Here is a 144,179-nt window from a genome sequence, read left to right as displayed (position 1 = left end):
GGCCTTTACTTTGTTCTGCACCTCCAGCCTGCCTGCCCACTAACCCCCTGATTGGCCTATTTCATCTTTATCCAGCCAATCCGGAGCCGGAAGGCGTGAGCCGGCATCCGGAACGAAGGCAAGCAGGAACAAAGGCAACTTCCTGTCTTTGCCTGATCTTGCCTCTTGCACGAACCCCTGCACAACCGGACCTGATGTAAGGTCAAAATACTACGGTACAGTCTACCTACGCCCTACACTTTGCATCATCACACAGCCACTCGCAGTGACCATATCTCCCAACTACTTCTCATGAGCACGAACAATCCATTAATATTTCCCAATACATGCCACTTTACTTCTGACTACCAGACGGTATACCATTGATTATTAATGTAATGTCTGTCAATATGAGTCTGCCTTGGTAATTGCTGCTCACATTGAACCCATTAATTGGCCCTAAGCCATCTATGTTATGCGATCTGACACTGCGCCCAACTGAGGTTTTTTTGGGCCATGTTATACTGCTATTGTTGTTGTACTTAGCCTTTTACCTGCATCTAGCCTGCCTGTCTTTGGCCACTTCAAACTGCTATTGAATTTGTACCTTGCCTGTTACCTGCATCCTGCCTGCCTGTCTTTGGCCACTTCAAACTGCTATTGAATTTGTACCTTGCCTGTTACCTGCATCCTGCCTGCCTGTCTTTGGCCACTTCAAACTGCTATTGAATTTGTACCTAGCCTGATACTTGCATCTAGCCTGCCTGTCTTTGGCCACTTGAAACTGCTATTGAATTTGTACCTAGCCTGATACCTGCATCTAGCCTACAGAGTCTTAGCCACTCTCTAACCACCACTGAACCCAACTGGCCTCTACACAGCCACCTAGCATGTACACCTTGAGTCCTGCCTACAGGCCACCCTGGCTACCCTTTTATATCGCCTTCTTCACCACACTAGGAGTACAATCACTTACTCTGAGCACCAAAGCTCACATTCCTAGGCCCTGCGCCACGTCATGCAAATAAATAAATATTCCACCCCTCTTACCCACCCTTTCATGCTCAACATACAACAACCCAATACTGGACCTAAAATGACCCTTTATCCAGAGTACACCATCTTACATATGTCATGTAATATTGCAGACAGAAACCTGAGACTACGCGCTCGCCCGTCCAAACTACATGAGCCACCAGCCAAGAAAGTTGAACTACTTAAACTTCTAAACAAAACACAGTTACCCTTGAAGGGTATTGCAGAACCCACCAAGAAACAGTCCAAGCCCAACAGACCTAGAATAAACGACACCAAACGGACAACCAAAGGTAGCCACAACACCGACCATAATCCTTATCTCAAAGGTGCGCTTATAAACACCAGGTCGCTAGTCGCACACGCTACAGAGATATCAGATATCATTCTTACAGACAACCTAGACTTCCTGGCCATCTCAGAATCCTGGCTACATGATGCGGCAGGCCCTGCCCTATCACTAGCAGTCCCAGATAACTATACAATTCTGCGAGCGGACAGACTCACCTCCCGAGGTGGAGGTCTAGCAATCATAGCTAAAACTAGCCTGGACATGAGGATCATCACCACTACCACTATACCATCCTGTGAATGCCTCACGGTCAAAATAGCCATCGTCAATTCCCAAACCCTAAACATCATCCTCATCTATAGACCCCCAGGTCCCATCGGAACATTTGCCGAGGACATCTCAACAACCCTGTCCAATAACCTAAATAATACATCCCAAACAATAGTGCTAGGCGACTTTAATCTAGGTTACAATGACAACAAGGATACCCAATCTACAGCGATCGCTCTGACCTTGAAAGAGCTAGGATTCTCCCAAAAAGTGGAATTACCTACCCATAACAAAGGTCGTATCCTTGATTGGATAGCAGAACATAATTGCGAAGTAAATATTACAGACTCTATACCACAGATCTGGACTGACCACCACCTGATATTATTCACAGTGACAACTAGCCGGGCTGCTGCCCTGTCCTGACCTGCCCCACCCCTGCCCACGAGAAACAAAAAACTAATGACAGCGGAAAATCTGATGCCTGTTATAACACCTATATTGAATTCACTACCAGACAGTATGCACCCAAATCTGTTAGTTGAACATTACAATGTAGCCATGACCTCAGCCCTTGATCACATAGCCCCACTCAAGCTTAGAAATGGCAAACCTAAAAAACACCTCAATTCATGGTTCACTCCCCATTTAAAAAATCTCAGGCTGGCTAAAAGAAAACTTGAAACTATATGGAGACTCTCCCCATCAGTCAATAACAAGCTCAACCTCTCCAAAGCCTCCTCCCAATACAAGAAAGAAATACTATTAGCCGAACAAGAAACCTACAATACTAGAATATCTAATTCAAAATCCAGTGTCAAAGAACTGTTCAGCATTCTCAAAGAACTGGAAACGCCCGTTGTACCCCAAGAAAACTGCACTAAGGATAAAAAATGGTGCTCGAGCATACAACACGCTCTAACAAATAAAGTAGCAAATCTACAAACCAAAATTGCCATCAAGAAGGCATCACTAACGCCCCACATCCCTCAGAGCGCAGTGCCACCTCCACAGCCTAATATTGAAGCCCGATTCTGCTTTTCTAAGGTATCGACCATAGAGGTAGAAAAGGTCATCCTGGGACTTAAACCGTCCAACTGCAAAGGCGACCAATGCCCAGCACAACTCATCAAGGATGCTGCAAGAGAATTAGCACCATTTATAACTAAACTAATCAACTCTTCCTTTACCTCAGGCTCAGTCCCAAACAACTTAAAAGAATCTTGGGCACTGCCATTACTAAAGAAACAAACCCTTGACCCTGCCATTCCGACCAATTTCAGGCCCATCACGACTGTGCCCTTTCTTCTAAAAATTCTAGATAAAGTGGCTTACATGCAAATACAAAACTTCCTAGAGTCTAACCACTTACTTGGTACCCGTCAATCAGGATTCCGCCCACAACATGGGACCGAGACAGCGCTAATAGACCCTAAGGCCCAAATAGACGAATGCAGAGATAATGGCCAAGCTGCCCTACTTCTCCTTCTGGACCTATCAGCAGCATTCGACTTAGTGGACCACACAGTCCTCTGTAGTCACCTGGACTCTGCAGCCCACTTCTCTAAAGAAGCCATAATCTGGATTAAGTCATTCCTAAGTAACCGGACCATGAGAGTCTTCGCTCCATCAGCCTCAGCAGATCCTATTCCCATAACTTGCGGTGTACCACAAGGGTCTTGTGTGTCACCCACCCTCTACAATGTCTTCACGAAGCCCCTCTTCGATGAAATGGATCATCTGGGTATCGCCTACACCAACTACGCAGATGATACCCAGATCCTCCTCCCACTCTCGGGAGACTACGCCAAGGACCTGGCCCTAGTGAACAGAATATATAGCATCGTTCAGGCATGGATGGCCACACACGGCTTATGCCTGAACGATGATAAAACTGATCTTATCATCCTAGGCACCACCTCCTACATATCCAAACTTAGCCCCGATTATGACAACTTCATTATCGACGGGAACAACATTAAAGTAGCTAACGAAGTGAAAACCCTTAGATTCTACCTAGACGCCACCATGAACTTTACCAAACAAGTTAACTCCTTAGCTTCTGCCACTGCATACACATGCAAACTTATCAGAGCGAGCAAACAATTCCTCTCCACAGATAGTTGCATTACACTTGCCAGAGCCTTGATACTTTCCAAATTAGACTATTGTGATGGACTCTACATTGGGGCAAATAAACAGACCATCCACAAAATTCAAGTCCTTCAGAATAATGCATTGAGAGCAGCACTCAAAATGAATAGAAACAAGCATATATCCTCTATAAGAAGAGAATACAAATGGCTCTCCACCGCAGACAAAATTAATCTCAAAATCGCCTCCCTCACCCACAAATGCCTTAACAACAAAGCTCCACCCTACCTCATGGACAGATTACGCAAAAGAACCTCTTCCAGACCCACTAGATCAGCCAACGCCAATTGCCTCCAAGTTCCGCGCTTCAAACTTTCCACCATAGGAGGAAATAGCTTCCTGGTTAAGGCTGCGCAGTTATGGAACTCCCTCCCTCATGACATCAGAGAACCCCAGCCCTTCGCAAACTTTAGACTGAACCTTACTAGGTGGTTAAGAGCCAAGGACAACCAACTAAGTTAACTTGCGTGACCCTATATGCCACACTGTACATAACTGTATATAATTCATATTTCGCAACCTTGACTACGCAGGAGATTGCTCCCCGCTCCCCTGTTCCTTGATCGCTCCTTGTACATAATTGCTTACTGTAACACTGTCGATGCCTATACTATCTGCTTATTTCATGTACGTGCAATTAGCTGAGCATATCTGTAACCAAGCTCAGCATATTTCTGCACCCTCGTATTATTCTTATGTAACTGTAACCAAGTTGAGCATATCCTTGTCTGTTTGTGCCCTGATGCTCCAGGGCATGGCGCGCCATACAAATAATAAACTAAACTAAACTAAACCTGGGCGCCAAGGGGAAAGCCTAAAACACAAGTAACCTCAAGTCTGTTTGGACACTTGAATTTCAGACTCTCTGCCGACCGGCACACCATACAGATATGGGCCTTGGGTGTCCAAGCCACCAGGGAAAACAGGGAACCCCATGCATTTCCTAAAAGAGGACACAAGTGAGAATCCGCAGAGGTATGATTTGCGCAAATCGGCCCAGAATTTATTACCCAGACACCCCCGCAAAGTCCGAAATGTGGGGAAAAAAACGCATTTTCTGCACATTTCGCTTGGCTCACCCATCGAAACACGCCCCCAACAACACATGGCCTACTGTCCTGCATTCCCACAGGTGTCCCGATGAAAACGGTACCTCACATGTGTGGGTGCACCCACCTGGGCGCCAAGGGGAAAGCCTAAAACACAAGTAACCCTAAGTTAGTTTGGACACCTGAATTTCAGACTCTCTGCCGACCGACACACCATACAGATATGGGCCACGGGTGTCCAAGCCACCAAGGAAAACAGAGAACCCCATGCATTTCTGAAAAGAGGACACCCGTGGGAATCCGCAGAGGTATGATATGCGGAAATCGGTCCAGAATTTATTACCCAGACACCCCTGCAAAGTCCGAAATGTGGGGAAAAAAACGCATTTTCCGCACATTTCGCTCGGCTCACCCATCGAAACACGCCCCCAACAACACATAGCCTACCGTCCCACGTTTCCACAGGTGTCTCGATGAAAATGGTACCTCCCATGTGTGGGTGCACCCACCTGGGCACCTAGGGGAAAGCCTAAAACACAAGTAACCCCAAGTCTGTTTGGACACCTGAATTTCAGACTCGCTGCCGACCGGCACACCATACAGATATGGGCCTCGGGTGTCCAGGCCACCAAGGAAAACAGGGCACCCAATGCATTTCCGAAAAAAGGACACCCTTGGGAATCAGCAGAGGTATGATTTGTGCAAATTGGCCCATAATTTATTACCCAGACACCCCCACAAAGGCCGAAATGTGTGGAAACAAATGTATTTTCTGCACATTTTGCTCGGTTCACCCATCGAAACACGCTCCCAACAACACATGGCCTACCGTCCTGCATTCCCACAGGTGTTCCACTGAAAACGGTACCTCACATGTGTGGGTGCACCCACCTGGGCGCCAAGGGGAAAGCCTAAAACACAAGTAACCCCAAGTCTGTTTGGACACCTGAATTTCAGCCTCTCTGCAGACCGGCACACCATACAGATATGGGCCGTGGGACCAAGCCACCGAGGAAAACAGGGCACCCCATGCATTTCCTAAAAGAGGACACCTGTGGAATCTGCAGAGGTATGATTTGTGCAAATCGGCCCAGAATTTATTACCCAGACACCCCCGCAAAGTCCGAAATGTGGGGAAAAAAAACACATTTTCTGCACATTTTGCTTGGCTAACCCATCGAAACACGCCCCCAACAACACATGGCCTACTTTCCTGCATTCCCACAGGTGTCCCGATGAAAACGGTACCTCACATGTGTGGGTGCACCCACCTGGGCGCCAAGGGGAAAGCCTAAAACACAAGTAACCCTCAGTTGGTTTGGACACCTGAATTTCAGACTCTCTGCCGACCGACACACCATACAGATATGGGCCACGGGTGTCCAAGCCACCAAGGAAAACAGAGAACCCCATGCATTTCTGAAAAGAGGACACCCGTGGGAATCCGCAGAGGTATGATTTGCGGAAATCGGTCCAGAATTTATTACCCAGACACCCCTGCAAAGTCCAAAATGTGGGGAAAAAAACGCATTTTCCGCACATTTCGCTCGGCTCACCCATCGAAACGCGCCCCCAACAACACATAGCCTACCGTCCCACGTTTCCACTGGTGTCTCGATGAAAATGGTACCTCCCATGTGTGGGTGCACCCACCTGGGCACCTAGGGGAAAGCCTAAAACACAAGTAACCCCAAGTCTGTTTGGACACCTGAATTTCAGACTCGCTGCCGACCGGCACACCATACAGATATGGGCCTTGGGTGTCCAAGCCACCAAGGAAAACAGGGCACCCCATGCATTTCCGAAAAAAGGACACCCGTGGGAATCAGCAGAGGTATGATTTGTGCAAATCGGCCCATAATTTATTACCCAGACACCCCCACAAAGTCCGAAATGTGTGGAAACAAATGTATTTTCCGCACATTCCGCTCGGTTCACCCATCGAAACACGCTCCCAACAACACATGGCCTACCGTCCTGCATTCCCACAGGTGTCCCACTGAAAACGGTACCTCACATGTGTGGGTGTACCCACCTGGGCGCCAAGGGGAAAGCCTAAAACACAAGTAACCCCAAGTCTGTTTGGACACCTGAATTTCAGCCTCTCTGCCGACCGGCACACCATACAGATATGGGCCTCGGGTGTCCAAGCCACCAGGGAAAACAGGGAACCCCATGCATTTCCGAAAAGAGGACACCCGTGGGAATCTGCAGTGGTATGATTTGTGCAAATCGGCCCAGAACTTATTACCCAGACACCCCCGCAAAGTCCGAAATGTGGGGAAAAAAATGCATTTTCCGCACATTTCGCTCAGCTCACCCAGGTAAACATGCCCCCAACAACACATGGCCTACTGTCCCATGTTCCCACAGGTGTCCCGATGAAAATGGTACCACACATATGTGGATGCACCCACCTGGGCGCTAAGGGGAAAGCCTAAAACACAAGTAACCCCAAGTCTGTTTGGACACCAGAATTTCAGACACTCTGCCGACCGGCACACCATACAGATATGGGGCTCGGGTGTCCAAGCCACCAAGGAAAACAGGGAACCCCATGCATTTCCGAAAAGATGACACCCATAGGAATCCGTAGAGGTATGATTTGCGCAAATCGGTCCACAATTTGTTACCCAGACACCCCCACAAAGTCCGAAATGTGGGGAAAACGCATTTGTCGGACATTTTGCTCGGCTCATCCATCGAAACACGCCCCTAACAACACATGACCTACTGTCCCGCGTTCCCACAGGTGTCCCGATGAAAATGGTACCTCACAGTACCTCACATGTGTGCGTGCATCTGGGCGCCAAGGGGAAAGCCTAAAACTCAAGTAACCCCAAGTCTGTTTGGACACCTGAATTTCAGACTCTCTGCCGACCGGCACACCATACAGATATGGGCCTCGGGTGTCCAATCCACCAAGATAAACAGGGAACCCCATGCATTTCCGAAAAGAGGACACCCGTGGGAATCTGCAGAGGTATGATTTTCATAAATTGGCCCGAATGTATTACCCAGACACCCCCGCAAAGGGCGAAATGTGGGGAAATAAACACATTTTCCGCATATTTCGCTCAGCTCACCCATCGAAACACCCCAACCAACAACACATGGCCCACTGTCCCGCGTTCCCACAGGTGTCCCGATGAAAATGGTACCTCACATGTTTGGGTCACACCCACCTGGGCGCCCCTAAAACACAAGTAACCCCAAGTCGGTTTGGACACCTGATTTTCAGACTCTCTGCCGACCGGCATACCATACAGATATGTGCCTCGGGTGTCCAAGCCACCAAGGAAAACAGGGAACCCCATTTATTTCCAAAAAGAGGACCCCCGTGGGAATCCCCAGAGGTATGATTTGTGCAAATCGGCCCAGAATTCATGACCCAGACACCCTCGCAAAGTCCGAAATGTGGGGAAAAAAATCCATTTTCCGCACATTTCGCTCGGCTCACCCATTGAAACACGCCCCCAACAACACATGACCTAACGTCCCGCATTCCCACAGGTGTCCTGATGAAAACGGTACCTCACATGTGTGGGTGCACCCACCTGGGCGCCAAGGAGAAAGCCTGAAACACAAGTAACCCCAAGTCTGTTTGCACACCTGAATTTCAGACTCGCTGCCGACTGGCACACCATACAGATATGGGCCTTGGGTGTCCAAGCCACCAGGGAAAACAGGGCACCCCATGCATTTCCGAAAAGAGGACACCCGTGGGAATCTGCAGTGGTATGATTTGTGCAAATCGGCCCAGAACTTATTACCCAGACACCCCCGCAAAGTCCGAAATGTGGGGAAAGAAATGCATTTTCCGCACATTTCGCTCAGCTCACCCAGGTAAACATGCCCCCAACAACACATGGCCTACTGTCCCATGTTCCCACAGGTGTCCCGATGAAAATGGTACCACACATATGTGGATGCACCCACCTGGGCGCTAAGGGGAAAGCCTAAAACACAAGTAACCCCAAGTCTGTTTGGACACCAGAATTTCAGACACTCTGCCGACCGGCACACCATACAGATATGGGGCTCGGGTGTCCAAGCCACCAAGGAAAACAGGGAACCCCATGCATTTCCGAAAAGATGACACCCATAGGAATCTGTAGAGGTATGATTTGCGCAAATCGGTCCACAATTTGTTACCCAGACACCCCCACAAAGTCCGAAATGTGGGGAAAACGCATTTGTCGGACATTTTGCTCGGCTCATCCATCGAAACACGCCCCTAACAACACATGACCTACTGTCCCGCGTTCCCACAGGTGTCCCGATGAAAATGGTACCTCACAGTACCTCACATGTGTGCGTGCATCTGGGCGCCAAGGGGAAAGCCTAAAACTCAAGTAACCCCAAGTCTGTTTGGACACCTGAATTTCAGACTCTCTGCCGACCGGCACACCATACAGATATGGGCCTCGGGTGTCCAATCCACCAAGATAAACACGGAACCCCATGCATTTCCGAAAAGAGGACACCCGTGGGAATCTGCAGAGGTATGATTTTCATAAATTGGCCCAGAATGTATTACCCAGACACACCCGCAAAGGGCGAAATGTGGGGAAATAAACACATTTTCCGCATATTACGCTCAGCTCACCCATCGAAACACCCCAACCAACAACACATGGCCCACTGTCCCGCGTTCCCACAGGTGTCCCGATGAAAATGGTACCTCACATGTTTGGGTGCACCCACCTGGGCGCCCCTAAAACACAAGTAACCCCAAGTCGGTTTGGACACCTGATTTTCAGACTCTCTGCCGACCGGCATACCATACAGATATGTGCCTCGGGTGTCCAAGCCACCAAGGAAAACAGGGAACCCCATTTATTTCCAAAAAGAGGACCCCCGTGGGAATCCCCAGAGGTATGATTTGTGCAAATCGGCCCAGAATTCATGACCCAGACACCCTCGCAAAGTCCGCAATGTGGGGAAAAAAATCCATTTTCCGCACATTTCGCTCGGCTCACCCATTGAAACACGCCCCCAACAACACATGACCTAACGTCCCGCATTCCCACAGGTGTCCTGATGAAAACGGTACCTCACATGTGTGGGTGCACCCACCTGGGCGCCAAGGGGAAAGCCTGAAACACAAGTAACCCCAAGTCTGTTTGCACACCTGAATTTCAGACTCGCTGCCGACTGGCACACCATACAGATATGGGCCTTGGGTGTCCAAGCCACCAGGGAAAACAGGGCACCCCATGCATTTCCAAAATAAGGACAGCCGTAGGAATCAGCAAAGGTATGATTTGTGCAAATCGGCCCATAATTTATTACCCAGACACCCCTACAAAGTCCGAAATGTGTGGAAACAAATGCATTTTCCGCACATTTCGCTCGGTTCACCCATCGAAACACGCCCCCAACAACACATGGCCTACCATCCCACGTTCCCACAGGTGTCCCGATGAAAACGGTACCTCACATGTGTGAGTGCACCCACCTGGGCGCCAAGGGGAAAGCCTAAAACACAAGTAACCCCAAGTCTGTTTGGACACCTGAATTTCAGACTCTCTGCCGACCGGCGCACCATACAGATATGGACCTTGGATGTCCAAGCCACCAAGGAAAACAGGGAACCCCATGCATTTCCGAAAAGAGGATACCTGTGGGAATCCGCATAGGTATGATTTGCACAAATCGGCCCAGAATTTATTACCCAGACACCCCCGCAAAGTCCGAAATGTGTGGAAAAAAATGCATTTTCTGCACATTTTGCTCGGCTCACCCATCGAAACACGCCCCCAACAACAACTGGCCTATCGTCCCGCGTTCAGACAGGTGTCCCGATGAAAATGGTACCTCACATGTGTGGGTGCACCCACCTGGCCGCCAAGGGGAAAGCCTAAAACACAAGTAACCCCAAGTCTGTTTGGACACCTGAGTTTCAGACTCTATGTCGACCGGCACACCATACTGATATGGGCCTCAGGTGTCCACGCCACCAAGGAAAACAGGGAACCCCATGGATTTCCGAAAAGAGGACACCCGTGGGAATCCGCAGAGGTATGTTTTCACAAATCGGCCCAGAATTTATTACCCGGAAGCCCAGGCAAAGTCTGAAATGTGCTGTAAAAACCCACATTTTTCACTTTATCAGGGGTTCTGGGTAAGAAATTCTGGTCCGCTTCGCGCAAGTTGGACCTCTGTGGATACCTACTGGTGCCCTCTTTTCAGAAATGAATGGGGTTCACAGTTTTCCTTGGTGGCTTGGACACCCTATGCCCAAATTTGTAGGTTATCTCCCCAAACCCTTTTGTGGTTATCAGTGGGTTAGCCTTTTCCCTTTGCAACTAGATTGATGAACCCACACATGTGAGGTACCGTTTTCGTTGGGACACCGTTGGGAAAGCGGGAAGGTATGACATCTGTTGTTAGCAGCATGTTTCGGTGGTTGAGCAGAGTGAAATGTCTGGAAATTGTGTTTTTTACCTCTAAATTTGGAATTTGCCGGGGGTTCTGTGTAGTAGATTCTGGGCCGATTTGCGCAAGTCAGACCTCTGTGGATTCCCACGGGTGTCCTATTTTGGGAAATGCATTGGGTTCCCTGTTTCCCTTGCTGGCTTTGACACCCTAGGGCCAAATCTGTAGGTTGCCCACATGAACACAATGGGCAGCAGCGAAAGGCTTGGGGTTACCAGTGGGTTACCCTTTTCCTTTTGCGCCCCCGGTAGGTGCACCCACACATGTGAGGTACTGTTTTTATCGGGACACGTGTGGGACGTGGGAAGGTAGGCCATGTGTTGTTGGCGGTATGTTTCGGTGGGTGGCCAGAGCGAAATGTCTGAGAATTGTCTTCATTTCCAGACAATTTCAGAGACATTTCCCTGTGTCCACTCACCAAAACACGTTGCCAACAACAGATGTCATACCTTCTTGCGTTCCCACAGGTGTCCCGACGAAAAAGGTACCTGTGTAGGTACACCTACCAGGGGCGCAAAAGGAAAAGGGTAACCCGCTGGTAACTCCAAGCCTTTCGCCACTGCCCATTTTGTTCATGTGGGCAACCTACAGATTTGGGCCTAGGGTGTCGAAGCCAGCAAGGAAAACACGGAACCCCATGCATTTCCCAAAAGAGGACACCCGTGGGAATCCACAGAGGTCTGACTTACGTAAATTGGCCCAGAATGTATTACCCAGAACCCCCAGCAAAGACCCACATGGGAGAAGGGTGCCCAAGGCCAGCGATATATTCGCCGACTTTGCTGGAGCCCTGGCTGCCCTGCATTACAGCTTCTCCCCACCAAGGAGTCTCGGCAGTGTGCCAATACCTCCCCGAAGGGAAAAGCTGTAATGCAGCCCAGCCGCAACTCCAGGACAGTTGGAGGTGATCTGCCCAGACAGGCCATTCCCACCCACACCACCAACAACCCAGCCCCAGTCTCACCCACCCCACTGACAGTGGGCCCTAACCATAGAATGATAAAAAACAGTACTCACATAACGTTGCAGCTGCTCGGGTAGAAAAAGCTGTAAACAAAACAAAAAACATGTGTTACCTACGGTCACACAAGCAAAATGTAGCCCTCCACGTGGGCAGATAAGGGGGGTGGCTGTCCTGCACTCCTCCCTGGGGTCAGGCGTCCCTTTCTAGGAGCATATATCTGGTCCCAGGGAGGGCTGCATGACATGGCACTCACTCCATTGCGGGTGGGAGGGGTCAACCCCCCATCCCATTAGAAAATTCCCCTACCCTTGGGATGCCCCACAGCCCCACCTAAAAAGCTTTCCACTATTTTCACTTTTTTCCTTTAGTAACCCAACTCCCCTTGGTGCAGAGACACCCAAACCTTACTGCCCCACCCACTGGGGGGCCTGACCCACCATTTTTGGGGGCCCTCTCCCACCCTCGCCCCAAATGGGTGGCAGGGGCACCTCATGCAGGCCTCCCTGGGCCTCATACAAAGGCTGCGTGAGGTACACCCCCCTCCATTTGGGGTGGGCGGGAGAGTGCCCCCAAAAATGGTGGGACAGGCCCCTCAGTGGGTGGGGCAGTAAGGTTTGGCACCCCGGCGCCAGATTGGCAAACCAATGTGCCCCTCTGCGCCAAGGCAAGTATAGTAAACAAAGAAAATAATTCAAAAAGGCAGGCTGCCCTTTAGCGGGGGCAGAGGGGCCCCCTACACCGCTGTGGAATTTTCTAATGTGAAGGGGGGTGCACCTCTCCACCCCCACCCCAATTGGAGGGGTGGCCCATCTCATGTAGCCCTCCCCAGGGGCAGATAAGGGGGGGCTGTCCTGCACTCCTCCCTGGGCTCAGGCGTCCTTTCCTAGGAGCAGATATCTGGTCCCAGGGAGGGCTGCATGACATGGCACCCACTCCATTGCGGGTGGGGGGCGAGGAGGTCAATGCCCCATCCCATTAGAAAATTCCCAGACCCTTTGGGGTGCCCCACCGCCCACCCTAAAAACCGTTCCACCATTTTTTCCTTTGGTAACCCAACTTCCCTGGGTGCAGAGAGGCACATTGATGTGCCAATCTGGCCCTGGGGTGCCAAAACTTACTGCCCCACCATTTTTGGGGCCCCTCTCCCCACTCACCCCAAATGGGTGGCGGGGGAACCTCATGCTGGCCCCCCTGGGCCTCCTACAAACAGCTGCATGAGGTGTCTCCCCCAGCCATTTGGGTTGGGGTGGAGAGGGCCACCGCAAAAGGTGGGGCAGGACCCCCAATGCATGGGGCAGTAGGGTTTGGGCACCCTGGGGGCAGACTGGCACACTAATGTGCCCATCTGCGCCAAGCAAAGTTGGGTAAACAAAGAAAATAATACAAAATTGTAGGCTTCTTTTTAGGGGGGGCTGAAGGGCACCTGTACATTGCCGGCAAATGTTGTACTGTAATGGGGGGTGGCCCTCTCCCCCCACCCCAAATGGAGGGCCCACCTCATGCATCCCTCCCTGGCAGCAGATAGGGGTGGGGCCCACCTCATGCATCCCTCCCTGGGGTCAGATGCCCCTTCTTAGGAGCAGATATCTGCCCCCAGGGAGGGTTGCATGAGGTGGGGCTCCTCATTTGGGGAATGGGGGTGAGTGCCACCCCCTGTTGCAGTACAACATTCGCTGCCAATTTAGGGTGGCCCTCAGCCCCCCTAAAATGCAGCCTACGATTTTGTATTATTTTTTTGTTTACCCAACTTCGCTTGGCGCAGATGGCCACATTAGTGTGCCAATCTGCCCCCAGGGTGCCCAAACCCTACTGCCCCATCTATTGGGGGGCCTGTCCCACCATTTGTGGTGGCCCTCTCCCACCCACCCCGAACGGGGGGGGGCACATCATGCAGCCCTTCCTAGGAGGCTCAAGGAGGGCTGCATGAGGTGTCCCCCCAGCGATTTGGGTTGGGGGGTGAGGGCCACCACAAAAGGTGGGCAGGACCCTCAATGCATGGGGCAGCAGGGTTTGGGCACCCTGGGGGCAGATTGGCACACTAATGTGCCCATCTGCACCAAGCGAAGTTGAGTAAACAGAGAAAATAATACAAAATCGTAGGCTGCTTTTTAGGGGGGGCTGAGGGGCACCCTACATTGCCGGCAAATGTTCTACTGTAACGGGGGTGGCCCTCTCCCCCCCACTTCAAATAGAGGGCCCCACCTCATGCATCCCTCCCTGGCATCAGATGGGGGGCCCCACCTCATGCATCCCTCCCTGGGGTCAGATGCCCCTTCCCAGGAGCAGATATCAGTCCCCAGGGAGGGTTACAAGGGGAGCCCCCCTTTCTACTTCGGGTGGGGGGGTGAGAGGCCCACCCCCCCTTTCATGCTGCAAGAAATCCATGGTGGCTAGTGGCCCCCACCCCTACCCCCACTCTGTTTTCCATCCTTTTCACTTTTTTGTATACTTTTTTTTTAACCTTCCCTGGGGCCAGATGGGCACCCATCTGCCCCAGGGGGGCCCTAACCTGCAGGCTCCACCTTTGGGGGGGGGCCTTCCCACACTTTCCTGGTGGCCCTCTCCCCCTACCCCAAAAGGATGGGGGGCCACCTCATGTACTCCTGCCTGGGGGTAGAAATCTGCCCCAGGGAGGGTTACAAGGGGTGCCCCCCTTTCTACTTCGGTTGTGGGGGAGGGCCACCCACCCTTTCTATGAAATCCATGGTGGCTAGTGGACCCCCACCCCCTTTTCCCATCATTTAATTTTTTTATTTTTTTTACATTCCCTGGGGGCAGATGGTCAGCCATCTGCTCCAGGGTTCACATGCATGTGCCCCCATGCTTTGGGGGCCGGGGGGAGAGGGCTTCTTACAGTAAGCAGCCCCACTCCCCCCACAACATAAACGGATCACTTTGGTCCAGCTGCATTGCTGGCCACAGATCAAGCGCTTTGCGCCCAATCCGTGGCCAGCAATGCTTACACAAAAGGTGTTGTTGGAAAGGGGAGAATCTCCCCTTTCCAGCGACACCTCCCTCGATCTCTGGCTTGAAATACAGCTGGAGATCGAGGGAGAGGGAGAGGGGCTCTTACCTTCTCTCTTCACCGCAGCAGCCGAAAACAAAAAGGGCTGCAGCGGTGAAAATACTTTCAGTTTCACGTAGGTGTGCGTTACGCACGCCAACGTGAAACTGAAAGTAATCCAACCCCCAGGCTATGTGAGGGGACCTCCCCCTCACATAGCCTGGGGTAGGATTAGAGTTTTGCTCGATCCCTGTGTTGCAGGGATCGAGCAAAGCAGAGTGCCAAAACCGACGAGCCAGCTCGTCGGTGGCAACCTGGAGTGGTTTCCACTGACGAGCCGGTTCGGCGGTGGCACTTAAAGAGTTAAGTATATAACTGCAGTGGGGACTGATTTATGAGCACTATGTGTTCAACTGGCTATTTTATATTTTTAAGGTGTCTCTGTTTTTATTCATTGTGTCTTTTTATATTTTATCCATGAAATATATCATATCCGTGTATTATTTTATTGTTCATTTAGTATGTAACATTTATGACCTATTATTGGTCCAAAAAAAGTATAAGACAGAGTAATTGCTTACTAATACATGAAATTCAAACCAATTGTATAACGTTCCATGTTATGTTGTTATTATTGTGAATTGTAATATAATAAAATATGTTGAACAAAAATATTCTAACTTTTATAATCAATAGTGTCATGTATGATGTCATTATTGATCTCATTATGGATGTCTTGTATGATGTCATCAGTAACACCATGAGTGATGCCATCAGTGATGTTGTGTGTGATGTACTTAGTGATGTCCTCAGAAATTTCATATATGATGTCATTATTGAGGTCATTCGCTCCGCAACAGGGGGCGCATAGTTAAAGTACACATGCTTGAAATGCGAGTGTTTATTTTTATGAGCTTTGTTGCGTAAAATCTGATGACTTTAACTCTGTTCTCAAATGTTTTTTCACCGAATTTCAAGGGTTTTGTTATACTATAGTTTCCTCAGGGCCAACTAGCCATGGCCTTCGGCATGGTCCCTCTCTGCACATGTTGCACTAATAGTTTTCTTTTGGGCCCACTAGCCATGGCCTCCAGCCAAGGCCAGTAACCATGGCCATTGACCACAGCCGAACATGCTGTATAGTTTCTTGAGGTACTCACTATTCATGGCCTTTGTCCATGGCCATTGTACAGGTTGCACCAATAGTTTTCTTTTGAGCCCACTAGCCATGCGCTTTGGCCATGGCCTACAGCCATAGCCTCTGTATATGTTGCCCAGTTTATTGAGGTCTCATTAGCTGTGGGCTTCAGCCGTAGCTTCTGTACATGTTGTACCAATAGCTTTCTTTTGGAGCCACTTGCCATTAATATGTTAACAAACACCCATCGCCGCTTTCCACGTAGATTGAGGCACTGCAGATGTTTAATGTTTTTTCCAAACTCCTTATTCCTGTGATAATTTAACAGTAATCATTTCCAATAATAGAAATTCCTGCTGCAGAGTGGCGGTTTGCTGATTCCCGCATTAACAGGAAAAAATGCTCTGAATTAAAAAGTATTCCACATCCTCACAAGCACCCAACATGTGGCCCTCTTCGTTTTTCCAGGCCACCTCGCTGCACTCAATTGTGTTTTCCCTCCCTAACCTTCTCTCATTATCCCCTATCACTCATCACTTCGTGTGACGCACATTATTTCCTGAGCATGTCTTGCGGCGTTGCCACTGTAATCTCGTGAGTTTCCAACGGTCTTCCCCAGATAAACCGAACATTTTCTACCCATAACTGGCTCCCCAACCCACCTCCAAATCCCAACTTCACATGGTATCTTCTTTCCCACTCAAGAACTCAAGCCTGAAGTGTTTGCTATTGCACTTCATCCCAGAATTATGCATTCTATTGGGTCAACTGTATGCACTGAAATAGTTTGATATGTTGTCTATACTATTTGTTTTTATCCTAGTTGTTTTATGGAATAATCTGAAATAAGCATTTAAAGATAAGATTGCTATTGCTATTGCTGTTGATATTGATATTTATATAGTGCCTTCATCCAGGCTATCTAAGTGATGTCATTTAAAACAATCAGTGTTCCCCTAGTAGTGACTACATAAACAGAAGAGTCTCTTTCTGAAGTCGAGAAGGTTATTAGACTATTTAAGGTCATGGGAGAGTTCTTTCCGTAGCTTGATGGCATCCATGTACCTCCTCCTACTCAGAGGCATAGACAGGGTAGGGCCTGAGTGGGCAAAGCCCACCCAAAATCTGTAAATGCCCACTCAGCAGCCCTGTGAGGGCATTTATAGATGTCAATGTAACTGCAGTTGGCCCAACTACATTTGCTTCAGGCTCAACTTGTTAGACAATCCTGGCTACGCCTCTGCTCCAAATAGCATTTTTAGTTCTTTCATGTTCACCTTCTCTTGATTTTATCACAGGAATCGCTCGCATTGAGCAAAAAAACAAATTAGGACTTTTCACTACTGGAAGGCCTCTCTGCTGCAAATCACAGATGCCGATATATATATAAAGCTTTAAGGAGCACGGGCACCCTGTGTCTCTGTCGAATATTTTAAAAACTACTGGATGGGTTTACTCCAAACCAGTTAAGGAAATTAAGTCAATGCTTTGAGCTCAAAATGTTCCCTATTTGGTTCTCATAGGCCCAGTGGTTGTTGCGCTATGGCTGTTCAAATACTGTACTTTTCTCTATCGGAAAAAGAATGGAGTAGGCTGAAAACTGTTGAAAACTGCATTTGTATGTTTTTTAAATAATATTTTCATTTTTTTATGAATTGTTCCCAGAATTTCCAGTTTGGGGAGCGGGTTTTGGCTAACTTTTTACTTGGAAAGTTTCATCAAAATCCATCCAGCAAGTGAAATGTTTTTAGCTTCTGTTGCCTCTACACGTGTTTAGCCACACTTTGTGTTGGTGGATCCTCAGGAGGTCTTTATAAGCTTGGTTTGTGAAGGTTGTGTACCAAAGTCATTCTGATGCCACGTTAAGGCGAAAAGTCAGAAAAGTTCCAATTTTATAGAGTTCGTGACTTTCCGTCTTTCAGTATCAATCTAAAGTTATTCAGGTGCCTGGATATGATAGTCCACGGCATTGAAAGCTTTACATTTGGAATGCAGTGGGGTGGTGAAACACAGGTAGAGGCAACAGAGGCAACAGAGATTAAATGAACACAACTGAATATCGAAATAATAAAAAATAAAAATAAAAACTTGCATGAAAAAGTAAAAAAACTATTAGTGTTTGGCGCTTCTGTCTACAGCATTCACAACTAAATAAAAAAATGTTTATGTTAATATTCTTCATGTCTAAATGAATATGATCGATATTCTTCATGTATAAATGAGTATTTGACCTAGTGTTCATGTTTCTTCATGGTGAGTGCATATTTGCTTCCTGTCTATTGCACATTTGTTATTTCACTGTGAGTTTGCTTATTCTCGCCATCTTTAGTTATATTAGGATGTACCTGCCTGGGATAAGGATAGTGCGGTCACCTTAGTGGGTAACGTTTCTCACCTGTGCGATATTGCGGTGGGTGAGGTTCAGTAGCTATGAATGACGTATTCATCTGTCTGTCAACAGAAATTAAGTAAATTCTTTGTGCCCAAGTTGCTTCTTATTTGGGCCAAAGCTGCACAGCACCAAGGCTGTATAAAGATTTTAAGGAGCAGGGCCCCCCCTTCACTGTTGAATATTTTAAAAACTACTGGATGGGGTTACCCCAAACCAGTCAAGGAAATTACATCAACAATCTGTGCCCTGCATAGCTGTTTTCGCACTACAGCTGTTCAAAAACTGCACTTTTTCACTATGGGAAAATGAATGGACTGAAAACGGTGGTGATTTCTTTCTTTATACCTTTTTCATTTTATAATGTATTGTTCCCAAAGTTTTCAGTTTGGGGAGATTTAATAATTTCATCCAAATCCATCCAGCAAGTCAAATGTTATTAGCAATGGTATTTTGGGGAAGAATTGCTGTTTTTTCATTTCTGAAAAGCCTCTCGCCCTCTCTACTGCAAAGCACCATAGGAGATATAGCAATTTTTTTGTGAGCAGGGAACACCCCCTTCCACAGAGATGTTTTTAAAACTCGTGGATGGATTTAACCCAAACCTGTCCCGGAAATCGAGTCAACGCTTCGTGCCACAGCTGTTTCTCATTAGGTCCAATTCCGTCCAACAGCTTTTGCGATTCGGCTTGACTAAATTTGGACTTTTTCTCTATGGGAAGACGAATGCTAGTATGCCGAAAAAAGCACTTGTTTGCTTTCTTAATACATTTTTTATTTTTTAACAAAGCTTTCCCAAAATGGTCAGTCTGTGTGCGGCCGTGACACATGTTTATTTTGAAAATTTCATTCAAATCCGTCCTAGAGGGAAAGATGATATCATGTGAAGTTGGGGAGGTGTGGTGGTCTGGGGAGCCAGTTAAAGTTCGTACGTTTTCACACAATCGGGGGAATACCGGGGAAATCTCGTGAGATTACTGTTGTAAAAACTCATGAAGCGCATGGAACTGAAAATGCCTCACACAAAGCAAAGAGGGAAAGGGAGGAAGGGGAGGGGGGCAGGGTGATACAAATCAACTGAAGTTGGTGGCGGAATCTAGGGAAAAGGAAGGAGGCACATGGGGAGCGCCTGATTGGCCTTTGTAATTTTAGAGCATTATCTTGGTAATTATCACAAGATTACTGTGCGATTACTGTGGTACTTACCAGGAATTATCAGGGGAATGGAAACTAGCACAATAAATAAATGGGGGACCTCTGTTGTGATCACATCTACTAGGCAGGGGGCAAATTGTCTTTGTGCCAGTGGCCCTGGTCAGTGAGCCCCAAAGAAACCTAGTGTATTAAAATATACAGTGAGAACAGCCAATGGTCATGCTCACTTGCCAGGACCAAAGGTTATGGCTAGTGGGCCCCAAGAAAACCTATAGGTGGAACATACACAGTGGCCATGGCCAAAGGCACAGTTAAGGTGATCAGGTTTAACACAACAAAACCCTTGAAATTCAGCAGATGTGTGAAGGCATGATCATCTTAACTTGGCCTCCCCCTGTTACAAAACCCATGAGCACATACATAACAGTTGGGAATCACAATGACAAACAAAACTAGAGTCCGGCCAGATAGCTCAGTGGGTTGAGCGTGCGCTGCTGCGATCTCCGTATGATCTGCAGGTCGCAGGTTTGAATCCTGTCTGGGCCAACTCAACCTTTCATCAGGTCGATAAATGAGTACCAAATCCGGTTGGGTGATATTGTATGTGTTCGATTTCAAGCGCTGATGCATAGGCGCTATATATAAATAACACATTGTTTGATCCTAGGGTTCATCAATGGGGGGACACCGAGTTAGGATGTTCATCGCTTCCAACATCTGCTGAATTTCAAGGGTTTTGTTGCTTAACATCTGGTCACCTTAACTAAAGTGTTTTCAATGAATATATACATGTATACACACAATAGTCAGAACCATACAAAGACATTTTAGAAAATTATTGTATCATGTTTTTTGACTTTTTTTTTTATTTGTGCCAATACCATGTATATGAGACATTAACTGCTATTGGGTGGAGTTATGAGCCATTTGCAAGAAACATCCCCAGCTCCTTATCTGTAAAAGGAAACTGGACATACATCTGTTTGCAGCTTATTACAATGCTTAGACCCCTTTCTCTCACGCACAGGACCCATACGTGTCACCTGCAATAGTGCCAAGAGGCCACTTGCAGTGAAAGATCACTTTGCAAAGTTCAGCACGTAACATAACATAACATAACATTTGAGCCTGCACTTGACTTATGATAGCAGCAACTGGACATGTGTGGACTGCATCTTGCATATAGCGACTATACCCAGCATGTGGTATTAACTAGCATTACTGGGGCGTTTGAGGCGGCACTTTGCGTATGATAGCAGCAACTGAATAAGGGGGGTGGGGGGCTGGCCATTTCATTGGGTTGCCTTACCATGCACGGGAGGCATTAGCTGGAATGTTGTGGCATGTTCTCAGAGCCTGTCCTTGTACATGATTGCGGCACATGCACATGTCAGTCTGCAATTTTGAAACATAAACCTTGGTGCCAACGATGATTGAATTCAAAAGCTTAATCACGTGGCTTTAATTTTGATTATTTATCTTCCTCTCTCTGACTGGCTCTTTGTAAATCCTTTTATCTGCTCCTACTTGCCAAACTGTGAATGTGGCGGTATTAGCATAATTGACCTAATACCATTTGATTGAATTTCTTTGACCTTTAATATGATCAAATGTAATTATATATATTTATCGGGTGGGTAAGGGTATAGATAAGGTTTAGTGGAATTCGGGGCGGTGCAGGGGGTCTCCCCCCTGCATTTTAGACCGAAATATAGGTCAAATACATTCGATCAAATGAGACTGGTAAAATGTTTTAGGTCAAACAGACCCACACCACTGTGACAGAACAGGTCATTTATGACATTCTGCTTTGTACCTGAAGTCGAAGATGATAGCAAAATAAATACACTTCAAAGGTTCAGTAAATGGTCAACTCTGGACTCATTCCTCTTGTCAACTACATTACTGCTGTGCCTGGTGTTGCAGCAGAGCCAGAGCAGAGGTGGTAGCATCAGGGAAAGTGGGGATTAAATAGTTCGATGGGCTGCATGTGGCTTGCAGTCTGTATGTTGTGGAGTAACACATGAAAAACATTCCAATAGATGACAGGTCACTAACAGTTCCCAGGATCATTTTCCCATGCATTTGAATGATGCTTTTCCACACAATGTATGCCATTTCTCTCACAGTGTAAACATACATGTTTATGCAGACTGCACCCACGGTATATGCTAGTATTCTGCCAGTGTAACAAAACATTTTCATGCTGGCTGTGCCCAAGAATTCCAGCACTGTCACTGTAAAAAGACGAGTACATGCTATTTTGCCAATATTTGCCAGTATTCTTATGCAAGAACACACTCATGTTGACTTTTCCACTAATGATAGTAATGCCACTGAGAGAAGGAAAGTCCCCGTTGGATGTGCCAATATATTCCAGTATTCCAATGCAAGAACACTAATTTTGGCTCCACTCAAAATGGCACTACGGCACAGAAAACGTATCCATACTAGCTTTGCCAGTATATGCCAGAATGTCCATAGAGGAGAGTATTCCTAAGTTAGACAACTCTTCTGTTGCTAATGTCCATAATGTCAGTGATTCAACTTTAAGAAAACATGTTCATGCTGGCTCTGTCAGTATCCCCGGAAAGAACACTGCTATTGGACTTGCCCATAATGCTGGAAATAATGTTATTGCACCATAGGACAGCATGTCCATGCTGGCTGTGCCCGTATAGGCCGGTATTCCCAGGTGTAAGGAACACATGGTGGCAATAGTAAAGACAGTCACAAGTGATCACAGTTCAAGGTTGTTTATTGAACTTCAATGGGTTGGTTGATGGCATATCTAAACCTAAATCTAAGGATGGAAGAAAGCTACAACCATCAAATAATAATGATGCAGTACTAGTGGTCTATCAAGATAAAAGGGCCTATACTAATACAACTATTGCCAATCCCTACTTCTACAACAATGTATGCAAAAGAAAAGTATTTAAAAAATGATATTTCAGGATAGTTAAGCAGTTTGCTTCCCTTCTCCATGTTTTCAGCAAGGGACAAGGTGGCACGTTTGAGCTTCACACACTCTGGCTTCTTGGCCACGAGGAAACTGTTCAAAGCATAGGTACCAAGGCCTTCTGCCAAAGTCTCTCTCCCAATGACAGTCTCTTATTGTAGAGGGCCTGACGTAACCACAAACACAAAAGTTCCTTTCTCTTTATCAGGGTTTTCACATTCACAGGTTTGCAATTGGTCTCCCTAGTCTGGGCACGGAACCACGGACACACTCTTTCGGACTCAGACCCCTTGTCCACAATATTTACAAATGGTCTCCCTCATTTGGGCTCAGACCCTTTTAACACAATGTTCACAATGGGTCTCCCTCGTTCGGGCTCAGACTCCTTTAACACAATGTTTACAATGGGTCTCCCTTGTTCGGGCTCGGACCCCTGTAACACAATGTTCACAATGGGTCTCCCTCATTCGGGCTCGGACCCCTTTGTTTTCACAGTTCAAGAAAGTTCCCTTATTTCCTACTTACTTTCTAATATCATGGCCTTTTGAAAATGCACAGTATCTTTTCTCCAGCCCTGTACAGGATCTCCCCGATATCCTGGCTGTGTCGTGTGTCTCTGGCATTTTTAGTTTCACTTTTCACTTTCAGAGCAGAAGTCCCATAAGGCTTTGTTCTTGCTTCTTTCTCTTTATATTCATATACCGAAATGCACTGCTTCTGCACGCTTTATATAGGGTTCTTCTTCGTACTTGGCTTTCAGCAATCTTGCTCTCGCATGCCCTTTCCTTGGTGGCAATGTACTTCACACATATGTATCAAATTGTTTATTTCGTTGTGTTTACTTAATCCTCACACACACACATGTACTGGGCTGCTCTGAGCTTTGGACAATCACTGGCTGCGGCATGGCACTGTAACAATATCTTTCCTTCAGCCTTGGCATTAAGGCTCACTCTCACGGCCCCTCTAACGCCTGGGCTCTCTTTAACCCGGGGGAGGAAGCACTTGTTAACATATTGTCTGTAGTAAGTTCTTTCCTGGTTCCAGCTCTCGGGAAGCATGGCTATCTTGCCATGCTGCAGCCTTTCTCGCTCAGTGGGCCAGCGATCTGGCACGCCATGCTCCTCCTTCCTTCTGGCCCAGCAGTCCTCTGCCTTGCGGTCTTCTCGGTGTGAAACAAGTTCCAAGCTTGTTCACTATGCTGTTTAGAACCACACCTTTTATACTTTGCATATTGGTTAAGTGAATCAGGTGTGGATGATTAAAATGAATTGCCTGACTTTGCCTGACTTCATTAAGGTGGCAACATGGCTGTTCTCAATAGGAAGATGTTCCCTGAAGATCCATATGGGAAATATTCCTTCCTCTTTGCTTGCTCTACTTCATCCCAGTGATTTGGGAGGCGGATATGGGGTATGAAGGTAAGTGACCCCCAACTAAAGAAGAGAGAGTTTTGGCTTGAAAAGGTGAAAGGGGCAGAATCTCGAGTCTACAGCCGGGGTGCTTTCATCCATTTCCCTGCATTCCCTTCTCTTTGTCAGTATCTGAGGCACTGTGGGACAGGTAGTTCTCAGAGAGTTAGTATACTCCTTTATATTTTCTAACTGAGATGGGAGGAACTGGGTATGGTGATTGGAAAAAGGGGGGAGTAAAAGGGAGAATACCATTAGGTTTCTCACACAGGTAAGACTATCCTTTTCTTTGAGCAAAGTGACAGTAATAATGCCACTGTAAGAAAACATGTCAATGCTGACTGTGTCAATGTATGTCAGTAGTCCCACCTACTCACACTCAAGAAATTCATGGCTCCCAAGTTCCACGTTTCACTGACTGTGCCTTGTATTCTGCTCCATCTCCTCCCAACCCTCTGTTTCCTCTCTAATCATCAGCCCTCCAATCCCTGCTGACACACACACACACACACACACACAATTATGCACACATACACATTTCCCTTGCACCCCCAGGCATTTGCATATCGCAGCATTCATTCACTACACATACATGTATATGCACTCACCGACACAGACCCTTCACGTGCATAGCCAGGGCCACCCATGCAGTTCCCATGGAGTCGCTCTGGGATCATCTCTTTCCACCCTGACATGTAATGTTCACTCTCTCCCTTTTTGGCTTCTATTCGGAAATGTGACGTCATGTGTATTCTTTGGCTAATGATCTTCAGCTGTACTCAGGAGAATAGTATCCTTCTGCAAGCTTGCCTCTCTGAGGTCCAATTATGATTGAGAAACAACAACCTTCAACTCAACCCCTCTAACACTGAGACTTTGCTCCTAGGCCCCTCTCATCTTTCAAAGGACCACCTTAGATGACCCAGCCCACTTAACGTTTTTGACCTCCAGACCAATCTCGCCACGAGAATTAAGAATCTTGGAGTCCTGTGGGATCCGGAAATTAAACTCACTCTTTAAGTCAATAAAGTTGTTAGGTCATCCGTTTGCTCTTAACGTATTCTAAAGGGGATCCCGTCTTTTCTCTCACTAGCAACTCACGCAGTGGTAGTGGGCGATCTGCTAAACTCCCGGCTCGACTATGCCAATGCTGAGGGCTTGTAGCAGATTTCTGAAATTCAAACAGGTACTCAAGACACACAACCCCTGCCTTCTCGTCCTAATCTGTCATGTTTTATATGTGTGTCCCTTGTTGTTTCCATCAGCGCGCAGATGCAGGAAATGTCTGCCTGGTACCGTTGGGTTGTGCACACTACAAATACAAAAAATCAAAATCAATCAAATCAGTGCATGCTGATTTATTTATTCATTTAGCGCGCAAAACCCAGAGGTATCTAGGCATTTAAGCTCAAGGGATTGGTTACAGTGATTTAGGTTACAGAGAGGAAGCACAGGAGGTGATTACATCATAGAGCGACCTGAGAAGTAATTACATCACAGTGCAAGAAGATTTCAGGGTGATTACATTCAAGGAGCCTAACCCCATGTTGCAGGGCGGCTTCAACACAAAGCTCATTTGAGAGGCAGCGGGGCAGGCTGCCCACACCCTGTCTGCATCAATAGAAGGGACGTCAGCATTAGCATGAAGACCTTCAAGCTCCTTATGGAAAGTACAAAAAGCGCTACAGCGCAGCAAGCGTCCCTGGCACAGTCAGCACAGTCCCTCGCCAGCATAAAGCCCAGCCTCAGTGCCTGCGCCAGGTCTACCAGCGTCCTGCATGATTTTTGGGCACCGCCCCCCACTCCCCGCCCCTAGACTATAAACAAATACCATAATGCTAAGGCGTGGCATGATTCCTGAATAGGTGCTGGCGCCACGCCTGTCACTCACTGTCATGTAAAGTCAGTGTCAGTCAATGACTTTCTGTAATATCAGGGCGCTGCAGATAAAGGGCGCCGCCAGCTCACACAATGGCGGCGCCCTTTTATCTGCAGCGCCCCTGTGCCACTGCGCCACTTGATCACCCCTTGAGCCGGCTCTGCCCAGCCAGTCACAGTTTTGTACAAGTTGAAGGGTATAAGTATATTAGAATATGAATATATACTAACATCTTTTCACCTTAAACAATGGGTTTGGGGTGGGGGGGGCTCTGTCCCAGCACACCAGCCATTGTTGTAACTGGTGACACAATTTAAATCACCTGTCCGGCTAACGGGGTAATTGTTCATGTGTGTGCTTTGTTGTCTGTGGACGACTTACACCAGGCAGCATTTAACAACATCCCCATGTCGACCCCTGTCCTAATAAACACCCAAAACTGATTTTTTCATTTCAAATCCATTATGCTATGTTGTATTTATGGTTTTCGATGGACAATAGCTAACTTGTTTACATTTTTCAGTAAACTTATAAATAATGTTTTGCGCCATGCAGATGCCTGGCACACATCAGTATGTGGCTCTTTTCGAAAGTACTGCTCTCTAATCCGCTCGTAAAGATCAGCAGAGAAAATGCCTGGACCCTGAATGCCAGGACCATGAGCGATATATGCGCCCCAATGCCATGTTTCGTAGCAGATACCCATTCTTAATTAAAAGCACACTTCTGGATGGCAGCTATGATGCTGAAACGGATTAGAATCAGGGCAGTTCCCAGAAATGGAGTCTGGGGTGCCCCAGAATTGAGGGGGTTGGTCTCACCAGCAGCTGATAAAACACACTCGCCTAAACCCGGCATGATTAATGGCAGGTGTGTCTGGGCCGAAGAGCACGTTAATGTGCGCAATCAGTCATATCAAAGGCCTCCCTTTCAGCCAGCAGGGCGCGGTGCAAGGAGTGACGCAGAGCCGACGTCGCCACGCACAGTTCCGTGGAACACTGAGACATCACGTGGACAGGCCTCATCCCTGAACGTTATATCAACCTGCCATCGACTGTAATTTAGAAAGAAAGAGGATGTAAACAATGGCACATCTTCATCCATGCAGCTAATATTGCCCGTATGCAGCATATATTCTAATGGACTCAACGTTTATGTACTGTGTATAGACGTTGGTGCTCATTACGTGCTACCAGTGTGTTGCCACCAAACTTGTAATATTTTACTGCCGGTGCCACCCGGAGATTACAACTCTGTAGGCCCAAGAAGTCAGGCGCCGGTAAAATGTAACTCCCCATTCCCATAGAGTCCGATGGGAGTGGGGGCTCGGAAGCACCCGTGACCGCTCCAACGTGGCCACTGCGCCCGGCAGGGTCAGACCTGTCGGGTACAGGGGCCATGGCAGGCAGACTCAGAGTTTGCAGATCCGGATGGAAGGGTGCCGGTGAGCTTACTGGCACCCTTGTTTCTGAACCGGCAAACTTATAATGAGGCCCATTGAGTAAATGCTGTTTTGTTGGCGCCATTCCCGTGCATGTAGCCAGGTATTTATTGATCTCAGTGGCCTGTCACTTTCTGACACCTGGTATCAGTGCCACCATGACATTTGTACTTTGTTGTACATCATTTAATAACTATGCATTTTTAGTTTGTGTTGAGTTTCAAGGTATGGCTGTTACTCAAGTTAACAGATCTGCAAACTATATGCACTATACGCACAATTTTGTTTATGAGTTACAGTCACATGTGGTGTGCCGTGTTAGTGCCTTAAGTGGCACTGGTAAATGAGCCGGGGCTCATCAAGGGGGCGTGGCCTAACAGGGGGTCACCTGCAGGCCTGTTATGCCATGCCCCCTTGAAAAGCCTAGCTCAATGGGCTATTGGCACCCCTGCCAGGCAGCCTTTTGTAGAGATCAGCACCCTCTCCCCATAGGGAGAGGGTGCTGATCTCTGCATTTATTTTCTATAGGCTTGCCTGGCAGGGGGCATCGCCTCGCCTATTCAGCCTAAATGGTGGCGCAGTCCCTCGCCAGCTGGGGAGGGGCAGAGTCACCATTATGGCTGAAAGGGTGAGGCCGCTGGAAGCTGAGGCCTTTATACTAAAGACTGAAACTCCTTACGAATGTACGGGAGCTTCAGGATTTAGAAACCAAGGCCTCAACTTCTAGCAGCCTCACGGTTCTCTCCATAAGGGTGGCACCAGCCCACAGCATCTCTTTCTTGAAGGGATGCCTTGCAGGTGCGGCGCCACCATTTTGGATGAAAGGCATTTTTCTCTGAAGCCTGAAGCTCTCGCACACGAGGGAGAGCTTCAGGCTTTAGAAAAAACCCTTGTCATGTAGTGGCCATGGGTGCCAGGGGAGACTAGTGAGCACCAGCAGGGCCCCGCCTCAAAATGAGATTTCGGGACCTGCCGGGGATCGTTCCTGGCTGGCCGTGGCCCACTTAAAGCCCCGGTGTTAGTAGACTGTATCCCTGCTTCATGCTGTTGACACTTAAAGTGTAGATTTAGGGAGTTTGGGGTTTATATTTCCTAAAGGTTTTGGAGGTGCACTCATTCCCAGTACCATGCCACTGATGCAATCCAAACGTCATTGATCCTCCACTGGAGTTGGTCCTCTTGCCTCTGTCTGTTCCCCATTGTGCTTTATTCTTTACAAGTGTAATTTTGACCTCTTGTTGGCAATGGGTGTGCAACCTCGGCTTCCACTGGGCTACCGGGTTAATTTCCCTCTCCGCCAGCAGACTGTCGAGTTACAGCAGTTCATTTACTCTGGTTGTCAATTCTGAGTCGTGAGGAATTTTCATTTTGTTTTGTTTATTTACATTCTCTTTACATCATGATAGCTCATTCTAAGACCGTCTCCTTGCAAACGCCTTAAAAAAAAGCTGGCGGGATGCGGTCGCACTAAAGCAGACCTCTACTCAGCCAGGGAAAATCAGTCCTGTCCATATTCACTAATCGACTTTTCTCAGCCTGTCTATTGTGCATTAATTATCCTGAACCCTCTTGAAGCTTTTAGGTTAGTCTTCACTCCTTCATGCCATCTCATGCGTTGGTTGAACTATTAGAGTCTTCTCCTGTTGGGTTAGGTCAATGTATGGCTTGCTGAGCAGATCATTTGGGCACTTTCAGATTCTATGATTAGCTAGAGGGGCACCCTTTACCTTCTCTGCCCCCTTCTGCCCACATCATAAGGGCCACTTCCTTGCCGCGTTTCTTGTCATGGGTCTTGCAAGCTCATTGAGCAAAACCCTTCCCATTTCCTTGAGCAGCCCCTTTGCACAGCTTTTTGAGTTTGCCACTCACCCTCATTCCCCATAAAAGTCAATCACTCTCCTGGTTCTGCATGGTCACGGAGAAAGCAAATACTCCTCCTGATCCATCTGTCTGTAATTCTGTTACCGCCACTTTTATGGTAGCACTGAAATTGCTGTCAGTATCACCATACCGCCGACTTTGGAGGTGAAGTGGAGGACTTACCTCCAGGATACTGCTGGAGGTGAATCCTCAACTTTACCTCCCAAAATTGTCAGAGTTACTGGAATTACCGCTCACAGTAAATCCAACGGAATATCCATGCTGTGCGGTGGACTCCGAAATTAGGGACTGTTAGGAAAGATTTTGTTTTTGCTGCTTTTCCTCTGTAAGATATCAGGGACTCTCTACTTTTTGCTTTTATTTTGAACCTTTCCTGAAATTTGGAGGTAGGTGAAGCCTTTTTGCTCCAGGTATCTTGCTAAGCTCATCTGTTTTGGGGGCACTGATCAGTTCCTGTGGCTCTTAGTGTAGGAGAAGGTTTCTCTCCATTGTAAAGTTCTTTGTTCATTTTACCAGCACACATCACGTTCTGTGAAATCCATTAGGGACACTTTGCGTTCCTGTAACTTTGCTTTTAGCTACTTATGTTGTGACCAGGATGGGCTGGTATGAGTGGATACTTTTTACAGTATTTTCTTTTTTGTAGTCTCTTGGACTTTTGCATTTTACTGTTAAATTGCATCTAGAGTACCGTATACTCTAAAATGTCTGTGCCATGAGATTTATGCCTTACTTGTCTTTTGACCTTTTTGCTACCCTGGAGAGGACAGATTTTCATATATGGTTAGCCCTTTCCTGGGGAAAACTGCAGCTTTTGTGGACAAAGTGGTGGTCTATGTGTGTGTGGCCGCATGTTGGGGGCTGACTCTGTCTGGAACCACTCCACATCTTGAGCAGTTGTGTCTGTTGGTGGGCAGATGCAGTGGCCAGAGGCTATCCAGGATTTGACAGACTTTGTCAAGTTTGAATTGGGCAGGTCCTTGCCATTGGTGGGCTTTGGCAACTGCAGCCCAGATCTGGATAAAAGGAGGACCCATGCAGCCACACTTTCGATCATTGTTGGAGCCAATGCCCATAAAAAGGAGAGCATCCTGCTGAAGACCCAGAACTAATCATTGAAATATCGCTAGAAGCCCTTTATTCATTTACCTGCTGAAACGCTGCCTCTCTGTAGATCTCAAGAAGACCTTGGACCAGTGGGAGCAACCAGTCCTGACATCTGCTCAAAGATCCATCCACGGGAAGCACTCGGAACAGTCCAAGAACCATCTGCGGGCTAGCGAGACATCCTCTTGGGCTACTTCGCTGACATGCTCGCCATCCTAAATTGAGCCTTGGGACTCAGCAGTTCTTCAGCTTATGGAACAAGTGGCATTTACCTGAAGTTGCAGCTCTCCACCATGATCTGTTTCTTTGTTCTCGCCACAAGGGTCACTGCCTGCCATTTTGTTCAAATGGTCATTCGTGCTCGCAGCCTGCTTCATGTCTTGGGAGACCTCTGAGGTCGTCACCAGGAGTGGTGATCCCATAGTGGGTGTATTCTGAGTGTCCAACTGTCCAGAATCCAGAATCTGGTCCAGAGGAGCTTGGAACTGTGAAGTACCTACACCCAAGAACCTGATACCTGATATGCCTCTGCACCTGCAACCCCTGGGATTCCTCCAACTGAAGCAAGGAACACTTTCAGAAGGCCCAGCAATTTCAGAAACTTCTATGGAGATTCGTGAGTGAATCGGAGAACAGGTGGTGAGTAAACATGCTTGTTTTTCTCCCACTATCTCCATGGCGTTGTATGGGTTTAAAGATCTAGTGCTACCTCTCCCTTACCTATCTCAGATGGATGGTGTGCTGGCCTGTATCCTCCCCTGGGACTCCCCTAAATTGGTGGGATTGAGAGAGGGTCTTTTAAAGTCTTTCCTCCAATTTTCACTGATCATTGAAATGCTTACCACTACCTGTTTGCTCAAGCCAACACTTGTGCAACTTACAAAAAGAGCCTCCTAGCCTTCTGACAAGGCAATTCCTGGGACCTACGACTCTAAGGGCACTATACCCCTTCTTTTCTAGCTAGGGAAGGACTGTTTAAGGTTAGAACCTTAGGTTTTGTATGGTGTTTGATAACTTCTTTCTTCTTAACCTATTAGTCCTCAGAGTCTTCATTACTTTCCAGTTTCTATTTCTTAATACACTTGCTTTACTACACTTACAGTAGATTAAAAAGTATGCCTAACTGTGTTTCAAACTGAAGTGTTAGTGCTCTTCGCAGAGCACAGCAAGGTGAATGTGTATATATATTAGTAGTGAATGTTTTAGTGTGTGATTTTTAATTGAAAAAAGTTGTCAGAGGACTAAATAGATAATCGTATTGTTGTACATTTTGCCTTACCTTACTTGTTTTATGAAGAGTGCTGTGTGTGCTTAACTGAACCTTTCATCAGCTGTATGCCCCCCTAAGCCTAAGCCTTGCTGTTCAGTCACACTACCCAGATAGAGTTTGGATAGACATCATTATGCCTCATTATGAGACCGGCGGTAGCTTTGCCGGTAAAACCGACACGGCTGCCGCCGGTATCATTTTTTTATCCGGCGCCTGGGAATGGGCAATTACCTGGTCATTACAGCCCGCCAGACCCGGTAATGGCCCATTCCCAGGTGCCGGAAAATAATGCTCCCCATTCCCATTCTAGCCACATAGGGCTCAATGGAAATGGGGAGGCCGGATGCACCGGCACCATTCAGGAATGGTGCCGGAGCATCGACCATGGTCTGCTTGCGGGTGCCATTCCGACCACCAGGTCAGACCTTGCAGGCAAAAAGGCACCTGAGAGCAGAACTCTTAGTTTCCCGGTCCGGTAACAACAGTACCGGCAAGCTTAACGGTACCGTTGTTACTGGACCGGCAAACTTATAATGAGGCCCATGTCTGCCGCTGTTCATCAGAATAGGGAGGCCTCTCAGAATTTTCGACCGGGCTGTTTCTGAAAATCCAATTTAAGAGGGATCAACACCACCATTAGCTACTCGTAATCCCACTGTAAATTCACTGGACTGAAGGTGCTAACAGTAAACAGGTTTGACAGTAATTCCACTGGATTTACCACCAAATGTATAATGAGTCTCTAAGTGCAGTTGTTCAAAATGATTCTGAATCTAAAAAAATGGGATCTATGTGATCACTGAACAGCCCAAATTTCCAATGACGAAAGTGTCAACTATGTAATTTGTGCCTTGCAGGGATCACATAGATCACTTTTTCCCACATCTCCATGCCCGCTACCACTTTATCTCCCTATTTAACTTTCGGCGGCACACTTCTTTGTATATCCCTGACTCTCCTCTATCCCTGCGACGTCAGTTCTCTTCCACTAACATGTGTCGAAACTGGTGTTGCAGAGTCCTTTTTTTCCTTTTGTTTTACTTTATTGTCCCGCGTTATCCATGGAATGGAAGCGGGAGACAGTCTTACAACCCCTGAACCCAAATACCCAATGAGCTTTTACTCTGCATTCAGCTACAACCAAAATACTGAATCCCATTGTACCAAACAAAGGGAGCGGGGGTTATCCCTGCAACCCCTGCTCCCCTTTTTTGATATATTGGGATTCAGTATTTTGGTTGCAGCCGAATGCGCAGTAAAAGCACATTCATCATTTTTGTATCGTATTTTGGCCAATACCCCAAAAATGCACAAGTAACAACATTCAACCACATCACTCCCATACTCGAGGGGCTGCACTGACTACTGGCTATCCCTTCAAGCACACATCATGTTCAGAAAGCCTATATCACATAGAAGGTAGTCCCAAACAAAATGCCTCTCCACTTGACCAAGAAACTCACCAACTCTAAGAGGCCAGTGCATCACTAGAAGCAACAACAACAAAGAACTACAAGAAGGAAAAAAAGGAAACAGGCCCTTTTCAACTATTCACCCTGTCACTGGAACATGTTACCAAAGCAGATAACACCTGCCACTCCTATCCTACACTTCAGGAAGCACCAGTAGACCACTTCTCTTCAAACAGCATCTCACCAATTGCTAATCTCTCCACTCAGCCCTAATTCTAACCCCTTTGGACCTCCTGGCTCCCTCTATCCATCCCACGTCTAATCCTATCCCAGCATCCTCCAGAGCTAAGCTTGTGCTTGATAAATCCTATAAATACATATATGATATATGATATGATAAGTAATTTATAACACGCCTGTACACAGTGTTTCTATGTATGACAAGACAAGGAGGGGGGAAAAAGGGAGGGCAAAATAACAATCTTACTAGGCCTTGTGTCATTCAGATCGCACAAGTGCAGGGGGAGTGAGGGGAGAAGTGCCAGGGGTGTCGCGGGGAGAGTGCAAAGGAACGTGTAAGTGCTGCCAGGGATGTGGGTAATAAGTACAGGGAGTCAGGGGATTGTAAGGTGGCAGATACAGTCCCTAAGTGCTTGAGAGACCCGGAGGCAGTGCAAGGGCAACTGGTCATGCAGGAGCCTGGTCCCATAGGTTCAGTGGGTGGCCAGGTAATCAGTTTGCGCAGCAGACAGGGGCATCAGCAAGCGAGAGGGAGAGAGAAAGAGAAAGAGTTGCTTCCGGAACCTTAGGTGGTCTTGCTCAAGTTTGACAGAGGCATGGAGGCTGTTCCATAGCGAGGCGCCCCCCGAGGACAGAGATCTACCTCCCAGTCTCTGCGTGGAGAAGTGTCTGACCCTCAGAGAATCGGAGGTGGATGAGAGGAGGACTCGAGAAGGAAGATGCTTAGGAAGAGAACGTTATATGTAGTGTGGTCCCCCAGACAGCCTTGTGGATGATGCAAAGGGTCTTGAACTTGTTCCTTGCAGCCACATGGAGCCAGTGGAGAGAATTCAGGGCTGGAGAGATATGATCCCTGGGCTTAAGGCCAAAGGCAACCTTTGCAGTCATGTTCTGGATTAGTTCTAAAGGGCAAAGAGTAGAGGCAGGCAGATTTAGTAAGAGGCTGTTGCAGTAGTCTAGCCTAGAGAGAACAAGGGCTCTGGAGACAGCAAGCTTCTGTGGAAATTAAGAAAAGGAAGAATACCTCTGAGGAGGTGCATTTAATAGTGTGACTTCTTAGAGACATCAGAGATGTGAGGATAGAAGGAGAGGGTGGAGTCGAACATGACACCTAGGTTCTTAGCCTAACAGGAAGGAGCAGGTAGAGAGCCCAGGGTGGCCGCCAGAATGACAGACGGAATGCAGGAGCAGGTGTCCAATGAGGAGGCTCTCAGTCTTGCTGGCATTAAGGCAGAGATCTTTGGAGGCACACCATTCCTGAATTGCAGACAGTCAGGTATGAGAGAAGGAGCAGAAGAGGCTGAGGGGACCCTGAAGGAGAGCCAAGAGCCATCTGCGTAACACTGAAAATTACAACAAAGGGTAGAGATAGAGATGGGGTGGGCCAGAGGTGCCAGGTAGCGGTTAAAGATCCACGGAGAAAGGTTAGGCCCCCCGGGGAATGCCACATGTAGAGAGAGGGATAGAAGAGAAGGGCCCAGTTGGACCTGGGAGGATCTTTCTGAGAGAAAGGAGGTCAACTAGGCTAAGGCCTGACCACATATACCCAGGTTGTCACAGAGACGATTGAGCAGGATGGCCTGGTTGACCGTGTCAAACGCAGAGTATAGATCAAGGTGAACGAGGACAGAAGGAAGAGGGAGATTAGAGTCTAGATTAGAGAGTAAGTCTTCCCGGGTGTTCAGGGGAGCAGTTTCTGTGCTTTTGGCTGCTCTGAAGCCAGTGTGGTGGTCATGGAGACAACCAAAAGATTCAGTATGCAGATTAAACTGGAGATTCCCAGATTTTCCAGGAGTTTGCCCAGGAAAGGAGTGATGAAGTTCGGGCGGTAATTTGCTGGAGAGGAAGGATCGGCAGAGGGCTTCTTAAGGAGGGCGTTCACAAGGGAGTGCTTAAGGGGAGGAGGGAAAGTTTCCAGTGGCAAAAGAGTGATTGCAGAAATCAGCCAAGGTTGGAGCAAGGGTGTTGATGTGGTCCTTTATTGTTCTGGAAGAGTAGGGGAGCACTTGCTTTGACGAGATTTTCATAGATCGGGCTTGTCTAGAAACATCATCCGGATTGAACAGGGAGAAGGAGGAGAAAGGAAGAGTCGATATGGCTGGAGAGGGGCCTGAAGTGGTAGAGAGAGAGAGGAAGAGGAGGTAGAGGAAGAGGAAAGAGTGGACAGGATGGCCTGAGTCTTAGAGGGTGAAATTAGATGCCATAGGCGTGCAAAGGGCATGGGAGGGAACAGGAGAGGTGGAGACTGCAGCAAGATTGGCCAGCTCCTTGCAGATTTTGAAATGTTCGGCCAAGTTGTTAGAGGCCGCAGAGACGCGGGCTTGGATGTAGGCCTTCTTCTTAGACAGAACAGAGAGTCTGTATTATCTTTAGAGCAGGCAACAGGCAAGGTTTTCAGAGGATGAGCCTGATACCCTCCACTTCCTACCAGTCACTCTACACTTGTGCTTAAAGGTGGCAAGGGCGGAATCATACCAAGAGTTGCACTTGGATGCAGGCTTCAGATGGATCCTCATGATAGGGGCAAGAACATCCAGAATATTGGAGATTGAGAGATGAAGATTGGAAAGGGTTGTGTCAGAGTGTGGGTCAGCTGAAGGTGAAGGAGGAGGAGAGAAAGTAGAAGCGAAAGCCTCCACTGACACACGCTTCATGGGTCGGTTGACCGAGAAGGTGGGCGGCAGTGCTGAGGACGGCTTAACCTGAGGAGCAGAGAGCGACAGGTGAGACTTGGTTAGTCCAAGAGAGAGGAGTGGTGAGAGGGTTGGAGAGGGGGAGGTATGACAAGATCATAATATCCTAGGTTTGCCCTGCAGAGTGAGTTGGGCCAGAGGGAAGAATAGAGAGAGTCACAGAGGTTGCGAAAGAGCCCTGAGGAGGGGTTAGAAGTATCCAAGTGGATGTTGAGGTCTCTTAGGAGAAGCGATTGAGAGGCAGAGGCAAGGAGGGAGGAGGAGTGATCTGCCAACTCCGGGAGGAATAAGGAGACCAGGCCAGGCTGCCTGTAGATGGTGGCCACAGTGAGAAAGAAGCCAGAAGAGAAGGAGTGCCTGCAAACCAGGGGTTCAAAGGAGGAGTAGGCCTGCGTAGGAATGACAGAAGCAGGAATCCATTCTTGGAAGATCAGGGCTACTCCCCCTCCAGGATGGTTGGCTCTAGTTTCAGAGAGGATCTTGTAGCCATCAGGAAGGAGGGTGTCAAAACTTGTGACAGAGCTGGCTGTGAACCAAGTCTCGGTGAGACCGAGTACATCCAGATCAAGCTCTGGAAAGGAGGCGGCAGATGTCTGCGAAGTGTTTGACAGCGGAACAAGAGTTAAGAGTAGCGAGGTGGAGCAGATTGCCACCTTTGCAAGACTTCCGTGGAGGGGTACCTGTGATGCTGGAAATGCATCAGAGGGACAGGGCCTCTGAATCCTTGTCCTTTACTGCTTTTTATCGTGTGTTCTGTCGTGTTTTCTGCCCAGGAGTCCATGTGGGACTCCTGGCAGTGCAGCTCTCTCTTTTGGTTTGGTGAACAGACCCATGGGATACCCTTATGGCACCCATGGGTAGGGGTACAACCCTGTGCCCCTAGTGTATGTTTTTGGGCACCTGTGGGTGGCCCACAGAGCAGGGTATGGGCTGGTGGCAGCTCCATGCTGAATTTGACAGGTGCTCTGGGTGTCCTCCATTTTGGGATACCCAGGCCCCGCCATTGGGATCAGTTGATTCCTGATAGGAAACAAGATGGCCCCTGTGGCCTCTTGCCTTCTATTGCCTGCTACCTTGTTTTCCCAAAGTCCTGGGAAGCCCTGACTCTGTCCCTTCCCCCTGACTGGCTGTTGGGTGGAAGTTCCATATATGGTGTTATTGTGAAGGCCCAGCTAGACTGACTGGAGCCTTCCCAGTGACTGTATGTTGTGGGTACCTCCTGTGGGTGGGACCTGGGTGAATGGAGTGTGTGACCAATATACACTCCTTGTTGTGGTTGTCTGGTTTCTGGCATGAGAGACAAAGACTGAGACAGCCATGCCCGAAACTGGCCTGAATGCAGTGTGTAGTGTTGAATGGCTGGGTACTTGTCCCAATCCACATTCCTTGTTGTGAGTGTCTGAAAGGGAGGAGTGTGGCCTGAATGCACTGTGTGCCTGATTGGCTGACTGACTGCATGAATGCCCTCCTGTATGATTGGCTGCTGAGTGTGTGCCAGCAGTGTGGATGAGAGACAGAATAGTATATCTGGGGACCTCTCACCACTGGTAATTGTTCAGAAGCGTTCTGGAGCTGAGTCTCCACTCTAAGAGTAACTGGAACTGCTGATCCTCGACGTCCAGCTGGAAGAAGAAGACTTGCTGCTGCATTTGCTTCGACCGATCCGAAGGCTGCCGAAATCGTCGAAGACTGACCCGAGAGAGGACCTGGTAAGGCGCCCTCTTCCCGTGCTCCGAGGGACCATCGATCACCGCTCCATCTTCGCCGAAGCGCCCTGGAAGTCAGACCCTCGAAAGGCTGCCGACCCGAGACGTTACCGCCGAGGAGATCGAAGTGAAGCACCCGGACATCACCGCCGTCGAAGTCCATTGCCGTCGACCAGGGTTCGCAGGTCTGTGTAACCGCTGGAGGCCCGTCGAAGTTGTGGTGCCCAGCCGTGGGAACCACTTGACGGCGTGCCGCCGACGACCGGAGCCGTCCGCTCCTTGCCTAAGAACATTTGAATCGAAGGACTCCCTCGTCCGCACCGTCGACCGCTTTATCCTGCCGGAGAAAGTCGAGGACGACCAACGCGCCGAGGAGAAACCTGCCGGTGGGTTTCCCGCCACCCGAAGACCACAAAGACTCGAACGACTCGACGCCCTTGCTGGGCCCCCGTCTTCACGAATCTTTGCGGTCCAGAACAATTGTCATCGAGGTGCCCCGCACGCCTCTTCCTTGCAGGACGCCGACGCTCCGACGCCGACGAGCACCGCTCAGACGAAGCTGCCGCCTCATCGACGGCGTTCTACCCTGTTTGTTGTCGGACGTTCGACGCCCCGTGTCTCCCGCTTGAAAGGGAAGGCATTCAAGAAGGGCCGTCGATTCCCCGACGCCGAACGCCGAGTTCCTCGACGGACGTTCGACGCCCCGTGTCTCCCGCTTGAAAGGGAAGGCATTCAAGAAGGGCTGTCGATTCCCTGCCGCCGTACGCCGAGTTCCTCAACGCTTCTCGACGCCTCTCGATGATCCGTGACTCCCGCTTGAAAGGGGGTCGCTCAAGAAGGATCTGTCGACGCCTCTTCGAAGAACTCGACTCCACCAGGTACATTGGGGGGGTAAAAACATTTTAGGAGGGAATAAGACTTGCAGAACAATATATGGACTGGGCTTGTGTTATATCTTTATTTTACAGGTTGCCCAGGTGGGGGGATCTCCACACAGAACTGTGTCTAGTGGTAGGGGCCAGTATTCTGCCCATTGCTCAACCATCTTATTTTCTCTCCTCTCTCTATTGCTCTCTATTGCTATTGCTGGTTTCACTCTATTGATCTGTGTGACATTGTTACAGTATTGTTGATGCACTTTACTAAGATCTAATACAAAAGGATGGTACCACTTTAGAATTGTATATATTTGCCATTGTTGATTTTCCTAAGTACAAAGTGAGTTATTATGATAAGTGTACATAACCTTGAATATTGATTATATTAAGACTGTGTTCTAGCCGATACAGTGTGTGGACATTCCTTTGTGGGGGCTTGGGGACTACATTGTACTTAAGAACCAGCCTGCATCACCTCCTGAGAAGCTAGGCCTTGATTGCTCGACCATAGCTACCAAATAGAGAATCTAGGCTGGGGTCCTCTGTGCCTCCCCTCTACCATATAGAGAGCAGAGGTACAGACCACCCCCTACCGGTCCTTTACAGTACCGTCATGAGATACGCCCTGCGGATTGAATTAGAGGTCCCCGAGAATCGGCAGAGGAGGAAGTAGGAGATGGCATTGTACTCAGAGGGGAAGAAGAGGATGACGGAGAGGTGGCAGAGAAAGGAGAGGGCATAGCTGCCAGCGAGGCAGCAGAGGGTGCCACAGAGGGCTGGTGGAGGAAGTAGGAAGCAGACCAGCCAGAGAAGCAGAGGAAGGTGCCAGAGAGGTGGCGGAGGAGGAAGGTGGAGTAGCAAGAGCACGAAGGAAGTTGATAAGTGTGGGATGCATCTTTCAAAAAGGAGGAGATTGGCCTGAGGGTGCCCTGGACCAAGACGGCGCCATTTAAGTAGACATTAATGATGGTCTTGGAGGAGTGGAAGGAAGCCAGCAGGGCCTCCCACTGGGTGCCACCATTAATGGTAGAAGAGGGAAAAGGAGAGAGAACAGAGACCTTATGGGTGGTCCATAGGTCTGGAGAGGGAATGACAAAGAGGATGTCAATGACGGTTTGTCTGAAGGAAGCACTGGTGTAGGTATCAGTGATAGGGAAGCCTGAGTCAGAGACTAGGATACCCCTTTTGAGCTTCCTCCTACCAGACTTAGTGAGAGGGATAGGATAGTCGATAGAATAGCAGTTAGAGAAGATAGGGGAGACAGAGAGCACCATAGAGGGTGCGGGTGGAGAGTAAGGGGCAGGGAGGCAGCTCATGCCAGAGTGGAAGTGGGGGTGTGCACAGCCTGCCATCCATCTTCTGTCCCAGACCTGGCACAGTGACTACTGAAAAGACCATTTGGGACGATATTCTTGCAAATGCCAGTGGGGGTTAGCTCTCGTTTTTGGCAAGGATCGACATCTCAGCCAGGGACGTCATTTGGGGGTCGCCAGAGGTCGCAACTTCGACCCCTGATGTCTCCCTTGCTACCCCTGTGGTCTTTCTTGCTACCCCTAAAAAAATCTTTTTTAAAAAAGGGTCATTCTTTTTTTTAAAAAAAAAATGTTATACAAGCTGCTGGGCTGTGGTCAGCGCCATGTGGCTCTTTGCTTCTGGAGTGGTTGGCTTTCTGGAATTCTGTACAATAATTGCTAGACTCATTCAATGTTTATTTCAGGCACACTTCAGGCGGTGAGTCGCTGATTTTACCGGTTCTTAAACACCTCAACTCAGCCTTTCATCCTTCTGATGTCGATAAATGAGTACCAATACAGGTTGTGTGATATTGTATATATAATGTTTCTATATAAAGCGCGTAAGCGTAAGTGCTATATAATAACACATCATTATCATTTGATCCGTTCTTGAATGAAATGTATATCACATTATAGTGATATCGTAACCATATTTTTCATAGTGTACTTAGGAACAATGCTATGTGATGACACTTCTTATTTTGTCAAGTGTTGAAAGGTTGTGTTCCATCGCTTCCAGTGATATCACTTCCGGGTGGGGTCAAATGACATAATTTCCTGTGATGAGATTAGAGGTCAAGGGTCGTGTGATGTCACTTCCGCTCCCCCTTGCATTTTGGTGAAATAACGTCCCTGATCTCAGTGCGATTATGCTCAGTCATCTTGGTACTATGTGAGCTATGGTTCCCATGCCCTCGTCATTACTGAAGTGGTGGGGGAGGAGAGGGGTAGTGGATAGTAAATGACGCAGACATCCTCATGGCACATGCTATAAGTGGCCCTTACCCCTTTATTGGCTCCGTATCCCACCTCTTCCTGTTCTCCTGTTCGCATACATTTTGACACATGATGGCGCTACCATTTATCAATATTTTGAGTTTTAGGTAAGTGGTAATTGAAGCACCCTTTTTGTAAAGTTTTGCAAGTCAGAAACTGACCAGCGAGCAGAGTTTCTGAGTGGGATGTTTCATGCAGATGTTGGGTCATTTGCCTGGTCCGCACCCTTGTTTCTCATATTTGTGTTTGCCTGTTCCGTTCTGTGCCTCAGCAACTTGTACATATGGGGAATGCAGTTACACATTTCTGCGAGTTGATTGCATTTTGTGCATGCACATTTGATGGCCCTTTGTGCATGTATATGTGGCCATTTAGGTATGCACAAATCCAATACGAAGCAAGAATAGGTCTTTGGAAATCGGGCCATGGGGGTCACCATGTGATGTTTGCATCTCCTTGGATAACTGTAGTCTCCACTTGGCGTGTTTCCAGTGGCGACAACATGGCTGCTTGTTTGCAAGCTGCATGCTGTGGGACGCTGGTGTCATCCAGGAACTCACTGGTTGGTTTTAGCCAGTAATTATACCCTCAAAATACTGGCTAACGATTAAAATGAGGACCCTCTATCACAACGCCTCAGTACAGAAATGTGTACTGTGGAAATGTACTTACCTCACTTCCACTATCTTCAGCTATAGTTGGCATTTCTCTGCTCTACCACAGAACATTCCCCATTACCTTGATGTGCCACTTGTCCCACTGATGCACCACCCCACAGCTGTTTCACCCACATAGATATGTTTTAGCTATTACTGTTCGTCGCTCCTTCTCTTCTGACTTACTCTATTCAAATAAATAATCACTGGTTTGGTCCATACAGCACAGTGAATACCGCCTCCCTTCCGCCATCTTGCAGGGCCCTTTTCTGCCCCGCCCCAGCATTCTCTGTGGTGATGTCACACGCAACCCGGAGAAAGTGGAACCACTGTCTCTGGTTGCCAGAAAGAAAGGCGAGCCACATTTGAGTTTCTGTGAGATCAGTGGTCAAAGTGGGCGGGAGCGGTTGTGGACGGTGCTCCTTTAAAAAAAGGTTTTACTGTTCCTATACTTTTATTTTAAAAATAAATAGTTCTGGAATGATTTCACTTACAAATAAAAGTTTAGGAAGAAGTTGAAACTTGCACTTCATTGCACTGCACTGAATGTTCCCTTAAACAGCAGGCGCATTTGTTTAGGGGTTTGCATGGTACGTGGGAGGGGTGTGGTGATGGGGTTTGTGGGGAGCAGGGACAGGCCAGGTGGGAACATAGTTCCACTACTTCTTTTCGTACACTGTATGAGATGTGCTTTTCTGTGAGTATATGAGAATGATTGTTACCTTGACATGTCCATTGACCTTTGCGTTAGTGCTCCTGGCTGCAGCTCATGAATTTTGCTAACAGAAGCCCATTTCTGTATGCATTACAGATGAGTTCCTTTTAGCCAGCAAACAAGCAGCTCCCATATATTTACTACAGTTCCATAAACACTAGTCATATCTATTAGGTCATGTAAATCATCAATTGATGTATTCAGTAAGCCCCAGGAGCAGGGCCAACCCCCAAGGTTCCACACTTCTCCCCACAAGGAGTGCAAGGAATACACAGAAACCTGCCAGCAAGTTCCTCTTCTGGTTGCGATAGGGCAAAGCTCTGCAATCTGTGGCTCTCCAGATGTTTTGGACTATGACTCCCATGATCCCTCACCATTGACTATGCAGACTAGGACAGATGGGAGCTGTAGTTCAAATCCTCTGGACAGCCAAAACTCGCAGACCTCTGCAGTAAGGGGAGTAGAAACAGTAGGTGGGTTTTAACAGAAATCAGAGGGCGGCAGTAGTGGGCACAGAAACACTTGCTTTGCTCAAAGCAATGGCTGCCACTTATTTCACTCTCTTGCCCACATGCTGCCAATTGCTCACCTTCCCCTGTTAGCTCCCCGCTCCTTTTTTTTCTCTGCTTCCCTTACTGTGCTCTTCCCTCTATGATTGTAAAGCTCTCCATTGCTTCCCGAAGCTAGGTTCGCACTCAATAAATACCCTAATAATTATAACTAATGCCCCGCCCACTGGTGTGGGCTGGAATTCAAGAGTCTCCCACAGAATGCCACTCCTGGCTGGTGCCCAACACATCTAATACTGTCTCTTCCCTTGCTGCTTCTGCCACTCCTCTGGTGCTTAGTCATCATGTTGGCCTCTACAGATAAAAGCACAAGTCCACAACACAGTCGTGTTGGACTTAGATAAAACACATTAATAGCCTGCTCATGGCTGTCCCAGTGTTTCTTTTTGAATCTCTCTCTTCCTAGTCAGTGCTGTTAAAAACAATCTCCCAGCAGATGTCCTGAACTGAAGTAAAATAGGTAATCATTAACTTTCACTGGCTCACATGAGATTAGCCAGGTCTTTAGGTGGGCCAGGGCTAGCTGGGACAGGGACAGAGCACCGGCTGGCTCAGAAATAGGTTTTGAGACGGGGCCCTTGGGACCCCCTAATGTTCCCTGGCACCCCGCCTGCTAGAGGACAATGCTTTTTTTCTAAAGCTTGAAGCTCTCGCTCATGTGCGAGAGCTACAGGATTTAGAAAAAAAGGCCTTTTCGTCATAATGGTAGTGTTGGCACACGCAAAGTCTTCCTTTAACCAAGAGATGCCTGCGGGCCGGTGCCACCATTGCTGAAGAAAGGGTCAGGCTGCAGACAGCCTAGACCTTTTTTCTAAAGCCTGCGTCCCGGCTCGTTTTCCCTTGCTACTTAAGACACTGACAATAGCTGTGGTCCAACAGTCACAGCCAAATCAGAGGTGTGCTGAGCCACCATCCCCAAACCAATTGTAAATAATGTATGCACGCCACTGCACAGTCTGCAAACCATGCACATGCAGAAAATTCATTTTTAATCTGCATGGTAGCGGTCAACCTGCCATGTCACACTGCCAGAGAGAAGGCAGGGCACTGGATGCAGTTGCACAGAGGAGAAATTAAACCCAAGGCTGCGGCTTCCCTCCCTAGCTCCGCCTCTGCTGGTAACATCATACCCAGAAGCCCCGAGCACAGCAGGCAGCGATTGAAGCCCCAGGGACCAATCCAGATGGGAGACGTCATGAAAAAGAAGAGTCATCCAATAAATTAGGCTAAATGGAAGGGGAGACTAACATGCTTCATTTACTTATTTATTTATTTTAATATTTGCAAAGAGCCACATGCCCATGGGCCTTAGAACGCATATAGAAGACAAACAAGGGGTCAGGCATCAGCAGGGTCAGTGATCAGGAGGGTGTGCGGGGAGGTACCGAGTTCAACCTGGGTTAAGGTTCAACAGGTAGGTTTTAACTTGTTTCTTGAATAGTGCAAGATTGTTAGTCAGATGTATAAGCCCGGGAAGTGAGTTCCATTGTAGAGGGGCCTGGATGTCAAATGATGCCCCCCCCAAAGTACGCCAGCTTGTATCTAGGCTGTGTGAGGGTGGGGTAGGCGTAGGAACGGAGCTGTCTCCCTGATGTGTGGGTCTTCACGCGATCCTTTAGATATGTTGGACAGGCATTACAACGGCATGTAAATGACAGCGTGAGAATCTTGTGGGTGATCCTGTGTTGTACTGGCAGCCAGTGTAATGTCGTCCTGGCATTGGATGCATGGACGCATTTAAACATGATATGATATGATATGGTATTTGTAACGCGCCTATACACAAGTGTTTCATGGATGGCCCAAACTTCGCTGTTCTGTGCAATCTGTAACGCTTGTATGTTAGAGCGTCTCATTCCAGCTAGAAGGCTATTGCAATAGTGAAGTCTGGAGTTTATTAATGCAGAGGCTAATAACGTGCAATTCTTAGCAGTGAGGAATGGGTGAATGTAGTTTAGTTGCTTGGAGATGAGGCCACAAGAGGATTGGATGTAGGAGACACGAGGTCTCATAGTTAGTTCATCATCAAGGACAACCCCTAGTGTTGTGGCTTTCTTGGACACCTTTATGAGGTTACCCGCAATACAAAAGTTGGCGTAGGCTGGGGCCAGTTTATTAAGGTGAGTTCTGGATGCCACGATCAGGAGCTCAGTATTGTTACAGTTCAAGGCGAGTGAGTTGCTTGCCATCCATGACTGGAGTGCATCGTAGATTATTGTTTGTGGGATCTAGATCCTGCTCATATTTCCCGCTCAGCTCAAGGACGACCTGAGTGTCATCAGCATAATTCATATACTGTACACCCATGGCATCCAGTAAGTCAAGCAGAAGAGGCCTGGTGTATACATAGAACAGGGTGGGCGACAGGCAAGAGCCCTGGGGGATGCCATATGTTTGAAGAAAAGGGCAGGAACTTTCTTCACTGAATGCTACCCGGGCGATCTGAGGGCTGAGAAATGAGGATATTCAACAGGATGCCTGATCGGAGCAGTGAACGATCTCCCCAAGCCTTGTCACCAGTAGAGAATGGTCCACCAGGTTGAAGGCCGCAGAGAGATCCAAGAGCATAAGCAATGATATGGATGGAGCCAACGGAGAGGGAGCATGAGATCAGAAAGCAACTGGAGAAGCGGCTAAGACTGCTGGGTCTGCCTGAAAACGTGAATGCAGAAGCTAAACTGCAGAGCATTCTTTGGCGGCTGGGTTTCATCCCTGCCCTTGAGGTTGAGTGGAGGCTGAAAGATCCCTTGGAACTGCTGAGCCTCACTCCGAGGCTGAAATTGCCAATAGGCTGGAAGAAGCCATGGGACACCGGAGGCTCACCCCCATCCTGAACTTGAGATGAGGCTGAGGAAAGTGTTAAGATTGCTGAGTCTCATCCCCATCCTGAGCTGGACAATAGGCTGTATAAAGCATTGAGACCCTCACAGCCATCCTGAAGTGGGCTAATGCTGTTGAAAGTGTTGAGACTACTGAAACTGTGAGCAGGCTGAAGAAAGCATGATTGCGGTCTCCCGCACCCATCCTGAATGGATGGGGTAGATTTGATCGAAAACATTTTATCTAATGGAGAAGTGACCGAATCTCTTTTACCAAAAATAGAAATTAACTTTTAACTTTTGTAACTTTTTTTTAATGAGGGGTCATAACCCCCGCACCCGCATGCACCCCTCCCAACCCTTTTACAATTACCCCACCTTTTATGCACTAGACATATACAACATTACCTACCAAGTCAAATACATTCGGTCACTTCTCCTTAGGTAAAATTGCATTCGGTTAAATCTGCGGTATCGTTCTGAACTGGAGAGTAGACTGAAGAGAGCCTTGACACTGTTGAGTCTCGCACCCATCTTGGACTGCAGATTAGAAAACACGAGAGTGCTAAATCTCATACCCATTCTGAACTGGAGATTAAGATTTAAAAAGACTTCAACTTCTGAGTCACACACTGACCCTAACCTAGAGAATAGGTTGGAGAGAGTGGTGCAACTGCTGCGTATCACACACATCCTGAACTGGAGAAGATGGTCCCCGGGTGCTCTTGTGGCTCTGTAAGAAAGTGGGTGGGGATAGGTTAGTGAGGGAAGAGGGATAGGATAGAGGTTGTGCTCTGTTGCTGGTGCTTGCAGACCCAGGAGAAAGTGGTGGCTGTGTGTGTCAGCTTTCTGAATGTGCTCTGATTGTGTCCGGAGAGGCAACATCCAGTGTATGGGTTGTTTGTTATTTGCGATAGTTTGTCCTTGTGGCGGATATGTGGCTTGTGTGTTTGTGTGTAGTAAGGCTAGCCCAATTCACAGGAAAGCTTTGTGGCTGCTGAGTCTCACAGCCATACTGGACTGGAGATTTGGCTGAAGAAAGGCTTTAGACTCTGGAGTCTCACACCTATCCTAAACTGGAGATTTGGCTGAAGAAAGGCTTGGAACTCTGGAGTCTCACACCTATCCTAGACTGGAGATTTGGCTGAATAAAGGCTTGGAACTCTGGAGTCTCACACCTATCCTAGACTGGAGATTTGGCTGAAGAAAGGCTTGGAACTCTGGAGTCTCACACCTATCCCAGACTGGAGATTTGGCTGAAGAAAGGCTTGGAACTCTGGAGTCTCACACCTATCCTAGACTGGAGATGTGGCTGAAGAACGCCTTGAGAGTCTTGAGTCTCACACCTATCCTGGACTGGAGATTTGGCTGAAGAAAGGCTTGAGACGCTGGAGTCTCACACTTATCCTGGATTGGAGATTTGGCTGAAGAAAGCCTTGAGACTCTGGAGTCTCACACCTGGCCTGAACTGATGGGGAGTCTGCAAAGATCCTTATGACTTCTGGGTCTCACGCCACTCTAAACTGGAGGAAAGGCTGAAGAGAGAGTGCATTGCTGCAGAACTGCAGTTCAGGGGCGTTGCTAGGTCTGGAAAGGATCTGGGGCTACGCTAATGTCGGGACTGTTGGGACTGGGGGCTAGCTAGCCTTTTGGTTGTAGCTCCTGAGCTTCTATCGGGGCTACAACCAAAAGACCAGGGGCTATAGTCCCCTTAGCCCCCCCCTAGCAATGCCTCTGCTTTAGTTTATGAAGAGACCAGTGAGAGCTTTGGGGGTGCTGAGGGCCACCCCTAATCTGAGGTAGACTGAGAAACCTCTAACCAAGAGCAAGCTCTATTTTACCTAAATCATCATACCCCTGTAGTAAAAAGCTGAACATTACAAATAGATTTCATGTATTTTCACTTGACACTTTGCCACAGTGAGGAGCGGTGATGATCTAGTCCCAATTCGTCGGTGTTAGGGCGCAGTACAGTTATTTCCAGTCTGGGGGGAATGTCTGCAAATGTTGAAGGCTTTAATGTAAGGTTGCCCCAGCCGTGAGGAAAATGAGGATGGGACGCTCACAGTCCCAGCAAGCAATCCCATCAGAATCAGTAAAGCCTGCGTGAGCAACGTTGGGTCATCTTCCAGCCCCCTGTGACAGTCCCATTCAGAACAATACAATACTGGATAGTGTGCAGCAAGTGCTTATTTATTTATTTATTCATTTTGTCATTTGTATAGCGCACATAACCCAGGGGCATCTAGGTGCTTTTTTTTGCTTAAGAAGTTGGTTATAGGGGTTACTTGTAGCAAAAGAGTTTGCAGTCCTTGCATAATTGGTATCAACCCTGCAGCCCCCGCAGCCCTTAGCACTGAATGGTGGATGTGGTCAAACTTCCGAAATTCAGCCAAATCTCCCATTCAGGCTTTTTTTGCAGGCTTCTTGGATATTTCCCTATTTCAGTACAGCGACGCATTCGGAGCTCTACTGATGCAGCTCAATTTAGATCAGGAAGTTATAAATGCATCGTTAATTACAGTGCTAGAATCAGCAGTCTGCAGCGCCTGCTGCTATGCTAAAATCAACACCTGTTGTGGGTTTTTGAAAGGCACTTCAATCTACCCTTCTCTTTCAACACTATTTCAACAGGGGGCACTGGACACTGATCTACCAGTGCTCCTCAGTGCAGCACCAAAACTATTCCAACTTGGCAACCACACTGAACTCTGTCAATGCATGTCAGTCTGGGTCAGCAGCAACTCTTGTTTGTTCAGTACTGGGGCTCAAATACAGCTTGACAAATACACCTTCATCCGAAGTAGCACGTGTTCCTGTTCCAAAACGGAAACCACACTAAGCTCTGATAATGTGCTGCAATCCTGACTAGTACCATGTGTAGGTATTCAGTGCCCATAAACAGCTCTATCGATGCATCTCTATCCTACAGCTACCCTGCTATTTCAAGACTGGACCCCACATACTGCTCTGCCCTTGCACCCCAATCCTGACACGCATTTCTCTCCTCTGATTCTAGGACTGTCTTGGGTCTCAAAAAAAGTTCTGACAGTGTACCTCTGTCCAGACATGCAGTATTCCCTGGCTATAGTGTCATTATTATTTATTAATTTATTTGTGATTTGGCTTAAAATAAACCTCTCAGAACGGCTTTCAAATAAATCACATAACAGCATATACACGCATTTGACCAGTAATAATGATAACACCATAAGCACACGTCCTAGCAGCACACATTTCCTAAAACTTCACAAGTATTAAAAATGAATAAAAGCCAAATGTCTTCTTTTTATGTTGAGAAATGAGCCTCGCACATTTTTCAAAAACCCAATAAACAATAAAAATAAGGCAATAATATATAAAGTAGTAGAGCAATATTATGCTAACGAGAGATGATTTGTAGACCTAATTGTTGCCAGAACCATGCCTGTATAACCACCCACTACACATTGTGATCCGCCATTCCTCTGCCCGGAGCGCTCTATATTGACTCAGGAAACGGCCAAAATGCAATTGTCTCAAATTATATAAATTCGGACAGAAAATCACTAAGTGTTGCAATGTCTCTCAATTAGCCCAGCTCCTCACAACATTTACAAATACGAGCGCTTGGGTCCATCTCAAAGGGCGGGTCTAACACGTGCCTAGTGGAGTAAAAGGTTGAATCGAAATCTTAACAATGGTTGCCTCCATAGGGCATTTGAAAATTGTTTTAAATACTTAGTAATGGTGTTAGCATAAATGACCTAAAAACATTCGACCTAAAACATTTGATCACATTGTTTTTTATTTTTTTTAAGTTAAATCTAATTAAAGATATATATATATATGGGGGTGGCTGAGGGTAAAGATTAGGTTGAGGGGAAGTGGGGGTGGGGGTTTGCCGGGGGTTTCCTCCGACATTTTAGACTGAAAAAAAGTCAAATAAATTAGATCATATATAATTTGGTCACATGTTTTAGGTCAAATAGACCCAGACCTTAGTAATAACATTTATTATTAAGCAAATAAAATAATGTAAATTGCTTACATTCCAGCCCTCTGACCATCCAGTCTTTTAACCAGAGTCTATTCTTTACTGCGAGAGGGCGATCCATCAGCAGGTCTTTAGCACTCCCTGCAGAATCAGGGATCTCCAGGCGTCTCTGCTCCCACCAAGACGAGAGCTTGTCCTGTTTATTCGTAAGGGTTTCCTTTAATGAATATTGTATTGTAGTGATTATTTATATTGCGCCATTATGGCCTCGATGCGCTTTGTGTTTGGAACACCCTCAGGGACTGTAGTCCAGGTATGAGAAAGTTTGAAGAGGAGGCTTAAGATGCTCGTGTGCATTTGGCTAAGGCTAGGACTTAGAAGGGCTGGCTAGATTCCAGTAAGCAACCCAAGAGGTCAGGCACTTGGGCGGGTGCGTCAGGGGTTCACAGCTCTAGTGCAGGAGATGTGTGCCCAGCTAGACCGAATTATTTCATATCTTGTTGCTGTATTCTAATGGAAGAGGAGTTGAGGCAATTCTGGTGTTTCAGTACAGTAAGGAACTGCCTTCTGCAGTCAGACAATTTCTATAAAACGATAACATCTTCCATTGTACCATGTAGTATCATTATTCCTACTGAAAATGCTGGTCTGTAATGTCAGGTCCCATAGAGCCCACCCTGGAACCAGTCATCCAATCAAAGTCAGGGTCGGACTGGCCCGTAGGGCAAATTGACTATGCCAAAGTGGGTCATTTGATGAGTTATTGCACTGTGCAGCTGGTAGTTTTGACCAAATGTTACTGACCAAGTGTGCTTTAAATTATGCAATCGGCAATACATTTGACTTCATGTAACTAAATGTAACAAATTACCATTTGCAATTATGGGCAATTTTGTTTATTGATGCCCGGGTGCATTTTACGTTCCACCCTGTCCGTGTGCACATGCAGCCAGAGGGAGCCGAAAGTGACACAATTCATAAGGACTCATTACGAGTCAGGCGGAATGGGTTAACGGGGTCCGCTAATGGGTGCGGACCCGTTATTCCCATTCCGCCTGATAACGAGGTCCCATCGCGGGACCCGGTAAGGACGCCTGGTAAAACCAGGCGTCCTTACCGGGTCCCGCGAGGGGACCAAGGAGCTAACAACGGGCCGGTCGTAATCGGCCCATTATTAGCTCCCTCTCCCATTCCCATTGAGCCCTATAGGGGCTCGAATGGGAATGGGGAAGGTCCGGGCCCGGGTTCCCTGAGGGAGGAATTACCAGGCCTTCCAAACTCGGATTGGCCTGGTAATTCCCCATTCAGGGAACCCAGACCTGTTTTGGAGGCAGCCATGCCGCCAATAGCGGCATGGCTACCGCCAAACCCGTAATGAGGCCCAGAGAGTGTACAGATAGTTAACATTAATGCAAGCTTGGCATGGAGCTCATTGCATTACCAAAATTATTTGTTAGTTTTACGACTGGGAAAAAATTTAAATGATGCAATCCGGACAGAACCTTTGCAAGTGGAGTATGCAAGGTATTTTTAAAGCACCAGTTTAATAATATTTTCCTTTAAATGCAAGGTGCAAACCAATGGAACACGTTGTCCACCAACTGTTTTCAGAGGGCGGACGTCTGACAACTTTTTTTTTAATAGGCGGACGGACACCATCTCCCCCTCTGTGTTTTCAAGGAGTTTTAAAATAAATGACTTGCTTCCCCCATTTGAAATAATAAACAGTGGCATGGACGGGACTCGAACCTAGGTCTTGCTCCTTTGAGGCCTGACACTAGACCACATACATCTATGCGCTGGAAGCTGTAAAATGCCTCAAAATGACATTCCGCTACACAGGACAGGTTTCCTTACACATTCTTAGACACTTTTAATACTTCACAGGCGCTATCATAGGAAAATCTGTTCCCTTGGTAAAGGAGCATTTGTCCTGTGCGAAAGACACATTGAATGAAATGTGCATATTTCACTTGAGCATATGTTCACTTCTTGCAATGCCAGTTCCCATTGCATACGTCACAGTCACCCCACTTTTTTTGAGGACTTGAGCCCTGTGTTGAATTCCAAAAAAGGCAAAAGTGTTTGAGCCACTGTCAAGCATGCCATGAAGCCAAGATAACTATGCTTTCAGTGGTTTGTTTGATGTAATAGTAAGTTCTGCAGGAAGCCCTTTTGGAAAAGGGCTCACTGCAGAACTTATAAACACACAGGACATAATTTTGCAGTCGAACCTTCCCCTCATTGCAATGTTCACAGTTCATAATTTTCCAATCACTAGGGGATTGCTATCCTTCCCTTAGGCACAATATGCCCCGGGGATAACACTCCCTTCCCCTAGATTTCACACACTCAAGAGGTTGACTCCCTCGTCTTGATTTTCTCAGTTTATTTGTAGATGCTTGACAAGCATGTGATTGAGTCTTAGACCCGCCACTGTCGGTTTGGCACGCTCTCCTTCTTTGTTTCCAAACACTTATCTTAATTCCATTAGGTGCGGGTCCCAGACTCACAATAAATTCACCTGGTGTACTCTCCTGCAAGGAATTTTCCAATTTGCTCACTTGTACTTGAGTGTGGGTCCCAAACTCGCAATCATGTTGCCTGGTGTACTCTCCTGCCAGAACTTTCTCACTTTGCTTAATTGTACTTGGGTGCTGGTCCCAGACTCACAATCAGGTTGCCTGGTATACTATCCTGCCAGGACTTTCCCACTCTGTAACATTTCCACGCTTTTATATTTTCTTCATTCAACCATTGAGTCCTTGACTCTCTTTCACTCACACAAAAACCACACAGAGACGTGGAGCTATTTAATGACGTTATGACCAAGCTCCTTAGAACAAATCATGGACAACCCCTAAACGAATGATCAAAAGCCTCCACTTGTTACTCCCTTCTGTAGTCCCCAGGTCTCAACAGCTTAGTACATTTAACAAATAGGTACTAAGTCACCACACAATAACCATAACACAAATATATATTCACAATTGTATTTCATATAAATCACAAATACTCATGTACCAATCTAAAAGGTGTAAAATTTCAAATGTTTCTAAACCTTTTACAACATTTTTCATAAAATTCACATATAACACTAATCATAGAAAAAATATGAGAAATAGTTATAGTTTTATAAAAACACCTAAGATGTGCTCAACCCTATAACACCCTGCCTATACAAAACTAGATGATGTACAGCACCTTTATGGACATATCACTAGTTGTACATAAAGGAACACAATGGTCAGTAGCTCACGGGTTCCTATCTATTTAGGATACCTCATGTAAATCATACCATGATCTGAGTACACTTCTTCCCCATTCCTTGCTACCCTGGGGTTAATTTCAACTCAATATGTTATTCTAATGTATTGTTAATAACTCACAATACTATTAACAACCCAACATGTTTCGTTCAACACATTCTTGTTCAACACAGTTCTTCTGAACTTCATCAGGGGGACCATATGTACCCTTCAACCATATCTCTTATTGCACGGGTGATTCAACACTGTTTGTCACTCAACTCCGTGTGCTGTTAACTCAGTACAATCTAAATTTACTACCCACAATTCTTGACCTGGGGAAATAAACAACAAGGGAAAAGAAACAAGAAACAAAAGTCAGTAATACATATATCACTGTTGTTCTACCTAGCCAGCATCTATGTTTGCCGAGTTTAAGGCTTACCGTGTCACAAATCCACACAGTCTCTTGACAACAGTTCAAGGGGAGAGTCACAACAGCTATGTTGGACAACTCAATTCCTGCAAAACAGAAAGAAAGGGGAAAGAGAAACTGAAAGGGTGTCTACTCGGAAACGGAAGTAATCAACATCCCATATTAGACCTTATCTGTTAGTCACTCTTACTATTCCAGGTCTTATCACGTTTTTTTAAAAAAACCTTCTTTCTAAAACAGAAAAACAAAAACATAGCTTTTGTTTCTATGTCATCTCGGCATCATCGGCCTCATTGTACCACTAATTACACACCAACATCTCTCTATATATACAATGATTATAACCATCATACACAATCTGCTGTGCTGTGTTCCATAGTCGAAATAATATTACTCAGCCCAACTTTTACCTCCTCTCAATCAGCGTTTTTGTCACTCGTATGTCTTAGAAGATGTCTGTCCTGCCACCATACTCGGGGCTTTCATCCTCCATTTTTCGTACTATTTGTCTGCATTCGCCGCACCTTCCAATTTGCAGACTGAATTCCTGCAGTCTAAAAAAACCACCGGAACCACAATCAGTCACTGTGGGAGCCACGACTTTCAAACATAATACGCTACCCCCTTAGTTCAAAGGCGAACGAAACAAGCTTTCCAATTCCGCGGTGTCTGTCCTTCGCGTCTCTCCCCTGTATGCCGTAGCTATCCAGTTGATTCTAGTCAGCTGTTTATTGCGCCTGTGTGAAACATCACGTGAGCGCTTCAGTTAAAATCACATGTAGCATATCACGTGTTGTTCGCGTCTGTAGATCTTTAACTCCTTACTGACTGGGATTCACGTCACTGTTTCCTGTTATCGGTATAAGAAGTTGGACTCACTCGCCCCCATATATTATGGCTGTACACTACAATCGCTGGCCACAACAATCGATCCCGATTGCTTGTGTTACAAATTAAGCCCTAGATCTCTCAGGATCTTTTATCAGACCCTATCAGCGGTTGTCGGTCTATCAGTACTCAACGTCAGGTCAGACCACCTACTATCACATAGAACTTATCACCTCCAGCTACTGGGAGCACCCAGACAGGTAAAACAATTGCTGCACTGACTATCCCTTAGTCATAAATCACACGTCCCCACGGAACTCATGTACACAATATTAGTGCCACGTGCACTCGTGTCCAGTCATTATTGGATGCACTGTCTGTGCTTCCAGTTTACTTGTTCATTTAATCCCTTGGTTGCCGAGTCAGTTAGGAAAATGAACCATTGCTCCTTATACTGTAGTTTTCTTAAGTCAGCATCAGTATTACTTGTTCTTTCTAACTTCCACAAGACAGTCCATTTCAATCCTTCTAAATCATGACCAATCACAGCTAAATGACTTGCCATGGGGCCAATATATTCTGTTTCCGGACACAGCTTCTATGCTCGCCTATCCATGTGGTCACTTTCCGTTCCATCATACCTATGTAAATTTTCGTGCATGGGCACCATACTGCATAAATTACATGAGTCGAATTGCAATTGGTGAACCTGGTTTGTTGCCACAATTTTGGAAATCCCAAATCAACCTCTTTTGTTCTCCGTATATATTTACAGTTAACACATTTACCACACGGGGCATGACCTACTACTGTGGGTAGACCCCATGATTGCATGATACTCATTTGTTCTTTAGACTTAGGAGCAATGTAATTTTTATTTAATAGTTCTTTTAAAGTAGGCACTCTCTTGTAGGCACATAATGGACTTTCCACCACCGTTAAGTATGTGCCAATTCTTTTTAATGGTTTTAATAACTTCATTTGATCTCTCTTTGAAAGTGCTCACAAACACTGTATCGTTTTTGTTTTGATTTTTAGGATGGTACTCCAATAGTGCTTCACGGGGATTATTAATCGATCTTTTGTATGCTCTTTTGACAATTCTCCTAGGGTAATTCCTTGTTATCAATTTTGTTTTCAATTGTTCCGCTTCTTCATGAAAAGTGGATTTCAATGTACTGTTCTTCTTCAACCGTAGGAACTGTCCAAACTGCACATTTTCTTGTACATGCCTAGGGTGGAAGCTGTTGAAACTCAGCAAAGCGTTCTTATCTGTCTTTGTGTGAGAAGGTTTCACTTGCAATATTTTGTGAACTCTGTCAGCCCAGATCGTAATATCCCAAAAATCTATTTTCTCCAAAATATGGGTGCACGTAAACTTTAAATATTGGTTCCTTGGTTAATCCATTCAAAAAACTCCAAAAAGGAGCTCACTGTTCCTTCCCATATTATCAAGATATCATCTATAAATCTGCGCCATAAGGCGATCTTGGAAAAATATGGGTTTGTGGTCTGATAAATGTGTTGTACCTCAAAGTTTTCGACATAGAGGTTGGCTGCTGTTGGTGCCACTGGAGAGCCCATGGCCGTGCCATGAATCTGATGGTATAATTCATTATTGAACACAAAATAATTCTCCGTAAGGGCCATTTCAACACACCAAAGAATAAAACTATTTGGTGTCACACCTGTGTTTCTCTTGGCAAGTAATACATTTTCTAGCACTTCTAGTGTGTCATGCTGTGGTATACAAGTATACAGTGCTACTACATCTCAGCTGACTAATAGGTGAGTTTCATGATCAAAAGTCATATGCTCAATGCAATTAATAACCTCTGTTGTGCTTTGTATGTACGAGAACATATTCAAGACAAAAGGTTTAATACATTTATCTGCAAATTTTGCCAATGGTTCCAACAGCTACCCTGTCCCGGAAACAATTGGACGTCCTGGAGGATTAAGCAATGACTTATGAATTTTAGGCAAGGTTTAAAACTTCGGAACAGTAGGTCTGGGCACAATAAGATATTCATATTCCTGTTTACAGATCCATTCTCTTCCAAATGCCTTTTCAACTTTGTCTTTGATAAGAAGGGACAGTCTTTCAGTAGGGTCATCCACTAACCTGCAGTAGTATGAGCTATCGTCAAGTAGTCGTTTACATTCTAAAATATAGGCTTCCCTATCTTGGCTGACCACTGTGCCATCTTTGTCTGCCTTACGTATAATGATACTGTGATTTCTTGCCAAAGACGTCATTGCCTCCCTTTCAGCATTGCTCAAATTTTGACATTTAGAAGGAATACTCGCCTTTTCCAAGCCATAAAGATCATGCCATATCATGCCATACTCTTTTAGCAAATAATATGGCTTCAGGAGTGTAACTAGCTACTGGAGGGTCAAAATTAGATTTTTTTCTTTAGGCCACTTTCATTAACAGTTTTTTTCAAATTCTTTATCCATAAAAAACTGTTTCAGGTGTATTTTACGCAGTAGTTGTTCGATCTCTATCCTTGTCTGAAATTTGTCATAATGTGTAGTAGGTACAAAACCTAATCCATGGTTCAAAACTGTCTTTTCCATGGAATTAGGAGTGTAGCTAGAGAAATTTACTAATAAGGATGATTGCTCCGGGTTCTGCGTTCGTCTAATTCCCACTGGTTCATCGTCCCGCGTTCGTCCAAAAAAGGAACCGTGGATGTGGAGGGTTGTTGTTGGGGTTGTGGGCCTGAATTATATTGGTTCTCTTTCACTTGCTTCATTCAATAATTGACTTGGCATCCCAGCTCCCCTGTCCAGGCTCACCTAGCTCATGTAACCGTCCTTTAATGGTATGCGATATATGCCACAGAGTGTCCTGGTGTCCTAATTCCCCTCTCTGTGCTCACCGGTCTCGCCTGGCGGCTTCAGCGTTCTCATCAGTTCTCCCAGCGGCTCACTTCCTCCTTTTGCTGGTGTCTCGGTGGTTCTCCGGTACTCGTAATGCCTCAGTCTTCATTCCACACCTTCCTCTGCTCTTGGCCTCTATGCGGCGAGCCTCTGGCTTCTGAGCCTATTGTGACAGCACCTGCAGGAGCTTTATTGCTCCCCAATGCCATTTGCTTCCTCTCGGTTTCCCTACCCGCGTCGGGAGTAATGGTACTCCATGTTTCGTGCTGCCGGATGTTTTTAAACATCCCGGTACCTATTGGATCCATCCATCCATCCATCCAACAACTATATCACGTCTCTGATTTTGCAGCATCAGTGCTCTAGTGCTCTTCTTCGTCTCAGTCCTTTTACTCCAAAGGTATGAAAGAGCTTGGTTGTCAGTGTGGATTGGATGTTCTAGTTCTGTATTGCAATAGGCCATATGGGTTTGGGAATTCACTGGCTTGGTGTCATACCCCGATAGAAAGGGAGATACCATGTTCCAGCTGAGTCCACCTCCCTACCATGAGGGCTGTCTCCCCCCATATGGTCTTCCCTCAGATAGCCACCCCCAGGGTCAGGGTCAGGTTCAGGCTGCCTTTCCCTGGCAATATGGGTGGAGAGTTTACCCCGGAGAGGTAGTGTTGACATTGCTAGATTCATCACAGAAGCCTCCCCTCTTTGGCGGGCGGTGGGGCTGGAGGGAGGTGGCGGACTGAGTGGTGTGGTTCTAGACCAGGTGACGCACCAAAGTATCTCTTCATGGAAACAAGCCTAGCAATTTTCATAAAAGCAAAGAACATTTTCAGAAGATAAGAATTCCCACAATTTTAAATTTTAAACATGTCTGTGACAGTGGTTTAGCGAGAAACCTTTTTGAGTAAGTGAAGTTGGACTCTGCTCTTTTTTTGGTCACGATACTCACCCTAACAAAAAAATGTCTGTACATTTCAAGATATATACACTCTAATTTGAACAGCTCCTGAACAGGATGTAAACTTTGGCTGTTTCTGCATTCCGTATTGCGTGCTGAGACTTCTGACGCACAAGAGAGGGAGATAGAGAGGGTGACAGAGAAGGTTTTGAGAGAGAGAGAGAGAGAGAGAGAGAGATGCGCCATATGGACAGCCATCAAGTTAGCCTGATCTGTGCATACTTCCATAAGTAAACTCCAGATTGGACCTTTTCATGGAGCAACACTTGAATTTTCATGATCACCAGCTTTATCCAAGACCAAAAAAGGATTGTCGAGAGTGGGCATCACTGAGAAAAGACTCTTCTTAATAAGAGAACTTCCGATATATAACGCCATTACCTATTTTACCCCCAGGCAATTCTCTATCTTTGTTGTGTCTATAGGACTAAAGCCAACCTCATGGGTATTTACCCCACACATGGTCTCCTTTTCCATTTCACTTAAAATGGGTGGGCTACTTTCTAACAAAAATGTGCCAATTCCCCTGTTTTATGGGCCTGGGTCTTCTGAGTGAGCAACTTACAGTACTGCTCTGATAACACTTTGTCTATAACCTTTCTATTTCACAATGAGTCACTTCCAGAACTTTTCAAACACATCTCCATCCTAATGTAATATGTTCACTGGTATGTCCACTGCATCCCTGCATTGTCTCCCTATCCCCACTCATGAACAAGTCTGAGCATTGATGAAAGAAATCAGAGGTCTAAACTAATAGACTTCAGAGAAGTTTAAAATCGGCTTCTGTGTGCCGAATGGGATATTTCTCTCAGTTATCTTGAAATCGAGATCTAGGGACATCAACTTCCTACGTTTTTTCTTCCCTCCTTTTGTCAGAGACATCAATTATACCCTTACCATTCACCCATGCATATGAAGCATCCCATCGTTGTATCTCCCTACTGCGGTTTACGAAGGACCTGATTATATCTTCCATATATATATATATATATTTTGTCAGCATTGAACATCAAAGATAAACTCATCTGTCACAGCACTAGTGCATGGTGGGAGATCAGAATGTTACCGATTTAAGAATTCTCTATCATGGCAGGAAAGGTCAGCAATGTCAGACACTCTCCTTTCCCACACAATGAGCCTAGGCGCTGTACTATCAGACCCAGTACTATACAACTATTTCTCTCGGCTAAATGAGGTTATATGGGGGATCATGTTCACCTTGTGTGGGGTGTTGATAAGAATATTGATCCTCCAAAATAAAATACTCCACCCCACAAAGGTGAAGGAATGGGGAGTAGTCACCAGCAACCTTAGTTGGGTTTATCGTTGGCTGAAAGGGCTCTTTAGGCTATGGAGCTGAGGAAGAGCTCTACAATTATGGAGGAATATCTTCCAACGAGTCAACATGATGTTGTGGAACCAGCTGTCAGAATTTCCTTTTTAGAACTGTTGTAGTACTATGATGAGACACTCTCTGGTGTGTCACAAGGCCAGATAGACTTAGTGGCTCACGGCCTTTCTTCTGGCCGGAAGATGAATTCTTCGAAAGCATCTATAATGCCTGGAAGGTGGTACTGGGATTACTTGTCTGGATAGGCTGCCATCAATGAAGAAATCTGGCCGTAGGATTTGCTGATTTTCGGCACTTTTATAGTGCAGGAATACCGTCGACGGTAGTTGCACTAAAAATTGCCCATTGGACTCAATGGGGAATTTCCGAATGGGCCCAATGGGGAAAGGGGAATTCCCGTTCTGCCAACCCTGTGATCCAGCGCTAATAGCGACAGCGGGGTTGGCAGTAACGCTATTATACCCATCGGCATCCCAGCAGTATTCCACCAGTATACCGCCCAACTCGTGATGAGGCCCTTTGACTTTGTGCAAAATAGTAGAGCAAATTAATTTAGAACCAACCTGCCTGATAGTGGAATTGGGAATGTATTAAACAAGTTTAGTCTCAATTTGTATTTGTGTTATATAAAAATGTTTTCATTGTGCAAAAGCAGGCCCTAATGGATTTGCTCAATGTTTAGCCCCAGTGCACATGTTAGATTATCTGGCCCTGTGTCCTATTATTACCCAGTTAATGGTATTGAATGCATCAACCTCAGAAAGATGAAGGACTGAGTCGGCGCGCCCATGGGTTTCGAGCTGGCAACGTGCAGGCTAGCCCATCTCACACAAACATTTCACCTGAGCTAGAGAATCTCTTTAATTTCTCTTTTACATATGCTGCCTTTGATGAAATATGTACTTTTTGTTTTTTCCTCAATTCTCTTCTGATTTAATTTAATATTTTTTTTATAACAGGCCTAATACCAGACTTTGGTTTCTAAGCGCGGATTGGGGATTTGAACCTCTGTTGCTCCGTGTGGTTTTAGCTTTCAAGACTAGCTTGTTGCCCCTGTGCTATCATCCGCTCACATAAACAACAATCTTTTATAAAAGCAGAATCTTCTCAATGTGGTGGATTCTCTTGACTAAAATCCTACCACCGTGTTGCTAGAGATCTTGTGGGTTGGGAGCCAGCATTTCAAGGCAGAGCGGGGCGGGTAAGGAATTGGAAGGGCTTGACATTAGAGCTCGGAATCCAAAGTCCATCACCAGAAGACAAGCAGAGCTCAGGGGAACAGTGGCTGGATCAGGTGTAAGAACATTTTTTGCCTTGCAGCTGATATCATCTTCCAGGGCATTTAGAACTGATCAAAGAAACCAAAACACCAGAGATTCACTTTTGTAATAAAATGTATTTATTTTTTTTTAAAAAGAGGCAAGAATAAACATATTCCATAGTCATTCTCAAATATTTATAGGTCAATGGAACATCTAAGTACTGTACGTTGTTGGATCTCGAGCTATCCAAGGTACGGCTTTTCCAAACTCTTTTTACTCCAGTCCATGTAGCAATGGCCGTGAATTTGGCCACCAGGCATGGTCTATCACTGGCGGCTTGTGCGACTAGCTGAAATACAAAGGCATGGCTAGCTAAATGCATGACAACAAAGAAAATGGCCGCCTAGTCTTGTCGCTGGCATACTATACATAGGAGTGGTGTTTCCATTTCACTAATCCCATAGCCATATGAGTGAGGTACATCACCCGGCACCGACATGGCCATGGGAACTGTAATGAACGGTTCAGTTAAATATTTACAAGCTTCAGCCGACTCTGGCACCAAAGCGGTACTGAAATCCATACCATGACAATACCTCAGCCTACCAGAGGTCACTGTTTGAACATCAGTATGGTTGTCTTCTAGTGTGGCCTGGCCGCAGCATTGAGACCCGCATTGAGCACCAAGTGTTGTCTAAATGTTGATTATCTCAATGGCTTTTACCTACATCCGCAGGTCATCGAAGCTGTTCCATTTCATTTCATCGCACGATTAACCATCGCTTGGGGTTTTTTCGTGGAAATTTTATCGAAAAAACTCATCGAATTCTTTTTATATTTACTTCTGGGGGTTAGCACCTACACCCCCATCCCCTTTAATTTTTGTCTACTCCCTAACACCCACACCCCATATATATATTCTAACCCCCACTAAAATTCGATTCGTTTTTTTTCTCGATAAAATGTCCACGAAAAAAAAAACAGTGATGATTAACCCTGCGATGAAAGGACGTTGTACCCGCCAGAGCATACTACTTTCCGATAGCTAAGGAGAAAGATCTCTGCGTCCTGCCACCAATTCATGATCCCACAATTTCTAGCGGTGCGCTGTCATCTTTGTTGGTACAAAACCATGAATACAAAAATTACATAAAAATACACAAGCTGGCAGCGCCCCTAGACTCAAGGGAAATATGTCAGTGTAGAAGGTCTAATACCATATAGCACAGGCATGTATGTACAAATCTGCAAAGCTTTTGAGGGCGCTTCTATCTAAGATGGCGGATAATGCATAGCTTGAGCAAACATGAGCTGGTCAATGTTTTCCTAAAGGGAATTGATGCATGATGGGCTTAGACACAAACAATGCTGCTTTGCATTTCGAGTTTGTAGTTGGCAGTTTGGATCTACATCCACAGCTCTGCCTGATGCTGTGTTATTAAACTGTTGTGTCGGTGATGAGCAAACCTCAAGCAATCAGATTGGCCGACTTCTTCACCCAATCAAATTGCAGACAACCAGGGGGACGTCAACTGACTTCTTTCAGCGATGGAAATTGCTTCCAAAGCCAATAATAACAGCACTGTGCCATGACCCATCCACATGCATATCTTCATTGGCCTACTCAGACAACCAATCAGAATCCTTCCTCATGATGTAGATGAGCCGTCCTGGTTTGCCTCTATTAGGACACCGACCAATAGATTTCAGAACCTCAACTTACCCTTTGAGGTGTCAAGAATTTTCACGGAAAATATAGGAATTTCAATGTTGGTGTTCTGAATCTGATTGGCCGCAGCCCGTACCTAGAGAAAGATTGACTGTAGTGCCTTCTTGCTGTCCAGGAAGCCAGAATGCTTCATAACGCAGATGGCAAAGCCGGTGCTAACACACTGTTTGGATCCCTGCGCCTAGACAGACTTTGGAAGAAGAACACTTGGTGCATTGTGGGTACAATGTAGAACACTGTCAGATAAAAAGCTTGTATGCCATTTGCAGGAGAATCAGGGATATGCAACAAAGCTAGAATAGGAGCCACAACATTGAACACGACTCTTGCTCAGTGTCTGCCTGTCCAGTTCATGCTACAAGTCGCCTACTGAGGATGGCTGAGGTTTAGATCCGCTCCTTGTGCTTGACGTTGGCCAACTTGACGTTCTCCTGCTCCGTGGACTCTGGAATAGGCAGGATATGGAACCCGATCATTAGCTGGTAAACTAAAACTCCTCCGACAGATCCAAGAAAGGGGGAAACGATTGGCACCCACCACCACTGTCCTCCAGCCCTAAAGGAAAGAGGTTGAGATGGACATCGTAAGAGTGGGAAATTCCAGGCTCGTTATATCATACTTTCCTAAGATAAAGATTTCTGTATGTAACTAAAAGGTTAAATCTGTGAATGTTGAATGTAGAATTACTGCTGTTTTATTATGGCAAATGCAATGCATTATACTTCACCATATAACAAGATAAATCACACGCATGAAGGCACACTTGGGTATGGATTTTTGATTACACCAGGAGCCGGTTTACAGCTGCACTTAAGCCATTAGAATTAAACCTTTCAGAAAGCTTCTCAGAAAGCACATTGCTAGCTTTAAGAGATCCCTGGGGGTGTGCCTTGGGCTCTGAGTGGCTGGTAGCTTTAAGAGAACCCTGGGGGTGTACCTTGGACATGGAGTGGCTGGTAGCTTTAAGAGATCCCCGTGGGGTGTACGTTGGGCATGGAGTGGCTGCTAGCTTTAAGGGACACCTGGGGGTGTACCTTGGGCATGGAGTGGCTGGTAGCTTTAAGAGATCCCTGGGGGGTGAACCTTGGGCATGGAGTGACTGACAGCTTAAAGAGATCCTTGAGGGGTGTACCTTTGGCACAGAGTGGCTGGTAGCTTAAAGAGATCCCTGAGGAGTGTACCTTGGGCATGGAGTGACCAGTAGCTTAAAGAGATCCATGAGAGTTGTACTTTGGGCATGGAGTGGCTGGTAGCTTAAAGATATCCCTAGGGGTGTACCTTGGGCATGGAGTGGCTGGTAGATTAAAGAGATGCCTGGGGGTGTACCTTTGGCACATCGTGGCTGGTAGCTTAAAGAGATCCCTGGGGGTGTACCTTGGGCACAGAGTAGCTGGTAGCTTAAAGAGATCCCTGAGGGGTGTACTTTGGGCACAGCGACTTAAAGAGATCCCTGAGGGGTGTACCTTGGGTACGGAGTGGCTGGTAGCTTAAAGAGATCCCTGGGGGTGTACCTTGGGCATGGAGTGGCTGGTAGCTAGAAAGAGATCACTGAGGGGTGCACCTTGGGCACGGAGTGGCTGGTAGCTTAAAGATATCCTGGAGGGGTGTACCTTGGCCATGGAGTGACTGGTAGCTTAAAGAGATCCCGGGGGGTGCACCTTGGGCACTGAGTGGCTGCTAGCTTACAGAGATCCCTGATGGGTGTACCTTGGTCATGGAGTGGCTGGTAACTTAAAGAGATCCCTGAGGGGTGCACCTTGGGCACTGAGTGGCTGCTAGCTTACAGAGATCCCTGATGGGTGTACCTTGGTCACGGAGTGGCTGGTAGCTTAAAGAGATCCCTGAGGGGTGCACCTTGGGCACTGAGTGGCTGCTAGCTTAAAGAGATCCCTGATGGGTGTACCTTGGTCACGGAGTGGCTGGTATCTTAAAGAGATCCCTGACGGGTGCACCTTGGGCACCTATGGCTGCTAGCTTAAAGAGATCCCTGATGGGTGCACCTTGGGAACGAAGTGACTAATAGCTTAAGGAGATCCATGAGGGGTGTACCTTGGGCATGGAGTGGCTGGTTCTTAAAGTGATCCCTGAGGGGTGCATCTTGGGTACAGAGTGGCTGGTAGCTTAAAGAGATCCCTGGGGGTGTACCTCGGGCATGGAGTGGCTGGTAGCTTAAGGAGATCCCTGGGGGTGTAGCTTGGGCATGGAGTGGCTGGTATATTAAAGAGATCCCTGGGGGTGTACCTTGGGTACAGCGTGGCTGGTGGCTTAAAGAGATCCCTGGGGGTGTACCTTGGGCACAGAGTTGCTGGTAGCTTAAAGAGATTCTCTGAGGGGTGCACGTTGGGTATGGAGTAGCTGGTAGCTTAAAGAGATCCCTGGGGGTGTACCTTGGGCATGGAGTGGCTGGTAGCTTAAAGAAATCCCTGGGGGTGTACCTTGGGCATGGAGTGGCTGGTAGCTAAAAAGAGATCACTGAGGGGTGCACCTTGGGCACGGAGTGGCTGGTAGCTTAAAGATATCCTGGGGGTTGCACCTTGGGTACTACGGAGTGGCTGGTAGCTTACAGCGATCCCTGATGGGTGTACCCTGGTCACGGAGTGGCTGGTAGCTTAAGGAGATCCCTGAGGGGTGCACCTTGGGCACTGAGTGGCTGCTAGCTTAAAGAGATCCCAGATGGGTGTACCTTGGTCACGGAGTGGCAGGTAACTTAAAGAGATCCCTGAGGGGTGCACCTTGGGCACTGAGTGGCTGCTAGCTTAAAGAGATCCCTGATGGGTGTACCTTGGTCACGGAGTGGCTGGTATCTTAAAGAGATCCCTGAGGGGTGCACCTTTGGCACCTATGGCTGCTAGCTTAAAGAGATCCCTGATGGATGTACCTTGGGGACGAAGTGACACATAGCTTAAGGAGATCCCTGAGTGGTGTACCTTGGGCATGGAGTGGCTGGTACTTAAAGAGATCCCTGAGGGGTGCACCTTGGGTACGGAGTGGCTGGTAGCTTAAAGAGATCCCTGGGGGTGTACCTTGGTCATGGAGTGGCTGGTATATTAAAGAGATCCCTGGGGGTGTACCTTGGGCACAGCGTGGCTGGTAGCTTAAACAGATTCCCTGGGGGTGTACTTTGGGCACAGAGTGGCTGGTAGCTTAAAGAGATTCCCTGAAGGGTGCACGTTGGGTACGGAGTAGCTGGTAGCTTAAAGAAATCCCTGGGGGTGTACCTTGGGCATGGAGTGGCTGGTAGCTTAAAGAGATCCCTGGGGGTGTACCTTGGGCATGGAGTGGCTGGTAGCTAAAATGAGATCACTGAGGGGTGCACCTTGGGCACGGAGTGGCTGGTAGCTTAAAGATATCCTGGGGGGGTGCACCTTGAGTACTACGGAGTGGCTGGTAGCTTAAAGAGATTCCGGAGGGGTGTACCTTGGGCATGGAGTGACTGGTAGCTTAAAGAGTTCCCGGAGGGGTGCACCTTGGCCACTGAGTGGCTGCTAGCTTAAAGAGATCCCTGAGGGGTTTACTTTGGTCGCAAGAGTGGCTGGTAGCTTAAAGAGATCCCTGAGGGGTGCACCTTGGGCACTGAGTGGCTGCTAGCTTAAAGAGATCCCTGATGGGTGTACCTTGGCCACGGTGTGGCTGGTAGCTTAAGGAGATCCCTGAGGGGTGCACCTTGGGCACTGAGTGGCTGCTAGTTTAAAGAGATCCCTGGGGGTTTACCTTGTCCACGGAGTGGCTGGTAGCTGAAAGAGATCCCTGAGGGGTGTGCCTTGGCATGGAGTGACTGGGTGCTTAAAGAGCTCCCTGAGGGTTGTACTTTGGGCATGGAGTGACTGGTAGCTTAAAGAGATCCCTGAGGGGTGTACTTTGGACACAGAGTGGCTGGTTACTTAAAGAGATCCATGAGGGGTGTACTTTGGACACAGAGTGGCTGGTAGCTTAAAGAGATCCCTGAGGGGTGTACTTTGGGCACGGAGTGGCTGGTAGTGGAAAGCAAAGCTCATAGGGTCTAGCATGGCCATTGTGAGTAAAATTGTAAACAACATCCACAGGCTGTCTCCCTCCTCACAATCTCTTTCTCTGAACTTCACTCCCCATGACAATAGTTTCCGCTCATAGGCAGCACTTACAGTGCCACCTTACAGCCAAAACTAAATTCCTCTTGCTGTGTCACTTATCATTATGTTTCATCCGATTAGGCCACTAATTTGAGCGTCATCATTTTAATTTATTTTGATAGTTTGACATAGTTCCCATTATGCTCCGTTCCAAACTGTAGTTGCTTATCCAGCCTGTTTTTTTTTCCTTAGCATACTAAGACCTGTAGTTCTGTTTTACCCATTATAACACTCTGACTACAAGTCCCAGAATGCAAAGAAAAAACCAGGACTGGATAAGCACCTAAAGGTTGGAATGGAACATGTTAACCACTATGGTTTGACTGTGTGAGAATTGTTGATATGACACAGTCTATTTCTCTGGCATAGTGTGAGATTATTTGGTGTGGTTGGTAGGAAGCGTGCAGATGTCCTCCACAGTGGTCTTGGCTCCTACAGACGGGGGCGCCCAGCGACTGAGGCCACCATTGCAGAAGGACATCTATCTGTAATCAAATGCACTGACCAGGAAGGTCCAGAGAGAGCATAAAGCGGACTCAGCTATTTGTATTTGCTGACCATCAATTTCAATGTAATGTATCTGGGATTCCAAATTTTTTAAGTCATCAATTTATTGATGGTTTAAGGTAATAATAATAATAATAATAATAATAATAATAATAATAATAATAATAATAATAATTTGGCATTTATAAAGCGCTACGAACCCTCAGGTATCTGAGCGCTGCTTATTATTACCCACGGTGTGTGGTGCTCATTTATCGACCTCAGAAGGATGAAAGGCTGAGTTTGGCCCTGCCGGGATTCGAACCTGCGTCAGCAGGCTCTGCACAGATGTCAAAGCGAGCACAGTTTTAATGTCTTCCTCTTGAAATCCCCAGCCCCTGAATCCTGCCCTGTTTGGAATCAATAGGGCATAATCGAAACAGTTTGCCAGAGGGGATGAATGCTATAGTAACTATCGGGCAACGTTGAGCATCACCTCAGCTCCCGGCGAAAAGATGTTCCATACCTCATTGACTCGTCCCATATCACCAAATATCCATAAAGACAGTAAACAAATATTTCAGAGAAGGTACACATCACTAAGCCAAGCTTGCCCTTTTAGTTGTTTTGTTTAGTTAGACTAAGCGGACAATATTCAACGCCTCTATTTGAGCATTGACTTTGTCGACACAATGCACGTCACTGCGCATTCTGCGTGCAGTGCATTTTGCAGTTCAGGGAGTTCATCCGAATAAGTTTCCATAGTCATTAGGATCGTTCACTAAACCTTTTTGGCACAAGCTCATCACCAACACAAATACAAGTTGCAGGTCCTATGATGGGAATGGATTCATCAGCTTTCAGATTGGAGAGAGTCAATTGCTCAAATGAAATTGAAAAACGCAACCCATATTCATAAATGGGATGTGCTTTTTCATGGTTAGAAAGGTTCAGGGGAATGTAAAATAAAAAAGGGTCACTTTTGACCCTTCTATACATTTGGTTTCCTCCAAAACAACAGCACTGCATAATAGAAGCTTATTTATGTGTTTGGGCAAGTCACAATGACAGGCCCTTTAAGGTCCGGCATGCGGAAACGCGCTTCCATCACCCACGTTATTGAGAACATGACTGCAAGACTTATCCTTGGCCTCAAGCCCAGGGATCACAACTCTCCAGCCCTGAAATCTCTCCACTGGCTACCTGTGGCTGCAAAGATCAAGTACAAGACCCTCTGCATTGTCCACATGGCTTTCGGGGGAAGGGGACCACACTACATCCAACTTTCTCTTCTTAAGCATCTTACTTCTCGAACCCTCTGCTCATCCACTTCGGACTCTCTGAGGGTCAGATGCTTCTCCAGACAGAGAGTGGGGGGTAGATCTCGGTCCTCCACTAGAACCTCCCTCTGGAACAGCCTCCCTGCCTCTCTCAAACTTGAGCAGGACCCCCTAGGGTTCAGGAAGCAAGTGAAGACCTTCCTTTTCGCTTCTGCTTTCTCTCTTCCGCTCCCTTGCTGATCTCCGTGGCTGCTGCACACTCTGGTGACCTGGCCACTTAGGGGACCAGGCTCCTGCACGACCGGTTTGCCCCTGAACTGCCACTGGGCCTCCCAACCACTTAAGGGACTGTATCTGCAACCCTACAGTCCCCTGAGTCTCTGCACTTATGAGCCATCTCCTGGCAGCACTTACGAGTTACTTTGCACTCTCCCCCCCTCCCAGACCACCCCTGGCACTTCTCCCCCTCCCACCGCACTTGCGCGATCTTAATGACTCAAGTCCTAGTAAGATCATCGTTTTGTCCTCCTTCTGTCCTCCCTTCCTTCCTTCCTTTGTGGCACCTAGAAACACTTGTGTACAGACGCGTTATAAATAGAAACACTTGTGTACAGGCGCATTATAAATGACTTATCATATCATATTATATCACGTGGCCAGTGGGAGCTAATGAGCCATTAGTGTGCTCACGCAAGGTAGCGCATCATTTGTATGAGTTCAGGAGGCCACCACAAAAAACACAAGCCACCTTTGAAAATGTGGTGACCTGCACAGTTCTGAGAGTTGGCCATCTGAAAACAAAGGCTACATTCTGCTCTTTTTTTCATTTGCCCGATTCTTTTTTATTTAGGTCTACTGTTGTTATTTTATTTTTGCAACTTCAGTAAGTAGGTAAGGTTGTTGTGTACAGCGTCCATCATATCCAAAATGATTACATTGGCGTACAGCTAGGAGGGAGATGGAATAGGAGGGGGGACAGCTTCCAGGTGTTGTTTGGTTATTCACCCACCCACTGACTGCCCATGGCCATGCTAATCCCTTTGGCCTTTCCCAACCGCTTCCTGCCCCTAACCGCCAAAATCACATCCTTCTGGGATCTCTTTGAATTACATTTATCAAGCATTAACATCAAACGTTGTGCTCAAAGTGCATGCAAGTGTCATTTGAAAGCAGTCTTCACAGCATCATTGGCTTAACTGGAGGTGTAAATATGTTTCTGGTGTAACAAAAATGTCTTAACCAAGTCTCCCTTCAGCCACTTTGTTTATAAGCAGTATGTATGCTTCACTGAAGCCATGTTAAAAACAAGATTTGCAAAGTCAACAGTATTGGCTTGTGTGCAGGTATTAGCCAGGCATTTGCCAGACACCAGTATGACCATTTACCGACCCCTTTTGCATCTACTACAATTAATGGCCAGTTAGCACCATTACGGCAGCCCTTGGACCAGATTTCTCCCAGCTTCTAAGTGCTGAAATAACAGGTGTAGAGGAGATCCCAGATATGGCCTGCACTCCAGCCTCCCATTCTGAAATACCAGCCACACTGGGGCTCTGCCCAATGCCCATCAGAAGAGCAATACCTGTTGAAGTGCCAATAACCAGACATCCATGGGCAGCACGGTTCCCATTGAGACAACCGTACCAACAGTTGACACGAAATGAAGACTACTTACAAACTGTCCCTGAAGAGACCCAAAGGGCCTTAAATCGAAGGCGAATGCTGACAACACAAAGGCCAGGACAGATCTACAGATGAACGAAATAACAACCAAAGGATGACAAACAATGGTGAAATTATATGAATAAAGAGATAAAGGACTCAAAAGGAGAAACGATGCTGAACTTAAAGAAACGTAACCATAAAGCAGGAGGCAAAATATGCAACTGGCTAAACGCCTGTAAATAGGCTTGGAACGCAAGAAGCTAAGGAAACAGTACTGCTTGCTATGCTTAGTAGAAGAATAGAGCGGCAAGCACCACTAATATCTATCTACCTGAAAGAAGCACATTATACAAGTGCGACTCCATTTTACAAAAGCAGAACTAAGCCAGAATGGTAGGGGTCAAACAAGCCAGGATTCATATAACAGCACAAAGCCAGACGAAAGAGCGGATTCGAAACTTAGCAAGAAGTAGCTGATGTCTGGGAATTCGAGGTCATCCAAGAGAGGGAGGAGAGCGGCAACTTCGAAGAAACAAAACTTAAGAGCATAGCAGCCAGCCAGAGAAGGTCGACATAAGGAGGCCCAGGCAGGTGGCAAGGCTAAGAGAAGAATCAAATAAACAAAAAGAGGGAAAATGAAGCAGATTCACGGTGTACTAACATGTGACCATGAACGTGAAGAGGTGCCCATGTCTGATGTCATCCAAACTCAGAGGATGCCATAACTTCTCCTGATAAGAAGCTACAGTTTCGAGGACATCCTCTGCCAACTAATTGACAAATAGCCTTAAAGTACTAATTGATGGAGGGGAGGCAAGGTGTACCTTGGGGCATACCGCACCTGGGCGATCATTATGCATGCTGCTAATTAAAGTGGAGATTTATGCCTAGGGGTGTAACACACCCAATCACAATGGGCCAAATAATCAAGGGTCCTATAGCTAGTAGAACCAATGAGACGTTGTACTCTTTAGTGACGTCTATCACGAGTGATGTAGCGGGATGGGCGTAGACGCCCACCCGATAAGAGCTATCCAGTATGCACACTCTGTTACCATTTACAGATATAGTACCTATACTTAAATTTTCTCTTTAACCCCGTTTATTGTACTTGTCATTAAACGGACTTCCCTTTGCCAAACCATTAAGTTGTCCTTATTGATTGGTGTTGGAGTAAGAGAATCCCGCACCCCATCCACCCCAAGGTGCAGCTTTCTCGTCTTAAAGTACTCGAGGGTGAGCTCTGATCCCATGAACCCGCCAGAGGTCGCTCCTCCCTCTTGTACACAGGTGTCATCATTACACTTTTGAAGGTACTCAATGTATTTGACTTTGGAAGGATGGAGGGCTGAGAAGGCCCTGCTGACATCTGAAATTGCAAGTGCCTGCTGGCTCCATATAAGAGGCGAGTGCTGAACTCGTGAACTGTTTCCTGGATGCAGAGCTACATGTAACAGGGGGCAGTTTTGATGTTGAATGTTAGGTTTCAACACACCATGGCAGTTACTTTTAATTAAATGCTCTTGTTACCGTTCTCGTTATCCTTTCGTGTGCTGCGTAGGACAATACAGGCTTCTATGGGATTTCATCGAGGAGAAATCATCGAATCAGATTTTGTCTCCTTTTTTTTCTTTTATGCAATTTGGTTGCAAATGTATACTGGGCAGAGAACCCCCGCAGCCCTCCCTACTTCCCCCACCTTAATTATTACCTGTACCCACCCCCTCACATATATTTGTTGTCAAATTCGTTAAAATAAATACGACAAATTCAAATTCAACAAATTATCTTGCGATGAAACTTCCCTATCCCTTATACAGGAGACCAGCAAAGTAGCTTCATAGTGCCATGTGTCTTCCCTTAGTCATTCGTGTGTGACTACACACCAGGGTTGAACTGGCCAATAGGGAACTCTGGAGATTTCTCAGTAGGCCTCTGCAAGCTGGGTCTCTTTCGTGTGGTATTTCCACATTTTCTCATAGGAAAAGTGGTGGGCTTGCCGATAATATGTAATATGGGGCCACTTTGAAAGTTACTTCCAGGGTCTCTTTTGGTTCCCAGTCCAACCCTGCTTCAAACATCAGAAAGCGGAAGTGATAACAAGCTCAGAAACATAAAATGTAGCCTGTCCGGGTGGACGGCGCCTGAGGCACGAGCCCTGCCTGTTCGCTGCTCACGCACAAGCCCATGCCTGTCCTCAAGTGCATATCAACACGTTAATGTTCCCACCCTTAACGGATTAGAGGCGAGGCGGAGCACCAAATGCCATGACCAATCATGTCAAACAGTAGCTGCTTTGGCTTCCTGTCTAGCGCGCGGCTCGCGTCCTGCCAGCATTTCCTGCGCCGGCTTCAAGTCCGGAAAAAAAAGTGGGAGGACTCCTCAACATACCAATTGAATGTGGCGTCACCAGAAATTAGCATATCAAGGTGCCCTCTGAAAAAACTAGGGGGGACTCTGTCCACCCGCTGTACCTTCGACCTCAGCCCTGGTGCTGCGGCTTCCATTCAATACAGTGGAGAAGAAAGCTTCAATTGGGCCATTGAAAGAGGGTTTATAACCACCATTTCACCACCTTAAACGTTTATTTCCAGAAAGGGTCAAATTGACCATCTAGAAGACGGTTTTTAAACCTACAAGTGGTATTCCTGGCATACCACTTCTGTTACCGTCGAGCCAGGAGCAAACTCTGAATTTGGTGGATTTCCAGGAATACCGCCGATGGAATTGGTAATTGCCGCTGGCCATATTTCTTCCCAAAAATGTGCCCAATTCGTAATGAGGCCCGTAGTGAAAGTTAACAATGGATTAGCAGCACCTTAATCATATGAAAGTGTGATATTTTGCCAGGTGGAAGGTGTTGCCCTCGGAAGCCTCGGATAGCCAGTCACTGGAGAGCAGATAATACTGGATGTCATAACCCCAGACATCAAAAGAATCGCAAGTCAACGCTTCGTGCCCAGGTTGTTTCAGACCTCTTCCAATTCGGTCCAGTGGTTTTTTCTGTGTGGTCATCACAAATCGACCTTTTTTTCTATTAGAAAATTAATGGGGACAAGGCCGAAAGTGTTTTCTTTTTGTTTACTTAATAACCTTTTTATTTTTTAATGAATATTTCCTAAAATGTTCAGTTTGGGGGAGCCCGTACGTACAAAATTGTCTGCATAATTTCTGTTGTACGATTCAAAAGTTATTATCAATTCATTTGTTCGATTTCCTATGGTACACACTACACACCTTAGGAAGCAATGGAAGCTTCAGAGTGGGAAGGACAGTGAAAACAGGGGGGGAGGATCAGTGGCTGAGGGAATCAGTGGCGCTGTCAGGGGTTCAACTTACAAGAAGCTGTTCCATGAAGTGCAGTGTCTTTATTTCCTTCCTGAAGTCCAGGAGAGATTTCTGACCAGTGATTGTTCCCCCCAAAAAAGTGGAAAATGACCTGATTACCATTTTAACTCTGAGTTTTCTTATTCCCAGTTGTCTAGTGACTTTAGGTGCCAGCTTGAGCTAGAGTTCAGAAGTTACGTGAGATAACTAATTATGGGGTGTTGTATACTGGTTCTCTATCCTGGAGACTATACTTACGAGAAGACTTCAGAGCCCCAGCCAGCAATTGCCGTGAAGAGACGTGGTCCAAAGTCCCTAGCCGGGTTGACGGCATATCCGGAGTTGAAGCCCATAGAAAGTCCAATGACGAGAACCACAAATCCAACAGTGAAGGCCTCAAGGCCCCTGGGGATTGGGTTGTTGTTTGGGTCCACAATGGCGAGGACACAGACCACCAAGGCTGCGGTGCCAATGAACTGAGGGGAAGAAAGAGAAAGAGAGGAGTGTGAGTACAAAGGCGTCTGCAACGTATAGTTCTAAGCATTAGATCTTAGCACATTACCAACACACAAACAGCTTCTTCTGTTTTGCCTACATGTGTTGCCACCATGTTTGCTATTACATTCTACCAAGACAGACCAGCTTAGCCGACTCAGAGCCATGAAATATAGCTAACAATAGAGGTACTACCTCTCTTCAAAAATGAAAATGTACAGCACTCGTTTTGTAAGTGATGGATTTCAAAATGTTACAGAATGATTGAAGAATGTCTATCATATCATTCTGACAACATTTCCATAATTTGCATATTCAGATAAAGAAAGGTGAATAGTAAGCAATATGTCTACCAATTATTCTATTGTTGTAGTCAAATTGTTCCAATTTTATTATTAAAACACTAAAGCTGCAGAAACCAAACACAGACTGTTATTCACTAGACAGTCTCACTTCGAAGTCAGTTGTAACATGGATAGGTAGTATGTGCTTATTCTTGGTTTTAAAAGAGCCACTAATTCAAAGATATCCCTGTACCATATATAAAAATAGTGCCTATTTATTTATTTACAAAGTGCCAACATCAACCTACTGGGACACCTGCATATCTGTCACTCAAGAGTGGCCTTGGGAAAGTCCAGCAACATGATTGGATTCTGACCCAAAATAAATGTCTAAATTATAAGGATTTTGATCGAGCGCTATTTGGGCACAAGCAGTGTAGAACAATGTCTGATTATTTGGCCAAATTTCCTTGTTCAAAGACTCGCCAGAGGTTTCTCCGCTTTCGGTTGAACCTTTGGCCGACTTTAGATGTTCAGGCTCGCAGAAATCAAATTATGCAATCAGAAAAAGTATGTCGATTTTGTAAGAATGTTGGCAAAAAAGAAACGCTGGAACATTGTTTAGTGTATTGTACAAATCTAGCCATTATCCGGAAAAAATGCTTCAGAAATTTCTTTGAAGACCAAAATGCACATATTCAAAAGAACTTGAGGCATTGCATTTTTTCATCAACTGCCTTAAGGACCAAAATAGCAATTGTACGCTTTTTGGATGAAATATTTAGTGCATTCTCATAATTAGCGTAATTGAGTCAAACTAATTTCAAATTTTAATTGTGGTGAATGAACAAACTGTAAATTTGCCTTTAAGAATTGTATTGCTTTGATATTGTGTTATCTTTTGATATTTGAAAGGTTGATTTTATTAACCATATAAATAAAATAAAAAAATTTTAAAAAAAGTGTGGGCTTTCTCAAGGCATAAAGACCTTCCAATTCTCACGTGCATAGATTTGACATATATATCATCCTATGAATACATTCCTTCAATAATGTCATGTCCACATAGATTTTACATAGACATCATTATATACATCCTGTTGAGTTTTACTGAATGTTTCTAGTGAGTAGTAGTATCTTGTTTTGTCACTGCCCAGATTTATATCTATAGCACAAGTCATGTTGAGAGGAAAAGTTAGAGATTTCTATAGATGTATATTGGACCCATATGTCTTTTTTTTTTTTAAAAACTTTATTTTTGTTGCACATCACAGCTGTCACATCATGAATTACATATATACTTTACAACCATGTTATATTCATCCAAATCCGTATCAATTGTTACCAATTGGCATCGTAATTTTAACAGTTAATGGCCTGGGCGTACATCTATAAGAGTATGTATGGGAAGAAGTAGGGCACCATACAGGTTTAAGACACCTTAAAGTTTGTTCGCACTGTTATCATCAGAGCTTTCTGAATCCGAGGAATTTTCGGTTAGGTACTTCCTGAGCGGTGCCCAGATGTCCTTTGGTTTGCATGGGGTAGGTAACAGTCCCACATACTTTTCCTCACATTCATTCACATATATCAGTGTGGAGAGAAACTGCTCCAATGTCGGAGGCTGTGTACTTTTCCACTTCTGCAGGATGCATTTCTTAGCGACTGCACAGGCGACATTGAACAGTCTCCTAATTTTTTCGGGCACCTTTCCGATGTCTCCAAACAGGTATTTCGGGGGGTTAAGATTAGCAGGGATTTGTGTAATGCCTTCTAGGGTGGTTGCTACTTCCCGCCAGAATTTTGCTATGAAAGGGCATTCCCAGTACATATGGTAGGAGTCTGCGCCGGGGGTGTGGCACTTTGGGCAGGTGTCGGGCACATTGGTGTAGCACTTCGCCATTTTTGCCGGGGTGAAGTGTAATCTGTTCAGGATCTTGAACTGTATTAGTCTTAAGCCCGCGCTTAACGATACCTTTTTGGACAGGAGACAGTATCTGGACCATTTTCCCGCCTCGATGACAGTGCCCATATCTTTTTCCCATGCTGACTTGATGGTACTCAAGGCGTCTGTGTGGGTCTGGACCAAGGTATACAGTTTGGACACCCCTATGCCAGACTGGGAGTGTAAGGATTGAAAACATGCGTGCTCTGGAGGTTCGTCTGGAAATGTGGGCCAGCGCTTCTTGAACGCTGCTTTCATTCTGTGGAACTGCAAGGTTTTTAGGGGAGTCTCGCCGACCGATTCTGCAAACTCTTCGGGGGTTACAAATTTACCGTTTGGGAACATGGATTTCATTGTGAACTCATATTCTGGGAGCCAACTTCTTTGAATGCCAGTATCGTACGTGGGTGCGATGTCTGGGAAGTTCCAAAGCGGAGCTTGTGAGTCATACGGGACATCTATGTCCAGTCGCTTGATGATAGCTTTCCATGCTGTGATCGTGCATGTGGTTGGGTCAAATTTGCAGTCATCTCTGTGTCTTTTCGAGTAGATGACTGAGCGCAAGTCTGTTGGGCGGACTGAGCGGCGTTCTATGGATACATGTGGTGTCGTGTCCAGGGGGTTTTGCCAGAATTTCGCGTATTGGGCTTGTGCTACTTGCCAATATAGTTCGAAGTCCGGGGCCGCGAAGCCCCCCTTATCATAAGGTTCGACCAACTTGGCCCAGCTTATCCTGCTCGCCCCCCCGTTCCACACAAAGGTTATAACCATGGATCTGAGGTTATCGAAAAATGATCTGCCCGGCCAGATGGGGACGTTGCAGAAAATGTAAAGGAGCTTGGGCAGAACAGTCATCTTGAGCACTGCAATACGGCCAGCCAGGGATATGGGGAGCTTAGCCCAGATCTGAAGTTTTGAATGTATGTTTTGTAAAATGGTCTCGTGATTATCTATATACAGGGAGGCGCTGTCACGGGAGACCTGTATTCCCAGATAACGAATGTGTGCAGGAGCCCATGCTAGTCCATGTGTGTTTGTGGGACAGTTGGTGGTATCGGTTAACGGGAAGATTTCAGATTTGGTGTTGTTGACTTTGTACCCCGAATGTAGGGTGAAGTCGTTTATTACGGCCAGTATGGGACCCAGATTTTTCTCAGGTTCTCGAACATATAGCAGAGCATCGTCCGCATATAACGAGATGGCCTGGTATTCTCCTGACATATATATGCCTCGATGTTCCTGTTCTGCCCTCACTGCTGCCGCCACTGGTTCGATTGTTAAAGCGAATAGTATGGGAGAGAATGGGCATCCCTGTCTAGTCCCTCTGTGTAGTGAGAATTGATTGGAGAGCGTTTGATTAGTCAGTACCCTGGCTTTAGGAGACGAGTACAGGAGCCTAATACAACTGGTTAAATAGGGGCCAAATCCAAATTTATGGAGAACCTCAAACATATACATCCAGGAGACTGAATCGAACGCTTTTTCTGCGTCCAGGGATATCGCTACTGCCTGTGCTTGAGGTTTGATCTGTGCTAGGATGCAGAACAGTCTGCGCAAGTTTAGCGCAGTGGATCTCGTGGGTATAAATCCACATTGGTCGGGGTGTACCAGTGTGGGCATCTTGGGGAGCAGTCTATTTGCAAGAACTTTTGCGTAGACTTTAGCATCCGTGTTTATCAACGACAAGGGGCGATAAGAGGAGCGATCATATGCTGGACGTCTGGGCTTCGGGAGTACTGTTATAACAGCTTCTGTCATCGAGTCCGGGAGCGAGCCAGTGTTAATGGCTTCCTCCCATACACGGGTGAGGACAGGGACAAGGATCGTTGAGAAGGATTTGTATAGCTCGGCACCTAGCCCATCAGGTCCCGGGGTTTTACCTGAAGCTAGTGTTTTGATGGCTTCGGCTATTTCGTCACTGGTAATTGGCTGCTCAAGGATCTGGTGATCTGCCAGGTTTAATTTAGGGAGGTCAATCCTGCTCAGGTATTTGCGAATTCCTTCTTGTGTACTATTATCACGATTGGAGTATAAGTCAGTATAATAGCGCAGAAATACATCATTTATTTCTTTGTCGCCGTTGACAACTACATCTTCCTCTGTCAAGATGCTCGCGATTGGGGTATGGGAGTGTTCGTTGCGGAGCATGCGGGCTAAGAGGTGGCCTGCTCTGTTGCCCTCCCCATATCTGCGTGCTCTGATGGGAATGGCCATGTACTGCTGTTCCTTAGTCGCCAGATCATTGAAAGTATGGAGCTGTGCACTGATGTCGGCTAGGGTGTGTCTGTCATGTGTCATGCTATATTCAGTTTCGAGTATTTGCAGGTGTGATTCTATAGTGTCTAGTTCGTTCCTCACGGCTTTGAGGAGACCAGTCGTTTTGGACATCAATACCCCTCTCACCCACACCTTAAACGCCTCCCACACAGTCGCCCATCTGTCTACGGAGCCATGGTTCAGAAGGAAGAATTCCTCTATATCAGTGTGGAGAGTCTCCACGACATTCGGGTCTTTTAATAAGTTGGGGGACATTCTCCATCGTCGTGTTGGGCGGTCTATGCCAGGGAGCAGCGTGGTCAAGGTGATCGGGGAATGGTCTGAAAGCGTGCGGGGAAGGATTTCGCATTGTTCCGTGTAGTTAACCAAAGGGGACGAGATAAGCCAGTAATCAATTCTAGATTCAGTGTCGTGCACTGAGGAGTAAAATGAGTATTTCCTCTCCGTAGGGTGAATACCCCTCCAGGCATCAGACAGGGTGAACTCTTCGAGGGCATGTCGTATAACATTCGCCGCTTTGGTGAGGGTTCTAGGTCTACTGGAGGACCTGTCTAATGTAGTGTCGAGAATGGTGTTTAGATCTCCTCCCCAGAGGATCCAGGCGTTAGCTGTGAGGCCTATCATAGCAAGGAGTTGTACATAAAACTGCGGGTCGTCATTATTCGGGCCATACGTGTTAATCAGGACGAGTTTTTCCCCGGCCAGGCTACCCCAGACCACTACGTATCTCCCCTGTGGGTCTGTCTTGCATTTGTCGGTGGAGAACCCCAAGGAGGGGTGTATCAGTGTGATGACCCCTCTACTCTGTGAAGAATATTCCGTATAATGTCTATTACCACCCCATTGCCGAAGTATTTTTTCGTGCGTAGACTTCAGCGCGTGGGTTTCCTGAAGCATTACAATATGCGGATGGTGCCTGTTGATGTAAGCGCCTACCTTACTAGCTTTTGCTCTGTTATTTAACCCCCGAATGTTCCACGTGAGCAGTTTCAGGCGGAGCCCCTGGGGTGTCTTAGTGGTTTGTGCCATTTATGGTCATGATGATAACATGTAAAAGTGGGAATAGTTCTGTAAGGAGGGGCAACGAGTGAGCCAGTGAGTGCACTTTTAACCAAACGTAACCCATAACCACTAATGTAAGCTGTGCATTAAGTGCCCAACAGGGGCATCCAGAGGCCTCAACAATGGCCAACACTACCCATTGGCAACCCATATCGCCATATCCCACCCCCACCCACACCATCGCACCCAACTTGATGATGATCCCTTTACTCAGTACTAACTTGTGGGAGAACCCAAAGGTAGGGGTCGTGTACCGCAGCAAGACCGGCTACATACCAGAATTAAGAGCAGAGGTGCGTCTCTACCCCAGTCCATTGCCATACAAAGTTCACATGTCCGCCAGAATCACTGTGTACTCAATGTGAGGTGAATGTTCAGGTTACACCGGCTGTTGCAAGTCATCATGTTCAGCGCCCTGTCTTCCAGGCGGTAGAGGAATCGAAGCCTCCATATAGGATAGGGCGGCCGCAGGGGATTCGAAGAAATGTGCTCTTCCGCCATGTTGTATTCTAAGTTTAGCTGGATAGAGGAGTGCATAGGGGACCTGTCGCAGCCGCAGTTGACGTTTAATTGTTTCGTAGGATCGTCTTTGAGTTTGGACCCCTGCTGAGAAGTCCGGGTAGACGTGGATGCGATCATTTCCAATCTTTAGGGGGCCTTTCTCTCTGGCCAGCCGCAGGATGGTATCCCTGTCTCTGTAGTTTAACAATTTCGCTATGACAGTGCGGGGTGGGGCCCCAGGCCTAGGCGGCGGCACGAGGGAGCGGTGGGCCCTCTCCACCATAAATTGAGACGAGAAGGCCTCTTCCCCAAGGAGAGATTTCAGCAAGTCTTCAATCCGAAGTTCCATTGGCCCCTTACAAAACGATTCAGAGAGTCCGACAATACGGATGTTGTTCCGCCTGGAGCGAGACTCCAAATCGTCGCATTTACTACGAAGCGTGTCCATCTCCCTTTTCAGAAGGGTAATGTCCTGCGCGTTTCGCCGGGTAGAGTCCTCGTTCGAACCAATTCTTCCCTCTGCTTCAGTGATCCTGGCACTTTCCTTGTCCACTCGGGCCTTCAGTGAGCCTATTGTGGATACGATATCGTCTAGTTTGACGTTTATGGCCAGGAATCCGCTCTGGACCGTGGTGAGCAGGTGGTCGAATTTAGAGTCCTCCGACAACGGAGATGTGGTGGAGGGTGGTGTGTCAGAGCTAACAGAAGGCGTCTGCGAGTTGGTGAACGAATCCATAGGGCCGTTTCTTCTGCACTTATTCGAGTTCTTACCAGGCATGTTGTGAGGTAAACAGGAGTTTGATGTTAACGGCTCAGCGTGCCGCTGGAGGGACCGGCGGCACCGCTCCGGAGCCGAGCCGCGGCGGGGCACAGTCGGCCGATTCCAATGCAGGTATGGCCCGTTGTGTGCAGGCCGCCTCTCGGCCACCGCCGACGCGAGTTATAGAAGAATCTCCCCAGCCCCACCCCGGGGCGGAGGGCAGACGACACTCGGAGTGGTGGCGGCACAGAAGCACCTCTCAGCGTGTTGTTTTATCGCTTTCCCGCGCAGCGGCGCAGAGCCAGGGCCCACAGTCCACTAGGGTTCCTGGATCGGCACTCAGGAGCTTGTCCGTCGACCTCGCGCCCGCGGCGCAGCTCGGTCCACCCTCGTCCTCTCCGGTCCCAGGGCCGCGCCAAGGGATCGATTCCTCGCCTCGTATCGAAGGATCTGGTTTAGGAGACCGAGTCGCAGCTCAGCGGATAACTGTTCACGTCCACAATGGTCTCTGCGTAGGAGTGTCTGGGCGGTCCCAAGCCGCGGTTCCTGCGCGATAGGCCGCGGAGCCGCGCGGCGGGCAAGGCGAGCGAGACCACGGGACTCACCCGTCCGTGGGCTTACAATGTCCGATTTCAGCCAGGATTTTCCCCAGTGGAGTCTGGATGTGGCGGGAAGCAGCTCAACTAGTGTGGGGGTTCGGCGCACTCTGGTTCCGGATAAAAAAGTTAACAAGGATTCATGCCGGAGTGGAGCTCCTCGGCTATGCGGCCATCTTGCTGCGCGGTAGCCACGCCCCCGGACCCATATGTCTTTGAAGAGCTTGTACAGATGTATTTATTTATTATGTAACTGTTTTTTTTTAATAATACTTTACTTAATACCTGAGTTTGGTTTATAAGCTTGGATGTGGGATTCAAACCACTGTTGCTCTGCGTGGTCTTACTTCCAAGACCAGCACGTTGCTCTTGTGCTATCCGTCTTTCACAGGGAGGTAGTTGTTTAAATGTGTATCTAATCCCAATGTCGTGCACTTGTTTTCAAATTATTCCATGATTTGCCTTATTCTTTCAATGTAATCCTGTTTCTCAAAAAGTGCTTATACCCTGCCAAGCTACACTTGCTGTGCTGCAATGGTTTTGGAATACAGTGTTCTTAGAAATAGTGCAACCTTTGTCCTTGTGCTAAAACCGTGCAACTGTGTACTTGTACCTGTACAATATTTCTGTGATCTGGCCTAAAATGTTTAGTCGCAGCAAACGTTGACCATTTGGAAGCGCTAACAACCTAATTTAATTACTTCCCCTTAACTCTGTTTCATAAAATATGGGACAGGATTTTCCGTCTTTGACATTTAACAAGGACGCAGTGCATGACATTGGTGAGGGCGGCACAGGGTTGGCAAGTCGATAAATCGGTGCTATAGGGCTTCAAGGAGCCACACTGAAGGATGCACTCAACGTGACACTGTAGGACGCATTGCAAGGTCGCCCAGATAAAGGCATCAAGGAGACAGCGTGCATGAATAGAGGCTCACAGCGGCCGCCATTTTGAGTATGGTAGCATTCTGTAGCATGTTTCATCAGTCATTGGGCCGCGCTTTGATCACAAGGGCCTCTCCCAAGTTAAAGGAAGGTACCGGAACCCACGTACCAAGGACGTCCAGGACATCTCTGGAATACCTTCCCGGAAGAGCCCAAACTAAGACCCCATTGTCCCTCTGATGAAAAGGATGCATTTTTTCCGCAGGATAAAGGATAATTGAATTACTGTACATCTGTGTTCACCTTTCCGAGGAAGGATTACACAAAAAACGTCACTGTTGGCGTGTGGATTCTTTCATTGAAAAGTGACCTGAGACATTTTCTACGTCCTAGGCAGTGGCAGGTTTTGGTGCCAGAGTGGCTCCTCATAAAGTGCCGATCAATATGAGATGATAGGTTATTTATAACGCGCTTAATACCCAGCTGTTTTTAAGTGCAGACCCGGGGATCAAACCTGTGTTGCTCTGTGTCCTCTTGCTTTCAAGGCGAGCACGTTGCCCCTGAGCTATCCCCCCGAGACGATGGCTGCATGTAGGGGTGGGGTGTTGGGATTTGAAAGGAGTGCCAAAGAGGAACCTTCCATCCGCTCCATTTATTTTTATATATTTTATTGTTCATTTATAACGCGCCATTTAAGCGTAGGATCGGGATTCGAACCTGTGTTGCGCCACATTGTCTCGCTGCCCCTGGTTTATCCTTACTCCCCTTCCATCGCAAATTCCCAGTTATTTCCTTGATCCACTCCTGTCCTGTAGAACATCCTCTATTTTTTCGATATTTAAATAGCGTACTGGGCTCACTGTTATTCTCTAATGTTTCTGATACGTATTTCGAAATATCTTGCGTGGCCTCGCGGTCCGCACACTAGCTTTGGAACGTGTGGACCCGGGCTTAGTTCCTGGCGTGATCATCTGTGCCTCCGTACCAACCAGTGTTGAATAAAATAGGGGAATTCAGTTTAATGTCTACCTGGTTTTTTGAACTCTTGCTCTAGAAGGCACCGGAAGAAAGGGCAGGAACTGCAACGACATGACCCCGCAAGGCGCTCATTGGAGAAATCCCGCAACTGGAAGCCCCCGAGCTTCAGATCCTTGTGAACCGGTCTGCTGTTTATGTGCATTGGGCTAAGAAGTGAAACTCCAATTCCACGTGGAGGAGTATAGCTACTCCATCGCATCTGAGATTCGACCAGTAAGACTAATGATTTATTAGAAATAACTAAGTTATTGACGGGAGGGTAGCTCAGGGGCAACGTGCTCGCCTTGGAAGCAAGATGACACAGAGCAGCACAGGTTCGATTAAGCACGTTATAAATATCCAATCACTAGCAATTCGATATTGCCTATTATCAAACGTAACAAGCCGCATACTTAAGTCTTAAAAAAAAAAAACAACGTTCAACAGCCTACGATCGGCGTCAAAGATCAAGTGTTGCCACTTTCAGTAATGCCCACCTGGTCGAAGAATCCATTCATGAGCGTCAGGTGCTCGGTGGGGTAGGTTGCAAAAATCCCGGCTGTGCCATTGGGCCCCATGACGTAGAGTTGATCCTGAGCAAAAGCCCAGATAGCATCTGCAATGAAAAAGAAAAGACTTGAATCAAACATTTCGATTCTCTCCTGGGTGCAGTGTCCTGCCAGATATAACCTTTGGGTACATACAAGACCATTGAAATACAATACATGGAGAAACACTGGAATCGAATTCAGGTACCAACATTTTTTTTTTAAATTCTTCCATGGTCCTATAAAAATAGGAACTTTAATAAAAACTAACAATGCACACCATCAATTAGAAAAACTAAATGTGCACACCTGTAAAAGAACCAAAAGAGAATGCAGACTTTGAGATTAGTGGGCCATTCTGGGTGGAGCCAGGGCTTCAGACAATTCATTTGAGAAGGAAATAGCAAAGTTAAAAAAAAATCTCTTTTCTGTAACACACCCCATACCCTCTAAGCACGGGACTGGATATCGAGCCCCTGCGGCCTCGCCGTGCTTTGCCTCCCATATTAGCATATTGCTGCTGAGCTATCCTCCCAACACATTAATACCTTGAATTTGCTATTAAAAGGCAAAGAGGGGATCCTTATAGGTCACTAGGGCCCCTTAAGATGGGCAAAGGGGGATGGGACCATTGCAAATACCTTGCTGTACTTGTCTTAGCAGAGCTTGCTTTCAGAGACAGAATTACCAGCATCATTTTAATGCTAAAAATAAAAAAGCAAAGGCTTTTTCACCCTCGCAGATGGCATCCGTCACAATAACCTTGCTGTCTCAGCACGTGGTCAACTTTTACCCACCACAGGTTTTACAGGATAATCACTGGCATAAATTAAAGAAGCCAGCCTTTCTTTTTCTGAAAGTTACAATAGAAAGATTCTCCCTGCCTCTCTGTTGCATTTTGTAACCTTGCAATAGATAAATTGCAGGGGTATCATAAACTCAACATGAACTATACGTGTAAGTGCGTACTGGGTGCTGTTGCCCCAGGGGATGTTATTTTGCCATCCACAACTTATCAGTCTTCTGTCGGTGCCTTCTGGCTGTGCCATGCCAGGCTGGGAGGATAGCTCAGGGGCAATGTGTTTGTCTTAGAAACAAGGCAACGCAGAGCAACACAAGTTGGAATCCCGGTTCGGTTGCATGTTATAAAAGAGCATGATATAAAAGATTAATTCATGTATGATGCCAATGCATTGTGACGGCAGGATAGGCCAGTGGCAATGCGTAGGTCTTGCAAGCAGGACCGTGACCATGCCGAGCAAACACAGGTTCCATTCCTGGGTCCGTTTGGTTATAAACAACCTGCACTTCCACAATTCAATGCAACTAGCGCCTAGATACCTTCCGGCTTATGTGTGCTGCAAATAAATGCAAAATAAAATAAATGCAATATTGACTTCTTTTGGGGACAATCTTATCCTAGATTAACTTCCCCCACAGTCCATAAGGATAGAAATATAGACGCTTTATGATATTCCAACAGATAGCGATGGGCCCCACTGTATACATTTGCTGCCTGGTTTATGTTGGATGCTCTGGTCTGTGTTAATAAGTGCATGGCATAAAAGGCTAGGCAACGATAGACGCTGCAGAATAATCTGTGATATTTTTCCGCACTTAACTCAGGCTATTTTCCTATCAGAATGATTTGCATTTCCGGTCTCTTTCCACCTTTCGCTGCATACACAGATCCACACGAGCACGGCACCTTCATGTCTGCTAGCACACCCACCATCACACTAACCACAGCAGACCTACGTAGACCCAACACCACTTCACCCTACCATATACTTTCCCAGACGTTCCCTTCTTCAAGGCTAAATGCTCTCTCCGTATTCCGTGGCTGGTAGCTAACCGACCTTACACACTCTCCTGGAAATAGACAGCACCCTACGTGTCACCACCACAAACCACCTAGAAGCTTTCCGGCACATTGAACTCGTGCACATACTGCCCCGTACCCATCAACACTTCCGGTTTCTCATCTAGCTCTCATTCTACTCCAGTGCTTCATTTGTAATAAAATAAGTGTCAGGGCCCAAATATTGTCTAGCACGCTCGTGACACTGCGGACGGGCAGTTCCCCATCATTGCTGCCACCACCAACAGCTGCTCCCCAAACAGTGTTGACACATTTGGGGTTAAACTACAGCTTGCACCTATTCATTGGGGTTGATGGATGCTCTGACTATCATTACTTTATAATCAGACTGCCCCAGAGAACTCAATGGGAATGGAGCCACGGAAGCACTGACGCCGTTGCTAACGGTACCGGTGCTTGTGTGATAAACATGCCTGAACGGGCCGGTACTCCGGGCGGGTCAGACCTGCCAGGAGATCCGGCCCCTGCAGGCATTCTCATAGTCTTGCGGTCCGGAATGGGTGATGGTACGTTGCGACGGGCACCCTTATTTCCAAACCGCCAGACTTGGTATAAGGTCCATTGATGTGATGGACGTGGCAGTCCCTTGTGTGCAGCATCGGACTGGAGAATAAAATTGACTCGTGCATCAATTACAAAGTGGCCCACAGTTGCAAATGGCAATTAAATCCTTTAGTGACAGAGTGTTTGAATAGTACCCAAGGCGGAGATTTTTAATAAAATAAGATACAAATTGTGCAATTTAAAGAATATTGATTCAGCAAGAATAGTCAAAACTACTAGCCACGTAGTGATGTAACTCATCAAACTGGCCCATATTAGCCAAAAAGTGTCCCACTTTGACCAAAAAAAAGGCCCACATCAGCATATTGTGTTTTTGGTTCGGGCATTGCCCTATTGCCCAATAGGCCAGTCCAAGCCTGCTTGCGTGTCAGAGACTCTTATGAATGCCAATAATTGGCTTTGTTTCCAGGGCATTATGGGAGTTGACTGTGCGGCGTGTGCAAGATTGGAAGACAAGGACACGTAGTGTGGATGGATGGGCAGAGACGCACTTGATTGGCCGGGCGGAGTGTGCGGCTGTTTCCGTGGTGTTGTCACTAGCAGGCATCACAGTGGGCATGGAATGCTATGCAGTGGGCAATGAGAAGCCAATAGACAGGCAACACATGAAGCCAGCTGCAGTGTTCTGCATTTTCTGGATGGGATCAGCATGTTATCCAAGGACACTTAGTATATCGGTGCCAAGGGCTTTGCCCACCAAAGACATAGGTATGTTCATAAACCCAACGCGAAGCGTAGACTTCTAGATCTAGTCCACTTACCAAAGTACAGTCCGTAGATAATGCCAGCGCCCAGGAATGCTCCCAGGGTCTGTGCCAATGTGTAAATGGGGAACTTGATCCAAGGCTCCCGGGCCAGGAAGCACAAAGCAAACGTGACTGCCGGATTCAGGTGGCCGCCTGCAAAACACAATCCCACCATCAGACACATCACAACAGCAGCGCTGCCAGCTTATTCTTGCTCAATAATCAGTCATTGCACCAGAAAGTACTTACTGTTTTGAACAGTGGCTTTGAGGGTCTTTGACGCTACTACATTGTCATATACCTCGGAAGGAAGGGGATTGTTGGAGGACCAGGCGGTCAGTTTCAGTATGTCAAGATCGCTTCCTCTGAATCTGAACCTATTGAGTCTAGCAAGTCTCCTCAAATCCACCAAGACTGGTGGCTCTGCCTCCCACCAGAATAGACAGAACACACACCAGATTTGCATGATTGGCTATGCCAAAGCCTCATTTGAGTTGCATGAAAACACAGCCTAGTGGGGCCAGTGCTTTATCCCAACCAGACCGGTGGCTCTCCCGGTGTCCTGGTGCTGTCATCTAATAAATCCTGGGTTTTGCCCTCTACGGTTGGCCAGCTCTGGGCCGAGAGGGCCGAAATCCTGACGGGCTTTCAGGATATCCGTCATTAATATTCATGAGGAACAATGTGCATACATTTAGAATCTTTGTATGCTAATGTATCCCATGAATACCGAGGGGTATACTGAAAACCCGGCATAGATCCAGCCCTCGAGTCTTCTAATGTAATATGCTACATAGAATATGCAGCATGCCAGCCTGGCACCAAAGTTACCATCTCTGCCCCCAGAAGTGGCAAAGAATGACAAAACCAGCCCTCTATTGAGCTACACTAACCTCATTCACCAAGCAGGGGTCTGTGGCGCTCCAGATGTTTTGGACTACTATTACCATGATCGACCACCATTGAGTGTGCTGGCTAGAGATGATGGAAATTGCAGTCCAAAATATCCGAGCCAAAGGTTTCAGACCCTGAGCAAGCACCACGTGCATCACACTTCCTTTGGACATCACAAGAAGTGGGATCTTACAACATTTGACACTGCTGAATTTAGACATAAATACAAACAAAATACCACAAAAAGTGAAAGAATTATGATTAGCATTGAAACTTTGGTAAATCAATAAAAAACAGACATTGGCGTTGCAAGGTGGAGCCAAGTGGATGCATCTGACCTCCAGTTGAAAATGAATTTGCACATGTGAATGGCAGATTGACCAATCACAATCCGCCTTTCCAGGGTGCGATTGTACATTCAACGTCCACGGTGAAAAATAAAATTTCAATAAAAATTGATGCTGCCATCAAAATAGAAAAGGGACTAGGTCCCTTTGCGGATGACAGCAGCCATTTTGAAACCCGTTTTTCATGGCCACCATTTTTTTTTACTTTTTTTTATTCCGACTGGAGATGTGCTCACGCTGAGAACATCGTCCGTTGGAAGTTTTAAAAAATGAAAACTATCTGCACCCTGGAAAATCCCAGGGTGCAAATAGGTTTCACTCCCCGGCTGGCCGGGCTGGGGGGCAGGCATGTCGTTTAACAGCCCGCAACCCGAGCTGGTGGGCCATTAAATGCCATGTCCACCCCCCAACCGGGAGTGAAAGCTACAATACACATTACTCTACTAAAGAATACCTCGCCATCAGTCCCTTGCTAGTCAGTGCTGCAGCAATGCAGTGGAAGCGCGTCCTCTGCCATTTCTAAGAATTGCTTATTCGAAACAGAGGGTACGACCCCCTAAATGGCGTCCATGCAGATCTGGGAAGCGAGTTCACTGATGCACCATCCATTCCATTGCTCTTTGTTGCGATTCCACGAAACTGTTGATACAATCTGTTCACTTTATGTGCCAGTAGAGCCAAAACTAAAAAGGTACCTACCGGACACCTGCCCACAGATAATAATGCCGAGCATCACAGCAAAGCCGAAGGCCATGTTCACTGTCAAGAACTGTCCATGGGAGCCCTTGCTGAGAACCACCTGGGCCACCGAACCGCAGCCAAACATCTGGAAGAGAACGAAAAAAAGAACATCTGGTCAAAAACAGTGCCACAGCCTACATGCAGGGCTCAAGTCGAGGGGACACCCAGGTGGACGGCGCCCCCCCCACTTTTATCAGGAGTCCCCCTACTTTTTTCAGAGGGCACCTTGATATGCTATTTTCTGGTGACGCCACATTCAATTGGTATGTCAAGGAGCCTCCCCCCCCCCCCCACTTTTATGTATTTTTTTTTTTTTTTTTTAGGACTTGACCATTGCCTACATGCCTGAGTCACGAAAAGCTTGTTCTGCGTCAGACTCAGAATCCATCACACTTACATATACAAATATCACTCGCTGGCCCAAGCTAATTATTTTTGGTATTTTCCTTTTACTTGTATTTATTAAAGAACCGTGTGTCGTTTTGAACAGAAATGTCTTACAAAGTAGGCAGTAGTAGAGAGCGAAAGCAGATCTCAGTTGGCATATTTTCCATATTGTTTTTAAACGGGACAGGCCATAGACATAGACGTAGGACTAAGTAAATACAGATAAAACTGTGGTCCTACTTCTATGTCGCTGGCCTGTTTGGGGAGAGGGGGGCTCACATACACACTCCTCTCATTGGAGTAGAGCAGCTGGGAAGGGGGAGGAAATGGGGTGTGAAAAGCATTCACGCTTAACCTGTGAGCTACTATCATATATTCTATTTGGGTAACTCATTAATTTGGGGAAATGACAACACCACCCTCTAATATAACAAGAACGGTGAGGTACTAACCATGAAAGAGGGCTCAGGATCATAAGAGCGCAGTAGCTGGGAGTGTGCTGATTATTCAGCACGTACTCACACAAGGTTTTTGTCTTTGAACCGCACATAAACACATGACGTTAGAGTCTCAACATGGCGGGGCTAGAAACAATAAGCCGCTGACCCCTTGGTCTCTGGGACATAAGCCTCTTGAAGGCCGTTATTCGTATAAGCACATAGACGCGTAACCCCAAAAAAGGAGCACAACTCCAAAGGGTCAGCCTGCATTCACTCAGATCAGTGACTCGGTTAATTTCATTAAAAAGGGGTGCAGGGGTGGTCCATTCGAGTAATGGGGCGCCTCCACTCTGAGGGAGGGGTAGGGGTGCCCTCCCCTATCCAGTAAGCCAATCTGGTATACGCTCTTTTCATAATACACAGACCTGGTATATCAAAATAGCATAAAAACTGGATTAAGAAACGCATTGTTCAATGATAGTAAAAGCGACCTAGCAGGCAGCCCAGGGCACACTATGTGTGTCTTGCTTTAAGGCTACTTGCCACATCTTCCAACTTTTACATTCATTGTACAGGCTTCTGCAACCTGTGCGTCTCCAGATGTTTTGGACCACGACTCCCATGACCACTCATCATTGAACCTCTACCCAGTCCTATGAGTGGCCTAAGTATGGGTGTGCTTAGGCCATTAGGCCACGCCCCCTATCGAGAGCCCCCCTCGCCAAGGGGTGGGGGCTGCTAAAAGAAGCAGAGCTGGGGCACACTGGCATTACCTTTGAGGTGCCCAGCCCCTCCTTTTAAACAAAAGAAGGGGCTGGGCACACCAAAGGTGTGACACCAGTGTGCCCCAGATCACATGCAGCAGGTAGCCTTTTCATTCAAGGATCCACTGCTTTGACACGGGCTCATTGAATGAAAGTGCTGATGGCACTGTACTCTGAAACAGGAGGAGGGCTGGACTGCCCAGCTCTCCTTTTGTTTCTGAGTAAATAGCCATCAGACAGCACGAGGAGCCCAGGGACTTCATGATGGGTACAGGGCCTTCAGGCAGCCCACACTGCACGGTTGCACCTGCTGTGTGCAGGTCTCTTCACTTCGGTTTAGAAAAAAAGAAAAGGCAATGCCTTTTCTTTTCTTCTAATCCGAAGTGCTGACACCTGAAGGCAGCTCGAGTAACTGCGTAGCCGCTACACGGGTTGCCTCAGGTGTCAGCATGGCTGGGGCTAGTCGGGCGTGGCCCCAGCAGGGCCCCGGTTTGGGAGCCTTTTCTGGAGACTCCCCATCCCACTTAAAACACTGCCTCTACCATACTATTCATAAACAGACTGGTCTTGTGTTTTTCCGTCCCGGTCTCTGTAACATTCTATTGGCACCATCATCCACGGCCCTCAGCCATCTCTGGCTCCGTATAATGAATAGCACCTGACTCAGGGTTGTCACGTTGGTTGTTGATTGCGTTTGATCATGTTTCTGGTCGAAACAACTGTACCCTCAATAAATTCAAAACTTCTGGTTACTCATTGCGCTAGACGAGGACCAGCAGGCGTGTGCAGTAGGAGCCCGGAGGAAAAAACAGTCAATCTTGTTTATGGAGCCCAGCCAGGAAATTCTGGTTCATTCCACTTTTATCTTGGAACTGGTTTCTAATGTAATTAATTGTTTTTATTGGTCTCTAATGGCGTCGCTTGCTTTTAACTAGCACTATTTTCAACCAGAGGAATTTCCCTTGTGCGCAGATGCGTGGAGGAATCGGACAAGCAGGGCACATTATTACTTGGTTCGCGTTGCAGTGGGGACACAGTTTCAAGTAGCACAGAGTGCTTTACATGGAACATATTTTGTAGCAGGTGTACACAAAGATAAACTGCAGCACATAGACCATTATGCATAGCTCTCAACTCACACGCTTTTGGGGGGTGTCACCTGCCTTGTAAAAGGCTGACTCACCCGCCAAGCCTCCAGAACTCCCATTCATTTCAATGGGCGTCTCACCCGCCAAAAACAAAATCGGGTGATTTCACCCGCCTTTGCAACACAACTGGTTGAGAGCTATGCCATTATGGCGAGTCGGATTCAGTCAATACCAGCGGCCATATCAGCAAAGGCAACATCCCAGGGCCTTGCACAGCATTGTGGGAAATGCTACTCATGAGGGCACATGCGTCACTCCAGTGTGGCACGGCATGTTTTCTATGCTGCAGAGGGGCGTTATCTTTGGCAAAGCTGTCCTCACTGGGAGCCTTAGCGAGGGCTGCACAGTCATTTTAAGGAGATGAAGGCCGCCTCCAAACACTCCTCCTCGCCACCCCCAACCATGTTGAAGACACACAGAAGGCCTTATTGTCCTTGAAAAGGATTTGATAACGTAACGTGTGAACGTAGGGGATTTTGCACTCCGCCCCCCCCCCAATTACAGTGGGCTTCCTCAAATGCAAATAAGCAAAGGCTCTAGGCCAAATCCTTGCCCCTAAAGGTCACACGCACATGCTCGGTATTATGAAACGTATCTTTCTGCCCTTATGCAATACCAATGTGCACCTCCCACATTGCAAATGGCGCATACCAATAATGAGCCGCGGACAGCAGAGCCTTCGATAGGAGGAACAGGACAATTGGGCCTGATTACAAGTTTGGTGGTAATTCCAGTGGAAATTCCACCAAAGTCACTTACCGTTACTGGCACTCGGTCTGGTGGATACGCCGCCAGATTGTGAATGGGGCAATGGCGGTGTTAAACCCCATTCTCCATTCTTGATGGATTTGGAGGAATTATCGCCGGGGTCAAGTGGTTCTCAGTCATTTCCCGAGTTTTGGAAGTAAAGTGGGGGGTAGATCTTCAGCCACGTGCTGGAGGTCTTTCCTCCACTTTGTCGCCAAACTAGTTATTTGGTGGTACGAGAAAGCATCCCCAAGTGGCAGTAATTCTGCTATTGCCAAGTTTTGCTGCAGTGGCAACTCCTAATGAGGCCTAACGCTGTGGTTCTTATGCACCGCACAGTTCACTTTTGGATATTTACAACCTGAAACACTAGAATATAAAGTCATTAGTCGAGGATTACACAATTGTTGTAGCAGCGCCGAAGCGGGGACGACGACACATTTGCCACTAGACCATTCCACAGATATAGTGGGGTGCCTAAAATAGGGGCAGCAATTACTTTCCTCTCGCTTTAAGGCAATGTCACAACATCTATAAGTTAGTTTGGACGGGAAGTGTAGGCCTCAGCCAGACACTGTAGATGGGAGAAAAGTAAACATTGGAGATGGAATTACTTGCAATTGTTTCCCCGGAACAATGCAATTCCAGGTGGGTATGGGGAAATCAGCACCACTGTTCCCCCATGCCAATATGAACAACTCCACCTTGCCAATAATTGCCAATATGGTAGGTACGTATGGAATTTCTAACACATTTCACATGTAAAACCTTCGGATCGAATGCTTATTGAATTCTATAAATTCCATCTGTCTCTCTTCCTGAGAGACCGTCCCAACTCCAGAACTGGCCATGCTTTCGCCCTTTTCTTGTATGTTCCTACTTTACCTGTCTTGGGTGTAGCCCAGTGGCTCATTTTAATATGTCCCTCTTTTCAACCCAAAACACCTATCCTTTGAACCTCCTGCTGTATTAGGGGTAATTAAGGCAGGTACAGGGATTTCCTTTTCTCACTGCCAACTAGTGGACAGTACTGAAAATTGTGAAAGCTACAAAGCTGTGGGGTCAAAGATGCAGCCACAGTCCCTCCAGACATCCGCAACATTGCCCTCTGTTTGTCTCCTCCATGCCTTCACAGCAAGATGTGGGCCGCGCCCCTTAAAGAGAAGTTTGAGAATTGAGGAAGAAGACTGGCAGGCAGGCTGACTGATTCATTTAGAAAGCTGAAAATGTGGCTTTTGTCCATGGCACCACCTTAACCTCATTTAAAGCAGTCTAGAAGATGTGCGGAGAAAAGGCTGTCATTGCACTGACACCCGTCTAAACATACCTCTGTATCTGCTAATATCCCATCATGCAAGGCAAACAGGAATAAGAGGCAGTTTGAGCGGTTGTATGACGTTTTGCATTTAAGTAAATCCATTGCTTCCAGTTGCTGCAGTGAAGAATGAACTAATATTTCAGATCAAAATGGCAGACGGTAAACTGGATTTTTGATGATGCAAGAGTTGCCTAGGCCTAAAGCCTAGGATACAGGGCCGCAAGGATAGCTCAGGGGCAATGTGTTTGTCTTGGAAGCAAGATGGCGCAGAGCAACACATGTTTGAATCCCGGTCCGGCTTTTAGACACTGGTCCTGGTATTTAGTGTGTTACAAAACATTAATTAATTATTACATATATCCCAGTGGAAACTTTGGGAAAGTTGCAATCCTAAAGAAGTTTCCATTGGGGAATGGCAAGAGGAAAATGACCAGGGAGTCCTCATGATAGCACAGCAATAATGAATTGGGAGTCTCTCACCAGTTGCATGTCCGTAAATCCTCAATTGGCATCATCATTGTAGACAGTGCTGTCCTCTATTGAGCATTCCCACAAACAGTCACGTGATTCAGTGGCTTCCACAAGGTGTATGGTGCTGGAAACTTTTGAGGGCTACGGGAACTGTTGGGCTTCCTACCAGGTATAAAGGCAGCAACCCCGACTCTCTGCACTGCCAAGCTTTACATAGCAATCAAGGTGTGGATCTTGTATCCATAATATTAAAGGATCCAAAGGATCCACCAATCGAATTGTGCGTCTTAGATTGCAGAGGATACTGAAAGAGAGGATTGGCCGATCAAGGAATCTTGAACCTTCTCTTAGGCACATGCATAGGCAATGCAATCAATTCTGGAGCGCGTCGAAAAAGGAGCCTGGTGGCCCATCTGGGGAGCCTAATGATCCACCACCCATCGGGGATAGAGACACGATTATTGGAAGATCCTCTAGTTCCCCGCAAACTACTTGTAACCTCCGGGGGGGGGCCTTGTACAGCACCCCATTGCGTCCCAGCTAGGTTTGCAATATATTAATCCCATACATGCATACATACAGGTTCTGAAGCCGTCTGTGGCACCCAATCCAGACACAGGAGGATTCAGTTCCCCACCGCGTAAGAGGACAAATGAAGGAGTGATCCGCCTCACACTTACAGGACACCTCAATCCCCCAGTGCACTGAGACCTGTAGACACGCAGAAGGCAGCCGATGCACCAGATTCCTCTGGGAGATGTTGGATGAAAAGATCCCTCATGCACAGAATCCTTTTCTAATTGAACCAACCATAAAAGTGCATATGGATCATGTTTGTACGGATTTGAGGCCATGAAGGCAAGCCAGGTGGGGAGCAGATACTAACAACTGTTGTTTGCACGGCTGGCACCATGGGTTGACTATACACTGGCCTTGAGAAGTAAGTAGTAAGTTGAAAGGCACTCCCATAGTAGGAACGCAATATTTTGAAGGGTGCGCAGCTGCATGGTCCAACAGGGTAATGCGACAGTAATACTGCACTATCCATATTGTTTCACAGGAAAAAGGACAAGGTATTGTGTGGATGTAGAGTTTAATGAGCTGGGCTAGGTATACGTGTAGAGATTGCGCACGCGTCTTTGGCTTCTGAATGTTTTCTTTTTTACTTTCCTGCACTTTCCATGACTATTCACCAGGTGGCCGTGCTCCCATATATTAGAAGCCCATGTACACGGCCAAAGTGCAGGTTTACATTAACACAGTAGGACCGCTATATATCCTAAGGCAACAGCTCCCTCTAGCGGTGACAACAGGAGCAGCTCTGTGATTGGCATTGTCTCTATACATCCTAAGGCAACAGCTCCCTCTATTGGTGACATCAGGTGAAGCTACTGCATCGGACAAACATACATCTGGTCTTTTATTATAATGTCAGATATGGGGCTGGATGGACGGATGCACCATCTGGGTGCCATTCCATAGGTGCCTACCTAAAGCTACATTTGACAAAGACAGCAACAGACAAGTCGAACCCCTGGGCTGGCTCTGCGGCTTAGAATTGGTTAGGTCCAATACCCAACTCTCAACAGACACAAAATGATTCAATGACCCTATAAAAATCATCCACCCAACACAGATCAAATGGATCCCAAAGGCTAACAATGGCGGTGCCACTACCCGAAATAGCTGTCTGTGCAACGGCATTAACAGCGGGTGCGCGTCACCATCACAGCGATGGCTGCCTCTTCATGGCACACAGATCAAATAAATAGCACATGAGCTCTTGCCACACTTAAAGCTCAGAATCCTGGGGTATGATGCCTCGAGTAGCCTGGGTTCAAAAGCGTTTAACCCATTAACAGCTGGGCTACTATGCAAGTCTACGCAAATAGGACGAGCATACCCGCCATCAGCACTTAAGATATCTTACACCTCAGAGGACCTGCTACTGTGATCGCATCTGCCCATGTGAGCCAGGCCACACCTTTGGGTTGTGGCTTGGGTGCCCGTGGCCAATTAAGTCATCTCCACGCGTGACCTGTCCCTGGGAGGTCTGAAGAAGGGGCCGTCATCGTGGGGTCAGGCAGCGATGTCGATGCCCCCACGCTTACTCGGGGAGTGGTGTGGGCCGAGGTCAGGGCCCGTTCATTCAGGCACAACAGCACAACCACGGGTGTCGCCCTCAATTCAGATCCGAGTCCATCGGTGCTCAAAGTGCAGCTTTAGAAGTGATGCAGTGACCTCGTGGTGCCAAGGGCCACGGGGCTGTACTAGTCACAGCAGCTCAACGGTTGCGTGGGTGGCCCTGAATTCTGAAGAGGTGTCCTGCAAATGCCAGTTAATGTGAGATTAAGCGTATGCTTGTAATGGTCATTCAGAAGTGGGGATGGGGATAATTAAGAGATTGACTGGCTGCGCTAGAGTGGGGGCGCGCGCGCTGAACTCCATGACCTTTAGTGACTAGCCGCCAGCTGCGTAGTCGTTAACATATGTCATTACAGCGTTGAGAAGCGGGTGGAATCCGACATGAAGCGCTATGTAAGAAAACACATGATTATTACTGTTCTTTGTTTGTAAAGTGGTTGTTAGGCATTGGTTTACGGTGGGAGCGGTTGTGGTGGGGTATCCAGTGGGCGCGAGTCTATGGCAAGCACTCGGTCTTAAACTGCCTTTTGGATGTTCGCCAAGCTATTTGTGGTGCAAGATGGGCTCATCAAGAACAGGCCACGTATCACCCACCAAATATTGACGACAATAATAGAAAAAAATGCCCCTTAATATGGTGCATATTCTGAGATGGAAACAGAGGCGGCAAAGGTGCCAATTGAATATTGGCCTTAGATATTTTGAAGGAGGGGTGGGGGGGGGAGACCATGAGAACATTGCCTCTCTCTTTGCGACTCTGAGAATTGGCATAAACCCCTGGGGCTCCACCTGAACCCCGAAACTGAAAGTCCCATGCCTGCTCTCTTGCCGGGTGCCTCGCCATACGATGTTGCTAATGTGCTAAACTGCATTCCTTGCAATAATAACACAGTTTTGGATTACTCCTTTGCGTTGAAGTTCCCCTCCCTGGCCCCCCTGACCAGGTAATATTATCCCCATAAAAAATGTCGCCATATATAAATGGTCGCCGGGAAACGGCATAGCCAACATGGTCGCCGGGAAACCGCATAGGCAACATTATTTATGGGGATAATTTATGGCGTAAATGGGAGCAGGGGTTTCGGGGTTGTCCCCTGCTCCCTTTAAAAAAATATGGGGGTTGTCCCCCGCAGGTTCCGTGGGTTAATATCGCCGCAAAAAAACTGCGGCATTCTTGTATGGTGATATTTTTGCCGGGATATTAACACACGGAACCTCAGAGCCCTGCTCAAGGCAAATAATCGGACAGCAGAGTAGTGCTTGGGTATAGTTGTGTTGCCAGCACTGCCGTGCTGGGCTGGGCTCTTATCATCTTTGCTTTTTTAAAGATAAGTCTTAGTGACATGAAAAGACAGCATTTTATAGAAGATTGGGAGCCCGCTGCCCCAGGCTCCTCTCTGCTGTTCGTCGGGCACAGGGCACTCCTTGGCACAGAAGACTGGCGTTGTCTGTTTAAAGCGCAAGTGCAAAAGTGCTCTTTGAAGGCCACAGACTCAGTTTCCGAGCCACCCCCATACAATGAGAGAGAGCTGTAATGCCCTGTGCATCGTTATGCTTATTTTATTCAAATTTTTGGTCAGCGTTGGCCCTACCCAGAGGGTCTCGGAGTGCGTTCAAAGGTTAAAAAGGTGGCAGGTGAAACAGAAGTTGCAAAATCTTTTCAGGTTAGGATAGAGCAGTGGTGGCGGGGGAGGTGGGGGCGGGCGTATGTGTGGGGAAGCAGTTACGCTTTGAGGCTCTTTCTGAAACTGGTGATGCAGGGGGCCAGGCGGATGTGAAGAGGTAGTGTGAATCATGCCCTCAGTGCCAAGCGGGTAAATGCTTGTTTTTGTGTGCATGTTAGTTTGCAGAGTGGAATGTGTTGTGTAAGAGATGCTGGCTTGCTTGCCTGGTGTTTGTGTGGGTGATAGGTTTGAGTTTGTCATAAAGAAAAAATGTTTTTTTTTCTGGTGGATGGCTTTGAAACCAATGCAGAGTCCTTTGAAGGCAATTCTCTGGGGAACGGGGTAGTCAGTGGAAAGTGGCGAGAGCTGGGGTGATGTGTGAATGTTTGGGTAGGTGGGGGATGAGTCTAACAGTGAGCTTCAACCTGTTGCGCCCCACCCTCCCACTACCCCAAATCAAAACATACCCTTTCCCCAGCCCCTCCCACCCTCCCCACTTAACTGATGAACTGGAGCATTGTACTCTGGTGAAGGCGCGCCTCCTGCCTCCGACCGCCATAGAAATGGAAAAGGTATCTAGCCCCTTTTCCTGTGGCAGCCATTTTTTCTCCTTGGGAGATTCGCATTGGGCAAAGTGGAGAGCCAATCTCACGAGAAAAAAAAAACATTTTTGGGGGCAGACATGACCGGTAATGGCCCACAGCCCTCTCCGAGGCCCAAGCAAGGCTCGTGCTGGCTGGCCATTACCAGCCATGTCCACCCCCGACACAGGGTTGATTGCCATAGTCTTATAATGGGAAAAGCAAAATAAGTATTAGAGCCCAGAGTGAAAATCCAGTACTTGTGAAAGGATTGCCACATATCGTGGGGACCCTTTACAGCCGTGGAGTTGCTAAACAGGCCTGAGTTTGTCGCTTTGGTCAGGTTTTCAGGCTATCCACAGCAAACATGTATGAAAAAATAAGTATGATGAATTTTAGTGGATAATCCTGGCCTGTGTGCTCCCTTGGGTGGTGGGTGGCACACTCCACTACCCAGCTATAGTGGCCTGTCAGCTTCTTCACTTTTCTCTTAATGTTTTGAGAGCCATCCTCTTTTCAGGAAGGAGGCTCATGTGCATGGTTAGTACCTCCCACATCAGTGCTGAGAATTATGGTCTCTGGAGTTCTTGGTTTCAAGACTGGGATTTCTGGGAGCAGAAGTCAAATTCAGAAAGCTAGGAAACTACACTCCCCACTAACAAATGTCTCAACCTCACTGGAAGGGAGTAGGAATAGCCAGTTGTGTGGCATTCCTTAGCAGGGTATAGATAGCCCGCTGCTGTCACTCAGGAGTCCTGATCAACTGGATAGCATGCCTTCGATTGGGTTAAGGGCACACTCCAGTTCCTGCTATGAAGCTAGGAACTACAGGGACCAGAATTCCCTTTACTAATGAGGGTGATACTGACCCGGCACACCATCCCTGTAGCATAAGGCTTGAATACTTGTGAAGGGGGAAATTGAAGGAGAATGATATTGGGCTGTAAAGGTGAATATAGCGGGGAACTGGGGTATGCCCCTCACCCTCTAAATAAAGCATGTTATCCTGAGGTTTTGGACGCCTGGTGGGGCAGCGTTGGGGCTATTTGTTCTCCATGAAGGGATGTGCTCCTGACCCCCACATGAACAAGCCTTTGCCTATATACAACCAGTCTGGAAACCAGACTGGATTTTACAGTGGAGAGGTTCAAGGAGCCCAGTCCTGCAGGAAGAGTTGTAAGTGTCAGGCAATACTTTCTAAGGATTGCGTCACTTTAGAGCACTTTCCCTGGGATGGTGAGGACTACCTTTAGTATCATAGTTTATTTTCTCCAACTTATCCAACTGTGCAACAAGAACATGGACCAACATTCCATGGGATCTGGTCTGGGGTCTCCCATGGTTCAGCAAGGGGCTGAATGCACATCTCTTTAAAGAACATCTCACAGAACGATAATCTGCTAAAGATCACTGACCCAGACTGAGTGCGCCTTTTCCTCGGAAACCTGTATCCTACCTCAGAAACCTGTGTCTTCGCTTAGTAACATGTAACCTGCCTTGGTAACTTGTATCCTACCTCAGCAACCTGTATCTACTGTCAGTAACCAGTAGCATCTCTCTGTAACCTGTATGCTACCTTGGTAACCTGTATCCTCCCTCTGTAAACTACATCCTCTCTCTGTAACCTTTATCCTTCCTCAGTAACCTGTATTCTCTCTGTATCATCTCTCTGTAACCTGTATCCTCTGTCTGTAACCTGTATCCTCCCCCAGTAACCTGTATCTCACCTCAGTAACCAGTATCCTCTCTCTGTAACCTGTATCCTCCCTTAGTAACCTGTATCCTCCTTCAATAACGTGTACCCTACCTCTGTAGCCTGTATCCTACTTCGGTAACCTGTATCCTCCCTCAGTAACTGGTATCCCCGCTCTGTAAACTGTATACTCCCTCAGTAATTTGTATCTTCCCTCAGTAATGTGTTTCCTACCTCAGTAACATATTTCCTGCCTCAGTAACCTGTATCATCTCTCTGTAACCTGCATCCTGCCTCAGTAACCTGTATCCACCCTCAGTAACATGTATCATCTCTCTGTAACCTGCATCCACCCTCAGTAACATGTATCCTCCCCCAGTAACATGTATCCTCCCCAGTAACCTGTATCCTCCATCAGTAACCTATATCCTCCCCCAGTAACCTATATTCTCTATCTGTAACCTGTATCCCACCACACCAACCTATATTCTTCTCTGTAACCTGTATTCTACCTCAGTAACCTGCATTCTCTCTTGGTACCCTGTATCTTTCCTCAGTAACTTGTATCACCCCTCAGTAACTTGTTTACACCCCAGTAACATACACCCTCTGCCTGTAGACCTCCATATCCTCTTCATAGATATCCGTCTAGGTGTGCCCACAGTATTCTATGCTTCTAAGTGCATCCATATTATTGCATTATATTACTGAATCCACCGGTTGTACAGAGCGCTGTAGCGTCCCAACTAGGTTTGTGTTACATAAAACGAAATGCATACAAACATACAACATCAGATTACCTTAGAAATTCCAAGACGATCAGGCAAAAAAATAGGAAAACCTGCAATTACAGTAAAGCCCGCCCAGGCGGTCCCTCAAACGTGTTCTATGGAGTCACTGCTTTGAGCACTGTTTTCAAAAGTGATCCCTTTGTAAGTGAATAGCCCGAACACAAGTAATTTGATCTCAGAGTTTCCAGCATCTTGGCAACCTTGTCCCAGTCCTAGATTTTAAGCCAGCTGTGCTTTGCATTTTAGGACTTGTGGGCCCACGCGTATGACGAAAAAGTGCAATTACAAGTCCAGAATGCAAAGCACTTTTGGTAAAATACCCACAGCTGGATAGAGTCGGCCCACGTTACCATAAAATGTTAGGAAAAAGGCGTGTGCTGCAAATTGTGAAGCGGTTTTAGATCTCTGGGGAGCTGAGGGGTGTCTGATAACTGATGGCAAGACACCAATGGGTTAAATCAATTAAAGACCACTTAGAGTCGTAGGTAAAGCTGGAGACTTGGTAGGGTCTCCATTTGCCACAACAGGAACCAATCCAGGGAGATTCAGTGGACCTGGTAGTGTTTATTTGCTGTCACTTTCGAAATATTCAGAAGGCAACCCCCTTTGGAGCTGACATCTGCAGAAATATGGGGAAATGGAGCGTATGCCCCTGCTTTTAAGTTGTGCCCCTTTAATTACTTTTTTGAAGGAATAGGTTTGCTGGGTGAATTTTGTTACAAAGAAAGTGATATTATATTTATTCAGTTATTGTATCCGCTATTTACTATTTAAACAACCCTGTTTGTTGATACAATACCACCTGATACCGAGGGAACAAGTGGAGGGAGCACGTGGGTGCACGGCGTCTGCCCACTTTTTTTAATGGACCGACGCACCACCCCTGTTGGTTTAAGGAACGTTAAAAAAAGCATTCTTTATTACAGTCTCTTGAAACGTTTTATATTGACATGTTGGTATACAAGACGTGTTCTGCTCATGATGCTTAGGTTTAAAAGGTGCGCACCTTTTATAATGCACCAGCAATCTAATAAGAATATATGTTTCTCTTGGAAAAGGCTTATTTGGTCTCTGCACTTTCTTCAATTGTGAAAGACCAGTTGAATGAAATGTACATATTTCATTTTAAGGTCTGTTCAGTTCCTGTGACGTCACCTTCCAATCCGTGCGTCTGAGTTGCCCCACTTACTTTTTTTTAGGACTCGGGCCTTGTTGATACGAGTGAGCCTAGATCATCCAGCTCAAATTGCAGTGTATGAGCACAGCTTGCTGTACCGCTTACCTGCACTTACAAATGTCCAATGTAATGTTAGTTGTTCTTAATCTATATATGTCAATTTATGTATTGTCCCCGGTGACTGTTCTATTTACTCCCCTCCGCAACCTGGTTGATTTCTTATATATTGTACGTTCTTTTGAAATCAAAAGAGCATTGCTCCCCTGTATATGAATAAATAAAAGTATGTGTTTCTACAATTGGAATCTATTGCCAGGATAGCTCAGTGAGTTAATCTACTGTGAAGATAAGTGTGTAACCAGTAGGTTACAAATTCAAAATCGACTCACATAAACTAGTTATAGATGTTGTAATGTTTCTTCCTGGGACCTACATTATTGTAATTTAGCATTTGTAATACTATAATCAAACCGCAACACAAATAATCAAAAATGTTTTTAAAAAATGCACACAATTATTCTCCCAAAATTAATGAGAGTGCCACTTTTAACATATTAAAATAACATTGGCAGTGTGCGTGGACGAGGCTTCGGCGTCGTGGACGTGGAGCTGCCAATCACGTGACCCACTGGAAACTCCGCATGCCCTAATCTCGCAGCTTCCACTCGGGGACAGACCAGCAGAGAAAGGAGTCGATGGAATTTGTTGGGTCATCATTCTCGTTTTATCGCTCACTAGCAGGCGAGCCGGCGAATCGGGTGCGTCAGCGTTTTTTTTTTTTGAGAACTTCCCACTTGAGCCAGTAGAAGGCGCAAGAGCACTGAGCTTGTCTACGGCCCTTAAAAATCAGGCGAAGACGCTTCAGCGTGAGCGAATGGCACTCAACTCGAGCTGTGCCACGAAAGGCCAACGTCAGAGTGTAGTCTCAAGCGGGGTCTCTATCTTAGAGGCGAATCGTTCGTTTTCATTTTACCCCACTCTTAGAATGCAGAAAGATGAAAGGGGGGGTGATGGTGATTATCCCGCAATGGTTTCACTATCTTGCTGTTTGTGTTTTTATCTCGGAAAGAGGTCGGTATGGAACTCACCTACGGAACTATCCATTTGCTGGCCGCCTCTGGGGAAGGCAATGTATTTTGGAAACTTTGGAACCGCTCGCAAGAAATCTATGGGACATTGAAAGCTTATGCATCTACCATCTCCGCATGATATTTAGATCAAAAATAGGAACCGCAACAACAGAAATCATGATTGCCCTGATGTTGCTTTTTTATTATTATTTTCATTAGTACCAGGCGAGGGCGCAATAAGAATGAAAGAGCCATTCTGATTGGCCCTCGCCGAGGCATTACCCGGCCGGGAATCCCTCTGTCGGGATTCCACGACCATTGTCCCGGGGGGGGGTATTGGGGGGTGTGGCAGCCCCTCAGCCAATGAGGATGCTCGAAGCAGGGCCATCCCCGCTCAGAGCCTCCCCACGGCTGAGAGGCTGCCTTCGCCCCCCGCCGGTACTCAGGTAAGGCTTTTTTATTTCCTTCCCCTTTCCTCCCTCCTCCCTGCCCTACCCACCCCTTTGTCCCCGGTGGGGGACGATGGCAGCCTCCAGGAGACTCGAAGCAGGGACATCCCCGCTCCGAACCTCCACACGACTGGAGGCTGCCATTGTCCCCCGCAGGGGACCCAGGTAGGTTTTTTTTTTGTTTTTTTTTCCCTCCCTCCCTCTGCCTTCCCAAACCCAGTTACCTTCTTTCCTGTCCTCTCAGAAACAGACACGGTGGGACCACTTCTGTTCCCAGCCCGTCCGCTCCCGATGGTCACCATGGAAAGGGAAAATGCACCCCGTTTTCCCTTTCCCAGCGGCCATTTTCTTGGTTGTTTTCTTCTTTTATTTTTTTCTGTCAGAAATGCTGCAGCGTTTCGGGACAGAAAAAAATGCTTTTAGTGCCCCGGTCACGCAGATAATAGCTATATGACCCTCGCAGCGGGGGCATTACCGACTCTGGTAATATCCCGGGGCCTTTGTTAAGGCCCTCGTTATAACTATGGGCTCAGGGGCATTACCTGGGGCATATTGCTTAATTATTATACGGTATTTATTAAATTTATTAGGTTATTGCTTTGCAGAGGCATACAGGGTACAGGTGTATAACAGAGCGCTTTACGGAGATATACAGCACTACAGTAACATAACAGTGCGCTTTACAGAGGTAACAACAGAATAGATACAAGTGGGTAGGATACAGAGGGGGATACAGAGGGGCACACATGAGGGGTACAGCTGTACCAGGTGGCGGAGAGGAGAGGGGTGGGCGTCATCTAGCGAGTCAGGTGGATCGACGGGCAAGGTGATGGTCCAGGTGTTGAGGAGTAGAGACTCCTTGAAGAGGTGGGTCTTGAGTTATTTTCTGAACTGTAGGAGCTTTAATCCCTTTGCAGCTGGTAAGGTAGCTCAGTGTGTTAACCGTTTGCTGCTGAGATCCAAGTTGTGACCTGCAGGACTGATTGCACACTTGTCACAATGGAAATATTGTAATATGTAACAAGGGATGTTTGAAGAGCAGTTCAAACGCACAGACTTAGCTTCCCAGCGGGTTGGCTCGTTTCTGGGATGAGATATAAAGTTTTACCAGAATTGCTAATCCAACAGCAGGCGTGCCCTAAATAACATACATGACAACGAGCCCTGCATCATTCCAGTGATGCTCAATTGGTCATGCTTTTCTCTTATCAGTGTGGGACGTAAAGGATTGCTCTGGTAATAGGGAAAAACAAACCACCAATTGCCCTAAAACAGAGAGATAACAGGACTGGATACTCATCTCCTGAATGATACGGGACTTCTTGGCACTGCACAGCGCAGAGAGCAGCAGGTGTGCGCTCTGAGACCTGTTATGGTGGTGCACGTTTTCTTTGGGTTATGTTATTGGGTTTGAGACCGCACTCGCTCTTCTGTTATTTGCATGGTGTCTTGGCGCTCTGGCGGATCTGAAAGACAGGGTGTGGTTAATAGGGAAAGGGGTAAATGCGAGATAGTTTTGCTGTACAGCTGGGGCAAAGTTGATTGTGTGCAGAATTTGATGGCACAATCAATAAAAGTGGCACAACAGGAGCTTGTTTTCCTGAGTCATCTTGCAGCTGTTCCTAAGTCTGCAAGTTGTACTTTCCTCCAGGAAGTCAGTGTGCACTTAACAGGCATATTAGTAAAGCGCACGTTCACTCTTGGCTTTAATAACAGATGTTTATTGTTACCCAAACTATTGGTACTCATTTTATCAACCTCGGATGCATGAAGGGCTGGGTGGACCTGCCATGATTCAAACCAGTGACCATGAGGTCAACCACTGGCCCCTGTAGTGGATGCATTAGTCCACTGAGCCACAGGCCATCTTAGGTTTTCCAGCCTGTATTTATGGGAGCTGTAGTTTAAAGTGTTAACCTCTTTAGAAGCTGTGAATGAGCGGTCTCCTATCTATTTGCGGGCTTCTGAGGGTGTGGTCTTCGTAAGTGAGATAGCCGAGAATTGATGGAAGGAATTGATTGTGCCAACAAAAGGAATAGGGATTTATTTGTGAAACATTCAATCCCTTTCTACGTGTCTGGGTTATTAGGGACAGACACAATGGGCCTCATTATAACCCTGGCGGTAGCCGTGGCTGTTAGTTGCAATTTTTCAGGCATCTGCGAAGGAGCAACTACCGGCTCATGCCAAGTTTGGTGGACCCGGTAATTGCCCATTCGCGGGTGCCGGTAATAAGGGACTCCCAATCCTCTTTCGGCCCCATAGGGCTGGATGGGAATGAGGAGCTTCGATGCACCGGCACTGATGATGCCCAACAAGGCTGAAACATGTGTATGGGGTTGCTGTTGGTACTCTTGTTCAGGGGAGAATTGTCTAGCATTTTGTTCTGGACTGCCCCTGTGGGTGGGACAAAGATGATATGCAGGGAAAAGTCCTCTCAGTGAAAGGGAAAGACTTGGTAGAGTCTCTCCCAGGGGCCATCCACCCAAGAACAGGTCATTGGGCTGTGTTCGTGCTGGTAGAGACGTATTGGTCAAGAGACTCCCAGACCCCTATTTGCTTTATGTATATATGTTCCCTTAACCAGTCCCTGCCTTCAATAAGTTTTACAGTTTGCCACGTAGGATGATGTCATCGATGATGCATATCAAGGCCGAAACATGGTGCAGATTGCGAGCACTTGACAGCGATGAGATAAAGCACAATGGAATGGAATAGCATCTAGAAGAATTTCCAGTGGTTAAAAGGAGTAGAGCAGTCTCGTGAATAGGTAAAGGTTCAAACTGCACACGCTTCTACTGGACTGTATGGAACTTGGGGGGACCATCTTCCAGCTATTCTAAACCTGGACTTACGGGGTCCCCTCCCTCTGGACCCGCTGCAGATTCCTGTAATACAGTTATATATGGTCTCTACTGGGTCAAGTTATACATATGGGCGTTTGGTCATAGGAAAATATATTCCAGCAGCGAATAAAAAGGGATATTTTACAGAATAGATACAATTAGCAAATTAAACCAAAAGGCGCCATTAGACACCGACAACTAGTTCCACCATGTAACTGGAACATAGTTGCCAACATGATCCATTCCAATGTGTAGGCGCTGATACAGTCCTGATTTTTTTGCTTTGCATTCTGGGACTTGCAGTTCGGCCTTTTCCCATTATAAACTCAGACTACAGGTCCCAGAATGCAGCACAAAAACCAGGCCCACATAAGCACCTACAGATACGAATGGATCATGTTGGCGACTATGCTGGAATCAAATGGTATTTCTTTCATAGCTGTAGACGGCTAAAGTTTGCATGCCGGCACCCTGCTCCAGTTGAAACCATTTGTAAGTGGTCAGCTGTGATTCCCACCATGAGGGCCCCCCGTGTGGAGCCCCTTCTTGTTTACCTGGTTGCCTTTGGAGTCATTGCTTAGTGGCTTTCCTAAACTGGTCTCACATATAGCCACGACCGTGAAAACCCCCTTTGCGTGTCAAAAATAATGGCAATAGCCAGGCATTCATTAGGGCACTTATGTCTAGGCTAACTTATCACAAAGCAGTGTCGGGACCTTTTTTCCGGTGTGATAAAATTGATTCAACACCACTGTGCACGGACGTTTGGGAGGGCGGAAAAGGACGGAGCTGCCCACTCCCAAATCCTCTCCGAAGGTATGGGAACGGCTGGAGCGTGGAAGTCTCAGCGCGAACAGAGTGCCCGTCCCGGCTCCGAACAATACGTGTCAGGGCTGAAATATGCGCGGTTATTGGCAGCCCCATCGGACAGCTTCCCGTGCTGAGACTTTAAGCCGTTCCCAACCCACGTGCCCCACGAATATCCTGTAATGCAGTGGAAAGTCCAGCTCTCTGATTAGAAGGTGGGCAGAGGGCGGCCATGGGCACTGTGAAGAGTAAACAACACACGCCGGCGTCCGGCGGGGCATGCGTCAGCGGCGGGGACGGGGCGGGGCATGCGTCTTCTTCTTCTTAATTATCGAATGCGTGGGCGGACCCACGCAGGCGCTTCCCCATCCTAAAGGATGATGTGCACCAACCCCACCAATCAACACACAGGCCAAACTTCCACACAAACCACCAGCTACCCAACCACAAACAACCACACCACCCAATCCAACACCACCAGCCACCCCACCGCAAACACACACCCCCCACCACTCAAAACACCACCCAGCGAGCCCCGGAGACAAGCACGCAGACCCGCGAGACCCCGGCCCGTACGCCTACACATGCGCTTCAGGCGAGGAACCGCTCGCCGCTGCCCACCCACCGCGACCAACCCGAGCGACACCCACACTTCCACACAAACCACCAGCCACCAAACCACAAACAACCACTACCCCCAATTCAACACCACCAGCCACCCTACCACAAACAACCACACCCCACCAATCCACACCAACAGTCACAACACCCCAAACTCACACTACCCAGCGAGCCCGGAGACCAGCGCGCAGACCCGCGAGACCTCAGCCCGTACGCCTACACATGCGCTTCAGGCGAGGCACTGCGCGCTGCCGCCCACCCACCGCGACCAACCCGAGCGACACCCACACTTCCACACGAACCTCCAGCCACCTAACCACGAACAACCACCACCCCAATTCCACACCACCAGCCACCCAACCGCAAACAACCACACCCCACCAATCCACACCAACAGCTACCCTACCGCAAACAAACGCCCCCCACCAACTCACACCCCGTCCCCAGCTCCACCAACTACCCGCCACTTCCAAACGCATCCGCCATCCACGCAACACCTCTCAACAGCCCAACCGGGGCATGCGTCAGCGGGGGGGATCGGGCGGGGTATGCATCAGCGGTGGGGCCGGGGCGGGGCATGCGTCAGTGGTGGGGCGGGGCATGCGTCAGCGGCAGCCATTTTAAAGGTTGACAAACTCACCAATGCCTCCTGAGTCCTAGAGTACATCTCCTAACTCCTTAAAGTAGGGTGACCAGATGGAAACAGCCCTCCGTCCCGGGGTCCCGGGAGTTTTTTCATTTTTGAAACCCCGTCCAGGGTTTTTCATGTTTTTGGGGCTACGGTACTTAAAACCGTAATTGTTTTTCACAACACTTTCAGAATTATGAAGTTGGATATGAAGTTGGAGGTTTGGCTCTGAACCCCCACCCTCTCAGGTACAAACAAGGCAGAACACTTACTGACTGTGCCACAGAGACTGGCTTGGAAATTATTGTACAGCAAGCCATGTGATATCAATTAGAGCTAACGCTCGTTTTGAATTAACATGCCACGATTCACAGATAAAACTGCTCAAATCAAATTATATACAGTTTATATAAAGGAGAAGTGCTGAAAATATGGTCGGGGGGCGTGTGGGGGGAGGGGCAGTAATTGGCGGGCTGCGATGGGGTAGTCCCTCTTTTATGATGTTGGCCGTCCCGGTTTTTTGTTTTGAAAATCTGGTCACCCTACCTTAAAGAAAACTGATAACATTACCCAATCCTAACTTGGCCTCACACCGTCGAAGAAGGTGGTACCCGTCTAGTGTTCAAGGATTCTCTGGTATTCCTCTATAAACTTGAGTACACAACAACATGGCTATCTGGGGAAGAGGTTTAATTGGTAGGCAGAATCGAGGGGTGGGGGAGGTCTAATTAGGGGGGCATGACCTAAGTAAAGCTGTGTGGGCCACGCCCCTAACTAGAGCCCGCCCCCCATCATCTATGGGGGTGATGGGCTGGCAATTACTTGCCTCCCAGGTAGTGGTAGCCCAGCAGGAGAACTGGGGTGCACTGCTATCAGACCTTTGGTGCGCCCATCCTCTCCTAAATCACAGACTGCCTGTGGGCGTTTGGAGCCTGTGATTAAGAAAAAGAGAAGAGGCCGGGCGCACCAAAGGTATGAAAGCAGTACACTCCAACTCTTCTTTTGTTTCTTACTGAGAGTGGCTAATTCCCAGCAGTCAGCCCTGTCAATCAAACGGCTGAATTTTTGAAGGACTTTAAATAATGCAGCACCTTGAGTGAGTCCAGATTTGTCCGTGGAATGGTCAGGGCTTTAAGTGTGCTGGAGCTACCCAGGGCAGGGCCCCGGCAGGCTCCGGAAAAAGGTGTCTGAGACGTGGTGCTGCCGGGATCCATAAAGTCCCCTGGCAGCCCCAGTCGATGAGGCCGCTTTAGGCCAACTGCTTTTTTTTCTAAAGCCTGAAGCTATTGATCATGCACAAGAGCGTCAGGCTTTAGGAAAAAAAGGCATTTCATTCTCCAATGGTGGCAACTGCACCTGCCAAGCATCCCTTTAACTCATAGATGTGTGGGGTCGGAGCCAGCATTATGGAAGAAAAAGTAAGGTTGCAGCCTTTTTTTCTAAAGCCTTATGGTCTTGCTCAAGTTCTTTGGGCTTTAGGAAAAAAGGGCCTGGTTGCTGGCGACCTCGGCTTGTCATCCGTAATGGTGGCACTGATCCCTATAAGGCATCCCTTTAACTAAGAGATGGAGGGCTAATCACCCTCTCAGAAAAGATGTAGCGCTTCCCCCAGCCTGGCATCCCATTAGCTAAAAGATGCAGGGATCATCACTCTTTCACCCGGGGTGGAAAGCTCATGACCCCTGAATTTCTTAGTTAAAGGGATGCCTGGTGGGGCTTGGCATGGTGCTAAACCCTGCCAGGCATCTTTTCATGTCAGTGATCATCACCCTCGCAATGTGGGTGGGAGGTTGATGATCGCTGCAAAGGGATGCCTACAGGTTGTCAGTGGCACTTACCTGCCGCCTGTTGGGCCATGATTTCTTTAGGTCAACCCCCTTCACACAGCCACCCCCCCCCCCACCACCTGCCCTAGAGTTCACATTCCACTTAAGGCACTGGGAGTGGTGTCCTGTGCCCCTGCCAGGCGTATTAAGACTTTACACTGATGCTATGAAGCCAAAGAGAGAGGGGTGCAGTGGGGGGGGGATTATTTTTGCCATCCTGGGCGCATGTGAGTTCTGTTAGGTGGTCCATGGTCCTGCTAATGGGAAGAATGCAGATAAGTCCTAAAGTGCCGAGATCATTATGGCTGTGACTCATCATGGCGTGTTGGATGCGAGGGTCTGGACAGTGGACTCGGGCAATCCAGGAAGGTTGGTGGCTTATTTGGTAAGGCATCACTGATGAGACATTTGCTGGCCTGAGCCCAGAACTCTGAGAGACCCCGCCCCCTCCTCCTGACCAACTCATGGATGATCAATTGAGCTTGTGCTGAAGCCCTGACAGCCCCCCTCTGCTGAGTGTTCTGCTGGCGGTGCTGGTGGGGTTCATTATAACAAGGGATTGCCCGACCGCTTCTGATACGTTGCCCTCCCCTGTTACAGTCCTCATGCGACCTGCTTCCAGGGACGTCATTTCACCAAAATGCCAGGGGTAGCGGAAGTGACATCACACGACCCTTCACACATGATGACATCACAGGAAGTGATGTAATTTGACCCCACCTTGAAGTGATATCGCGGGAAGCGATGGAACACAACCTTTCACCCGTTGACAAAACAGGAAGTGGCATCACATAACATTGCATGCTACGAAAAATATGCTTACGATATCACTATAATGTGATGTACATTTCATACAAGAATGAATCGCCATATATATCATTAAGATCAGTGTGTATAGGCCCATATTATCAAATGATAATGATGTTTTATTATATAGCACTTACGCTTAAGCGCTTTATATAGAAAACATATACACCCAATATCACCCAATCTGTGTTGGTACTCATTTATCGACCTCAGAAGGATGAAAGGCTGAGTTGAGGCATTTAAGAACAGACTAAATCAGTGGCTCACCCCCTGAAGTGTTCCTGAAATAAACCTTTAATGAGTCTAGCAATTATTGCATAGAATTCCGGAAAGACACATTATTTGGTATTACTAGTCTTTCTTATTTAGGGTCAGTGCGGAAAGTGTTAGACTTGTGGCACTCCTGTTCTTATTTTTCTCCTTGTTTTTAAGGGGCCTGAACAAGAAAGCCAGGCACTCCAGAACTAAAGAGCCACATGGTGCTGGCCACAGCCCAGGGGCTTGCATTACAAAAAAATAAAAAATAAAACATTTTATTTTTCGTTTTTTTCTTTTAGAGGCCGCGAGGGAGACCTTAGAGGTTGCAGTTGCAACCTCTGGTGATCCCTAAATGACATCCCTGCCTGCTTCGGCTGGCACAGGGCCTCGCCGCAGAGAGGAAGCAGTGCCTTGTGCAACTGGCGGAGTGTTCTTGCTGGAACACCCCCAAATACCTGCCCCGAATTTGGACATACGCTCAGAAGCCTTGCTGGCTCTCCTCGCTCCAAAGGCACGGCCTTTTCTTTTTTGCTAATCCGAGTGCTGACACCCGCAGGTCGCCGTGCAACCGTGCAGCGCTTCAGCTATACGGCTGCACGTTGTCGCCGTGGCTCGGGCTAGTTGAGTCCTTTCTGGAGACTGCCGGGGCTTGACCCGGCCACGTAAAGCCCTGTATGAAGGGGAGTCTGCTTCTAGCAGGTTGAAGCCCGGAGCTTTGAGCTATGCTAACACAACAAGAGCAAACCTATTCAATTGCACCGTACACGAAATGCATTTTATATATCCTGCTCCATTCTTCTGTGCTATTTAAATGTACTATAGCATTACTGACCACAAACGCAGTCAATAAATTTCGTTATCGGCCTTCACCCGACATTTGGATTTGAGCTGTGGGTTTGGGTACATAAAGAAGGTAGCATAAAATAACTAGGGTGCCATTGACCAGCTCTTTGGGCAATAATGCCATTGGCACATTTATTTGACTGCAGTGCTCTACTACCCATTCCCCCCCCCTTTCATGTTAATGGTAATGTGTATTTATAAAGCGCCTATACACAGGCAAGTGTTTCAACGCGCTCAGCATTTGCAGCTCCGCTGACGGCCATCGCTTCAATGGCTCTGTGTTGCAACTTAGCTCGGTGTGATGTCATTCGTGGAGTGTTGGGTTGTTGCCTGTGTGAGCGTTCTCATTTGGGGGACCGTTGGAGATGGGAGTTGGGGAGTGGTGTTGGAGGTGTGTGGACCAATGTTTCTTGCTAATTATTGACTTGTTATGATGTCAGCGTCATGGCTGTGACTGGGCCGTAGCCACACCCCTTCACTTTGCTGTACTAAAGGCCCGCACCCTAGGCCAGGCGTCTGTAATGTGCGGCTCTTCACTTCAGGCGTTTGGGGCTACAACTCCCGTGATCCCTCACCATTGAATATGATCGCAAGATCTTATGGGAGCTGTAGTCCGATACATATGGAGCTCCAAGCGATGCAGACTCCCGCCTTGGTAACGTCGTGTGATCCTGGGCAGACGATCATTACTCATATCTGTCACCAGCACGAGAGTTTAGAAACCGCACGATTGTGCAACCGGGATGTTGTGCCATAGAACAATGACTTCGAAAGGGGGAGTGGGGAGAGCCCAACAGAAACCAGGCGTTGTCTGACCCTTCCCTCAGCCTTTCGGGCCAAGCCCCGCACGCCAAGTGCATTATGGCACTCCCTCCTGTAAGATCTCATGAAACTTTGGAGAAGATCGATCGCGCCCTGGGTTTCCGTTGGGTGCACGGGCACCTCGGCCATTAGCCAAGTACCCCTGCCCCCCGCGTCACCCAGGCATGAGAGGGCAGGGCTGGGGCGGTTGTGGCAGCCCTCGGATAAAGCAGCTTTCGCCAAATGTGTCTCACCAAGGCCACGCGACCTCCCCAGGCGGCTCCGTGTTTGGCTGTATAGAAAGTCGGCCCCGTCGGGGTTGGCAACCCTGCGGCTTAAACGCCGTGCGCTGCTCCTTGTAAAGCAAGACTCGTGTAAATTCTGCAGTGTTACTAATAGAACATGCCACCATTAACCCGGTCAGCAAGGAGCGGTGCATGTACCTGTGAACGGTGTTTGCCAATAGATCGCACCCGTGATTCACATATTGACGGCAGACCTGTGCAGCCGCAGCACATTTTTTAAAGAGTGTTATTATAGAGACCCAAAAACAAATTTCACCCCATTACGGGCAGACATAGCTGAAGACGGGTGAGGACCCATTTCAACATGACGGTTGGCCCCCCCACCCTCTTCTCCCTTGCTTAGAGCAGAAAGCAGTCGGAGGAACTGCGGGGGTGAGGGGCTCCCCATAAGATAAGGGTAATAATACCCAAATGTTCCCGAATCCGCGAGCCAGGAGGGAGCTGAAACACTGAATACACGCTGAACAGCTATGAATCCTTCTTTGTAAGCCAATGACTGACATGGAGGAACCACTATTGCAAGGCAACGAGGTGATACCCCTTCTGTTTTCCCCAATGGAAGTGAAGGCCAGACCGGCTCCAGCAAACTTTGAAAAAAGTTGAAAGGCTCTGACGCCGTCCCTGATTACCTCGAAACAAGATACCTACACAAACAAGTTCCCTCCCTTTCCCTTCGCAGAGTCCTGGCTAAGGCGAGGAAGAGCTCCCCCCTCACCCCCCAGACTAACGTTTCTACTACACGTATGAATTAATGCAGGGCTTTAAGTGGGGTAAGAAATCGAGGGGGGGGCTCATTTGTGGCGTGGCTTGTGGGAGGGGCGAGGCCTAAAAAGTACGCAAATCGTAGGGTATACACACAAATATATATAAATGTTATATATTTGTGTGCGTACCTTACTATGGTTTGTGTACTATGCAGCCATCTTTTCTAAACATAGAAATATGTAACATATTTCTACGTTTATAAAAGATGGCTTGCAAAGTACACAAACCATAGTAAGGTACGCACACAAATATATAACATTTATATACATTTGTGTGTATACCCTACGGTTTGCCTAGTTTTCAGGCCATCTTTTTTAAACATTTCAGGTGTATAAAAGATGGCTTTGAAAGTGCACAATTCAAGCCATCTTTTATAAAGCTTTGACTACGGACACAATTGTCCGTCGGCAAAGCTTTATAAAAGATGGCTTGCAATGTGTACTTTCAAAGCCATCTTTTATAAACCTCGAAATATGTCGAGGAATCCCCAGGTTCGCTGAGGGTTAAAGACGCCTCCGCGACCTGGGGAAACAAAGGGACAGTAACTGCCTCTGGTGACCTCTCGCGCGAGGGGTCACCAGAGGCAGTTACTATGAGTGACGAGGTGGCAGCCAGTCACAACGTCGCTGTGGCTGGCTGCCACTTCTGTCAGATCGCCTGACTTCATTGCAGGCGCATCTCCAGTCGCGGCTGCGGCCGCGACGGGATAATGCATCCCGCCAATGTTGTGGTAGGACGGGCCCCGGCCAGTCCCCGGCTCAGTCCCACTTTTTGGAGGCCCTGGCCCTCTTTAAGCACTGAATTAATGTCTGCATGCCAATCTCCAGCTAAACCCCTGGGCACCATAACTAGAACATTAATGCAATCCCATCGGTACACTTAGCCATCTCCAGTCCTTCCGAGTCCTGGATACCCCTGGGGTGGGAGCAGGGGCGGGGGCATGGAAACTCTCGGACACAGCTCGGGCGCTCTGGGGCAACTAAGGGTAACACAACACATATGCACGTGTCTGCGAACACCTGCACGCGCAGGCGCCCGCTAATGTCGCGCACACGACCACTAATGTCATACATTTTATCGCGAAGATGAAAGGCTGAGTCCGCGCTTCCACTTTGCGCCAGTGCCCTCCCGCGAGTTATGCGCACGTGTCCGCAGGTCGGGGGGCTTCGGGGGAGACTGGCCATATTGCTGCTTGGAGTCTGTTCACGTTTTGTTGCGGATCTGGGGGTACGCTGCAGTGTGCCAGGGGCTCGTGGGCAGGCGCCGCCCTCCGTGGCCCTGTTTCAGGGTGATGAGTAAATGCAGCACTGCTGAAGCCTGGCAGAGGGGCAGAGCCCTGCCATATCAATCCTAACATGGGATGCCATGTGGTAATATGCCACACGCGCCTCATCATATCGCCCTTCCATAACGTGCCATACCGTTCCGAGGCAGTCCTTCACATTACCAACGCAGACATACCCTAACATGGGGAACCATACCACCTGGGGCCATGCCAACTAACCATTCCGTGCCCTTCTGCCATGTCACACACCAGAACTCAGGACATGCCTGCCCCATATCCTACCACGCCAAACCATACCACACCTCACCACATCACGACTCTATTATCATGCACACCACCATTCCACAATATACCCTCTTACTCTAGCACCACACCACGCCATCAAGTGCAATGCCACCCTCTACCACCATCTGATACGATCATGCCACCCCACCCCGGATCACAACTGCCTACCTTACCATCCAAACCATAATACCTCCCAATGCCGCACACACCGCACGATATCACTACTTCATATTATGCCATGGAATGCCACAGTGAGTGCTACACCACTCAATACCTCACAATACCACTGTTCCCTACTACAGCATTAACTACCATATATCATGCAACCATACCACACCGTAACGCCATACCAAACCATGCCACCTCATACTACAAAACCATAGCCTACCGACATGCTAGAGAAGGCACTGCCACAGCACCACGGCACCACAGCATGACGTATCAATGAAAATCAATTACTACACACTACACCAACCACACTGCACAAGCACCGGCATGCAGCACACCACAGCACCGTAGCCTGTTGCATGCCATGTCACTATACCAAAACATGCCATGCAACAACACTGGCATTGTGTATGTTCTGCTTAATAGCCATTTGGCAGGGAAGGAAATGGGCCGGAACAAGGCGGAGCGGCGTTCTGGCAATGATTGTCTAGCAGGAGCACTGAGACGCAAGGTCCAAGCTTCCCCCCCTTTCCCCCCTTAAATCACCACAGACTTGAGGAAGCTGTCTGCTTCTGAACCCGACTGTCCTGTGTCTCGTGGGCCCTGTGCTTTTGAAGTTTACCACAGGCAAGCCTCGGAAAGTCGGCCTTTGCTTACCAGAGCAGCCCAAACGGCCCAAAGTTGAATATATATATATATATATATATATATATATATATATATATATATATATATATATATATATATATATATATATATATATATATATATATATATATGTATATATATACACGCCTCATGACGTGAACACGTTTTAATGTCATGTGAGTATTCTGGCAGATTCAATCAGAACTACACAAAGTGTGCATGGCATGCTGAAAAAGAACGCGCGTTTGAATGAATACCACAGACGTGTCCGATAAACAGGTGCTCATTCTTATTTTCCCAAAATGCTCTTTGTTTTTATGCAAAGCAGCCAGCGTCGATATTCAGGGTACCCGAATTATTCGACACCTAGCTCCGCCCCTCAGACCTGCCCACACCACTAACAATCCGACCCCACCTCCTACACACTGCCCGCATGCTAAGGGGGTGGAGGTGGGACTGGGAGGGCATCGTTCCCCCAGTAAATATTGTCCATTTCCAGCCCGGCGTTTTGGCCATAGCAGAAGCGAGCACTTGCAGATGTCCACGGCAGGTCCATGACTGTTCCCGCGAGAGCGCAGTAACGTCACCATTTAAATACCACTAACTAGGAGTGTTTGGTTTCCTGTAATTCTCGATATAGATTTCTTATTCAAGCGCCAAGATCCCAGTGGAATTCTAGTGTGCGCTGTACAATTCCCCCGTGTACCCCTTCTTGCGGGACCGGATCGGAATGAAGGCTGCTGCCCTGGGCAGTGAGACGCATTCCTCTGGTGGTGTCCCAGCACGCCCTGCCAGCCACAGGAGGGGAGGGGGGGGCCTTCGGCATCTTCCAGGTTTGTGTGTGCAGCCCCGCACAACGGGCTGTCCTGTGTGTCTCTGTCAGGGTCAAGGAGGCCAATTGGGACAGACCGCCGAGGCTTGGCAGCTGCGCTTCACCTTTCTCCCTCCCCTTCTCGCTGCTTCAAGTGAAAGCGCTCCCAAAATTCCGCCCCCTACCCCGCCCCACTCCCATGTTGTGGGCAGAGGAAGGGACGTCTACAAAGGGAAATGTGGCGTTTGAAACTACGCCAGAAGGGTAACCGCGGCTTCCTCGTTTCAGCAAATCGTGTGATCCTGGGCAAATCATCAACGCGTGCCAGTTCCCTTACACACGAGACCATTTAGAAAGTCGTGACCACAGAATTTGACACACGTTTCCTTCAGCGTTGACGCCCTCCGTGGTTCAGTGTGTGGGGTTCTGCTATACACCGCCCCCATTCTCCACCCCACCCCACTACAGTGAAACACGCCAAGACGCGTCCATATAACACGCGCGGTAGCCTGATGTGAAAGTCTGGCCGGGTGAGTGCACTGTCTGTGTCCCCAGTCGGAGGTGAATGAGCACCCGTCACGCCCCTCCCCCCATGCAGTCCTGTCTGTATTGTGTTCTAAATACACCCTACTCTTTATTTATCTTCCCTTCTGTACATGTTGGTTGCCCGCGCTCACTTTGTCCGAGCGCCAAGAGCTGATCTGTTGGAACCAGTGGGAATGACGGGCTGATGGCTTCGAGGAACCGCAGCGTGTAATGCGAGCGTTGCAAAGTGCGCATTTTAAGCCCTAGAACAAACATAGAGAAATGAATATATTGCCGTGTTACAAGAATGTAGACTGGCAACATGGGGGCAGTTGCTTGAACCCCCCTCCCCCACCCCTGCCCGAGGTCGCTTTCATTTAAAAAAAAGTTGAAAGGCCCTAACGCTGTCCCTGCGTCTGACCCACAGGCAGCACCTCTCCCTACATCCACACCATCCCCCCTCCAACTCCACCTGCACCCATTGCTGTTGTTTACTACTGTCTTCATGTTTACCTTGGTCCAGTCTCTGGCCCTGCTTACGGAATCACATACACACGCTGTAGAGTTGCTACCCTTTCGGGATTACACCGGACTGAGGACCTGGCTGAAGATGTGTCAGGGCTTGTGGGGTCCATTTCAGAATAATATTTGGGGGCCCCCTGGCCAATAGATGGCATGAACAGTCTGAAGTAGCTGTGGGGTGCTTAAATAAGAATAGAGACAACAGAATTCAGCGAGGGGGTTAATTCCTGCAGATGATCACAGGACGGGCAGCCAGCGGGCCGCTGAAACACTAAATGTCCACTGAAAAGCTATGAATCGCTCTGTGTCAGCAAAGGGCTAATGTGGGCAAACCTGAATGTTGGTGGTTCTTGCAAAGCCCTGAAGGTGGTGAAGGCCTGAAGGTGCCATTCAAGGCAGCCTGTAACGTGCACACTGCAAAGCACACATTCACTGTCCTGGATTGAAGAAGTACTGTGCTTTGTTCTAAAACTGCCAACATGAGAGCAGGGTCGGACTGGGACAAGAAATAGGCCCGGTCACCCAAAAGAAAATGGCCCACCCCTCCTTCAAAAAAGTGACCCACCCCTCCCCACCCTTGACTTCTGATGACATCACCGAAAGTGTTGTCATTTGACCCCACCCCAAAGTGACATCCTGGGAAGCATGAAACGCAACCTTTCACCCCTTGACAAAACAGGAACTGACATCAAATAGCATTGTTCCTAAGTACACTACATTACTGTGAATCCAAGCAGACGTACAAGGCCAAATGATATGTTATCGATTGCACTTATGCTTAAACTCTTTTTTATAGAACAAATATGCATACAATATCACCCAACCTGTGTTGGTACTCATTTATCGACCTAAGAAGGATGAAAGGCTTTTGGAAAAAAAAACACAAAAAAAATTTGAAAAATAAATATTTTTTTCATTTTTTTTCTTCCAAACCGGCCCAGGCATGGCCAGAAACCGGCACCCACTCCCCAGGGACGATTTTGGCACTGCCATGGGCCAAAAGGCCGAGGGGCCAATCCGACCGTGCATGAGAGCAGCAGCTCGACTCCATGTCCATTTCAGCTGAAACAGTTGAAAGGCCCTGATGTGGTCCCTGTCTGTCGGGATTGCCAGATTTCTGCTCTATAGTCCAGTGTTGTCTTCCTTTACAATCTGTAGGCAGAGATATATGACCCTGGACCATAGCCCAGAGCTGAGAATGGACTTACGTAATGTCTTTTCTTATGATTTCACCTTTAATTGGTCCTCTTTTGGGAGCAATTAGCCCCAATGACCCCCCTTCCCCAGCATACATGACAACATGCCCCATTCCATGCAGGAGATGCTTTCCAGTCCTGGTCTTAGACTTACATTCTAGGCCTTTGTTTATAAATGAGGGAAATCATGGACTACATGTCCCAGAATGCAAAGTTAAAACCAGGACTGGACTAGCATCTACCAATTGGATTCAGGCATGTTGGAATGCATGCCCCACTGTGAAATATTTACAATATCTGTATAAAGGATTAAAAAAGAAGACCAGAGCTAATGACATAAACTAGGAACTAATGATGCATTTGAAAACTGGGCATTGCCTTGCTGGCAAGTTTGCCAGTTCCATGCGGACTCTTTGAGCCAGTCCTGGGTTTTTGTTTGCACTGAATTCTGGGACTTGTAGACTTCCCCTTGCGATCGGAAAAACAAAACTACATGCATTTGGATGCAAAAAACAGGACTTGCTCGAGGTATCACGCATGGAACTGTGAAACTTGTCTGGGAGGGAATTGTCTGGGATTCAATCTCATTAGGTCTCATTGCAAAGAATTAAGCTAAACGCAAAGAATGCTGTATATACAGTTGTTGGCCGTTTTTCATTTTTTATCCTTAAAGTTTATTTTAGATTTCAGTAAGCAATTATTTTCAAATAACTCTTGAAATAGGAGTGGTTGTGCTTAATAAGACCTTTTTTTGATTTAAGTACTTGGCGCTGGCCCCAAACAAACGATACAGCATGAGGCCCTGCAAACATGGATTTTGTGTCTCTCAGGCGGTCTTGTCTGTATACTGTAAATTCAACTCCTGCTAGTTTAGTTTCTAAATAAAACACTGTCTGTAAATAAACCCCTTTCTCATGGGGGCTGTAAGAATTCAAACAGCGAGTAAATCGCCTTCATTCGGTAAATTAATGACCCTGGGCCAGTATGATTAACTCTTTTCTTAAGTGTTCATTTGGGGTTTCAGCTCCTGCGCTATCTGCCTGTCCCATTATAAGCTGTCTCTATTAACCCCCTCTAAGGAATGATAGGTTATTTACCCAGAGGTTTTACCCAGAGGTTTCTAAGCGCCGACCCAGGGATCGAACCTGTGTTGCTCTGTGTCGTCTTGATTCCAAGGCAGATGGGGAGCAGGTGCAAGTGGATCTAGGTCACCTGGCCTAAGCTCCGCCCACCTGGTGCCTTCCTGCCTGCCACTCTTTTTCACCACTTAGCAAGCCCCGCCCAATTGGTGCCTTCCTGCTTGCCGCTCTTTTTCACCATTTAGCACGCCCCGCCCACCTGGTGCCTTCCTGCCTGCCACTCTTTTTCACCACTTAGCAAGCCCCGCCCAATTGGTGCCTTCCTGCTTACCGCTCTTTTTCACCATTTAGCAAGCCCCGCCCACCTGGTGCCTTCCTGCTTCCCGCTCTTTTTCACCACTTAGCAAGCCCCACCCACCTGGTGCCTTTCTGGTTGCTGCTCTGTTTCCCTACTTAAGGAGCCCTCCAGCTTCTTTTCCTTTGCAGATGGGGAGCAGTTGCAAGTGGATCTAGGTCATCTGGCCTAAGCCCTGCCCACCTGGTGCCTTCCTGCCTGCCGTTCTTTTTCACCACTTAGCAAGCCCCGCCCAACTGGTGCCTTCCTGCTTGCCACTCTTTTTCACCACTTAGCAAGCCCCGGCCACCTTGTGCCTTCCTGCTTCCCGCTCTTTTTCACCACTTAGCAAGCCCCGCCCACCTGGTGCCTTCCTGCTTGCCGCTCTATTTCCCTACTTAAGTAGCCCTCCAGCTTCTTTTACTTTGCAGATGGGGAGCAGGTGCAAGTGGATCTAGGTCACCTGGCCTAAGCCCCGCCCACCTGGTACCTTCCTGCCTGCTGCTCTTTTTCACCACTCAGCATCCCCCGCCCACCTGGTGCCTTCCTTCACCATCACCGTCTTGTGGCCAATGCTGGATTTGACTTTTATGGACTTCATTCATTCACGGTGAGTCACTCTTTCTAAACTCTCATGCTGGACTTCCTTTGCATCTTGTACTCATGGTGGCCCTGAATCATGCTGTTCCCATCTTCATCTTGTATCCTGGCTTGCAACATTATGTGTTACTACTGACCTCTGCAATAGTATTCGCTCGCCACTCTTGCTTCTCCACTCTTTTTGACTGCTTACTCTCTGTTCTCTCCTCCTTTCCCTTCTCCCTTTTCCTATTTCCTCCCCTTACTTTCTTTTATGCACTTACTCTATCAGAATTGTCCCTGGATCTAATATGATAGCATCCTCGTCTCTTTCCTCCACCCTCCCATTACTGTTTTTTTCCTCCCCACCATCCCTCCAGCACTATCTGAAATGTTGTTAGGCCTAGTATGATAGTCGCTTGTTTTGTTCCTCCCCTCCCTTTCTGCACCCCTCTCCCTCACCTTTTGTTTTTCTCGGGCTCTACCAGAAATGTCGTCAGGCCTAGTATGGTAGTTGCCTGTCTGTTTCCATTTCCTTCCCACTCTCCCCCTCCCTTCCTTATCTATGTCTTAGCTCTATACAGCTGCCTTGAGGGTTGTGAGGAGAGTGGCCATCAGAAGCCCCTGTGCATTTTCAGCCAGCCCTGAAATTACCGGAGAGGCGCGCAAATAGCACCAATGTAAGCTACTTGACGCTTTGCATAAAATCATGTGTGTATATGTCACGGATTCAAGTCTGCAATGCTGCTGAGCACATAGTGCACATTAGTCTTCCTGCTCATCATGAGGTTATTTACAGCTCGCTTAATAGGACCCTGGGATCAAACCTGTGGTACTCCATGTCGTCTTGCTTCCAAGGCGAGCATGTTGCCCCTGAGCTATTCTCCCGAGACTCGTTTATGATCTTCTACCTGTAAAGTGATGGCAAACTACGAGTCACATAGACCCGTTTGGAGAGAGTTAGCCTTGGGGAGTCTGGTGCTGACTTGTGTTGCAAAGCAGACAGGTAGAGGCTTTCCTGCTCATCATTCCTTTCCCAGTTTGTCACACTCTGCGTTCCGCGTGTCACTCAGAGGAAGTCCCTTCTCAGGGAACGCTCTGCCCAGCTAGTCCCAGGCCACCTAAAGCACTGTGCAAATGAGCGAGCGCACAAGCACGGGCCCAGCACCACAGCAACACGCTCCAGATTCTGCGATTCTCTCACATGTTGTTAATGTGTGCGCCGGTTTCTCCTCGGCGCAAGGTGTTTCATGTCTTTCTGAAAGCATGTGCCCCGTTTTTATATAGTGCCTGAATGAGGGCTGGTTGGTTTCTAAGCGCCTTCTAGTTCTGCGAAGTAAGTAAATAGAGGCTCAAGGAGGATATAGTGACCTGCCCAGGATGGCACAATGTGGGCAATGGAGAAGCCGTTGAGGTTTTTTTTTTGACAAACCCTTCGCACAAGTTGGCACATGTGCGAACAGGTGGTGCTGCGGCTCTCCTAGGCTGGACATGCCCGGTTGTTGAACAGAACAGCAGCAACCAACGCTGTAATCAGAAAAGGGGGTGCACCCCACCCAGAAGCTAACAGTACCCCTACTCTGCGCGGTAAAGGGAAGCCAGGAAAGCATGTGTTCCTTTCTAGCACAGGTCTAAGCGTTCACCTTGATCGCGTATACCGCCAAATAACTTAACGGGGTCTCCTCAATGGGCTGTAGGTCCTATTTCACAGAGCGGAGGGGAAACTTTATGAATGCTGGCCTTTTAAATGCACACACGCACATGTCAATTCGCATTTAAATAACAGGCGCCGCTATTACCCAACTCAGCAGTGCTCAGTCTCGCAGACTTGCGAGAATGAAGATACACGGAAATCTCAGCAGCAGGCGCACAGCCGCAGTAGCTACCCGACAAGCTAAGCCAGAAGGAGCTATTGATCGCATCCCGCCTGGGCGCCGTGCAGCTCTGCCATGCTGGTTCTGCTCGACACTCTGCAGGTGCCTGCTGCCAGCTCCCGTCGGCGGACTTACCACGAGGATGAGGGTCCCCAGGCACTCTGCCAGCGCCTGCCTCAGAAGCATGTTTTGGATCCTCAAACTGTCCCCGATTCTGTTGACCAGTTCCTTCTGCCGACCCATCTTGTCTGGAGGTGCTCCCCGGCGTTGCTCTCTCACTCTCAGGGCAGAAGGTACTGCTGGCAGCACGCGCTGGGCGGTTCAAATGAAGCGCTGGGCGCCCAGAAGGTGCTTATAAGTGCGTGCACATATGATGAAATGCCCTCCCCTCGGAGACCACACCCACAGCCGAGCCAGCCCGGCAGAGCCGCCTCCACCACAACTTTCTCTGCACAGGGCGTGCAGTGCCGGGAGAAACACGGGCTGCAGACTGCAGTCCCGGCTTTGAAATTAGGGATATTTTTTGTGCTGCTGCCCAGCTTCACCGCTTCACCTCCTGTGATCTTGGGCAGATCGCCGTGCCTCTGTGTGGCTTTGCCCAATGGTCTTCCCAAACTGATTCGCCAAGTGCAAGCATGAAGAGATAATATGTTAATTAGGCACCATCTTTAACGACGAAGCGCCGAGAAGCAACTTCAAGTGCACTTTACAAGTCTCTGTGTTCGCTGGTGGTCCTTAGAAAGACCATACAGGCTCTGTGCTGGCACAGCCCATGTCATCGGGCGCTGAAGACCCACAGGCTCCACGCGAATAGCTTTCCCCGGCAGAGAACCCGCCTTCTCCTGTCAAATATCTTTCCACTTCCCTTATCGGGAGATAATGCAACGCCCTAGTTCTGAGAAAATGCTGTGCGCGCTAGAAAAATACACAGACAAGCCTGCTTCTAATAGCGCCCGTGTCTCGGTCAGGAAAATACCAAGGGTTGCCCGTTTCTGGCCAATTATTGTCACTTCACGCAGAGAGAAAATCAAAAAGTGACGCGTGAAAACATTTCAGTCATGCTTAAGCACCAACAGTTCAGTGGCGACTTCTTTCTGCCTTTGGGGCGGGGCTGGACTGATTTGCATACAAGAGGCGAATTTCTTTAATGTCGCAGACAAGCTATACTCACCGGAATGGAAGACAGGCGCTGAGTACATTGGGGGCAAAGGGGGTACTTGCCCCATTGGCTCTTTAGCAATGGTGCAGGACCCCATCCCCCTGCAACATATTGTTGTTTTAAACTGCACGCAATGCAGTGATTTTGAGCAACGCCGAGGATGCACAGCGTGAGTTCTTTGAACGCGGAATGCCAAGGGCAAACCAGTAAACTGGGGAGGTAGCGCAGCGGGTTGAGTAACTGTTGCGTATATGTTATTTGTTCAGCGCTGGCTGTACATTATCGAGCCTTTTCCCCAGTTCCTCCTGATAATATGCCGTGCAATGCACCGTTTTGATCTGGGCAGGGGTCGGGATCCATCTATCCGATTGGTTGGTTCCTTGCTTAGAGTGAAGGGGGGTTGGGGGGGCATTTTGGCCTTCACAGTGAAACTCACAAGTGTGTACCCTTAGATTGCAATGCATGCCCTAGACATTTTCAGACAACTCAAGTATTTGCATCCAACACTCTTCACTTTTGCCTGATTGTGTCATTTCCTTGACAGGGACGGGACTACGTACAGCACGTCTGCATCAGAAACCTGTCATACATGACTGCTGCCACCTGTATCGTGGGATGTTGCAAAGGGTTGTCCAGCTCCAGGCCTTGTGGGCCGGATACATGTCAGACTTTCGTGATACCTCTCCTTAATATTCACGAGATACATTTGCAGACAATGTTTCTAAAAGTATGGAGATGTGTCCTGTGCCGTGCAGTGCGTGCGCCGTGAAGCCGCCGAAAACACTTTGCAGCAGGAGCGGCCGCACGCACAACTCGCGGAGAAATCTTGTCCCAAATAACCAGCCAGCAATGTGAGCACCTGTGCATGTCAACGTCACCCACGACAATGATATGATATGACATTTATAACGCGCTTAATACCCAAAGGTCTCTAAGCGCGGACCAGGGATCGAACCCGTGTTGCTCCCGCTGAGCTATCCTCCCGAGACGGTGTGCCTTTCTGGGTTATGGTGCCAACACAGGGCAAACGGTACAGTTCCTGCGTATATGATGGCAGTGGCCGGCCGATGGTTGGTAGCAACATCTGTCATATCATGCCAACACGGGGCAAACAGTACAGTTCCTGGGTATAGGACGGCAGTAGCTGGCAAATGGGGAATGCCTTGCACATGGCTATTGCATGGTGTGCAGGAGTGCCCTCCCCTCGCGTGCTGTGTCTGAAGTCTCAAGTGGTGGCCCGCTGATGGGCGTGGCCTCGCACCCCAGTCCGCACGCCTCGCCTTGGGAAGAGGGGTCCAGACTGTTATGCGTATGGCCGTCACTCTAAATAAATGCTGCAGTTCAGGTAAACACGGTGGCATGGAAAGCCACTCACCTGGAAACAAGCCGTGGCTCTCGCATTTCATCTGAGCACTTCATTTCAATGGTTTGCTAATAGCTTTACCTCCCTATTTTGAGGCAATCATTTGACCCGCCTATGCCCCTGCCCTGAGCGCGTGATCTGTATAGTTCCCCCTGCAGGACACAGAGGCACATTTGTTTTTAAATGAGCACCACCCATCATCGGGCACTGCTGACGATTATGCACGTTTTGCCTCAACATAAGCCTCTTGCTTTAAAAAAAGGGGTACCTCCCGCTCCCCAATTCCAAAGCAGAACCTTCAAATACAGCCGAAAGAACGAGAATACACAAAGTATACTATGTGCGCATTTTTAACAAATACTCCTGTGCGTTAATACACTCAAACAAAACCTTTACAGCCTTAATTCATATTATAATGTTAGTGCACATGACAGGACATACATACAATATTGTAACACAACGTAACACAACATTACATAACATATCGCAACAAAACATAACATAGCGTAACATAATGTAGCATGGCACAACCTAACAGCACAACACAACACAACACAACACAACAGAATGCAACATGACATATCAAATATACATATCTATATCCCGGGAGGATAGGTCAAGCGGCAACATGCTCCCTTGGGAGCAAGACCACACATAGCAACACAGGTTCGATCCCCGGGTCTGCGCTTAGAAACCGCTGGGTATTTAAGCACGTTATAAATACGCAACTAAGACAAAAAAGTAAAAATAAATTCCTGTAACAGCACCTCGATGCCCGCCGGGCTGTGTGAGCGCTTTAAAAATGCAAACAATAAATTAAATAAATTTAGTGCACATAACATGACATATCATAAACATATATTGCATATAAAACAGAACACAACACAGTGTAACGTAACATACAGTGTGCTGTAGCACTTTTAAGCGTCCTCCATGCGATAGATGGAATTACCAATAAACATCTCAGACCAAATAATCGGAAGGACCAAGACAGATGGTAAAATACTGCTTTAATCTTAATGAAAGAAAGCAGGGAGTTTTACAGCTATCAAAATAGATGCTTACATGATCACACTTCCTCTTGTGTATACAGAGTTTATATATCTTTTTGTACGTCATCTATGATGTCATCCTATGTGGCATTTTACAAAACCTATTAAAGGGAGGGATTGGTTAAGGGGAACACATCTACTCATAGAATGGATATAGGTTAACATCTCATTGGCTGCCCCTTGTCTGTAGGGCACGGCCTGAGCTACTTCTACATACGTAATATACTGATTATAGCAGCGAATATGGCAGCAGACTGGTAACTGCAACATTGTATGTGAAAGTGCGTGAAATGCCTTGTGATTGGTTGGCAACCCTATCCAACCTTGGACAGTCCGCTTATTTAGCAGCACGTGAGTAGAAACGAAACCTAGATGCTTGAGATGCGTCAATTAATTTCTTGTTTTCCCAATGAGTCCATCATATATCATCGCCCTGATCCTTAACCAAGCCCTTCTGTTTGTGGGTGACCTCGTAGTCAGCTCATTCTTCTGGAACATTGAGGGGGTATGAACAAGCTGCTATCCCCATCTGGGATTTAAAGAATAGCCTTTGTTTTTTACTTCTGAGTCACATTTTAGAAGACCACGATTTTGTCAATTTCAGCATTTCATTTAGGACTATTTGATTCTTATTACACAGGGTGCCATTACCATCTCCTGCCTTCGGAGACTTGCTCACTCCACCTGACATAGGCTTTTGCTCTCGTGATTATACATTACTTGGCACTTGCAAATGTCCTTGTTTCTCCTAATTTTAGCAGAAATATGTCTTACACACATGGTCCATTCCTTTGACTTCCTTTGTGCCTTGCACCCATCTTTCGAAACAGCGTTCTTTATCCTTGCCAAAGGTACTCCCTTATTATGCATTTGGAAGCAGCTTCCTCATCAGTTCTTCAATTTAACATCCTAGGCTCATCTTTTTGAGGTAATAGGGTTGATTCTTAACACAGGCTATCGTCCTAAACGTTGTATGCATACCTCTTTTAGCAAGCTTCTATGTATCTCTCTATCTTGAGTTACAGCGTATTTACAATTATTATTCAGCACATTTTTTCATTCTTCTTTCCTTAATGATTACTTTGTTGTTAGGTACATGTTTCTCTTTGTGCTTCAGTTACACTGTACATTTTAAGTATTTAAAAATGTCGAAAAAAATGTTTCAAAATGAGGGATCATTTATAATGGTCTTGGTCTTGCAGTCCTGAAAATAAACTGGAGTACTTTGGGGAAAACTTCCATTTTACAGATTCGATGGAATTGACATAATTTATATTTCAAATGATGACATCATTTGTTCGCATGACTTTCAAATGTTCCCACACTGAATACTTAGCATTCTTGTGGTATGGGGTCAAAAAACTTTTTATGCTTTAATTTGACTGATGGGGACCTTAACAAACCCTTTTCTCAGTTTTATATTCCTTCTGCGCCTCTAAACCTGAGTCCATTCTCCTTCCGAACCAGTGTTTCAGTTGGAACCCCAGTCCCTGTCTTCTAGGCACTCCCTATCTCTGCGATATTGAGAAGGCCTTCCAAAAGCACGAGATCTGGACTCCTCCTTTCGCCTGTGTCGCCGTGAGCTCTAAGGGGCACTTTCCCTGTAGTCACTTTTTGGCGCTGGATAATACACAGTCTCCTCTTCAGACTGTTGAAAATATGCATTATCCCTCCTTCCAGGTGACCTGGGGGAATCCACCCCTTCACCTGAATGTGTGGAGGCTTTTAAAATTCCCTTCATAGGCTAAAGATTTTGCCTTTCCCTTTCAGCTAAGCGGTCTAGGTGGACTCTGCAGCATCATATGTAATGTAAGTCTAATTCTCTGATCCTCTACTCATTTGTATTTCCAGGTTCAGAAGTACTGACAGAACTATCTTTGGCCTCCTACGACACACTGGTCCAGCCACCTTCCCTTCTGTTTGGCAAAGGTGACTATTCATCAATATCAGATAAGGATTGGCCTTCCTGATCAGGCTGGCTAGGGATAGGCGAGCCCACCTGCCTCGTTTCTTCCATGTCTCTATAGGGGGAATGTATGAGGTCAGGTCCAGTCTGTACATGGGGTTTGTAGGTAAATTATATGAGGGATTTGATAGGAGGAGATGCTCTCCTCCATCATAGGACCATATTCAATACACCGGTTGATCATAATGTGTATTCTTTAATTTCATTATTTAATTTCAAAAACGTGTTTATCTCTGCCATTATTTCCTGCTTACTTTCAGGGAGTTGAATTGTTAAATCTGACACAGATACTTGGTTGGCTTCAAACACTATGCTTTGAGCAGCCAATCGGTTCCTCACTTTTTGTATCTCTTCTTGGGGGATTTCGTTTTCCCTCAGAGACTATCCATTACTGGTGCATTTTCACTGCATTTCTTTATTTAAAATGACAAATTCTCTCTCCTGAGCGTCTCTACTATCCGCTGCTTCCAGCAGGTCAGCCTCTGCTTGCCTCAGGTGTTCCATGACATCCATATTTTGCTCTCTGATTCTAGCCAATTCCCAAGAAAGAGGCCGACCCTTATCTATATGTTTAATGGGAGGGAAAACCCTTGTGTTTTAGGGTGTAGTGTAAAGGAACTCATGTAACTTGAAGTGTCCTAATAGTCTGATGTATACGCACTGTTGTGTGCATTACGTTTCTAATCATATATGACAATATATATGACAATTAATGTCCAATTATCTTTATTAATGTCTGCAACAGAAATAACTTTTTTGTTCCTCTTTTTGGAGTGGGTGGGCCTACATACCACCCACTCATACTTTGTTTATTATTTATAGAAATATGGTTTTCAATTTTTTCGTAATATTATAATTTTGTATTGACATGCATTATTTTTCTGGGGTTTTTGTAGTCCTAGGTGTTTTATAGGGGTCAAACTGTATAATTCATAGTCATCGATCCATGAATGGTCATTGGACACATCCTTGGTTGACGTCGCTATCTACTAGCTGTTGCTGTGGACTTGAACTCGATATTTGTTGTCCAGTCCCCTCTGTGGACGTTTCGGTCTGCCTTCTTCCAAACCTGTATTGTGGTACCCCTAATAGGGGAACACCAAATGATTGAGTTGCTGCTTTCAAAACGACCAACACGCAAGGGAGACTACTAAAACAGGACCTATATGTTTGGCCCAAAATATGACTGACATTAGGTAAGAATCACCCCACCACGTTGAGTCATGCGAGGGATCGTGCAGTATATAATGTTGCACTCATCGGTCGATTAGGTCTCTACAATACGGAGTCTGAAATGTAAATAGATGTATATTTACAGGTTATGCTGGGGGTGGCTGAGGTTATATGTCATCTATTTGCTTATCTTGCACAAACCTGAGCGGGACTTCTGCCAGGGGTTTCTCTGGGCATACATTTAGCCCTCTTTTTAGAGTTGTGTCAATAGTCCCTTTGGGTATCCTTGTGGCCTTAGTTTTCTCTACTGTTCATCCGCATTTCTATGGATGCGTAAGTACTGGCCATAAGGAAGGTTTTCTTTCAAAGTTTTCAGGTGATGGCTGTCAAAGTGTAATAATATGCTCTTGTCAATTATTTTTTTTATATAAGTTGCAATACAGTCTCCCTTCTTTATTAAGAATCGATAAGTCTAAGAAGTGGATGAAGTTCGAGCTGCTGCACATCATGAATTGGATTTCTGATGTTCTGTTGTTCAGCCAGACACTAAACTCCCTTAGTGTGTCTTGGTCTCCCTCCCAGATGAAGATAATATCATCTATGTACCACTTCCCTTTCTTGATCCTCTTGTGGAAAGGTGTCACATTGGCAAAGAAAGTGGGTGTCTTCATACAGAGCCATGTACAGAACGGCTAAGCTTGGTGCAAATACCGCTCCCATCGCTGTGCCGCAGACTTGAAGGTAGAACATCCCATTAAATAGAAAGAAGTTCTTGGAGAGGACTATGATGAGGAGTTGAACAATGAAGTTGGTTGGTACCATTTCAGGATGTTCTTGCAACCCCCAAGCCCCACAGGGCCCAAAGTGGGGGTTGACAAGCGAGACAATGAAGTGTGCCACAGACCTGATATTACTCCTTCTTTATTTCAACCACAGAATTCTCACAAGTGACACGAGTGCGAGGGGAAATGTGCAACTTGGCTAAGGGCTGAAACACGTGTCAACGATGATCACAAGACTGCATCGTAAGTCGTGTTTTTCTTTTCCATCCTCAAATATCAAGAACTGTTAGAAGTGGAGTGACCACTTGACTTGTATCAGATGAATGTCTGAATCCCAACAAACCCAAATATCAGAACTGACAACAATAATGTCTAGTCAGAATATTGATGGATACGTCTCTCATTACTAACCCCCAGTCACATTGATGAGTACATTGTAGAGTGTATAATTTGTCCTATTTTTCTCCTATGATTGTTTATTTTGTAACTATTTGCATATGATAACTTGGAATAAAAGAGTATATGTGTCCATGTGGAGTTGTCACTTTATGTCTACGTTGAACAAGTAATTAGGTCATCCCAATGTATTTGGTTGTGCATACACACAGGTGTTACGTGCAAAGGGAGGGGGTAACCAGTTTTCTACTAGTTTTGAATATATTAATGCGGCAAAAACTCAATCGCAAGTTTTGTCCCTCCCACCCCCTGTGAGGGGTCAGAATGTGAGGCAGACAAGCCATACAAGATTTTATTTTAAAGATGCCATTTTATTAACTTAAAAGATTGGATGAACACCTCATTTCGCGCCTTGAAACACTTGTGTATAGGCGCGTTACAAATGCCTTATCATATCTTATCATATCACTATCCATACCCTGACAAGGGATCCCTGGCTAAATTAAACTAAATCAAACACTCTAACAAAATGTTTCTGTCCCTCACACTTATACATACACAATTCAATAAGGGAATACATGGCAAATCAGAATTGACAAATATAACAATTAGATCCAAATCTGATAACTGTTTCCCTTTCCAATCTGGCTGAATTCCACTTCCACAGATTTAAGCAGGATTCTATTCAACAGTTCCAAAGAATAAGGAAATCCTATCTCATGATAAAGTTATAGCTCAGTTCCTTTGGTTACAACTTGACAACAAAGGTTCCAATACAGATGTGTTTGTTCCAACTTGAACTCAATCAACAGTTCAAAAGTATTCCACAAGGTTTACATCTTTTCACTTGTGACAAAACAATTCAAGGCAATTTCTTCTCCTGTACAAAGAATGCTTTCTTGTTTCATGAAGATCAGCAGAAATGTCTTGGTTAAGATTGTTCTGAAACAGTTCACAAAATCACTTGTTTCATCAATATTAGATCATTCTGCAGCAGTTCACACAACACCTGCTTCAGTGAACTAAGCTTGTCTGGATCGTTCTGTAGTAATTCACATAAACATCTTAGTGGTTCTACCACTTCTTTGTTACAACACTTCACTGCTGCACCACACTACTTCATCAACTTTCACTCTAATTCTAATTCCTCTGTAAAACAAAACCCTTCATTATATCCTTATAATAATTCTTTAGGGAATGTAGATAGGGATGGAAATACAGCTGGGAATGATATTGTCATGAAAAGAAAGAAGTAATTTTTACATTATGGACACCGAAACTTAGATGTAGGCTTGATCATCTTCCTTCTGTTGACTTAGTCTGCAATAAACCCACTTAACTTTCTTTCAAAGTAAATGATATGGACATGTGTTTCCTTATTACCTTGTGCAGAGGGGTATAACCCTGACCACCGAATCATGTAACATTCTCCCGTTCCATGTCAATTGTCAGGCAGACCATGACTCCTCCACAAACTGAATTCAATTTTGAGTGTTGTAGAAAGTTCAGGGTCCATGTGCTGTATTTTTGTTTACTCAGTGGTGGTCAATCACCACAATAAACCTCTGTTTCAGGAACAAGCTCTGTTCCCTTCCTGGCTCTGCTAAGCTTCAAAGGGGTTTCACCAAATGGAGAGGTGTAGAAGGGTTTGACCATTGTGAGCAGATGGGGAAAGGTCTTCCTGCATGTCCCAGCATGGCCTTAAGTCGGTTCTTATAAACAGAAAAACAATATAGTGCTTTTTAATGCTGCACTTTTCACATAAGATCTGCTTTACATCTTGCATTAAATACATTTCTCTTAATTTTCCCTCGTGCTGATTATGTCCATAATTTACAGCAGGTTAACATAGCCACTCCTTCATTCCAGAATGCCTTTTGAATTACCCTGGGAAGGGGTATCTTTTCTTATGTGGTACTTGTTTAATCACGGTTGTAGAATGCACAGATTTCTGCATGGCAGCTCATTGTTTTAGCAAAGCTGGACTTTAGTGCATCCGTCACCTGTAGTGGGAAGTAGGCCTCAGGCTTTCAGCCTTGTCACTGAACCACAGGGCCCAATTCATGTTTTAGTTTTTCTCTTTCTGAAGAAAATATTTGAATGTTTGGCAGTTGAGAGTTAAATGCTTGCCTTTTGTCGGAGAGCCGACAGTTCACTTTCCATATTCCTTCACCTTTGGCCCTAACTTAGCCAGCTGCAGCTCACTTGTATACTGTGGCTGAAAATACCCCACAGCCTGGTAAAATACTATAACGAATTTGTTATTAATTTAGGGGAAATGTTGCAGAAGAATGCATAGTTTGAATTAACGGATGGTTATGATGTGGCTGTGAAGGAGATACCTGAGAGGGTTTGTTCGACAATTGAGTCAGGAGGATTTGGAGTTCGGAAGCCAACCACAATAACAGTGGATGCAAGTTTGAGAGGACTAGGGGTGGTAGTGTTGTTGAAAGATGTGTGGTTTGAAAGGATCATAAGTCATGCCTCACGCTCGATAACAGAGACTCCGTCCAAATATTCCGTGATCGAGTGAGAACTATTGGTTTCTGTTTGGGGTTTAAGTTACATCCAACATTATATATGGAGGAAACCATGCTTTATCATGACAGATCACAAGCCCTTGATTGAAGTATTGTTAGTAGAAGGAATGAGAAGAGCCACACCATGTTTGGTTGATTGCGTCTCAAGGTTCAGGAATTTGGTTACGTGGTGGAGCACAAGACTGGAGTGAAGAAAAAAGTAGTTGATTTCTTGTCAAGGATGCCTCTGATGTGTAGAAGTGGTATGAAAAAGATCATTTTTGAGGTAGCATCGAGTGTTCTTATGGGAGGTGGTGAAGTGGTATCGAGAGAAGTGATGTATCTGGAACTGGAGAAAGATGTTGTACTTAACAAGGTTCAGGGGTGCTTAGTAGAAGGATGGCCTGAGAAGAGGCACATTGGAAAGGAGTCTGGGCTGTTTTGGAGGATGACAGTGCCCGTGCGTCGCCAGTCTGATGTATTGTGGGATGTTTTTACCCATGCATCCGAGCCCTACCTCAAAAACTGTGCAGTACTGGCATTGAAAACATCATGATGGCCAGAGCTTCCCAGAAAATGTACAGGGAAATGCATGAAGAATAGGCTGCCACTCTTTTTGCCGATGTTATGGGCACAGAAGGACACTGCCTAAAACCACCATTGGACTACCCACACCGTAGTCTGAAACCATTGGGAATGGCAATGCTGATTGCCAAAAGCAACCTAGAATTGTGGGGAATTCATTTTCTTAAATCCCAAAAATGGGTGCATTACCAGTACTCACCACTGTCAGAAAGCCGGCGTTTTAAAACAACACCAGACTTTTTTTTTTCGTGTGCAAAACTGAATAAATGAACCCAAAGCAGGCCAAAGAAAGACTTACTGAGAGGTGGATACAATCTAAAGTTATATTCTGAAGTGACTTGAAGGTTTATAACAAGACTGGCTGAGTTGTGGATTTCAGCAGTTTAAGTAAATTTGGACTGAAAGACACTAAAAATCTAAATGTTTAAAAGAAATGAGTGACCTACTTTTGAGTGTCACATAGGTTGCAATTGTTTAAATGTCATAGTTTTAAACTTAGAATCAGCATTCTAGCTGCATATGTAAAAATGGTTAATTTTATTTGAATGCAGAAAACTGGGTAACTAAAAGTGACATTAGCTGGGGCCTGGCTTAAGGAACTGAATTCTGCCCACCAGCTACCCCCGACAGGAGATGAGACTTGCACAACAGCTGTGTTCCCAGGCCTAGCTGCTTTTTGATGCTCCCACCAAAAGGGATATGACACTTCTCTGATTGAATTACCTGGGCTCTGCAGGAAATTGAACAAAGCCCTGTCCTGACTCAGGCAAATGTTTTATTATGGGGGCCGTAAAAGTGGCTTCCTCCTGGAAGGAAAGGGGAGGAGCACTTCCTGTGAGAGCAAGCTGGCTTGGCAGAACTGGAAAAACCAGAAATAAACCTTGTGCTGGGGGGAAACCACACCCCTTTGGGGCCAGAACATACGAGTGAAGAAAACCTGACCAGATCCGTGGCGAGGCCCATTTATTTCAAAAATATATTGTGAGTACCTAGCAGAACTGTGCAGAACCAACTCTTAGTTAAAATAATATAATTCAATCTATTTTAATCTAACCAGAACTGCCTCCTAACTGTCACCTGTCATTTTGCAAAAATGTCACCTGTCATTTTCTAGTTGCTAGCTGTCACTTGTCTTTTTGAACTTTAAAATTTCAAATCTGAAAAACGACCTTTACCATATCGCTCATATCTCCGTGACCGTTTGTCTTAGAGACTTGCAGTAACTTTCCTCTGAAAGCTGGGAATCTTGGATTTTCAACGAACCTAGAACCGCCTTCCTACCCCCTATACATTTGCCGCAATCGCGAAAAAAGCACTCGCGAATTTTACCGCGATTTGCAAATTTCTCCACGTGCGAAAACAGCAGATTCTTTGCTTTCCTTGCTAAAAATTCGTTTGCCTCGTAAGAACCATCCCTGAATCATCGCTAGAGTGAGCCTGGACTAATATTAACTAGATACCACTCACCCTGAACCTCTAGAGGGAATTCAAAGCATTTTAGCATATTTTTCACTTCATTTGCCAGCACATATAAAAGCATTTTGGGCCTGTGTTTCAAACTTCTGTAGCCTAAGCTTGCTGGGGTGAACTGAATTACATTTGATTGCATTTCTGAGAACCGTGTGCTTTCCTTCCATTTCCTTGCATTGCATAAAGGGGGGAGTGGATTGCCAGAGAAAAGTGATTACATTGTTTTGTTGAAATCATATTGAGTATTTCTGTACTGCAATTTTTATTCCACCTTGCATCCATTTGAAACCATCAAAGTATTGTTGCTATCTTATCCATCCTATAACCACTCATCATTGATTATAAAGAAGTGTGCTAGTGCCAGACTATCCATTATTGATTCAGTGTGATATTCAATTATTAATTTATTATAAAGCGTGATATATATATATATTGTTTAAATTATCAAATAAACCTTTACACTTGCAAAACAGAACTACTTCTTGGCTCATTGGGGTCAGGGGGATTCCAAGAGAGGGGTGTTATATAGGGGTAGTCATCCAGAACGCATGAACTGGACATAAAGATATATCAATAAGGGTTTCCATTCAGTATCCCAGACTAGGCATTCACTTAGCTGTAGTGTTGAATTGAATCCTCTTACAAATTGGGGGCTCGTGCCGGACGTTTGGGTTAGATCTATCACTTGTGCAGATTAATACAGTGTGCCAGCTGACCAGATACACTATCCGGTCGGATCACCACGCTGTGTTACGCTGTAAAGCACTCCTCAAAGGAACGCTCTAAGGAAAAGGTCTGTTTTGCAAAAATAAAATACAAACTTCTTTAAGTCAGGAAGGAACTCAAATCTCTAGAATGACGACCTTAGTAGACATGAAAATAGCCAGAGAGCACTTCTTACATAAGTTATTTGTGAGAGGTGAGTGGACTCATCAGGACCAGACGGTCTGGTTGCAAGCAATCGCACCCCAGATCACGGAAACAGGGTCAGATACATGGAGAGACCAGGGTCCCTTACATGTGGCCCTGAGTGAACTATATATGTCCTCTAAGGCCAAGGATGAGCACAACAAGATTGCCAGGGTAGCGGCATATTTATATTTACATATGGGAGCCATGCAGGACAAATGTGCTGAAGGCCAAGATCTGGCGAGTAGGCAACTGCTGGCATTACAGAAGGCCCAATCTGATCTGGACTCTTCTGAGCAGAGGCTGCAGAGGAGCCAGGAGTCAGAAAATGATAGTAGGCAGTATATCATTAAAATAAAGGAGGACATGGATATACTGCAACAGGAAAAGGCTGACCAGGATACTAGATTTCTGGCCCTGCAGAAGGAGCACCAAGACAGTTTGGACTCCTTACTGCAGAGCCAGAAAAAGCTGGAGCAACAATTAGACTTTAACAGGGCATGCACGGAGCAGGTAGCCACCCTGCAAAGTCATCTAGATAGAGTGAAGGCAGAGAGCAACAAGCTGATTTTGAAAGACCTGGATACCCAGGCAGAGTTTGATGAAGAACGCCAGAAAGCTGGTGCCTTTCAAAGGCAGAGGGACAACCTGGCGGCACAAATGCAGGCTCTTAGCCACGAAAGAGACGCCTTAGGCCAGGAAGTCTGCCATTTAAAAAGAAAAACAGAAGAAAATCACTTGGCCCTCCAGGGGCTGGGTGACCTCCAAAAAGAACACCAGAACTTGTTAGAACACACCAGGAGGGTGGAGGATGCTCTGGCAAGGAAGGAGCAGGCCAATAGGGACACAGCTCAGGAGGTAACCCTCCTGCAGCAAAGACTGGCCCAGTGCTCCAGGACCAATCAGGAGGCACAGAGAGAGAATGAGGCTCTCTGCCAGCACAATGATAGACTCCAACAACAGGTAGCGATGCAGGAGAGACTGATAGAGTCTAGTAAGGCCTTAACTGAGGAACTGAAGGCGCAGGCTCTTGCATTGCAACAGGGAGCAGGGGCGGATAGAGATGAGGTTCGCTGGGAAAGAGAAACTCCTGAGCATAACCCCAGGAGCCCTAGTACCAGAGGCCTTTATCTCTCTCAGTCCCTGGACTCTGCCACCCCCATGTCCCCTGGCGCACATGAGCACAGGTCCACAGGGATGGCAGATTACTATCCAGCCAGAAGCATGGGGCTCATAGGCCAGTACCACCCAGGAATGGAGGGGCGGGCATCCGGGTATGGGCACCCAAGCACAGTGCAATTTGATGGGGAACCCCAGGAGAGTAGGCCCATTAAGGGCATCCTGAAAACCTCTGCCCAGTTAGGTCAGTGGGGGGGGGTACCCATCAAATCCTGGCAGCAAGAAGGGATCTGAAGACTCCTCTGAGCGGTACAGGACACAGGAGACCAGGTCCCCACATTCTGCCAGCCATTCCCAGGCTCGCAGAATCCGGGAAAACCTGGAAGAACAGACGGGAACCTCTGGGAGCAGTGCCTCTGAGTCAGAAGATGAATGGACCAGGGTTACCCGGACCAAAAGGGCCAATAAGACAAAAAGGGCCTTTCTTAAGGACCCCTTAAAGCAGATTAAGGCAATCAGGAGCGTCATCACGCCTTATCATAAGAACGCCAAGTATTCTGTTTGGGAGCACTTAGAGTTGTTTGAGCAAATGATGGAGACTTTCCATTTGAAGGACAGCCAAAGCTGTATCCAATATGTAAAGTGGACCTTCTCCCCGGAATACTCTAGTTCCTTTGCGGGGCTGGAGGACCAAAATCATTTAAGATGGTCCACCTATAAGGCGGCCATCTTGAAACATTTTTCTACTCATCGAAATCCTCAAGAGGCTCGCAAGGCAGCCTACAATTTACAATGTGGGGAGGATCAGGCCCCACAAGAATTTGTGCACGAGTTAAAGCGTGCTTTTGCACAGACCACAAGAAGGGTGCGCACGGATAGCAGAGAATTTATTAATACGTTTTTCCATGCCTTGCCCAAATACATAATGACCCAGCTCGTGAGGGATTTTCACGAGAAAAGATCTTTAGACTGGGTCATTGAACAGGCGACCCGGATCTATGAGGTGCAGAAGCCAATAGAAAATAAAAATAATGCGCCCAAAAACCCCAAAGCCAACAACACCCCTGCTGCTGCCAAGGTGGCAGAGGTAAAGGTCACCCCCGTTTTAGAGTTGGAGATGGGGGGGCCTAAAAACCTACCTGCACCTGATAATGCTAGGCCCAGAAGGTCCTCGGTCCAGTCACAGACAGGGAGCCAGGGAGGCAGCCCCACAAATGGGGTCCCTCGCTCTCCTGATTATGTAAGCCCCCGGTACAAGGGAAACAGACGCATCCTGGGTTATGTGTGGACTCCTCCGGCCCAAGGGGGGGGATCCAGCCAAGCACCTAACCCAGAGAACTTCCCTCCCAACTTCTCACAGGAGGGCAGAAACTCACCAAACCCTGGGCAGAACTTCTTCCCCAGGTATCCACCCAACTTCCAGCCCCAAAATCCTCCACCCTTCTTTCCCCAATTCCCTGAGCCCAGACAACCGAATCCGGGAGAGGGGAGGCCAAGGGTGGAGGGGTATCCAAATCTTCCCAACCAGGGGTACTACCAAAGAAGGGATAGCTACCCTTCCCGGGATCAGCCCAGGGGAGAAAACAGGGCCCCGTATCAGCCTGAGCGGGTTTCCCAGTTAGAGCGCCAGGTTCAAAACATGGCGCGGGATCTGGGTCACATACTGAGGGCTCAGCAGAACCCTCAGATCGGCATGCCGGCGCAGAACGCACCCAACTCTGGACCTAGTGCCCCAGAACAATGACGGGGCAGCACCCCGATAACTCACCGGTTCCCAGGGAGGAGGCACAAAGGGAAGGGGGGTGTAAAGCCTTGGAGGAAGCTTCCTTCCTCACTTGTAAGCAGCCCCTGGAAACCCAGGAACCGGAAACAAAATCTCCTGCCCCTGAAAGCCCGCCTCCCAAGGAGCAGAGGGTGGGTAGGAGAAACAAAGGACCCAAACAGACCCGTTTTGTGGAAGAAATACAGATCTTCCAATTTGAAGGAGAGGGATCCCCAGAGGATCCTGGGGAAAGGATTTTCTCCTTCAGAGATGGAGGAACTCCTCCCAAGGAAAAATGGGTCCCAAAAGATTCCAATATAGACTGGGGAGATGTGGAGACTGAGCTACCGCCGCCCACTATCTTATCCCAGAACCAACAATGCCAAAATCCCCTGGTTCCAACCCATCCTGGTGACTGCCTCCAAAAAGGGGGGGCGGCCCGGAACCAGAACCCAGGGAACCCACAATGGCTCTGATCTCCAGTTGGCAACTTTTTCTTTCAGATTCCCAAGGCTCTCCACAGAAGTCTGCCCAAATTTCTTCTCTTGCAATGTCCAAAACCAGAAAGTTAGCCCACCAGTTGTCCAAAAATGTGCATTATCTGTGCCCCCTTGAGGAGAAGGAGGGAAGATATTATGCCCCGGTACAAGTACAGGGGCAGGGTACGATTTCAGCGCTGGTGGACACGGGATCTCAAGCTACCCTTCTGTCCAGAAGGGCCTTTGATGAACTGAATGCAGGAAGGGGAGGGAATTACCAAATTCCTCTCACCTCACCTCCTGGAAAACTCCAGAACTTTGACGGGAAGCAAATTCCCGTCGAGGGGACAGCAGACTTGGACATTAAAATTGGGCGACACAAGTTGAAACACCCAGTCATAGTTGTGACTCCAGAGGGCACCCCTTGTTTACGAGGGAATGACCTCCTGAGAAGGTTGTCACCCCTAATAGATTGTGTAAACAAGGTCCTCTGGACCCAGACTAGCCGACCAATAAAATTAAAACAGAGTGTCAACCATGTTAGTTTAAACGGCACCTGCCACATGGTTGAACAAAAATCTGACCAAGTAGAATTTCACTTCCAGAACAACCAAATTCCAGACGTGACAGTAATAGCAGTAGGGCAACAGACTGGTGATGGGGGGTCCTCTCTATTTCTGAAAATCAACCTTCCTTCCAGTTTAAGGTGGTATTCCACACTGAAAGGAAACACCCTGAAATTCTTTACTAATCCACAATCAGAAACTCCCACTGCTATAGTCCAGAAAGATGTGAAATCAGCTCAGAGCCTGGCTGATATTCAGCAAATTGGAGAGCAGTTGTTCATCCCTGTCCAATTAAATGATGGGAAGGACTCTGTTCTCGCTCGAGTGTGTGTGAACAACGGTAAGAGCTTCATCAGCGAAGCCATGTTCCGCCAACTCCCAAAAGATCCAGCCATTCCCACATTCAAACTGATAGACAAATGGGAAATGGACCTGGAAGCACCTAATTCCAAACAGCTCCCGCCAAGCAGGTGCATGCTCAAAATCTCCATTGGCAACAAGAGCATAGTCCATAATTGTTGGGTCGTGCGAGACGTCAGACGTCACAGCCGCCTTTTACTTAGGCAGTGACATTCTCAATCGCTTTGCCATTAGTTTGGACCTAATAAACTTCAAAGCTTGGTCCCGATTAGCGGATAATCCCATGGGCTTTGATGATCCGGAAAAAGCATTTAGGTCAGCTCAATTGCTACCTTATGCAGTTGAAATTCAGATTAAAGAGGAAGTCACCATCCCAGAAAGGACCCGACAATTCTCCCTGGAAGTGAAAGTTAAAAGAGGACAACATTTGAAAAACCCTGATGCTTACATACATCTAAACACTTCTCTCCAACAGCAAGGGTTGGGGGTAAACCCAACTCCATTAGTCAACATAGAACATGACACCATTCCAATAGAGGTGGATAACAGCGACTTAAAGAGTATTACTCTAGCCGCAGGCACCATTATTGGAATGGCGGTTGATGACCGACATTTTTCCATAGATTTAGGTAATGAACTGTTAGGGCCAATCCCCAAGGACTGCTTTGACAGTGACAGTGATGACAATACAACACCAGACAGGATTTTTACCCGGCATGGGGGGAACTTCCTGGTGTACACTTCATGCCCCTATGGTAAGGAAGATGTGACTTGTGACTTCAGGAGGGATGAGGTGATTTTCCAGGTCCATGAGGGCTGCCTTTCCCACCTGAAGCCTCCAGTCCAAATCAGCACTCTGACCAGGGACTTCTCCACCCAGCTGCAGGAGGCCGCTGAAATAGCCAAACCAGAAGTCTTTCCAGGCTTCAGGCAGATGGTGGAAGAGAGAGTCAACCTAGCTGATGCCTGTGTGACTCTGGAACAAAAGCAAAAGTTGAAACAAGTTTTCTTGGATTTCCAAGATCTCTTTGCGGTAGACTCATATGACTGTGGTTGCACTGACATCCACACAACAACAATCCCCACGGACCCTGGCATGACTCCAGTGTTTGTGAAGCAATATCGCTTGCCTCTCGCATCAATGGAGTCCCTTACTGAAATAATTAAGAACCTTGAGTCCAGGGGAATAATCCGTCCCATCCACAGCACCTTCAATAATCCGGTGCTGGGAATATTAAAGCCAAACGGCCAGTGGAGACTCTGCGCTGACCTTAGGGAGCTCAACATACGGGTCCATACTTCCCGATGGCCTCTGCTCTACATTGACCAAGGGCTGGCCCAGATTCAGGGGTCACAGGTATTCACTGCAATAGACCTGACCAATGGATACTGGACCGTGCCTGTCAGCAGGGAGGACCAATACAAACTGGCTTTTACCTTTGGGGGCCAGCAGTACACATGGACCCGGACTCCCTTCGGATACCTTAACTCCGGTAATGAGTTCAATATTTTCCTACATAAGGCCATGCCCGACCTGGGTGCGAGGGGTAACCTGGCTTATGTAGATGATGTCCTCATCAAAAGTTCATCTGTGGGGGAACACATAGCGGAGATCCGTTATGTTCTGACCCAGTTGAGGGCCGCCGGAGCAAAACTTTCCATTCAGAAAGCACAGTGGTGTACAACCCGTGTTAATTTCTTGGGGCATGAGATTACTCCTCAGGGTCTCTGTCCCCAGGAAAAGAAAGTGGAAGCACTTCAGAAACTGAAAGACCCCACAACTCTGCGGGAACTAAGGAGCCTCCTTGGACTGACTAATTACAGCAGAAAGTTCATTGAGGGCTACGCAGAGATCACCAGACCCCTGATTCATCTCCTGAAGGGGGGGGTCAAGTGGGAATGGGGTCCAGAACAAGCCGAGGCGGTAAAACAACTCAAAAGAAGCCTCTCACAAGCGCCCTGCCTAGCTTACCCTGTCAGAAACAAGGAGTTCTTCCTGGAGACGGGGTTCTCTAATACGTGCTTGACGGCAGTATTATACCAAAAGCATGACAAGGTCAATAAAGTAATCTCCTATGCGAGCAAAACTTTATCCTCTGTGGAGGAAAAATTCAACGATTGTGAGAAGGCACTCCTGGCGACGGTGTGGGCATTGAAGAATTACCGCTCGTTTATCCAGGGGGAACACATCATAGTGGAGACTCCACACCAGCCTCTGCAATATCTCCAAAGTGACAGAATCCGGGCCGGAAATGTGAGTAATTCCCAAATTACTTCCTGGATTCTGTCAATGCAAGGCTTTCCTGTGGAGGTCAGATATGGCCAAAACAAGAAGAGTCCCCTCGCCCAAGGTCTGGCTGACTTGCATGATTGTGCCAGAGAAAACTGTCTCGAGGACGAAAGTCTAAAAATCAAGGACAACATGGAGGCATACCTTAATTCCCCACACAAAGTCTTTGAAGAGGACAAGTGTGAGGGAATGCCCACTGTCTATGTGGATGGATGCTCTTACCATGTTGACAACAACGGGGAAAAAGAACTGGTGGCCGGCGTAGGGAATGCATGGGTGAAGGAGTTCCCAGAACCCTCCGCTGGGTACAAAATTGGTCCTTGAAGTCAGGTGGCAGAATTGATGGCTGTGCATCAGGCCATCCTCACTGCTGTCCAGCATCAACTCCACGAACTGGTCATAATCACAGATTCGGATTATGTACGGAACGGGTTCGTGGAGCACCTGGTTAATTGGAAAACCAGAGGCATGTTATGTGCTAATAACAAACCCTTGAAACATGGGAAGTTGATCCAAAACATCGACGATCTTGTCACCTCGAATGAGATGACCATCCATTGGAAAAAGGTCAAGGGTCATTCCAAAGTAGAGGGTCCAGACAAAACTGGAAATGACTTAGCTGATCAGCTGGCCAAAACCGGGGCCATCCAAGGGGATCTAATTGAGATTGAGTCCCTGTTGG

The 144,179-nt window shown here is 47.1% G+C and overlaps 1 protein-coding gene across 1 annotated transcript; it reads right to left on the bottom strand.

The window, feature by feature from the left end:
* Positions 1-60,863: 60,863 nt before the first annotated feature.
* AQP3 (aquaporin 3 (Gill blood group)) lies at positions 60,864-123,890 on the bottom strand. Its single transcript, XM_069626863.1, has 6 exons — positions 123,683-123,890; positions 88,848-88,974; positions 86,923-87,060; positions 83,665-83,783; positions 73,604-73,821; positions 60,864-63,033 (listed from the first exon to the last, which is right to left on the bottom strand). Exons 1-6 carry the CDS (start codon positions 123,788-123,790, stop codon positions 62,865-62,867), a joined length of 879 nt encoding a protein of 292 aa, XP_069482964.1. The 5' UTR covers positions 123,791-123,890; the 3' UTR covers positions 60,864-62,864.
* Positions 123,891-144,179: the final 20,289 nt, after the last annotated feature.

Source organism: Ambystoma mexicanum, chromosome 6p (genome assembly GCF_040938575.1).
Source record: "Ambystoma mexicanum isolate Mex_15411 chromosome 6p, UKY_AmexF1_1, whole genome shotgun sequence".
NCBI lineage: Eukaryota > Metazoa > Chordata > Amphibia > Caudata > Ambystomatidae > Ambystoma > Ambystoma mexicanum.
The sequence above is the reverse complement of the archived record's forward strand: the minus strand, read 5'-3'. Positions and strand labels throughout refer to the sequence as shown.

Bases quoted from the DNA above. Each gene is read 5' to 3' on its own strand.
- AQP3 (XM_069626863.1), bottom strand. From the start codon at position 123,790: ATGGGTCGGCAGAAGGAACTGGTCAACAGAATCGGGGACAGTTTGAGG. The intron at 88,975-123,682 runs GTAAGTCCGCCG...GTTCTCTTCCAG, and splicing joins TGGGGACCCTCATCCTCGTG to ATGTTTGGCTGCGGTTCGGT. The intron at 83,784-86,922 runs GTAAGTGGACTA...TTTTCATTGCAG, and splicing joins TATCTACGGACTGTACTTTG to ATGCTATCTGGGCTTTTGCT.